Genomic DNA, 144,179 nt, shown 5'->3' with positions numbered 1-144,179 from the left:
ATGCCTGCTGCCCAATGCACCTAGATGGGGTAAGACCGGCCAGCAGACAGTGAGCGGGTGGGGGTTGAGGTGCCGCCGCCCCCCTTCCCAAAAAAAACACCAGCCGCCACTGCTTACTACAAAGACCCACAACAGCCCGCAGTCCAATCCTCTTCTCTCCAGTGCTAGAATGTGAACAGGCATTCCAACATTATCATATACAATGATGCAGAAGCAGTGGTGGCTGCTAATTGTCCGTTGTATGTGGTGACATTGGTGAGAGGGGTGATGAGAAGACTGAGATCACCAAGAAGAGCAGCTTTGGGGGAACGGTCACCACAACTGGACTTCGTGAAGAGGAAAGCTGCTGGATTGTGAGTTAAGGTAAGTATTACTCTGCATCCCTTCATAAAATGAACAATATATTGTTCATATGCTGAGGTGGACAAAATCTATTTTTTAAGCACTGTCTGGAGTTAGGCTTTAATTTGTCGATCGTTAAGTACTTTTACACAATTTTTGTCATCTATACATGGAGTTTGACAAGGAGGTCATGTTTAGAGAGCTGGGCCAGTCCCATTCCACAGCCCATCTCTTTGCTTACATGAGCTGTGGGGCAGGAATGGCCTTGTCTGCAGCTCACTGGACTGAAAAAAGAGTGTGAGTTCAGAGTTTGGCTAGAGGTGAGTTTGGTGGATACCTGAGATCATCACTACTGCCAAATCTACAGTGACTGACACGGACAGAATGAAGACTTCTTCTGAAGTCTCCTATGCATCAAAATAGCTGTCCTTGGATCCTGGTGCTAGAAGTTTCTTCTCTAAAAATTGATATCCCAGTCTTGGATGCTGGAAGGTTGAATCACCCAAGGGCTTCCTATATATCTCTAAAACTTCATCAGTTTGAGTTCCCAGCTTCATCTACCCACCACCTTCCCTTACAAGGAAGTATCACTTTCATGCTCGATTCTTTTTTCTAAGGATTAGTGCAAGAGGAGTGAGATTTGCTAGGTTTGCAATGACCTTGCCTTGGGACTGGCTGGATAAATGATGCTGCTGGATCCACCAAGAGATGTAAAAAGCTAGCGAATATTCAACCCAACAGCATCTATCCTAGGGTTGACTTATGATATAATCCAGTAACTGTTATAATAGCATTGACAAGCAAAATAATGTACTGACAAATGTACAAATATTGTTATCTTATGCTATCTATTATTTCCTTGAATTTTGTGCCATTTGGTGGACATCACGCACATGAACATCTCCATAGTATCCATTTTTAAAATATTAATTCCTTACTTTTTTTTTGTTGTTCTTGAAAACTTGAAGGAAGTTTTTATATCCAGTGTAGGAACAGAGGGTGGGAAACACATTAGCTAATTGATTCAGGTGCTGGCTGGAAAGGTTCTGCGCAAGCCCACATACCGTACCAGTGGGACTTCAATCATTTGCTACACTTAGTCATTACAATAGCGTATAATTACAGGACTGCAACCTGCTATTAATGCCAATAATTTCCAGCTAGTGTACAAATAGTTCTAAAAAACCTCTTTGTAAATTATGGAACCTCAACGTTCTAATACAGGTAATATAAGGAAATACTTTCCCCAAACGTGAATAATAAATAGCATTACAGTGAATGTAATGCTACAGAAATCTGTAAGAGACTGCAGGAATGTAACGGGAGATGGTCAGAGGCTATGGGCATGCTGCAAGAGATGATCAGAGAATATGGGCATGCTACAATCGATGGTCAAGGACTATAGGTGTGCTACAAGAGGTGGTTAGAGACTATCGGCATGCTTCAAGAAATGGTAAGACACTATGGGCAAGCTACGAGAGATATCAGAGACTATGGGCATGCTAAAAGAGATGGTCAGAGACCATGGCCATGCTGCAAGGGATGGTAAGCAGCAGCAGAGATGCTATAGGAGATGATCAGAGAATAGGATGTTTTTCAGGAGGCAGTTAAAGACTGTAAAACATGTCATGAGGCTGCTGGAGATCACTGCTAATACTGCCCCCTTACAAAGCGGTTCTTCCACATTGGTGACCACTGTAGCCCACCTTTCTCCCCAAGCTCTGAGGACAGAGACCCCAAAAGACAATAGACCAACTGTGCCGATGTCACATATCTGAGGAGCTCTTTGGCTCCACTCAGATTATTCAAGCATCGATCAAGCTGTGCAGGGCTGGTCTGTGGCATGTCAGAAATGTCAAAAATGAAACAGCGTAGGTCCCCCCAGTCCATACCAAGCCCTTTGGGTCTGGTATGGATTTTAAGCCAAATTTTTTTTTTTTTAAATGGCGTAGGGTCCCCCCCAAAATCCAAACCAGACCCTTATCCCGGGCCCCCTATGTGAATGGGTATCCTCTACATCGTACCTCTACCCATTCACCACAAAAGTGTCAAAAAGTAAAAACCACAAGAAACTGTTTTTGACCAATCCTTTATAAAAAAAAAAATAATAATAATTAGTGTCCCTCGATGTAGATCCATCGTCAATCACGGCGCCCACCGGACCTGAAAAATAGAGATATTGCAAAAAATGCTCTGCCACCTCGGAGGCTTCCCGCCTTCTGCCCGCGCTTCGCTTTGACAGCTCTTTTATAGGCATGATGCGGGCCCCTTTCAGTTATCCGAATCTCCGAATAAACAAAAATTTGTCCGAATTTGTAACAAATTGCACATGTCTAATGTTAACTACAGAGCAATGCACTCCCCAAAATTTTAAAATGTAGGTTTACATAAATGTTAAGCAGTGGGTTGACCTGATGCACTGTAGTAATTGCTGGATGAAATGCCAAATAATTCAGCAGGACCCCTTTACACATTTATAGACCTCTTTCTCAGCTTGCAGTGTACCTTTTATGCTTGCAGTAGGTAGAGAAAGTTTTAGTATGTGGCATAAGAGAGCCTAGAATAAAACAGGTATAGAACACAAGTATTGGAGAGGCATGTCCTAAAGTGGGCACCATTGAACAGACTCTCAGCTTAGAGGTTGGCCAACTATTTCTGGGGAATGAAAAAAAGCAATTTTCATAATATATATTGGAATGAAATACCTTTCATTAAACTGATGTAGGATAAACATCTTAAAAAAGACAGATCCTGTGTATATCAATATCCCTTTGGGTTGGAAGACGTACAGTATTTTCCAACAAAAATAGGGACTGTTTGATATTAGGCTCCCATGTCAGCACTGTAAAGGTATACAGGTAAGGGTATATGTAATTAGCCAGTTCATAGCCTGCCCATGCCTTGCCTGGATGGGGCTATGCTTAGCACAGTGGAAGTGATTCCCCCATTTGCCTGCATATAGGGTTCATTGAATCCTACCAGCACTGTGTATGCCTTGTTCTATGGCTGCATAGTGTACAAAATATTTGAACTGGATATGTTCCTTCTTGGCAAGCCAGCCAGGCACTCAGGCACACTGCAATTCCAATGCTTGTAGGATTCAGTACACCTTATAAGCCACCATGGGTGTTGATGTGCTCTGTCTGTATAGACTAGCCTAACCCATTTAAAGGGCAGTAAAGGGCAGTAACCCACAGCAACCAATCAGATTTTCCTTTACAGAAGTCAGATAAATGTAAACATTTTAATTGGCCACCATAATTTGCCTTGCAGAAAAAAGCCTGCATGCGTATCATATGTATGCGCCATCCTGTTGATGTGTGTCATGCGTTACATCAGTGATGTGCTCCCAACACACCTTTCCGAAGTGAGTCGCCTCCATCTATTTCCGTGGACACCCAGAGGCATCACACTTAGTACAACTTCAGTGTAGAGCAATCGTGATGGACGCCTAACCTGTGTTTCTGACTTATAGGGTATCTTTGTTACTAGGGTTCAGCCTGATGGGCCAGCGTATGGGGTACTCCGGCCTGGGGACAAGATCCTACAGGTAAGTTTACCTTGACTGGTGTTTTTGCATGTCTTCTGAACTTTTTTCATGGTTTTGCACAATGGTGGAGTATGTTATGTTGAGATTATATAGCAGCCATTCTCAACCAGGGTTCCGTGCAACCCTAAGGTTCCTCCCATTAGAGGCTAGGGGTTCCTTGAGCTGCGACTGGTTGACCTCACATCGGAATTTTGACCACCACTGTAGAGGGAGACATTATTTTCACTGACCACCAATGTAAGGGGCATTCTTTCCACTGACTGCCAATGAATTTATTTTAGCAGGGGTACCCTGTGACCTGATAATTATTTCAAGAGTTCTCCTGGGGTAAAAAGGTTGAGAAAGACTGTTCTATATTGTAATAGAGAACTTAAAGACCAACTCTGGTCAAAACCTTTTAATTCGTTCTTATCCACTCAAAAACACATTTTGAGTAGATAAGAATAAATAAAAAAAGCCGGTGGCACACCATAAAATCCAATGCTTGTAAAGCTTTATTGTTCCAGGTTAATCATGTTTTTCTTCTTCCATACTCTGGATATTGAACAAAAAATATTACTCTCAATAATCTTTGGTATATTGGTCCCTGTACGTTATTCAGATAGATTTTTTCATCTATATTTTTATTATTTAATTATTTTTGGCTTTAAAGTTGTTAGTTTTTTAGGAAGATGTCTATTCCACCCTTCTTTTTTATTTTTCCATTCAGGTGCCGTAGTAGTCATTGTATAGGGAGAGATGTAGCGATGTAATTTCACTAATTGTTTAATGTGATGCATTAATGATGTATACATGTACCTCTTTATTTCCTTTCCCATGTGTGTTTTGTAGATGCATAATTAACTCACCCCCTTTATCTCTATTATTAAAATAAAACTAAAGGTGAAACATTTTTTGTTGTTGTTTTGGATAGAGTAATGAAGGGCTGTAACCCTTGGCTTTTTTTTTTTTTTTTTGCAATCCATGTCCCAATTGGAATAATTCCCTTCCAGTCCCATAGTCCTAAATTGAACTTTCTGTTGCTTGTCCTAAAACAATAAAACTTTACAAACTTGAATTTTGCTTTTTTTTTTTCTTTGGACTTATTGATGATTTGGGAAAGGTAGAACACCTGTGTGGTGTGTGAACCCTTTTAACCAAAGGGCTGGCCCACCACAATAGGGCTTGGGAGCAGAGGAAAACTTTTATTCATTTGCTCATTATAACATCAACATTATAGCAACGTTTGTATTGCTTCTCTCGCTGTGAAATTCAGATCATATGGAGCGAAAGAAGAGGAGAACACCAAGCCATAGGGACTGGTCCAGATATACATTGTATTTTAGGCATGTGCAATTTGTTTCGTTCCGAATTAGTTTTTTAACGAATTTTGACAAATTCGTTAATTTGGGAATATCCCAATTAACGAAAACCCGTTTAACAAATTTTTTCCGAATATTCGTAAATTTGATAAAATTGGACATTCGTAAATTCGGGCATTCGTACATTCGTACATTCGTGCATTCGTACATTAGTAAATTAGTGAATTCGTAAATTTGTAAATTCGAAAATTCGGAAATCTGAAATAATAGTTAACTAATAATAACTTAACTATTAGTAATTACTAGTAACTTTTAAATTATAGGTATTGTAATTTCCTTTCAAATTTGGCTGTTAGTGAACGTAACACATACAAATGTATCCGAAGTTATGAATGATCCGAAAAAACAGAATGGAACGTAATGAATTAATAATAATAAATAACAATAATAATAATAACAAGGTTTTATTAATATTATTTATTATTAATTTGTTCCGTTCCATTTGTTTAGATGCAGAATTCGTTTTGGATAATTCTTAACTTCGGTTAAATTCGTATTTGTTACGTTCACTAACAGCCAAATTTGAAAGGAAATTACAATACCTATAATTTAATAGTTAGTTACTATTTCAGATTTTTGAATTTTCGGGTTTTTGGATTTTCAAACTTCGAATTTACAAATTTCCGAATTTTCTAATTTACAAATGTATGATTTTACGAATGTACGAATTTACGAATGTACAAATGTAAAAATGTACGAATGTACGAATGAATGAATGTTCGAATTTACGAATGTACGAATGAACGCATTTACGAATGAACGAATTTATGAATCGCGATCATAACGAATGACCCGAAAAACGAAAAAAATAATAAACTAATGAAACGAAAACGAAAATGAACGAATTTTTTGGCTGTGCACATGTCTATATTTGTCAGGAAAAATGAGGGTCTTATTAAAAGTTGATAGCCAATATGTTTTGGGGGCTATACAAAGATCCCCCTTCATCAAGGCTTTGGAGTGTGCAACTGCAATCTGTACAAATGGCTACACCAGTTTTAATTTTTTGTGAATTGTGGTTATAAGCACTCGGTGAGCTATCTGGCAGCCAGGCAAACTCAGGAGCAAGAACCCATCCAGATTCTAGTTGAATATAAATACAGTGGGTATAGAAAAGAATCCCCCCCCCCACCACCACCACCACCACCACCACCACTAAAATAATCACATTTTGTTGCTTTGCAGCCTGAAATAAAGACAGACACAGTTTGTGTTTTATCCAGCTGTATTTATAAAACGCATGACATCCAAGTGAACGATAGAACACCAACATGTCAGAAAAGTCACTAAGTCAGAAAAATGAGGGATTTAATCTGGGCTCTGAGTAGGCCATGCAAGGACATTCACCTTTTTCTCCTTCAACTACAGTGTGGTCACTTTTGCTTTGTGCTTCGGGTCACTGACTTTGGAAGGTAAACCTTCTTCCCATTGACAACTTTCTCTGAGTCCTCCAAGTTTTATCCTGTGTTGAGCACCTCAAAAAATGTTGGCTGTTTTTATGACTTATTTTTTACAAACAATTAAGATTACAGTGATCTTGTTTATCCCTTTTTTGTCTAGCATTCCTCTCTGTATTTCTATGGTTTGAGCTACTGTTGGGTGCCTGTCAATGGTAGTTGCCTTACCAGAGCTATTGAGCTTGTTTGAAGTTTCCTTTTATCCGACTAAACTTTCAAGTCTTAAGCCTCGTACACACGATCTGACTTTCCGACGGGAAATGTTCGATGACAGGCTGTTGTCGGTAAATCCGACCGTGTGTACACTCCATCGAACAATTGTTGTCGGACTTTCCGCCAACAAATGTTGGATGGCAGGTTTTCACATTTTTTCTGCGGACAAATGTGTGTTGTCGGATTTTCCCAGCGTGTGTACACAAGTCCGTCTGACAAAAGTCCAAAGTACAAACACGCATGCTCGGAAGCAAGGACGAGCCGGAAGTGGTCGGTCTTGTAAACTAGCGTTCATAATGGAGAATTAACATTTGTGACGTGGCAAATTATGAAATCTCCAAATGCAGCACACAATTCTCTTCTTCTTTAATGGGATAATAATGAAGCTGCTTTGCTGGTGATACTGAAGGAGTTATTGCAAATGAATTTTCAAAGGCGTTTTTTTTTCTAGTGATATCAAGAATAATATTATTATGTTTTTTGTTTTTTTTTTATTTGGGCAAGTTACCACAACACCATTATCCCATAGTTTTTAAGATAAAAGATACAACTATGTTGGTGTCCCTTGTTAATTTTACATTGTATTTTTTTAAAATGTAACTGCCTACTCCCAAATTGTCATTTGAAGTAAAACACATAGCCAAGTATTATTCTACACAATTTTTTTATTGTGCATTAAAAAAAGAAAACAAATAAAATTAGACACGCTATCTGCCAATAGAACTTAACCAAAAAGTGCATTCTATGCATCCAAAAATATAGAAAATATACCAAATCAAATCATTATTATTCAACCAAAAAAATAATGTCAAAGCAATAACTCCAAGGCCAATAATAAATAACACGTTATCTCCTCCGATTCTGCAACATGGCTGGTTGAGGAATGGCCGTTCAGAAACTAACTGAAAAGTGCCAACTGAAAAGCGCAAAATGAAAAGCGCGAATCAACATTCACCAAACTTCTACTAACACAAAATTAGCAGAAGGAGCCCAAAGGGTGGTGCTAAAGAGCTGAAAAACCACGTAGTACGTCTAGTACATCACTACGTTCGCAATTGCTGGCCAACCATTGTGTGACCGTTTGTATGCAAGACAAGTTTGGGCCAACGCCCTTTGGACAAAATTCCACGGTTTTGTTGGCCAACAATCCGATCATGTGTACGGGGCATGAAAGCTCCTAGCGTCTCTTTGAATATTTTGTTCTGGAGCCCTGAAATGTGTTGGCTGTCAACTCTTGATGAGACCTTTTTGTTGTGACAAACAATTCTATCTGAGGAATCCTTACGGCTTGGCGCTCAAATTCTTTTGCTTCATAAAAGTAATAATAAGAGAGGTTCTACTTAAAAAAGAGTGTTTTGTTGCAGTTGGGGTCTCCGCTGGAAAGATTTCCCATTACTTGCTATAACAACAGGAAGTGAGAGTAAATTTCACCAATGAAAAATGTCTGAAGCAAAAAAGTGTTTGGAATGGAGTTGGTCTTCAAGCATCATAGTATCTTAAGAAAGAAAATTGAAAGGTAGCACTGGATTATCCCTTTGGAGTTACTATCTAAAGCCTAGTACACACGAGCCAAATGTCGGGAGGCATCTGCTGGTTTGATAAAAAACGGCCAACATTTGGCCCCTGTGTATGTCAGGTGGTCTGATAGAAGTCGGCCGCTCTCAATATAATATTGTACTGTCATTTTTTGTGTGCCTATTTGCACATTTGCACAAACCACTTAGTGCTGCACTTTATCCCACATTCTCTTACACAATTTGTCTAATTGTAGTGTACGCAGCATATGTAGCTTATTGGGTGGAGCAGGAATTTTCAAATTTTTGCATAATATATGTTGTGTACACTTTTATACGCAGCTATATGGGCCTATTCACACAGTTGTGTCAAGCAGATGAAATGTTCCTCTTGTATATATATATAAAAAACATAGCTGCGTCCAGGGCTGTAATTTGGGCCATATTTTACGCTCTATGCATGTGAACATTTATAACTAACTTTATATGTGTGAGCAATGTACAAGAACCCTGATGGCCACACCACCATTCCTGTCCGACAGGTCAATAACTACATGTGCATGCGCAGGATGAATGCAATTAGTCGTGGCTGACTACCTGAGGTCATTCTGCGCATGTGTTGCCATCACTCAATGACTCATTTAGATTGACGCATTGTTGTTATTGACATGTCGGCCAGAAGTAGCGGTCAATTTGATCCCTAAATGCTTCAGGCTGTATGGATTTAAATGTTACATGCATACAGGAGAATCCTGCATATTTTACATATATCTGTGTGAATGAGCCCAATTTCCATCCAGTCTTTATATATTATTTCCCATCTTCAAGCCCCCATAAGGGTGCGATTTCTGGCCCACAAAACGCGTTGGATCTGTGTTACCTCATTTAATATAGGAATAACTGCATCTGGACATTTAACGTGTGGCGTGGCGCTCCAGTCTCAGATCCCTTTAACCAGTTCCCAACTTGCACACGCCGATGTACATCGGCAGAATGGCACGCTTGGGCAAATGGGCGTACCCGTACGTCCCTTTAAATTTGCCGCCGTGCCATTGCGTGCACGCTGCCGGTGTGGCGTGCACGCCGGCCAGGAACTCCGTGAGTTGGATCATGGGTCCCGCGGACTCGATCGCCGCAGGGATACCAGCGATCGCCTCACGGAGAGGGCGAACGGGGAGATGCTAATGTAAACAAGCATCTCCCCGTTCTGCCTAGTGACAGTGTCACTGATCTCTGCTCCCTGTGATCGGGAGCAGAGATCAGTGACGTGTCACATGAAGCCACGCCCCCCCACAGTTAGTAACACTCCCCAGGACATACTTAACCCCTCCCTAGCCCCCTAGTGGTTAACCCCTTCACTGCCAGTGTCATTTACACAGGAATCAGTGAATTTGTATAGCACTGATTGCTGTATAAATGACAATGGTCCCAAAAATGTGTAAAAAATGTCCGATGTGTCCGCGATAATGTCGCAGTCATGAGAAAAATCACTGATCGCCGCTATTACTAGTAAAAAAAAAAAATTAATAATAAAAATGCCATAAAACTATCCCCTATTTTGTAAACGCTATAACTTTTGCGCAAACCAATCAACAAACGCTTATTGCTATTTTTTTTTTAACCAAATTTATGTAGAAAAATACGTATCGGCCTAAACTGAGGGAAAAAAAATGTTTTTTTTTAATATTTTTTTGGGGATATTTATTTTAGCAAAAAGTAAAAAATAATGCGTTTTTTTCAAAATTGTCGCTATTTCTTTGTTTATAGCGCAAAAAATAAAAACCGCAGAAGCGATCAAATACCACCAAAAGAAAGCTCTATTTGTGGGGGAAAAAGGACATCAATTTTGTTTGGGAGCCACGTCGCACGACCGCGCAATTGTCAGTTAAAGCGACTCAGTGCCGAATCGCAAAAAGTGCTCTGGTCAGGAAGGGGGCAAATTCTTCCGGGGCTGAAGTGGTTAAGAATCTTAGTGACATTCATCCCCGCATTGCAAGATGCCTATGGCTCTACAGCACGTTGGCCACAAGAAGTTAATTATTAGTAAATGCAGAATCAGTTTGGCTTTATGAATCCTTTGAAAACATTTTCATCCCTTGGTTTTAGTTGCCAGGCAACTGATAGCATTCCTTTTGAAACGTGTCAAGGTTACGCGGAAATAACGTTTAAGAGAACATGCGGCGTTACTCCTAAGCTCATTATTTCCCTTTAGAAGCTTCATCCGTGCATATTGTTTGTTACTCAGATGAACCTTCCTGACTGTACAATGTGTTTCCTTTTGAGTATTATGCTTCCGCCTGTAAAATAGATGTAAATCAACCGAACAAAAAACGTAGGAGACTTCTCAGTGCTGGCACAGTACCATGACATTCCACCACCTGCACCTGAGCCCCAGGCTATGTCTCCATATTGGCAGCAATGAGCTGAGCCCTGACCATGGGGGGCAAATATACTAGAAGCATAAGGATACATGATGGAGCCTGAACGGGATGAATGGCAACCTTGCCTGGCATGGGATCCCCTTACTGAGGACCCTAGTGTGGGCATAGCACCAGAAAGATTTCATGAGATGTGCATGCATGCTAATTAATATGTAATTGTAATTCTTCCAGATACTTATTACTGCTCATAGAAATCGCAGTCCTCCCCCTGACAATGCCTTCATTCGCTTTTCTCTTCAGAAGGACAGGACCATTTTTGTTCAGGCATCTACTGGGATGCCGACTTAGAGATGGCACGTTCATGTAAATCCTTGTGCCTGTGCTCACAATTCATAAAAAATGGTACTTTACTCTCGCTCCACTGCCGGACTCAGCTTCTAGTGGTCAAGCCGGTGCTCTGGCATATGTTTCCACACTCGGCCCACAAGGAATATAATTCAATCCAGTCGGCTACTCAGTAACATCCAATGAAATATAAATATTTATTTACTACATAGTAGCACACAAATATAACAGGCTAAAGTGTTTCAACTGTAACAGCTTTCCTCATACATATTCCATATACATACTCCACATGAGGAAGACTGTTACAGCCGAAACACGTTAGCCTGTTATATTTGTTGTCTACCGTGTAGCAAATAAATATGTATATTTCAATGGATGTGTCCTAGTATCCTGCTGTATTTAATTATATTCCTTGTGCTCCCAATTGTCTAACTTAAAGTGTTACTAAACCCAGTAATGTGAAAATATTTCATCTGCCCCCCCACAGTGCCCACAGCTTATAAATCATCTTTTTACAATAAAAAAAAGGCCACTATATAACTTTTTAGATGATCTGTATACCACTGTTACATGATAAACTGCAGAGTTTCTCCAGTGCTGAGAGTTCAGGAAGAAGGAGATTTCCACTGCAGCCTGTATACACGCCCACATGTGTGATGCCAATATCATGTGACCAGGCTAGCTCTGATCAACAAGTAATTGTTCTCTCCAGCATAAAAGACACAACTGGGCATGTGCAGGTCGGCTACACTGCCTGTGTTAGCGGGCCTTCCCCAGATAGACAGTGCAGGTGGGGGAGGATCTAGGCATACAGGATAAAACCACCTTTTTTACACAATGCAGAGAATTAACCCCTTAAGTTCCACAGTGAGTATAACAAGCATGCTATGCTGCATATACACACTGATTTTACTGTTGTGGGTTTAGTAACACTTTAAGGCTGTATTCACACTTTGCTGCAACTTTGCTGCAACTTTGCCTCAACTTTGGATGGGTACAACTTGGATACGACTTTGGCTTTGACCAGTGATAATGGACAAATGTTGCACAACTGTTGCATTGTATAACATTCAGGTAGGACTTTCATGCAACTTTTGAGTATTAACATTGAAGTCTGTGGCCCTCAAGTTGCATGAAAGTTGGATCAAAGTAGTGCATGAACTACTTTGAAGTTGCTGCAACTTTAAGTTGCACATACAGTATATGAATGGTTATCATTGGAAAACATGGGGAAAGACTTGTCATGCAACTTTGATGTCCAAAGTTGCATGACAAGTTGCACAAGTGTGAATGGAGCCTAAATCAGCTCCTGCTGCAAGCTTTCACCTTGGGATTTGAGTCCCAAAAATGTGGCCACCATGTTCTTTATCTCCGATCCTTACACTGTTACTGAAGCAAGTATTGATTATGTTTATTCAGTATTGTGACAGATTCTTAAACCAAAATCACCAGCTATAAGGCATTCGGCTCTGTGATATTTTTCTTAAATTAATTGTTAGTCTGCAAATTTCTAAACTGCTATTTTATATATTTTTTGTGTTTTTTGTTCAAAAACCACATGTCACTTTATTACAGGGGTGCACCCATGCTACACAACATACATGTGGATGCTGGGCTTTCTAATGAGAAAGCCAGGCACTGTCTGCATGTCTGTTGGTTAGGACCTTCTATCTCTGTTGTCTTTCCTTGGACACTTCCAGATCAATTTTAAGCACAATAGTAGTAAACATAAGCCTGTAGAGAATGTAAATAGACCTCACCAGCTGTCAGTAGTCTTTGTACTCAAAATTTCATCTTTCTCCAATTTAGAAAGAAATACTGTTTTTATTATTCTCAAACACAAATAGCAAAGGAAATTTACAAAAGATTGGGTGATACTGGGTTTGAAGAGCAATCTGGGCTTACTAAAGAGAGCAGGCAAGAGCTTCTCCTTTTCTGACTGTCGCTCAATAATTCTTCTTACGGTACTCCCTGAACATAGCAGGCTGGAGGGAGTCATTCAGCCCTACGTGTCATTTTAAAGTCAATCTATTACAGTCTGTAAACATGTTTTTGTTCAGCAAAGCAGGTAAAGATAGCCTGGAAATTGAGTGAAATGTATCCCAGAGCTCCACCTGCTGGATAGAAGAGTATGTGTGCCATTACTAGCAGCCAAAACCGACACTATTCTGTACTCCTACTCCTGGACCTCTCTGCTGCCTTTGATACGTTTGACCACTCCCTCCTCCTCAAAATAAAACTCCACGCCTTTGGTCTCCGTGACTGTACTCTTCGCTGGTTCTCTTCCTACTTATCCAACTGCACCTTTAGCGTTTCCTACAACTCTACTTCCTCTTCTCCTCTTCCTTTCTCAGTTGGGGTCCCCCAAGGTTCTGTTCTTGGACTTCTCATATTTTCAATCTACACCTCCTCCCTGGGTCAGCTGATAGCCTCCCATGGCTTCCAATACCACCTTTACGCTGACGACACCCAAATCTATTTCTCTACCAATCAGCTCACTCCCTCTGTCTCCTCACGTATCGCTAATTTACTATCAGATATATCAGTCTGGATGTCACACAACTTCCTCAAACCCAATCTATCCAAAACCTAACTTATCATTTTTCCTCTCCCATATGCCCCTTCCCCTGATCTCTCTGTCAAAATCATTGGCACAACTATAAGCCCATCCCCACATGCCAAAGTTCTAGGTGTAGTCCTGGACTCTGAACTCTCCTTTAAGCACCACATCCAATCACTGGCCAAATCCTGTCGCCTCAACCTCTGCAACATCTCCAAAATATGCCCCTTTCTAACCAATGACACAACAAAGCTCTTAATTCACTCGCTGGTCATCTCTCTCCTCGACTACTGCAACTCCCTTCTCATTGGCTTACCTCTACATAGTCTATCACCTCTTCAATCCATCATGAATGCTGCTGCCAGACTCATCCACCTTACCAATTGCTCTGTGTCTGCTACCCCTCTCTGTCAATCCCTAAACTGGCTTCCGCTCGGCCAAAGAATTAAATTCAAAATACTAACAACTACGTACAAAGCCATCCACAATTTAGCCCCCAGCTACATCACTAGCCTAGTCTCTAAATACCAACCTACTCGTTCTCTTCGTTCCTCTCCAGACCTTCTGCTCTCTAGCTTCCTCATCATCTCCTCCCATGCTCGCCTCCAGGACTTTTCCAAAGCCTCTCCAATCCTATGGAATCCCTGAAAACCCTTCACTTCAGAGAAGCCTACCCTACCCACACCTAACAACAACTGTTTTTTCATTTTCTCCATCAGCTCACCCCCCAGTTATTACCTTTTTGTTTCCACTTGACCCTCCCTTCTAGATTGTAAGCTCTAACAAACAGGGCCCTCTGATCCCTCCTGTATTGATTTGTATTGTAAGTGTACTGTCTGCCCTCATGTTGTAAAGTGCTGCGCAAACTGTTGGCGCTATATAAATCCTGTATAATAATAATAATGAGAAACACATAGACACTACCATGGCTGACCTCTCCTGATGTCTGCTTTTAAGCTGATTCAACAGCTTCCATTCTTGGAGTCATCGACCCAGAGCATGTACGTAGATAATGACCTCTGACTTGATCTGTATACTTGTTCTGGGTCAGCGACTCAAAAGTATTTAAAGCGGACCTTCCTTTATTTTTTCAACTTTCCATCTATTAAATCTTCTGCCCTTGTTGTTTTAACTTTGGATAGTAAAACATTTTTTTTTCTGCCAGTAAATACCTTATACAGCCCACTTCCTGTTTCTTGTCTGATAAAAAGCCTCAGCTTATGACATCATGCACAACTCACTCTATCTCACTCTCGTGAGAGTTTGCCAGGAAGGGAGGGGGGTTGAGTCATAAGAGGGCCAATCAGAGCTGCAGAGCTGGAGGTGTGTGTCTGTGTAAATCCAGGAAGTGAAAAGGCAGTAGCTTCAGCTGCCCACAGTTAAAATGGTTGCAGCCAGACTCAGTGGAGGGAGATTTCTGCAGCATATTTGGCAAGTACAGAATCACAGTATATATAAAATAATATGCAAAGTGTTTGGAGGGAAGCTTCAGAATGACAAAAGATGTTTTTATTACAAATTATGTGAGCAGACTACAGTTCCTCTTTAAGCCATTGGATCAGCCCAACAGCCAAACAACTAGTATTCCCAATGTCAACGTTGACTTCCCTTGTATTTTTTATCAACAGGCTAAATACATCCAAAGGACAGGTTCACTTGAGCCAACAAAGGAGTCACCCATCTAGATACACCAAAACCTTTACAACCAAAAAAAAAACCAGGGCACCGTCTATGTTATCGCCCTTCTGTTTTAACGGAGTTTTCTGCAGTGATGATCAGAGTGATCTTTTTATTCTTCCCGCATACAAGGAACATCTGACACACCATGTATAGGAATCACTGTACAAAATTTTCCATGTCATTATTGTGACAGTTGCTTGTTACAATTTATTTCTGTGCCTGCGATCTGACAGCGGCCTCTCACAAGCATTGTGTAATGTAAATGTCATATTGGATTTGAATGTCAGGGATGTATATGTAAATGTATACATGGGATTCAGCCAGGGATTATCACACAATTCATCTGTACTGTAGGCATAAAGCCACACCGGTGTCAATCATCTTCATCATGCAATTGCTGCATTTTTTAAATTTTTTTTCACTCTCTCTCTTGATATATGTACAGTATAACACTCACTTTTATACCAAACTTGTGGACACCTGACCATCACAACTATTTGAACTTGTTGAACATCCCGTTTCGTAGAAAAGGGCATTAATATGGAGTTGCCCCACTCATTGCGCCTATAACAGCCTCCACTCTTCTGGAAAGGCATCTCACAAAATTTTTAGAACGTGTCAACTGGAATTTGTACCCAGTCAGCCAAAAGAGCATTTGTAAGAGGAGTACTGATATTCATCCCAAAGTTGTTCGGTAGAGTTGAAGTCAGGGATCTGTGCATACCACTTGAATTCTTCCACGTCAAACCATGTCTTTATGGAGCTGGCTTTGTGTACAGAGGCATAATCAGGCTGGAACAGAAAAAGGTCCCCCCCAAACTGTTGCCACAAGGTTAAAAGTGCACAGTGGTCTAAAATGTGTTTGTATGTTGTAGTATTAACAGTAGCCTTCACTGGAAACCTGATTTGAAAGGGTCTCCAAATACTTTTGGCCATACCATATGTAGATGTGATGGTCAGGCATCCACAAAGTATATATACTGTATGTATATGAGGTGTGTCCAGAATATAATGAGAATGAAGTTCCTACGCTCAAAAAGTGCTCTGTGAAGGGAGAAGCTGACCAGGGTCACTTGGAGTGGGGTGCCAGGTATACGATAGAACACTGATCGGTTGAATTACAGCCATGTCAGAATGAAGACATTCTTTTTTTGTGACACTCTATTCAAGTGCCTTGTATTAAGAAAAATGCAAGCAAGTTTGGAACAGCGGTATGCGATAACATGTTGTGTGAAATTGGGTAAAAGTGCATCAGAAACTTGGGAAATACTGAGGAAAGCTTTTGGAGAACACAAGTGTACCGATGGCACAGGGCCTTCAAGGAAGGATGAGAAGGTGTTGAAGATGAACAACGATCAGGACGCCCCTCTTCGTCACAAACAGAACAGAATGTGGATGTGGTAAAGGTCTGTTCTCAAACGTGACCGACGGCTTACTGTCAGGATTATTGCAGAGGAAAGGGGAATTATCAAGTCAATCGTTCATAAATCCGTGGATTTGAAGGGATTTGAAGGGTTTGAAAGGACACCTTTTTGGTAGTGTGGATAACGTCCACAGAGCCACTATGTAGGCTCTGAACACCATCCCTCTTGAAAACTTCCAGGGATGCTACTGTATAAAGAATGGAAAAATCATTGGGAGCGTTGACGTTATCATTCTCATCTTTCTGGACGCTTTGTGTATACTGTATATATACATATAGAGTAACGGTGTCTCTTTCTTTTCTCACATATAATAATAATAATCTGTTTGTTTTTGATATTATTTTTCCCCCATGGTTTTAAGTTGTCTAGCTACATATGAAAGTGATCATAATGCAAGTTATCGTATTAACATACAAATATATTTTCAAAACCTTGTATGCATTTTCCATTTTAGTTTGTAATTATATATACTCAACGAATTCATAAAAGTCTGTTTACCACCACGTTTTGCATACCCTCCAAAGTTGTAAGACGGGAAAGAGGGACACCGTTTAGTGCCAAGCATCAAGGCAAAAGATACAACCTCTGCTGTGCCCTCAGTTTTGCATATTGCCAAGAATTTATATGCAAAACCTTATATCCATTTTATATTTTAGTTTGTAATTATATATATGTACTAAATTAAGTCATACAAGCCTGTTTACCACCACCTTTGTTATACTCCCCAAAGTTGAAAAATGGGAAAGAGGGACACCCTTCAGTGCCAAGTATCTAGACAAAAGATACACCCCTGCTTTGCTCCCAGTTATGCACATTGTAAAGAATTTAAATGCAAAACAATATTGGTTTAATCCACCACCACTACGTTTCCTTTATACTAACTTTTGAAAAAACAGTGCAATGTAGACTTGGATGAAAATCTTGGTGCAATTTAACACTTTAAAAAAATATATATCTAAAAATACCTTTTGTTTTGTTTTGGATAAAGGTGTGAGAGGATAGTACGCTGGTCAGGTTTCTAATTTCATCTGAAATGGAAAGGAAATCTTCAGATGGGGCAAGTTTAATCTTCTCAAGATGGGATTTCCCCTCACTTTGATGGGCTTAGCTCCTACTTCCTATAGTGTTATGCCACGTACACACGATCGGACTTTCCGCCAACAAAACCGTGGATTTTTGTTCGAAGGATGTTGGATCAAACTTGTCTTGCATGCACACGGTCACACAAATGTTGGCCAACAATTCCGAACATGAGAACGCGGTGACGTACAACACGTACGACGAGCCGAGAAAAAGGAAGTTCAATAGCCAGTGCGGCTCTTCTGCTTGATTCAGAGCATGCATGGAATTTTGTGTGAGGGACTTGTGTACACACGATCGGACTTTCCGACAACAAAGTTTTGTTGGCGGAAAATTTGAGAACCTGCTCTCAAACATTTGTTGGCGGAAAGTCCGACAGCAAATGTTCGATGGAGCATACACACGGTCGGACTTTCCTGACAACAAGCTCACATCCAACATTTCCCGTCGGAAAATCCGACCGTGTGTACGCGGCATAACTGGGACAGGAAGTAAAGGGAATATCCCAAATCGGACACAGACAACAAAAACATATTATTAGTATTATTCAAAATAAGTAAACACCAACTGTAGGGTTGGTTTTTGATACTGAACATGTGATGTAACCTACTGCATATTATAAGGATATTAGGATTCACCAATTAGATTTCAGTGATTTTTTTAATGCTCATAATTACGGTGAATCCTAGTATCTTTATAGGCCAGCCCATTCAAAAGTACTATTTAAGTTCTAGGTGGTATATGCTGGGCTAGTTGACCCACTGCTATCATTGGGGTCTTCAGAAGTAAGATCTCAATGCTAAAGTTCCTTACTCTGTTACTGCCCCACGTTGGGGTGTTTCAGCTTATTCAGCTGTATTTTCCACAATATAACATAGATAAAAATAAAACTGGCAAAATGGACACCCTTGTAATTGCCATGTCAAGTGTGTAAACCTGGGAACTCAAGCAGAGAGATAATACATCTGGAGTCACTGGCACACATATAAGCTAAAATATTTTTTAGGCTTTTCATGAAGTTGGAAAGAGTTAGATCCGCTACCAGGTTTTCATTGTCTGTATCCCCATCAAGAAGATTTTCCTTAGACATAGGCAGATTCAGCAATGATTGGAGAACAGGTATGCAGAGAGATCCATTGTCTTCTATTCTTTTATTTTAACCCCTCACCACCCATTTAATTTTGTAATGTCCCCATCATGTGATAGGGAGCCCATCCTACCGTCTCCTGTTTGTCACTGTGTGTTGTCGGTAAAAGCGCAGTTCATAGTTGCTTGTGGTGCACAATTGAACAAGCACAGCATAGACACATATATGAGGTATCATGAAATAAAACCTACCTCACTGCTACCACATATATGCATACGTACAGTGACAAGAGGGTAAAGTGTATGCAAAGACACACTTCTTTTTTTTTTTAAGTTTTGGATAAAGGGTTTGAACATCAGTTTTCTTTTGCCATCTGTAAAGCCGCGTACACACGAGCGGAATGTCCGACAGAAAAAGTCAGACGGAAGCTTTTCATCATCTATTCAGATCGTGTGTAGGCCTCATTTTTTTTTTTTTTTCGAAAATTCTGACGGACCTAGAAATGGAACAAGTTCTAAATATTTCAGACGGAACCAATTCCTATCGGGAAAACCGATCGTCTGTATGCTGTTCCGACGGACCAAAAACGACGCATGCTCTGAAGCAAGTATGAGACGGCAGCTATTGGATACTGGCTATTGAACTTCCTTTTTCTAGTCCCGTTGTAAGTGTTGTACGTCACCGCATTCTGGACGGTCGGACTTTGGGTTGACCATGTGTAGGCAAGACCGCTTGAATGAAATTCCGTCAGAGTTCCGTCGGAGAAACCTTTGGAGTTTATTCCGACGGCAAAACTGGTCGTGTGTACGCGACATAAGCCGTTTGAAACATTTCCCCTCTCTTTCTGTCCCAGCGTCCCAACAGAAAGTAAGAGGAAATCTCTCCAAATCATAGGAAAATACACTATATTATCAAAAGTATTGGGACGCCAATACCCCACCCTTTGCAGCTATAACAGCTTCAACTTTTCTGGGAAGGCTGTCCACAAGGTTTAGGAGTGTGTCTATGGGAATGTTTGAACATTCTTCTAGAAGCACATTTGTGAGTTCAGGCACTGATGTTGGACAAGAAGGCCTGGCTCACAGTCTCTGCTCTAATTCATCCCAAGGTGTTCTATCAGGTTGAGGTCAGGGCTCTGGGCAGGCCAGTCAAGTTCCTCCGCCCCAAACTCGCTCATCCATGTCTTGATGGACCTTGCTTTGTGCACTGGTCCAAATTATTGCTGGAGGGGAGATTATGGTGTGGGGTTGTTTTTCCAGGGGATGGATAAATTGGATTTGTATCATCACAGAGTGGTACTGTGGATACGAGAAATTAGTAGATATATGCCATGTCCCGATATATTATATTTGGAAAAAAGGTTTTTGGATGATGGACTTTATAGGCACAACACTAACTACAGAGTTTTGTAAAAAAGTATATACATTTATTTATTTACAGAAACATATGAAACAATTTTAAAAACATTGACTATCCACAATTGTGCCTTGAAGCTGCGCTGTGGACCTTGGTCCCTTATTTACTTTTTTGACTACAATAATGTAAGTTATCTCTCATATATATATATATATATATATATATATATATACAAGTTGGCCAATTATATACATACCATCTGTTAGAGATAATACTATTCTAATGTTACGCCTGTTCACATAGTCCCAGAGTCCTTCTGTGGGCCTGGACCTGTGGCAACTGGTACAATGTGGTTTGGGGAAGCTGAGCAGCAATGTATACCATTAAATTATCATTGTATTGACAATACTGTGTATTATAACTATATGTTAGAAACTTAATTGTGATTCTCTATTCATAGACTATGCCCTAAGCTCCCATTTTTGAGTACGCATATCATGTAGAGCTGAGCTGAACCACGACGCACCGCCTCTTCTAAATTACAACTACATCATCCATTTCTTGGAGAGTGACCTTTGGGTTTCTCACTACTAAGTATTCTAGTTTTCTATGATACATAGGTGGTGTGTTGTATGCTTCAAGGCATAATTGTGGATAGTCAGTGTTTTTCAAATTGTTTCATATGTTTCTGTAAATAAATAAAAACTACGTAGCCTATAAAGTCCATCATCCAAAAACCTTTTTCCAGGAGTTGGGCTTGGCCCCTTCGTTCCAGTGAAAGGAACTCTTAAGATGTCAGCATATTTTGGACAATTTCATGCTCCCAACTTTGTGGGAACAGTTTGGGGATGGCCCCTTCCTGTTTCAACATGACTGTGCACCATTGCACAAAGCAAGGTCCATAAAGACATGGATGAACAAGTTTGGGGTGGAGGAACTTGACTGGCCTGCACCTCAACCCAATAGAACACCTTTGGGATGGATTCAAGCGGAGACTGTGAGCCAGACCTTCTCATCCAACAACAGTTAGAAAAGAAAAAGGGTACACACCGCTCCAAGCTGATGAGAGGTCTCAAGCACTGCTGTAAAAAGTCGGGTGCCAGCCTGGGTCCGCGACCAAAGAATCCAAGCAATAGAGAGAAGAATGGCGGCACATCCGAAATGAAAAATTGAAGTTTAATCGTGCTTACACATCCAATATCAGTACCTGACCTCACAAATGCGCTTCTGGAAGAATAGTCAAACATTCCCATATACACACTCCTAAACCTTGTGGACAGCCTTCCCAGAAGAGTTGAAGCTGTTATAGCTGCAAAGGGTGGGCCAACTCAATATTGAACCCTACGGACTAAGACTGGGATGCCATTAAAATTCATGTGCATATAAAGGCAAGCGTCCCCATACTTTTGGTAATATAGTATATATGAGGTAGCATGAAATAAACCCACCTCCATGCTGCCATATATACAGAATGCCAGTGGCAAGAGGGTAAAGTGTATGCAAAGCCACACTTCTTTTTTCTTTAAGTTTTGGATAAAGGGTTTGAACATCTGTGAGCTATTTGAAAGATTTCCCCCTACTTTCTGTCCCAGCAACCCAACAGGAAGTAAGAGGAAATCTCTCCAAATCATAGAGAAATCTCCTTTTAGACAGTTGTTACAACTATAAAAATGTGGATTCCTTGTAACGGTTTGTGGTCTGAAAGTGGTCACCAGGACAAACAGAAAGGGTAAAGCTCTCCAGCGGGGACACAGATAGCAATACAGAACCTGGCAGTGCCTATGCAAAAATATGTCTGTGAAAGTTCTCATTCATCATGGTCATGGATGGTATAGCTAGTAGTAGTCAGTCACATTCAGCTGGACATGTTCTGTAATGTTGAAGACGTTTCATAGTTTATCCAAGCCACTTCATCATTTCTACATTAGAACTAAAAAGGGTGGCTTGGATAAGCTATGAGATGCCTTCAACATTACAAAACTAGTTCAGCTGAATGCGAATAACTAATACTAGATATCCAAAAGTTAAAAAAAGAAAAGTTTGGGCTTTACAAACACTTTACTGAAAGAAAAATTACACTTCGTAAAACGTTTTCTAACCATTCTCTTTTCTCTGTATTCCAGGCCAACGGACACAGTTTTGTAAATATGGAGCACGAAAAGGCCGTTGCGCTCTTGAAGAGTTTTCAGACAACAGTAGACCTTGTAATTCAACGTGAGCTTGCTGTCTAAATATTTTTTATAAACAGTGACGATGTCCGTTAGACAGGTCCTCTCTTTTTTTTTTTTTTTTCTCTTTTCTTCATTTTTGCCAATTGCTGGATCAATGGCAAAGAGCAGTGCCAAATGTAGATGCTATGTTATAATTGATGGACAGACATTCACTATATACGTATGAAAAAAAAAAAAAGAAAAAAAAACTTTTACTTGGATAACAATGTATTAGATTTAATCATTTAGCCTGAGGCTTGGGCTGAACAGTGGTGCAGTTTTATAAAAAAAAAAAAATTTTCTTCCCAAAGCGGATCTCCTAGTTTTGACAGCGTGAAAGCACACAAGACGCTCTACTTGTACCCGAAAATCACCACCAAGCACTGCCTCAACGTTGTATATGCCTTTTATATAGAACATAAACAACTTAGAAGGAATCGCAAGTCATATTTTGACTTCTATACGAAAAAAAAATAATAATTACAAAATCATATTTTCGTAATGAACAAAGAAATTGATAAGAAAGTTATTTATTAAAAATGTACGCTGAATTAATATTCCCTTTTTTATATATGAAATAGATACTTATGCCTTATGGAAAACACTTTAAATGTATAGAATTAATGCCGTTTATTTCATTTGAAAAGAAAAAGCAAGGGTAGACTGGATGTCATCTAAATATATGTTTAGTATTTTTATAGCGGTGCATCAAGAGATGTGGACAAAGGTTGCTTTTGATTGAAAGCCCTCGGTGAAAAGCCAATCCTATGTGCAAAATAACAGATTCCAGATTTAGCTTCAATCTCTGCAACTTGATTGGCTGTGACAAAATCGATCTGTAGCCAATAAGATATCCAGACGCAAACACGACAAGGCTGGAAAGACCTTATTCAGTCTGTTCTACTAGCAATACTGTTGATCCAGAGGACCCAGATAAGGGTTGCCAATTTGTCTATTTTGACCCCATCATCAGCAATTGTGTAAATTCCTTGGACAATCACTCAGCTTTCTACTATTTATAGGTGAGGCTGTCATTTCTAATAACAAAGGCATTCAGTCTATATTTAATTCCATCTCAACAATGGTCACCAACACGTCTTTTCAAAAATCCTTACAGTGAAGGATCTATGAAATAATTTTGCATCTAGCGCTATCAGATGTTTCCTTTTTTAGGTCTAATTGATGTGTCCCAACTGTGGCGATTCCCCTTCACTACTTGTGGCGTTTCAGAAAGTGAGGGCAATCTCTCCAAAAGTGACACAGATAACGGTATAAAAACGCTTTTAAACCCATCCTCACCCTGGTAAGAGAAAAAGTGCTTTTACTACTAAAATTGTTGTCTGGATTTGGACTTTAGACTCCACCCAAGCTTGAACTTTGGGCAGGCTCAATCTGCCATTGACTTTCTTGTATGTCTTGAACCAGCCTTTCTCAATCCTTTTAACATAGAGGAACCCATGAAATAGTTTTCAGGACTCAGGGAACTCCCTACTAAAATTATTAGACATAAAGCTCATGGTACATTAGCGCATGATCAGTAGATTGTAGAGAGTTTTAAATAAATAAATAAAGAATGGGGTCTACTTAAAGTGTTACTAAACCCAGGACCTTGCATTCACTATATCTGGTCTCCCACAGTACACAGAACATGGAGATGCAATAGTTTTAGTAAATATAAACTGCAAAATACCTTTTCTCATCAGCAGTATATAGCAGTCTAGTGACGGTTATCAGTGTCTGGTTAAAGCTTGTAGGAGGAGTTTTCATTCTCCCTTGATTGTCCTATGAGGCTGCTTGACCCCTGACTCTCTGTCTGGACAGTGCTGATTGGCCCTGTGCTGATCACACTCTCCCAAGAAAAAAAACTGTCTAGCAATACACACTAAACCAAGCATGTGCAGCTTGACTGTGGAAGAAGGGGAGGATCAGAGGAGACAACATGATCAAACAGCCTTTTTACACAATGCAGAGAACTAACCTCTTAGGTTCCACGTTGAGTATAACAAGCATGCTTTATTGCATATACAGACTGATTTTACTGTTGTGAGTTTAGTAACACTGTAATAATCATAAATGAAATAAATAACATTAGCCAGAAAAGAAACCCAGACAGTGAAAATTGTAGTGACCTTTACATTGTGGTCAAAGTTGAAGTGACCCCTTACATTGGTGGCCAAAGTTGGAGTGGCCTCATACATTGGTGACCAGTGTTAAATGGAACCCCATATATTGGTGGCCAGTGTTAAAGTGACCTCTTACATTGGTGGCCAGTGAAGAAGTAACTCCTTACATTGGTGGCCAGTGCAGAAATTACCCCGTAACTTGGTGGCCAGTGTAGAAGTGGCCGTTTACATGGGTGTCCAGTATAGAAGTAACCCCTTACATTCGTAGCCAGTGTTGAAATGACCCCTTACATAGGTGGGCCGTGTAGGTAACCCCTTACCTTGATGGGCAGTGTAGAAGTGAATGAATGAATGAATGATTTGTAAAGCGCTGCAAATGCGAACTGAATCGCCTCAAGGCGCTAGATGCGTTCTCTGTTGTCAGCTTCTTAGAAAAGGAAGGTCTTTAGTTTTTTCCTGAAGGCCTTGATGGTTTTCTTCCATGCGGATGTAGGTCGGAAGAGCGTTCCATAGCCGAGGTCCTTGTACTGCGAATCTTCATTCTCCCTTTGCTTTGTAGCGGTATTTGGGAATGATGAGGAGGTTTTGGTTAGCTGATCGAAGACTGCGATTAGGTGTGCGGTGTTTTATTTTCTCTCAGAGATATAGTGGAGCGCTTCCTTGTATGCATTTGTGGGTGAGGCAGAGGGTCTTGAATGTGATCCGATTCTTTACGGTTAGCCAGTGTAGGCTCCTTAGGGATGGGGAAATGGATTCCCAGGTTTTTTTTCCTGTTAACAGTCTTGCCGCCGTGTTTTGGATGAGTTGTAAGCGCGCAAGCTGATATTGGGGTAATCCTACGTAGTGCGAGTTTGCGTAGTCGAGTCGGGAATTGATGATTGTTCCAACAACTGCCGCTTTGTCCTCTTCTGGGATGAAGGGGATGAGTCTACGTAGCAGGCGGAGGAGATGGTTAGATCCGCTAACTACTGATCCTATTTGTGCATCCATTGTCATTCCTGAGTCAAAGATGACTCAGAGACTCTTGGCTTTGGTGCTTGGAGAGATGGTCTGTCCGAAGATGGTGTCCACGGAGTCTTAGTTTTGGAATTTTTGTTAGCGTGTAGGAGAAAAAGTTCTGTTTTTGAACCGTTGAGTTTGAGGGAGCTAATGGTCATCCAGTCATCTATTAAAGTGAGGCATTTCTCTAATTGCTGATGATGGTCTTTTTGTCCGGTGATACGAAGGTAGAGTTGGGTGTCATCAGCGTATGAGTGGAAACAGAGATCCCTTTTTCTGATGATATTGAGGAGTGGGCGGATGTAGATGTTGAATAGCACTGGTGACAAGGGTGAGCCCTGAGGGACTCCACAGGAGATTGCCCGGGTTTCCGAGGTGAATGCTCCTAGTTTCACTATCTGAAAGCGATTCTCTAAGAAGGATGCAAACCATTTAAGAGCAGAATCTGTAGCTCCTGCTACTTCTGCGAGGCGGACAAGTAAAGTATTGTGGTCCACTGTATCAAATGCTGCAGTGAGCTCTAACAGTACCAGGAGACACGATTCTCCGTCATCTGCTGCTTCAAGGGCGTCGTCCCATATTTTGAGAAGTGCTGTTTCTGTGCCATGGCCTGGGCGGAAGCCTGATTGCAGAGGGTCCAGGAGTTGGTGCGTGTCCAGGTGGCGTTGTAGCTGATGTACTACTGCTTTCTCCATAATCTTGGAGATGGTGTTGAGACTTGTTATCGGTCTGCGGCAGTTAGGGTCCTTAGAGTCGAGATTGGGTTTCTTTAGCAGGCATTTGACGATGCCTTGCTTGAGGGTGATTGGCACAATCCCTTCTTTGAATGATTGATTTATGAGGTGTGTTATGGTAGGCGCCAAGATGTCGGAACATTCTTTCAGGAGTTTTGTGGGAATGATGTCGTTTGGTGATGTGCTGGTGATGTGAATATAAGTGACCCCTTACATTCCTGGCTAGTGTAGTAGTAACCCCATACATTGGTAGCCAGTGTAGAAGTGATCCCTTACATTGATAGCCAGAAGATCAATCTGCCACTGCTCTCTTCTCAAGTAACCCCCTAGTAACCTCTGGAGCAACCCCAGGGTCCCACTGGTTGAGAAAAGCTGTCTTGCACACACAAATATTGAGGTTTCTGAGCAGCAGCTTGGTTCTTCAACCCTTCTAAAAGACCATGACGAAGGTGTCACTGTGTTGCTTCTGGATTCCTCAATTATTTTTTTGTTCTGCAGTTTGGGGAATCCATCAAGGCACTGAGACACTGTCATTTGGCTTTTTAATGTCTCCCACATTTATACTTTCGGCAAGCAGCTTTGTGAATTACATCTCCTCTAAGATGCCTACTGCACCTCATAAAGAGTACAATAAAATAAAGGAATGTCAGAGTGGATTTTAAGGTGATCAGGTTCCAGCTGTCATTTTTCTAGTAGAGACCAGAAAAATAAGGCGAGCGTGTTATTGTTTAATATGTCAGCATCCTTCATTTTCCTTTCATCTGGGTCTCCTCAAAGGACGCTGCTGAGTACTTTTCAGAATTCGTGGCCTACAAAATGCTCATCGTTTTCAGGCATTTAACATGCTACAAAGGCCATCGATTATGATTGTCACAGTCCTTTAGTCTGCAAGGAATGGAGTTCTTTCTGAATGTTACATTGGTAAAAAAAAAAAATCGAACAGGCTTGTGTAATGTTGGGTATGTGCACACAGACATTTTTTTTTTCTGTATCATCAGGGTTAAAGACTGGAAGAAAAACATCCCATTGAATGCAGCTTTAATCTTCATATGCTCAGCATTTTATTTGTTAATACTTTCAGTTCTCAATCCTTTTATAGTCCTTCCAGTGAATAAAAAAAAGGACAGATTGAATAAGGAATAACATTTTTTTTAAAGTGTATGGGGGTTAAAGTGCCGCTAATCACCCATGATGGGGGCGCAGTCTTGCCAGTCTTTTATAAACTCATTATAAATTTTGCAATTATTACTTTGTGTTAACGCACTTTCACAGGGGTGAGCAAGGGTACATAGTTTGCTGTGTTCAGAGGTGGCTAACTCTATACCCCAAGAGTGCAGCCGGCCGCCCGGGGGGGGGGGGGGGAGTGGTTGCTTGCCACCGCCCCCCCCCCCCCACCACCAAAAAAAAAAAACAGCCGCCACTGGGCTAAACACAGTCTCTGGACGCAGCAACACTGGCCAGAACTCTGCAGAAACTCTGAACCTGAATGCACGTTGTCTATGTCCAGAGTCAATTAGATGCTCTATGCGCATGTAGCCAGTAAGACTAGTTACATGCAAAAGATTTGTACAAATTTGACAACTGCTGCTGGTTGCTGGACATTCATTTCAACCTCACAAATGCGCTTCTGGAAGAATGGTCAAACATTCCCATAGACACACTCCTAAACCTTGTGGACGGCCTTCCCAGAAAAGTTGAAGCTGTTATAGCTGCAAAGGGTGGGCCAACTCAATATTGAACCCTACGGACTAAGACTGGGATGCCATTAATGTTCATGTGTGTGTAAAGGCAGGCGTCCCAAAATTTTTGGTAGATTTAAACTGGGAGATGTCTGTATGTGCATACCCTGACCAGCCTATTCTAGGGACGCCATTCAATGCCATTTACGACAGATGATCATCTAAAGAAGTGCTGGCTGAACAAAGAGATGGTGAAAAAGGGAGGGGCTAAAGTTTAAGGGCCCATTTACAGCTTTGTAATGCGCGTATTGCCACAACGCACCGCAAGTCGCAGGTTTTGCAGTGTCATTCATTTTAAATGGCACCCCATCACTCTAACACAGAGCAAAGGCAATGCAGTGCACCACAATGCACTATGCTGCAATGTATTACAAATGTTGAGACATTTTGGTGGGTTGGCAGCCCATTTTATGCAAGGGGCTGGCTTACCACAATGCATGACAAAAATGTAAATGGGACCTAAATCTTTTATCTGTCAGATTACAGAGTAAGGGCTCATTCATAGGAGAGGGGGTGCAGTATGGTGCATATAACGTATACGCACTGGTGTGCATTGTGCACACTCACTGCTGTGCACTGTTGCATTGCACCACAGTCCTCGTTCTTTTTTTTAAGTGTTACTAAACCCACAACAGTAAAATCTGTGTGTATATGCAGTAAAGCATGCTTGTTATACTCACTGTGGTACCTAAGGGGTTAATCCTCTGCATTGTAAAAAAAAAAGGCTGTTTGAGCCTGTGAGCCTGTCTTCTTTGATCCCCCCCCCCCCCCTTCTTGCACTGTCCCCAATCCATCTGCTGATAGAACAGAGCCTTGCAGGCACTCTGCACATGCTCAGTTTGGTGTGTATTGCTAGAGAGACCAGATATAGTGAATGCAGGGTCCTGGGTTTAGTAACACTAACTTTATTTGACTAACATTGCATTAAAATGCACATGGTAATGTGTTTTTTTTAAGCATGCCTACATTTTCCCCCAACGCGTTAGTTTGGCGTGAACTGGGCACATAGACAGACGTTTATTCGCTGTGTCCTTGCATTGAGTAGCTCAGCTCAACACATCTGGTGTGAATGAGTCCCAAAACCTTCCCATCTGTTGATTTAGCCTGGAGACCTTCTTTAGTACTATTCCTTATTATAACTATATATTATATACAGTATATATTATATTATATATACTGTATTATATACAGTATCTCACAAAAGTGAGTACACCCCTCACATTTTTGTAAATATTTTATCATATCTTTTCATGTGACAACACTGAAGAAATGACACTTTGCTACAATGTAAAGTAGTGAGTGTACAGCTTGTATAACAGTGTAAAATTGCCGTCCCCTCAAAATAACTCAACACACAGCCATTAATGTCTAAAACCGCTGGCAACAAAAGTGAGTAACCCCTAAGTGAAAATGTCCAAATTGGACCCAATGAACTATTTTCCCTCCCCGGTGTCATGTGACTCATTAGTGTTACAAGGTCTCAGGTATGAATGGGGAGCAGGTGTGTTAAATTTGGTGTTATCGCTCTCACTTTCTTATACTGGTCACTGGAAGTTCAACATGGCACCTCATGGCAAATAACTCTCTGAGGATCTGAAAAAAATAATTGTTGCTACACATAAAGATGACCTAGGCTATAAGAAGATTGCCAAGACCCTGAGCTGCAGCACGGTGGCCAAGACCATACAGGGGTTTAACAGGACAGGTTCCACTCAGAACAGGCCTCGCCATGGTCAACCAAAGAAGTTGAGTGCAAGTGCTCAGCGTCATATCCAGAGGTTGTCTTTGGGAAATAGACGTATGAGTGCTGTCAGCATTGCTGCAGAGGTTTAAGGGGTGGGGGGGGGTGGGGGGTGGGGGGTCAGCCTGTCAGTGCTCAATCCATACGCTGCACACTGCATCAAATTGGTTTGCAAGCGTGTGTGGCAGCAACCAGGTAAGGAGTGCAAGGACAAGTGTGTCTTGCCCATGGTCAAGCATGGAGGTGGAAGTGTCATGGTCTGGGGCTGCATGAGTGCTGCCGGCACTGGGGAGCTACAGTTCATTGAGGGAACCATGAATGCCAACATGTACTGTGACATACTGAAGCAGAGCATGATCCCCTCCCTTCGGAGACTGGGCTGTAGGGCAGTATTCCAACATGATAACGACCCCAAACATACCTCCAAGACGACCACTGCCTTGCTAAAGAAGCTGAGGGTAAAGGTGATGGACTGGCTAAGCATGTCTCCAGACCTAAACCCTATTGAGCATTTGTGGGGCATCCTCAAATGGAAGGTGGAGGAGCGCAAGGTCTCTAACATCCACCAGCTCCGTGATGTCGCCATGGAGGAGTGGAAGAGGACTCCATTGGTAACCTGTGAAGCTCTGGTGACCTCCATGCCCAAGAGGGTTAAGGCAGTGCTGGAAAATAATGGTGACCACACAAAATATTGACACTTTGGGTCCAATTTGGATAGTTTCACTTTTGTTGCCAGCGGTTTAGACATTAATGGCTGTGTGTTGAGTTATTTTGAGGGGACAGCAAATTTACACTGTTATACAAGCTGTACACTCACTACTTTACATTGTAGCAAAGTGTAATTTCTTCAGTGTTGTCACATGAAAAGATAGAATAAAATATTTACAAAAATGTGAGGGGTGTACTCACTTTTGTGAGATACTGTGTATATATACAGTATATATGAAATATAATTCACAGAACCAGCTGTTTATTTATCTTGCTTTCAGAAAATTGAACCCTTGACAACTGTTTCCAGACCTCCTCCTGTGCCTGATGTCTTGTCATTGGCTGAGCCAACTATGGGCCAATGGAGTCAGCAGACACAGCCAACCACAGAACAGGGAGGAGTTCCGGCAGTACAAAAATAACTTTCAAGAAGTAACTTAGCTAAAAGCAAGCCAATCCTGCTGCAGAGCAAACCCTACATTTGCTGCAATGAGAGTGTCCATAAATGGTATGAGTGCCCATCCTTCATCATCTAGCCAGTGGACTCTTACCAACAATGAATTGGATGTTCTAATATGATTGTCACCAATGTGCAGACTTCCTTCCTATGAAATCTGATGAATGTGAAAACTCTGGGGATGAAATTCAGTTTCTTCATGTTGATAAAATAGATTTGTAGTTTTTCTTTTTGATGTTTGTGCAAGATGGAGCTTTGAGGACTGTTAGCTATTTTCAATGGCATGTGACCCGTCCCCTCCTCCGCTCACCTTTTTTTAGCTCTGTTTATTCTTAGGATATTTTTCCATGCTTTGAAACTTTTGTGGAAGATTTTGAATAAAAGTGATTCAGATCATTAACAGCTGATCTTTCTTCCAACAGGGTCCATTCTGCCCAAAAATGGGGATCTTTTTTTTTTTGGGTGGACTGGGCCAAGGTCTGATTCCCTGCCAATGCTTAAAGCTGCCACGGGGAGATTTTCTGCCATCCTTAACACAGCTATTATTAATATTTCTATTAAAAGAAAAGGCAAGCTTGGATTTTTAGCTGAGCTGTTGTTGTCACTGGCCTGGTTTCACCACCTAGTCCTATATATTTAAAGCGCATCTCCTGTGAAGGTAAAACTCTTCCCTGCAGTGGGTCTGCCCCCGCACTGTAAGGGTTAAATGCTTGTTTACATTCAACAAAAGAAGCAACTCCCAATGAGGAGGAGAGGTCTTGGTGCTCGGGCTTGGAGTGTCTTCGTCTCACTCGATTGAAGCGATAGCAAGGATGAACAGGCGGCAACCTGAAACATCCAAATGAGGTCGTATTTATTTGCTACAGGGTGAGTACAGGATAAAAAACGCACACGTTTCGACGGAAGGCCACGCGTTTTGATCGAAGGCCTTCAGCCGAAAAGAGTAAGCTTTTTAATCCTGTAACCACTCTGTAGCAAATAAAGATTATCGCATTTGGATGTTTCGGGTTGCCGGCTGTTCATCCTTGCTAAATTCTTGTTTAGGTCTAGGGCAGTGGTTCTCAGCCATCAGGCTGTGACAAACTGCCAGGCTGCGGCCTCCCTCGTCTAAGGCCTCCAGCTAGCTGCAGATCTCCTAACCTCCAATAGTGCCTCTCAGTTACCATTAGTCCATCCAACCTCCCATAGTGGCCCGCAGCCCCGCTAAGAGTCCTCAGTAACCAAAGTGCCCATTAACCTCCCACAGTGCCCCTCAACCCTGCAGTGACTAAGGCTTTCAGCCAAAACGTGTATGTTTTTTATCCTGTACTCACCCTGTAGCAAATAAAAATGATCCCATTTGGATGTTTCGGGTTCTGCTAAATGCTTGTTTAGGTATAGGGTAGTGGTTCTTAGCCATCAGGCTGTGACAAACTGCCAGGCCGCAGCCTTTCTCCTCTAAGGCCTCCAAGTAGCTGCAGATCCCCTAACCTTCAATAGTTCCTCCTAGCTCCCATAGTTCTATACAACCTCCCATAGTGGCCCTCAGCACCCCTAAGGTCCTTCACAATCCAAATGCCCACTAACCTCCCACAGTGCCCCTTAACCCTGCAGTGACTAAGACCTTCAGCTGAAATGCGTACTTTTTTTTATCCCGTACTCACCCTGTAGCAAAAAAAGATTATTGCACTTGGATGTTTTGGGTTGCCGGCTGTTCATCCTTGCTAAATGCTTGTTTAGGTCTAGGGGAGTGGTTCTCAGACATCAGGCCGTGACAAACTGCTGGGCCTCTAAGGCCTCCAGCTGGCTGCAGATCCCCTAACCTCTAATAGTGCCTTGAAGCTCCCATAGATCCATCCAACCTCCCATAGTGGCCCGCAGCCCCGCTAAAAGCCCTCAGTACCCAAAGTGCCCACTAACCTCCCACAGTGCCCCTCAATCGTGCGGTACCCCCTAGCTTGATGCTAAGCCTGCAGCCCCTATATAGTGCCCCCAAAATTGCCCCCTAGCCCCTGCAGTGTCCTCCAGTCTACCACATTGCCCAGCTCCTTCAGGAAGCCTCAACCTCTACAGCACCACCAAGTTTGCCGCAGTTTGCCAAACCACTCCAGAACTTTTGCCCCCCCCCCTCACACACACAACACAAAGTGACACCCAGTCCATCCAAAGCCTTACAGAATGTTAATACATAATTTGTATTCCCATATGTTTATTGTGTGAGTATACACTTTTTTTTTTAATGTTGGGTTACGGAAGGTTTTGGAAGAATCTACCATACCTTGGTCAGTCCCAATAAGGTTGAGAACCATTGGCCTAGGGAATGGGAACAGCAGTTTTATTTACAAGATCCTCCACTCCACCAGCAGTTGTTGCTCTCCTCTACTCCCCTACACACGGCTTTAGAATGTTCCTGGGCGTCCTCATGTCCATTGCAGTGCTATGGGCTCTTCATTGGTCTTGATGACATCAGACTGCAGAAGAGCAGAGAAGAAGAGGCTGTGGGTGCTTTGCAGCATGGAGGAAGCCTGTGGGCATGGAGGATCGGGTAAGTAAAACTTCTTTATATGTTCCCCTAGACTTAAAAACCCTTGTAGAGCTGGATTATTTGTTAGAAGATATAGAAAATGTACAAGCACTAACACAGGCTTGGAGGCACTGGGATTGCTGTCTATACTGGTTTCTAACGTCCCCAGTTCTCCCCTGACATACATGATGTGGTAGGCCAGCTGCTTTCTATGTTGCTTCCATTGCAGACCTCCAGTGGTCTATGGCCCATGTCTCCCTCATATTTTATAGGCAGTCTGACAGCCAACTGAAGGGGTGCAAATGGCAGTTTGACAACCTTACTGCTAATTGCAAGGCAGCAACTTAGCAATGTCAACCTGAAACAGGAAGTGCTGTTAATGGCAGGATCTCCAGGTCAGGAACTTTGCAACAGATTAAGAAAAAAAATATTTCCATAGGAGAAATATATACAGAGAGACATGCTGCCAAACATATTAAAAAAATAATTTCCCCAAAAATTGCAATTTAATGCAACGCATTTTACATGTATCTTTTCTCCTTTTAATTTCCAATTTACACCCCACAAACAAGTAAAATCATGGACGTGTGACTCAAGATGCACTAATTAAAACAAGTATTTTTTTAAATTAGCATTTTTAGTGCATTTTGTTAAGTGTTGCCTTGGACTATAAAGTTACACGCGAGCCAAGCAAAATGCAGCAAGTGAAGTGCGTTCCTAAAAATGCAACACACTAATGTGGTTTTGGGGAGATGTGAACATACAGGGGTTGATCTATTAAAGGCAAATAGACTGTGAACTTTGCAAGCACAATTGCACTCTGCAAGGGGATCTGCTGCAGAGCTTAGTAAATGAGGCGAAGCATCACTTTGCAAAGAATACCCAATCACATGCAAGGGAAAAGTCAGCAGAGCTTCCCCTCATTTACTAAGCTCTGGAGCAAATGCCCTTGCAGAGTGCAAATGCCCTTGCAGAGTGCAAATGCCCTTGCAGAGTGCAACTGCACTTGCAAAGTGCACAGTCTATTTACCTTTGGTAATAGTGTAGTAGTGACGCAGGGATAAGTATGACAACTCCAGGCCCTGCTCCTTAAAAATGTAAGAATGGCAATTCCCTTTCAAGCTGAACTCCAGCTACAGTAATGTATTACATGTGTTTTTATATGCAGCTACCTTAGGTTCCTGAATCTTGATATAAGTCTCCTGGAATACAGCCTCCGCTATACATCAATGAAAAAGAAAGTTGGCAAAGAATTTGCAGCAAAAGGTGCCAATCAGGGTCTTCTGCAGTGCACATGTGATTACAGGAGGGGAAAGAAGTATTTTCACCATGCTAGTACTTCTTCCCTGTCCAATATAATGCTGGATTCATCGGGTTTTGCTGTTTCTACAATTGAAGTGGAGGGCCTGGAGTGGGGAACGGTTTTCTTGTTTTTTTCTGTCTGTGTCCCCACTGCTTAGATTCACACTTTTTGCCCCGGTGACCACTGTCAGCCTTTAGACATCAAAGAAATTCTGGACAGCCACACGCCAAAGATATTTGCATTTATTCCATAAGGTGTCATCCAAAATACAGGTCACAGCAAAGCGGAACAAAGCTTACGCGTTTCGCACTACAGGGAGTGCTTAGTCATAGCTCAGCTATGACTAAGCACTCCTTGTAGTGCAAAACACGTAAGCTTTTTTCCACTTTGCTGTGACCTGTATTTTGGATGACACCTTATGGAATAAAGGCAAATATCTTTGGAGTGCTGCTGTCCAGAATTTCTTTGATGTCTAAATGCCATAGCATTGCCAGCACCTGGACTTCTAGACTGAAGGAGATGCCTTTTACCTTGATCTGACCCACCTGGAGCAGTGATACTTTCTCTCTACTTGGACCAGTGTCAGCATGACAAAGTGATAGGAAAGCTCAAATTTTACAGTTGTCTCTGTAATAAGGACACCTGTCCTGGTGACCGCTTCCTGCATTTTAGGTGACATTTCAACTCACTTTCTGTTGTGTCACTTGGACAGGAAGTAATGGGAAGTTTCCCCAGTGGGGACACAGCTAAAAAATACCTTTTTAAAGCCCCATTCTGCATGGCATGAACCAGGGCTTTTTTTCAGCGGAAACGCGGGGGAAAGTTCTGATTGGGGTGCTGGGGTATGCTGGAGGGTCTATTGATTTTGGTTGCTGGGGTATCTATTGTCACTGAGGGGGGGGGGGGTTATTTGATGCTTGGGAGGTCTATTGTTGCTGGTGGGGATTTATTTTTTCTACATATTTTATTTTTATGTTGCTAGGGGATCAAGTTTTGCTGGGAGGGACCTCATGTTGAGGGAGGGGTCTATTGTTGCTGGCTGCTGGAGGGTCTATTGATTCTGGTTGCTGGGGGGAATCTATTGTTACTGGGGGAGGGGATCATTTGTTGTTAGGGAGGTCTATTGTTGCTGGTGGGGGATTTATTTTTGCTGGGGGTGGGGGGAGTCTTATGCTGCTATGGGGTAATTTTTTGCTGGGAGGGACCTACTGTTGAGGGACACAGCTAGAAAATACCTTTTAAAGCCCCATTCTGCATGGTATGAACCAGGGCTTTTTTTCAGCGGGAATGTGGGGGAACGTTCTGAATGGGGTGCTGGGGTATGCTGGAGGGTCTATTGATTCTGGTTGCGGGGGTATCTATTGTCACTGGGGGGGAGGTCATTTGATGCTTGGGAGGTCTATTGTTGCTGGTGGGGGATTTATTTTTGCTTCATATTTATTTTTATGTTGCTGGGGGGGACCTCCTGTTGAGGGAGGGGTCTGTTGCTGGCTTCTGGATGGTCTATTGATTCTGGTTGCTGGGGGGAATCTATTGTTACGGGGGGAGGGGATAATTTGTTGCTAGGGAGGTCTATTGTTGCTGGTGGGGGGTTTATTTTTGCTGGGGGGGGGTCTTATGCTGCTATGGGGTAATTTTTTGCTGGGAGGGACCTACTGTTGAGGGACACAGCTAGAAAATACCTTTTAAAGCCCCATTCTGCATGGCATGAACCAGGGCTTTTTTGCTGGAGGGTCTATTGATTCTGGTTGTTGGGGTATCTATTGTCATTGGGAGGTCTATTGTTGCTGGTGGGGGATTTATTTTTGCTTCATATTTATTTTCATGTTGCTAGGGGATCAATTTTTGCTGGGAGGGACCTCCTGTTGAGGGAGGTGTCTATTGTTGCTGGCTGCTGGAGGGTCTATTTATTCTGGTTGCTGGGGGGATCTATGGTTACTGGGGGAGGGGATAATTTGTTGCTAGGGAGGTCTATTTTGGCTGGTGGGGGATTTATTTTTGCGGGGGGGGGGAGTCTTACGTTGCTATAGGGTAAGTGTTTGCTGGGAGGGACCTACTGATGAGGGAGGTGTCTATTGTTGCTGGCTGCTGGAGGGTCTACTGATGCTGGCTCTAGGGAGATCTACTATATTGTTACATTGGGGGTCTATGGTTGTGAGGGTGGTATTTTGTTGTGAGGGGGGGTCTACTGTTGCTTGGGGAAATCTGTTGTTCCTGTGGGGTATCTATTGTTGCTGGCGCGATCTATTATTGCTGGCTGCAGAGGATCGTCCTCAGAGGTGGGTAGGGGACAGAGACAAGGGTTGACTCAGAAGGGGGGAGTACCTGCACCTATTCTCTGAGAAAAAAAAGCCCTGACGTGAACACTTTCTATCGGTTGTCCAGCAGTGGGGGTCCTCTCAGGATCCAGAAGAGGACTGACATCAGCGAGAGAGGAACTTGAAAAGAAAGAATGCACCTCTCCAGGTCAGTCCACCACTTACTGCCCAGCCACAGCACAGGGTGTAGGTTCGGTTAGTGCCGGAGATACTGGAAATGATAAGAATGGATGACCACACACCTCAAATCATGGCTAAAAATGTGTCTTCTTTATTACCTTCAGTTAAAAGCAGGACATCAGCAGAACATCAGCACACAGACAGCAAGGTGTACCTTATCATTTGCAGTATCAGCAGAGAGGAGTGGAAGGGACTGGTGTCCTTGGGCGCTGGATTAGTAGTCCTCTACAATGGAACTGGTGATGGCAAAGGACCTGGATGGGGGACTTAGATGAGTATAGCTGGCTTCACCAGGTATGGAGTAAAAAAAAAAAAAAAAAGACTTTCAGGATGGGTTAGATAAAAGTGGGAGGAAGGGATGAATGGGAAAAATACATTTCTTCGGAGTGGGGCTTTAACTATTCCCAAATCTTTCCAAGACCAGAAGAAAATAAAATCTGGTTATACACTCGTGAAGTTAGGCAGAAAGCTTTTTCACAATCTTCCAGAAGTGGCAGGATATCTCTCTGCCTGGATCATGGATAGCCCTACAACAGCGGAGGAAGGACCCTGCTTCACTCAGATCAGAAAACTCTGTTGCATACATGTATACACTGTGCGCACAGATGACTACATTGACTATAGATGTCCTATCATTGGTGTCAGTGGGAGGAATAGTGCCCCATTTTTGGTGTTAATGGGATTAAAAGTGCACCATTATTGGTGTCAATAGGAGTTATAGTGCTCCATTTTGGTGTCAGTGGGAGGAATAGTACCCCATCATTGGTGTCAATGGGAGGAATAGTATCTCATTGTTAATGTCAGTGGGAGGAATAGTGCCCCACCGTTGGTGTCAGTGGAAGGAATAGTGCCCCATTGTTGGTGTGAATGGAAGGAAAAGTATCCTATCATTGGTGTCAATAGGAGGAATAGTGCCCCATCATTGGTGTCAATGGGAAGAATAGTGCCCCATTGTTGGTGTCAGTGGAAGGAATAGTGCCCCATCCTTGGTGTCAATAGTGCCCCATCCTTGGTGTCAGTAAGAGAAATAGTGCCCAATCGTTGGTGTCAGTGGGAGGAATAGTGCTCCATTGTTGGTGTCAATGGGAGGAATAGTGCCCCATCGTTGGTGTCAATGAAAGGAATAGTATCCCATCGTTGGTGTCAATAGGAGGAATAGTACCCCATCATTGGTGTCAATAGGAGGAATAGTGCCCCATCATTGGTGTCAATGGGAGGAATAGTGCCCCATCATTGGTGTCAATGGGAGGAATAGTGCCCCATAGTTGGTGTCAGTGGAAGAAATAGTGTCACATAGTTGGTGTCAGTGGGAGGAATAGTGCCCCATCATTGGTGTCAGTGGGAGGAATAGTGACCCATCATTGTTTATAGGGGACGAATACCCAATGGAATAGGTGACGGCAAGGAACCTGGACAGGAGACCTAGGTGAGTATTGCTGGCTTCACCAGGTAAAGAGGTAAGTGTCAACAAACAGACAGAGGATACACCTAAGATACAACAAGCCCATTTGCACCATGAAGACCATTTTTTGACTGGGTCAAATTGAACAGAGAGGCCGCCATGATAGAAGAGGCCTTCTCCATAGAGGCCGCCATGATAGAAGAGGCCTTCTCCATAGAGGCCGCCATGATAGAAGAGGCCTTCTCCATAGAGGCCGCCATGATAGAAGAGGCCTTCTCCATAGAGGCCATCATATACCTGAACAACTAGGTATTTGGAAAAGTAATCTTAGCCAAGGCAGGCTATTGTTTCAAAACCATGTAAGATTAACATTGAAATGCATTCATTGCTGGGTCCGCTTCCCTCATTTATCTCTGCAGCGGTTGCCATGGTAACTATTTCACCAAGACAACTCCACAATTAGATATTTCTGCCGTCTCGGTGCAAAGCTTTTCTATCCTACAAATTGCCATTAAGACCAGGACTGCTCCTGAATATAAACCGCGAGCCCGTGGTGCACCAAGGTGAAGGAATTTGCATTGGCCTAAAGGCAATCTTCTAAGAGAACCAGTCACCATTGACCTTATAGAGACCCTGTCACCAAATTTCTGGTTGAAGTACAGAACAATCAAGTCCTTTCCATAAATTATCTTTTTATTTACTCGCAGTGTGACCTTGGTTTTGCAAGAAAATTTGACTACTCCAGAAAGAGTCAATTCATTAGCAAAGCCCCCTCCCTTCTGGCACATCATAGCCCTCTCTTCCTCTGGGAGGGTCTAATCATTGCTGTGCTGGACCAGCTCCCCTGCCCCTCCTCTCACCTCCCTACATAATCTTTGAGATCTCCCGGGGCTGATGACATCACATCCAAGATGGCGGTGCCCAGCAGCAATCTCAAGGCTTTCAGCTGTCTGCACAAGGGAGGCTTCTAGGGCTCTTTCGCACGGGCAACTGGGGGGAAGGGGAGTGGGCAGTAAAAGCCAGTGGTTGAACCTTTTTACCATCCCCTTACCATCCACCTAAACAAAGCAATGCAATCGCTCAGGGCAGTACCCTTGTGGCAATTACGGCAAAAGTTAAACGGCAAGTCACATTCGGGAGGTGGTATGGTCAAAGAACGAAACCCATTCAAGTATTTGGGGCTACAGTGCAATCACATGTAATGCATCCAGATGCAGTGTGGTGGTTCAGCATTTCGAAGGTTAAAGCAGGCGGTGAGGACGTGACATAGCGCCTCTTCACCACCCGTCATAAGTCCACCATTGGCTGCTTTTCAGATCGGTGGCTGCATAGCCACACGTGAAAAAGCCTCTATAAAGGTAAATAACATACCTAATGCCGCGTACACACGATCAGAAATGCCGCCAGCAAAACTCCGATGAGAGCTTTTTGTCGGAAAATGTGACCGTGTGTATGCTCCATCGGACTTTTGCTGTCGGAATTCCAGCCAGCAAAAGATTGAGAGCAGGTTCTCTATTTTTCGGTCGGGGAAAGTTCCTATCCGAAAATGCGATCGTCTGTATGCAATTCGGACACGCAAAAAATCACGCATGCTCGGAAACAATTCGACGCATGCTCGGAAGCATTGAACTTCATTTTCTCGGCTCGTCGCCGTGTTGTACGTCACCGCGTTCTTGCCGGTCGAAAGTTCAGCAAACTTTTGTGTGACCGTGTGTATGCAAGGCAAGCTTGAGCGGAATTTCATCCGGAAAAACCATCCAAGTTTTTTCTGATGGAATTTCTGATCCTGTATACGCGGCATAAGGCTTGGTTCACATTACTGCATGCCGGTAACACACGCAATAACACGCCTTTCCGACGCGGGGAGAAGCGCGCCATCATTGAACAGAAGTGCGGCGGTACCATTATTTGGTAATGGCTAACTTACGTATGTGCAAACGCACACGGCTTCACGTGTGCCACGTGTGCGTGTTTTCAGAAAAGAGTCCTTTTCTGCGTTTCTCTCGTGCATAGTGCAGTCCATCGAAATGGGCAACATGAGCGAAATGCATGGGAATGCACTTGGTTGCACCTGTAGTTGTGAAGCTGAAAATATGTTACAAGCACATATAATCCTATGGGAAGAACTTTGTTGAAATGAATCGTCCAGTGAAGGGTCTCTTTAAAGTGTTACTAAACCCACAACAGTAAAATCAGTCTATATATGCAGTATAGCATGCTTGTTATACTCACTGTGGTTACAGTATGTAAAAAGGCTGTTTGGTCCTGTCTTCTGTGATCCTCCCCTTCACCCACAGTCCCCAAACCATCTTCTGATAGTACAGAGCCTTTGGAGTCACTCTGCATATGCTCAGTTTGGTGTGTATTGCTGGAGAGTTTTCTTTTTTTGGGAGGGTGCATGTGATCAGCACAGAGCCAATCAGCACTGTCCAGACAGAGGGTTAGGGGTCCTGCAGCCTCATAGGACAGTCAGAGCAGAATGAAAACTCCCCCTACAAGCTTTAACCAGACACTGATAGAAGTCACAAGACTGCTGATGAGAAAAAGGTATTTAGCAGTTTATATTTACTAAAATAATTGCATTTCCATGTTCTGTGTACTGCGGGAGACCAGATATAGTGAATGCAGGCTCCTGGGTTTAGTACCACTTTAAGTGCAAATGGAGGGCACAGGTAGGTTCTGGGCATTCATCCCTGGGCACCTACTGACTGCGCCCAGGTCGGTATGTTTGTACGCATGGCCATGTTTATGTAAGTAGCGGTGTATACCTGTGTTCAGCCATTGCATTCCATGGGCTCCTGCACGCAGCATCGAAGGCTCCTGGGTGTGGAAATATTCCCAGGTGGCTGTGTGCATGAGGCCTTATAAATAAGTCTGCTAAATTATCAAAAATGAAATCTTGATTAGCTATTTTTTAGCCCCCAGACTCTTGTCCCCATAGCCCCGAAGTTGTTTTTTTTTTTTTGGGGCTATTTTTAGCAGGTAGGTGGGGAGTTTAATAACCCAATTACTAGTAAAGGTTTGTTTTAAAGCCCACCATTAACATCACTCACCAAACGCACGCTAAAACTTTCATAACTGAAAGAAGAACGAAAGACGGTTTATACCTTTCCTGATCTCCTGCAAAAATAACAGGTGCACTCTAAATGTATAAAAAGCCTCCCGTATTTTGTCTTTTTATTTCCCATAATCATAAGCGCCACCTAGTGGCCATAATGTGGTGTTTTCCAGAAATACTATAATCAGGAAAAAACTGCATTATGTCCACTAGATGGAGCTGATCATAGGAAATAAACATGTTCTACAAAATACATGGATGATTTCTGCCGACTGTAATAATGCTTGTGACATTTGTTCCAGCGCTTTATTTATTTTTTATTTTTTTTATAAATAGGGCTCTTAGTGCTTCAAAATCTCATATTTCACCTTTTATTCCCCAGAAAAAAAGAGGCAATGCACCTCTCTGCTTAAAAAAAAAATTAAAAAAAATAAATAAATGTTCCCTTATAATAGAACGGAGGGCAGAGTAGTTGGTGATGTGTATGCAATGTGTCCGGCTTTTATTTACACATGCCGCTATGGCTAGAAAAGGATGTTATCTGTACATCATAACATTAAATAATCTCTGCTCACATGTGGAAAATAGGTAGCAGGTCCGGTCGTCTCCTGACTGCATCCGTTGTTGGCTAACTGGCTTATTGGCATCGCTGGGTCATGTAAGGTAATGGCAGCGGCGCTAATTAGAACAGCCAGTTAACTAGCAGACCAGAAGAGAGGGTGCGGAGAATGCAGATGAGCAGCAATTCTCAGTGGAGTCCTTACATGCAGCGTTAGGAAAACAGACAAGTTAATCTCCGTTTCAAAATGACTTCACAATTCCATGAAACAGAAGAAAATACAAGCCAGATCTCGAATGACCAGCCACAAATGAGATTTAGCCCGGGTCCACACTGAAATGCGGGTTTGAACTGGTGCGAGTTTAGCTGAACTCGCATGACTTCAAACCGGCATTTCAGTCTGACTTCGGGTCCATGCACAGATGTCTATTGAACTTGCCCCCGAAGTCGCCAAAAGTAGTGCAGGAATTACTTTTGGGAATCGGTGCGGGGCTGCAAAGTCAGATTCGGATGGTGCCGTTGCCAGCAATAGGCGCCAATTTGGCATGCGATTTGACATGTCAAATCGGCCCGATGTGAACGGAGGCTTACAAAGAGTTGCATAGAAAACATCCTTGCAAAATTTGAGGTGAATACCATACATGATGTGTCCATAATATAAAACAGCACCACAGACAAACTTTAAACATGGCAAAAAGTGGTGGTATCGCCCATAAAAACCAGCAATGATGCAATTTAAAGCTAAACTCCAAGCAAATGGCTAACCACACAGATTATATACAGATATATATATATATATATATATACAGTATCTCACAAAGGTGAGTACACCCCTCGTATTTTTGTAAAACTTTTATTATATCTTTTTATGTGACAACTTCTTTTTCTGAAGCCAGTCTGTGGTGGATTTATTTTAATGCGTAGGGTCATTGTCCTGCTGCATCACCCAACTTCTTCTAAGCTTCAGCTAGTGGACAGCCACCCTGAGATATATCCAGTATCTCACAAAAGTTAGTACACCCCTCACATTTTTGTAAATATTTTATTATATCTTTTCATGTGACAACACTGAAGAAATGACACTTTGCTACAATGTAAAGTAGTGAGTGTACAGCTTGTATAACAGTGTAAATTTGTTGTCCCCTCAAAATATCTTAACATACAGCCATTAATGTCTAAACTGCTGGCAACAAAAGCGAGTACACCCCTAAGTGAAAATGGGCCCCAAGTGTCAATATTTTGTGTGGCCACCATTATTTTTCAGCACTGCCTTAACCCCCTTGGGCATGGAGTTCATCAGAGCTTCACAGGTTGCCACTGGATTCCTCTTCCACTCCTCCATGACGACATCACAGAGCTGGTGGATGTTAGAAACCTTGTGCTCATCCACCTTCCATTTGAGGATGTCCAACAGATGCTCAATAGGATTTAGGTCTGGAGACATGCTTGGCCAGTCCATCACCTTTACCCTCAGCTTCTTTAGCAAGGCAGTGGTCGTCCTGGAGGTGTGTTTGGGGCCGTTATCATGTTGGAATACTGTCCTGCGGCCCAGTCTCCGAAAGGAGGGGATCATGCTCTGCTTCAGTATGTCACAGTACATGTTGCCATTCATGGTTCCCTCAATGAACTGTAGCTCCCCAGTGCTGGTAGCATTCATGCAGCCCCAGACCATGACACTCCCAACACCATGCTTGACTGTAGACAAGACACACTTGTCTTTGTACTCCTCACCTGGTTGCCGCCACACACGCTTGACACCATCTGAACCACATAAGTTTATCTTGGTCTCATCAGACCACAGGACATGGTTCCAGTATTCCATGTCCTTAGTCTGCTTGTCTTCAGCAAACTGTTTGCAGGCTTTCTTGTGCATCATCTTTAGAAGAGGCTTCCTTCTGGGACAACAGCCATACAGACCAATTTGATGCAGTGTGCGGCGTATGGTCTGAGCACTGATAGGCTGACCCCCCCCCACCCCTTCAACCTCTGCTGCAATGCTGGCAGCACTCATACGTCTATTTCCCAAAGACAACCTCTGGCTATGATGCTGAGCACGTGCACTCAACTTCTTTGGTTGACCATGGCAAGGCCTGTTCTGAGTGGAACCTGTCCTGTTAAAATGCTGTATGGTTTTGGCCACTGTGCTGCAGCTCAGTTTCAGGGTCTTGGCAATCTTCTTATAGCCTAGGCCATCTTTATGTAGATGCAGCACTAATAAAATGATAATATAAATCCTAAAAAAGTGATGGTGAAAAACTCTCAAAAAATAAAAACTAAAACAACTAGCACACCAAAAGTGACTAAGTGTGATAGTCCAACTACTTCTGACACGACAAACACAAATGTATTAGTTGAAAAATGAAAAATGAATGAAAATGAAAATAAGAGTAACGGTGATAATAATCTCACATAGAAAACTAAAGCAGATATACAAATAATTTTAAGAATTTTTTGTGATAAGTAAACAAATGAAGAACAGTGAAAGATTATCACAAACCAATCACTAGGAGAGAGAATAAACACAAAAATCACAAATACAAATAGTGAAAAAAAAAAAATAGTCCCAATTTCAAATGGTGCAAAAGAAATTCCAACCAACAAAAAAGTCCATATATAATGTGAAAGTGATGCTCCAAAAGGAAATGTGGTGAAAGGCAAGTCCAACATCTAAGGTAGTTCACACCCAAGTGAGAATTGAGGCTCCTTACCAGCTATAGATGACCACCATACAGGTAGTCTTACCAGGCATATGGGAAATTCAGGTCTCCCACTAACCTATACCGACATCCGCAGTTGAAGCTGAGATCGTGGTACTCAAAAAACAAAAACAAAAAAATGCTCCCATAGTTTTTAGTTCAAACAACGTAATTTAATAAGTTGAATAAATTGCACTTACAAGATATTTCATCCTTTAAAAACGTAACAGCAGTGATGTATCAAGGTAAAGATCGCGGCATCTCCACGAGCTTCCTCCCACTTACTGTATGTGTCCCATCAACCGCCTAAGAAAAACGTAATGTCACAGGCTCCACCGTACATGTTTCGACATGATAGGACGTCGTCTGGGGATTGGCCGAGTGACCCTTGAGACAGCACAAGCTCTATTGTGAGCAAACCGCACACATTCCTACAACTCTGCCGGCTTCCTCTTTGTTGTAGTAAAATGGCGCCTCATGACACCCGGGTGTCATAAGGCACCATTTTACTACAACAAGCACCAAAGAAGGTTCGACTAGCCAATAACTCAAAGGGTTCATTTTCTTTTTTCCTCCAGCATTGTGCATGTTTAATGGGTGTGTTCAATAAAGACATGAGAAATTAGAATTGTTTGTGTGTTATCAGCTTAAGCACATGGTGTGTGTCTGTTGTTGTGACTTAGATTAGGATCTGATCACATTTTATGGCAAATTACTGCAGAAAACCAGTTAATTCCTAGGGGCTCTCACACTTTTTTGCCACTTTGTCACACAGCACAGCCCAGTCTGAGCAGGAAGACCTGACAGTGAAAAGAGAAGCAGAAGACTGATAGGCTCATCTCTCTGTCACTCTGCTCTCGACTCATATCAGCATTTTCCTTGTTAGCACATAAGCACTACAGCACACCTGATTGTCTCCTTGAGCTGCTTCACCATCTTCAAATATGAGCTTAAGACTGGTATAGGCACTGCAAGAGGCTGATACTAGGTCATATTCAGGTACTTGCATTGGTTGCTTTTAAAAAAAATGCATTTAATAATGTATTAATTAATTATATCTGCTTGGTGTTCATCTTTAAAGGGCAAGGGTCCTGCCAAATGTCAAATTTCAATTTTGGGAAGATGCAGTCTTATGAATTCACCCCCGGCCTTCTTATGTCCCGTAGGCTTTGTTGGTGGGTGGGGATGAGTGAGCAATTTCAACAAACTTTATTTTGCTGCAAAAACAGTGATGTCATTTGTGCCAAATGTTTATTTTGTAATTACCCTTTGATTGTGCAATGTGGCATTTCAAGGAAACAGTTCACCTTTAAAGCTACAAGTGTATAGTATGTTTGCGCTGCCTGGGGGTTGTGTCACATGGCTTTGTTTATCAACAAAGCCATGTGATGACCATGTCAGCTTTAGGCACAAGAACAGAGTAGGAAAAGGGAACTTACCTATCAGGAGCCATTTAGAACCCATTACATCCTTAAAAAGCACCAAAAAAAAAAACGAAAACGTGTTTTACCTTTCCTATTGGCTCCATTGTGTTGAGCTAAAATGGCCAAATGCCAGTATTGCAAGGAAAGAGATGCTTACGTTCAAAACACTCAGAGCCCATTCACACAGGGGCAACACGACTTCCAGCACGACTTTGGGAGGCAACTTGGACACGACTTGAGTATGAATCACAGCACGACTTGGGGCAGCTTACAACACAACTTGAAGTCGCCTCCAGGACAGGGAACTTTACAAGTGGCCAATCAGAGCTTATCAGCTGTGTGTGAGAAGGAGGGGGCTGGCTGTTTAGTGGAGGAAATTACTTTCTGTTTCTTTTCTGCTTCCTGTAAAGTTGCCTCAGTATGAACAGTGATCAGACTTGGAGGCAACTTCCATTGAAATCAATGGGTACAAGTTGCCTTCAAGTTGGATTAAAGTAGTACAGGAACCTTTTCTGAAGTCGGAGCGACTGCAGTAGTGTGCATTAAGACAGATCCATTCACTTACATTGATTTTTTCGTGTAGCGCGACTTGAGGCGACTAGGAGCGACTTGGGACGACTTGAAGTCGGATCCAAAGTTGCCCCTGTGTGAATGGGCTCTCAACGTTCAACACTCTGAATGTCTTCCATCGGGTCAGCTTGTTACAAAGAGAAGGAAACAGTCATACCAAGAAACAAACTGCCCCTATTTCAGTTTGAATTAAGGAAAATCTCCAGCCTGGTGAATTTAATCAATTTCAAATTAGCTACACTCAGGTCATTGGCATGGGCTCAGACTCAAGTCCCCTTTCAAACGAGAGGTCCAATCAGGTCTGCCTGTCCTCCTTTCTCCTCAATGGGCAGTCAGATGTAAACGAACTTGTGTTTCTTTACACCTGGCTACCTCCGATCCAATAAAAACAAACGGAAGGAGATCTATTCCCCTCTGTCTGGCCTGGATCAGATTGGAGGGCCGTTGGGTATAAATGAACAGTCAGTACATTTACAATCGACTGCCCATAGAGCAGAGAGGGCTATGTCCATGTCCGCTCTGCATAAGCAGAGCGGACATGGACCTGCCCTCAGCCTTGCTCAGCTCAGCAGGGGATCAACAGACAGATCCCATGCTGAGCAAAACCAGAGCCGGCCTGTGAGAGGGGCTCGGACAGATAAACTCACTTTATTTACGATTAAATTTTCTCCCCCGACTCAACTTTATTGGTTGAACTAGATGGACTTGTGTCTTTCTTCAACCTGACTATGTAACTATGTAATTATGTAACTGGAACAGCATGTCTGAGGTCTGGGCAGTGTTTGTGTCCGCTTTGGTGGGCATGCTTTCTTTATGGTCAACAATAAAGAACAACAGCCAACTCCACCTATAGGTTAAAACCATTATGACCATCAAAAAAAGGGGGCTGCACTGTTTTGTGTCCTCTGGTGGTTATGCGTTTCTCAAAGTTAACCATAGAGAAAAATAACCAACACCACCTCTGGGTTAAGGTCATCGTGACCAACTATGTCTGGGGTTGCAGTGTTTGTGTCCTCTTTGGTGGTCATGCATTCCTCATGGTCAAACATAAAGAACAACAATGAACTCTGCCTATAGGTTAAGATCATAATGACCATTTAGGACTGGGGCTTTAGTGTTTGTGTTTTTTTGGTGGTTATGTGTTCTTCAAAGTCAAACATAGAGAACAATGGCCAAAACCATCTGTGGGTTAAGGCCATCATGATCAACTATGTCTAAGTTTGCAGTGTTTGTGTCCTCTTTGGTGGTCATAAGTCAACCATAGAGGTCAATGGCCAACACCACCACCATGGCCATCTATGGCTTGTGCTGCAACTATTTATTAGAACACCAGGAAGGCTGTGAACACTGTCTAGTCCTGGGCAGACCATGGATAGGAGAACTTTTACCACCAGCAATGAGATTCATATTACCATTGAGGAATTTAGTAGGATTGGTAAAATAAAGTGTTCAAATCAAAATTGAATTTATCCTTTAAAGGAATTCTGTGATGAGAGAAACATGGAAGTTGCCATTGCTGATCTCTCCTAAAAATGTTGGTTTCTTGATGGCCATGTTGAGCTTTTGGCTTTAGTACTTTGAGTCATTGACCTGGAACAAAAATTACTTTTTTCTCTGACCTTACTGATCTGCATCGTCATTCTCAGTTAGTTACTCATAAGTAACTGGTCAGTCAGCCAGCATTTTCAGAAGGAAGAAAGCTATGGTTTTCCTCAAGATGGGTTTACTTTACCAAGATCACAGTTTTTGTTTGTATCACTCCACTGATATTTTTTTTTTCAATGAATCCATTTTACAAGAATGTTAATAACTGAATTCTTTGACTCCACGAGTTGCGACTGGTGACATTTTTAAAAACAGCATAAAAAATAAAAAAAAACCCCACAAATGTTTTATACTTGCAGGCCACAGATCATGATGAGCTTTATTAGACATGAGCCAATTTTTTATACATCTCCTGAATGCTATATAGATAGATTAATAAACAAGACTTGTATAAAGAACGTTTAAAAAACGATGCAGGTACAATTAACTTTTTTAAAAAATAAATGAAAAATTTGTGGTTTTGAGTTGAAATTATGAAGATTTGTCATTTTGTAAGTGTTTAAAATGCTATAAATATATATATATAAAGAAAATGTAATTTTTATTTCTAAGTTGGATGTAAATAAAGCTGAATAGCAGTAGCTATGATCTGCTAGATTCCAATAAATTGTGAATGTATTCCAATTTTTTTTTCCTTTAGAAATTTAAAGATTTAATAAACCTGAAAGCTGCTTTTACATGATGTGCGGAGGGTATATATTTTACACTAAAAGGGCAACTCCAGCAAAAATCTGAAAAACACTCATGGGTCACCTCCCAAAAGCATTGAATAAATATGGACCCTTCAAACCCACTCGCTGTGATATGTTGGAAGGGTGGCAAAAACTTTTTAGATCCTGCCATTCTGTGCTACTGCCCCTCCTCCTGCCTTCACCACATTGGTGAAAATTACTATGAGCTCTTGCAAGCCCACCAAAACTTCTGCCCCCCCCCCCCCCTTAGACTGATATTAATGTGTATGTAAATCTTAACAGTAAACTTCACTTATTTGTTCCCTTTTGGTCTTTGAAGATATATAATTGAAAGTGTTTTGTTATCTCCATTAGATATGTGCAAAAATACCCGTTGATCCTGCCAGAAATCCAGTGAGCTCCTAGCTTCATGTATTGAGCTTGCAATGCTGCATTAAGATATCAAGCAATGCGATAAGCGTAAATCCCAGACGAGCCCCCAATTGTTGTGCTTTGTGTCTACTAAGCTTCCTTGCTTATATCGCAAAGAACCTTAATAGACACAAAGCAAAACAAGTCTAACCTGTGATAGGGAGATGATGAAAGGGAAAGGTGTTCTGTAGTCCAAAAACACTTCCTGTCCTAGGGTGACAACGCTGCATCCGCCATTGATACAGTACAATAATTGTGGTCACCCTAGGATAGGAAGGGTGTTACTGGCAGGATCAATAGGGGGGAATTAAAATGAATGCAACTTCCACATCTAAGGATTAGTAAGCTGCAATATATTACATTTTTTTCTCTTTGGATTTATATACACTTTAACTTTCAGCGACTCTCTAAAAATTAAAACGAACTAGAAAAAGATTTCAACAAAATAAAAAATTTACGTGAACTACATAGTGTTTTTAAGACTTGACTGGGGTTGTTCTTTTAACTTTGTGCAATACAATTTCTTGCTATTTTTATCTTCTTCTTTTTTTTTTGCATTCAGCAAAGTGTACACTTCCAGCTAATTTTCAAACAATGAAGCAACTGAGATCGATAATTCAATGCTGTGTTTGGGGTAAATTTTGCAGATGGTTTCTGTAAATACATTATTATACAGGGACTAGATCAATGCTGTGCAATGTACAGCAGACAATTTTTAAAGGCTTTGAAGTATCAACTTTTTTCAGTATTCAAGTGTTTTAAATAACGTATAAATATATATATATAAAAAGAAAAGTCTATTGTACAAAAATAAATTGTCAGCTTATTGTACACGTTGACTCGTTGCTTGTATTTTGTTAAATGCTCTGTTAATCACACAGGTTTTAAAAAGACAACCTGACCAAGAAATGGGTTAAAAGGAACCAAAAAGCATCCACTATATCTGGAATCCCCAAACTTGCTAAACAAATGGTCGTCGCTATCCTTCAGACCTTAGACTGTGCTCACTGGTCAGTGGCCAGCAATGGGAGAAAAAATTCCCTAGTGCCCATCAATGGTATTATTGGGAGGAAAAGTGCCTCGTTATTGGTGTCAGTGGGAGGAATAGTGACAAGCCCCATCATTGGTGTCAGTAGGAGGAATAGTGCCTCATCGCTGGTATCAGTGGGAGGAATAGGGTCTCATCTTTAGTGTCAGTGGAAGAAAAGCACCCCATTGTTGGTGTCAGTGGAAGGAATAGCACCCCATTGTTGGTGTCAGTGGAAGGGATGATGCCTCATCGATGGTGTCAGTGGAATAAATACTGCCTCATTGTTGGTATCTGTGGTAGGAATTATGCCCCATTATTGGTGTCAGTGGGAGGAATAGTGCCTCATCTTTGGTGTCAGTGGAAGAAATACTGCCTCATCTTTGATGTCAGAGGAAGAAATACTGCCTCATTGTTGGTATCTGTGGTAGGAATTATGCCCAATTGTTGGTTTTAGTGGGAGGAATAGTGGCCCATAATTTTTATCAGTGAAAGGAATAGTGCCTCGGTATTGGTATTTGTGTTAGGAATTATGCCCCATCATTGGTGTCTGTGGGAGGAATGGTGCTCCATCATTGGTGTCAGTGGAAGTAATAGTGTCCCATTATTAGTATCAGTGGGAGGAATGCTGCCCCATCCTTGGTATTAAAATGAGGAACAGCACCTTGTTGTTGATATCAGTGGGAGGAATAGTGCCCCATCATTGGTGTCAATGAGAAGAATAGTGTCCCGCAGTTGATGTCAAGGGGAGAAATAGTGCTCCATTGTTGGTACCAGTGGAAGGAATAGTACCCCATTGTTGGTTTCATTAAAATGGAAGGAATAGTGTCACAATGGTTGGTAACAGTGGTATCAATTACAACCCATCATTGGTGTCAGTGGGAAGAATGGTGATCCATCATTGATAACACTGTAAGGAATAGTGCCCCATCGTTGGTGTCAGGAAGATAAAAAGTGCACAAAGGGCTGGCTAAAGGCAAATAAGGGGCCGCAGTGTAAATTCTACAGGCAAGTAGATTTGTTTATTTCAGAGGAGACATTGTATATTTTAGTTATATCGTTAAAGCCAAACTCCCGGATAGGCAAGTACTGTATAAATACATTAATCATGTGAATCCTTCTTGAATCCTGGTGTCATAGTCAGGTTGAAAAAAGACACAAGACCATCTAGTTCAACCAAAAAAAAACCAAATACACTCCCAAATACACAATCCTTCATCCACAGTTGATGCAGAGGAAGGCGAAAACTCCAGCAAAGCATGATCCAATTTGTTACAGCAGGGGGAACAACAATTCCTTCATGATCCCCCGAGAGGCCATCAGATTTTCCTTGGATCAACTTTACCTATGTTACTACCCAGTTATATTATGAACATTTAGGAAAGAGTCCAGGCCTTTTTTTAAAGCAATCTACTGAGCTTGCCAGAACCACCTCTGGAGGGATTCTTCGCTCCCAAGTGCATAACTTTACATTTATCAACATTAAACCTCATTTGCCACTTAGTTGCCCAATTAGACAGTGCAATGAGGTTGGCTTGTAAATTGGAGACATCCTGTGAGGACGTTATTCCACTGCATAGCTTGGTGTCATCTGCAAAGACTGAAATGGTACTTTTAATCCCAAAACCTATATTATTTATAAAGTTAATAAAAAGTAAGGGTCCCAACTTTTATAGTCGGGCAGATACCAGAGAGTTTAATAAAAGACCACATAGACGAGAGTTCTTGTTGGAATAAAATATTTTAAGCAACAGACAGCATGGATTCATGAAAGACAGAAGTTGTCAAACAACCTTGGGGTACACCACTGATAACCTTAGACCATTCAGAGTAAGAATCATTAATCACTACTCTCTGAATTCTCTCTTGTAGCCAGTTTTCTATCCAATTACAAATTGATCTTGTATCTCTTGTCAAACGCTTTTGCAAATTCCAGGTATACCACATCCACCGGCACCCCTCTGTCCAAGGTTTTATTTACCTCCTCATAAAAAGAAATCAGGTTTGTTTGACAACTTCTGTCTTTCATGAATCCATGCTGTCTGTTGCTTAAAATATTTTTTTCCAGCAAGAACTCTCGTCTATGTGGTCTTTTATTAAACTCTCCGGTATCTTCCCGACTATAAAAGTTAAACTAACAGGTCTATATTTACTTGGTAAAGTCTTTGATCCCTTTTTAAATATGGGCACCACATTGGCCCTACGCCAATCCAGTGGTACCATTCCTGTCATTAACGAGTCCCTAAATATTAGAAACAATGGCCTTGAAATGACAGAGTTCAATTCTTTTAGGATCCGTGGGTGGAGACCATCTGGTCCAGGTGCTTTATTTACCTTTTTTCAGTCTAAATATTTCCGGACCATATCACCTTTGAGCCATTGTGGATCATTTGGGGCTGTGTCACTACCACCCCGATTATGGACATGAGCTCCCCCATGCTCCTTTGTATACACAGAGCTGAAGAAAGTATTTAATTTTGCCTTCTTTGTCCCGTCACCCACTCTAGATTATTTTGTAAAGGGCCTACATGCTCAGACCTGACCTTTTTACTATTAATATATTTGAAGAACTTTTTGGGGATTGTCCTACTATCTTTTGCAATCTGTCGCTCGTTTGGAATTTTTGCGTCCTTGATTTCCTTTTTACATATTCTGTTATATTCTTTGTAACATTTAAACAATGATAGTGTTCCTTTATTCTTATATTTTTTAAAAGCTCTTTTTTTATTATTTATAGCCATTTTAACTTTGACCATGAGCCACATAGGTTTTATTTTTAGCCTTTTAAACGTATTTCCCATGGGAATATACTTTGCAGTGAGTTTATTTACAGTCACTTTGAAGAATTCCCATTTCTGTCCTGTGTTCATTGATGCCAATATTCACTCCCAGTCTAAGTCCTGGAGAGCAGCCCTCATCCTTGGAAAATTTGCTCTCTTAGGCCCCGTACACACAGTCGGACATTGATCGGACATTCCGACAAAATCCTAGGATTTTTTCCGACGGATGTTGGCTCAAACTTGTCTTGCATACACACGGTCACACAAAGTTGTCGGAAAATCCGATCGCTCTGAACGCAGTGACGTAAAACACCTACGTTGGGACTATTAACGGGGCAGTAGCCAATAGCTTTCATCTCTTTATTTATTCTGAGCATGCGTGGCACTTTGTGTGTCGGATTTGCATACATACGATCGGAAATTCCAACAACGGATTTTGTTGTCGGAAAATTTTATAGCAAGCTCTCAAACTTTGTGTGTCGGAAAATCCGATGGAAAATGTGTGATGGAGCCTACACACGGTCGGAATTTCCGACAACAAGGTCCTATCACACATTTTCCGTCGGAAAATCCGACCGTGTGTACCGGGCATTACAGTTAAGTGTTTTTATCTTACCCATATGTGTTTGTTAGCAATAGGAAAAGAAAATGCCGCTCCAGGTGAGTGATGGAACCAGATAGGCTGGGGAATGGACTCTTCCCAGGGGAGCTAGCCTCAGCTCACCGGCCGTGCAATTTGGATAAAAAGGAATGGATGGCTGCACACCGAGGTAGTGATGAATCTCTTTATTGTAAAATCCATAACATGAATAACACCACAGGACAGGCAAACAGGTAGACGCATTTCACACAGGACGCTACGCTTATTCATTACCCCCTAACTAAGGCCCTTCTGTCCCGATCGGTAATGAAAAAGCGCAGCGTCGCTGTGTGAAATGCGTCTACCTGTTTGCCTGTCCTGTGGTGTTATTCATGTTATGGATTTTACAGTAAAGAGATTCATCACTACCTCGGTGTGCAGCCATCCCTTCCTTTTATCCATATGTATTTGTTGCTTACAGCTAACATTAAGCCCGGGTTCACACCTATGCGAATTAGATGCGGCTTACACCGCATCTAATTCGCAGGACATTTTAAAATACATTCATATGAATGTATCTGGTTCACATATGTGCGTTGCATTCGCACTGCGCATTGCACAAAAAACTACAAGCCTATTATCTCCTATGGGAACGCATCTGATTCGCAGATGCATTGCGTTCTGAACAAGGATTTTCTCTTTCCCCTGTCTGCCCCATTATAATCTAATTCACCCTCCCCCCACAATCCTAGTTTAAATACTCCTCCAGCCTTCCCATAAACCTTTCGCCCAGCACAGTAGACCCCCTTCCATTTAGGTGCAAACCCTCTTTAGCATATAGGTTGTACCCCAATGAAAAAAAAACCCAAATCCCTCCTCCTTACACCAGGTCTTTAGTCTTGCAGTCAGCTCTTTAATCACCCTCTGCCTTTCCTGTGTTGTGCATGGTACAGGCAATATTTCAGAAAATATCACCTTTTAGGTCATTCCCTTTGACTTGCAGCCTAGTTCTTTTAATTAGTTCTTAAGGAGCCTCCACCTTTCATAGATTCTGTCATTGGTTCTAAGGTGGACCAAGACAGCTGGGTCATGCCCAGCCCCTCCCAGTAATTTATCAACCCAACAGGGAGATAGCAAACCATCCGGTTGAGGCGATCCTGGCGACAAATTATTCTATCAGTCCTTCTGATTATAGAATCCCTTATTACCACCAACTGTTTAGGCCTACCTGCACTCCTCTCACCACCCCTACTAGCTGGGCTGTTCTCCCGGCTGTTAGGGGGAGCTGTGACATCTAGGGCTGCCACCTCTGACCTTGACCTCTGACCTTGATACCCCCACATCTCCACCCAACTTGGCAAATCTGTTAGGGTACTTAAACCCAGGGCTGACATTCCTTTTCTGTGAGCCCCTACCACTCCCTCTAACTGTATTAACCCATCTTCCTACCTGACTTACCCCTCCACCCTCTCCATTAAGCCCACTAGCCACCTGCTCAGTGAGCAGAGGACCCCTTTCAAGGTTGTCAGTTCTGCCCAGTGTTGCAATTTGCTCCTCCAGATCTCTAATGCGATCTTCCAGAAGGGCAACCCGCTCACATCTGTCGCAGCAGTATACATCCTGGAGCTTTCTCCATTGTTGTACACATGTGGCACACTGTGCAATGAAAAAAACTTCACTCTTGCTAACCCTCATTTTCCCAGTTATAATAATATTACTAACAGGAAATTTCAGATGTTACTGACAGGTTTGATTAATCCAACAAGAAAAAAGTTAGCAAGCTCAAGGATGAGCAGGCTCAGAAATTAGTTCTACAGAAAGTTATATAGGACCTCAAGCACCTGTGACCAATTAACCACTCCCCTCAATAAGTAGTCTGAAGGAAGGAAAAAAAAAAGGCTGTTTAAAAAGTGACAGAAAAGGTGTTAAAAAGCTGCAAGGAAAGACCCCGAAAAGAACCTAAAAATGCAAAGATAGCAATCACCAGCAGTCAAAAGCAAAACTGTTTTTCACTCTCCACTCAAAGTTCCCACTCTTCAGCTTCCAACCATCAAATCTTTTTTTTTCTTCCAGATCTGTGCAGTAATCCAATGTGAGGCCTTCCCTCTGTGCAGGAGCTTCCTGTAATAAAGACCGCTCACTGCTGCTCTCTTTTCTTGGGCAGGGTGACTGGTCTTGTCTCCGCCCCACCTGTAGTTTTCTGCAGGCAGCCTGTAGTGGGTGGAGCCGGGTTGGCCCCTCCCACAGCTCTGCTATCTGCACAGGCTATGTACAGCACAGTGATGATGTCACTGCTTCTTTTACAAGGTAATTTCTGGGTTAGCAAAGGCATTTGGTGCACACAAAGTGTGTTTACTATGTACAGTGCCTTGAAAAAGTATTCACACCACTTGAAATTTTCCACATTTCGTCATGTTACCACCGAAAATGTAAATGTATTTTATTGGGATTTTATGTGATACAAAGTGACACAAAATTGTGAAGTGGAAGGAAAATGACAAATGGTTTTTAAAATTTTTTACAAATAAATATCTGAAAAATGTGGCGTGCATTTGTATTCAGCCCCCTCTACTCTGATACCCCTAACTAAAATCTAGTGGAACTGATTGCCTTCAGAAGTCACCTAATTAGTAAATAGGGTCCACCTATGTGTGTAATTTAATCTCAGTATAAATACAGCTGTTCTGTGAAGCCCTCAGAGGTTTGTTAGAGAACCTTAGTGAACAAACAGCCAAAGAAAACACCAGACAGTTTAGGGATAAAGTTGTGGAGAAGTTTAAAGCAGGTTAGGTTATAAAGAAAAATCCCAAGCTTTGAACATCTCATGGAGCACTGTTCAATCCATCATCCGAAAATGGAAAGAGTATGGCACAACTGCAAACCTACCAAGACATGGCCGTCCACCTAAACTGACAGGCCGCCCAAGGAGAGCATTAATCTGAGAAGCAGCTAACAGGCCCATGGTGATTCTGGAGGAGTTGCAGAGCTTCACAGCTCAGGTGGGAGAATCTGTCCACAGGACAACTATTAGTCGTGATCTCCACAAATCTGGCCTTTATGGAAGAGTGGCAAGAAGAAACCCCTGAGTCCCTGCTGGGTCCCTAGCTTGGCATTTACAGATACTCAAGTGTCACCCCGCTGGCCTGCTTGGTCCCTGGCTTGGCACATAATAATGCTCTGCAAGCGTCACCTCCACTGGTTGGGTCCCTGGCTTGGCACTTGCTGAAATTTTCCCACTTCTTCACCGTCCCCAGTTGGTGAGAATACTGCTCTGGTACTTGCTTCAGCTACTCACAGTGGTCCCTGTAACAAGGTGGATGGTCCCTCAGTGACGACAGCTTCCCCTCTACCTCCGACCACGACAGGTACTCCGGCCGGTAGAACCGTTACTTCTGGTTGGACTACAAGCCCGCAGTCCCAACCCAACGCTGCTACTCCTGCTTCTGAATAGTCCCTCAGACAGCCTAGCAGGCAGATGTCCCCGGGGATAGGCTTTAGGTTTCTGGCCTAGCAGCCCGGGGAAATACAACGCACGTCCACCCAGACAGCCGTCCAGGTGGCACAGAACCCCGATCACCTGACTCCACCTAAATAAATAGGTTCTCCCAGCAGGCCAAGGGACCCAAGAAAATCCCTGCCTATTGGCTGAGATACCCCATCCATTCCTAATCTGTCCTTGTAATGCCCTTGTCTTATCTAATGTCACCAGATACCCGGCCATCTAGCGACAGAAGAGAGAAGTGCAGCAATTCCACAATTAGGGCAAAAATCAATTGATCTCCTAACAATTGACCAAGGCAACTATCGCTTTGCAAATAAATTTAGGCCTCATGCACACTGGACGTTTTTACAGAAGCTGTATTTGACAGCAGAAGTTTTTTTTTCTACAGTCATTAAACTCTCCATCATGTTATCCTATGTGTCCATGCAGACATAGGCTGTTATCAGCAGTTTTGGGCAGTAATGTTTTTGAGCAGTAAAAAAAACCCCAAAACTAGTGGGTTCTGAGAGACGTTTTTCAGCTGTAAGAACGCTCTAAAGCTGATAAATGCTGATAAACTTCGATAAACGCTCAAAAACGTCGCTCACCAGTGGTTTTTAACCTTTTTGATCCATTGAAAAAAAAAATTTTTCAAAAAAAAAACGCTAACGCGGAAAAACGCTAAAAAATGCTATTGCAAAAACGTTGAAAAACTCACTGCAAAGCTACTGACGTTTTTTGTAACGTTATTTTAACATCCAGTGTGCATGAGGCCTAAAAGGTAACCTTGCTTAAACATCAGGGTGCTACAGATAGTTTTCTTGCAAAGGCTATATGATTGCTGGGCAGAGAAGAATTCTGGACATCAGAGTATAAAATGAAGGTAAGTATTTTAGTGTCCAATCTACATCAGGAGGGGTATTTAAATATATTACTTCCCTAAAAGTAAAGTTGTCCTGTAAGCCCGCTACCCTAGTTCCAGCAAGCCACATAAGAGAAATTTGTCATACATATGATCTTCAAAATAAAAGAAGATAAAAGAAAAAAAATGTAAATGTTAAAAAAAATAAAAAAGGAAAAAAAAAAAAAAAAAACATCTCTGCAATCCATAGTACAAGCCAATACTAATAATAAATCACAAATATTCTTCTTTCTGTATTGCATATAGAAAACAACCATTTCCAAACATCTACATAGTTGAAAGAATGCAACAGTGCCATCTACTGGTTATAAAACTCCAGCAAGAAGCTACGGGGCGAATTAGTACCTGTTGCAAAGGGGTCAGGGTGCTCTTTTTATTCCATTTTGCACAGACTTAGTTTTTAAAGTTGCAATGCTTAAAGCAACCCCATCGCTACTATAAAAGAGTAAAAACATGTAAGCCCCCTGTTTTAGATTTACCGTTTCAGCAGATGATGTCTTATGTCCAGTGCATTCCTCAAAGGCAATACTACTTCTCAAGGGTTATATTTGGTCCTTCATACCAATTATTCCTGTATATACCACAGACAAAACTGGAATAAGTTGGTCTCTCACCAGGGCTGCTACATGCACACGTCTGGTTTGATCATCTGCCAAGCCGCTGGAAAACGGGCGGGACTCCTTGGCGAACGGCATCTATAGCCAAGTTTCTTGTTGGATTTTTTTCACCATTATTACATTTGTTCTCTCTACCTGTCATCACTTAACGTGTAAGTTCACCTTTACAGAAAATCTGTAAGGTGAACTTACACTGGATCCTGTCCCCATCCCCCCCAGTCCCGCTAACCTGGAGTTCAGCAATAGTTCGTTCTAACAGCTCGTATCTCCGATTTATCAGTCAAGGGATTTGAAATCCCCGCGGCTTTCTCTCCTCTCGCGGTGACAGGACAGGCTACGTGGGCTCTGATTGGTAAGCGCCGCCCAATTAGAATGCTCCTAAACGTATCTCCTGACGAGGTGGAGATAAAGCCGAGGGGATTGCGAAGCCCCAGACCGGTGAGGCAGCGACCCGGTGTGTGAATGTGGGTAATCGCTGCGCTCCGGGTCAGCGGGACCGGGGTGTGTCCTGTGAAAGTTCACCTTACATATTTTTATGCAAAGGTGAACTTACCCTTTGATTAAATGTTCAACAGCGTTTGATATTACCTGCAAGTATTTCTCTCTTTGCACATCTCAAAAACAAACCCCAAAAACATAAACCATCACATAACCGTGATAAAACATGTATACAAAGAGTACGGTTGCCTTGGTTGCAAAGAATCTGAATTTTTTTGCACTTAGAAAATCACAGAAGCTGCAGATGGGAATGAAAAAGTAACATTTAATAACAAGAAATAACAAAATGGCTTGTGTAGAACTTATATAAGATATAGATTTTTTTTATCACCGTAAAGAGTTCCATGACATTTCCCGGCAATTTTATTCTGAGTGGAGCAGTTTAAGGTCACAGCATGCAATAAAAGCCCATCCGGGTCCATCAGACCCAAATACAGAAGATACACTGGGGGGGAGATTTACCAAAACTGGTGCACACAGTGTCTGGTGCAGCTCTGCATAGTAACCAATCAGCTTACCAGGTTTTATTGCCAAAGCTTAATTGAACAAGCTGAAGTTAGAAGCTGATTACTATGCACAGCTTCACCCGATTCTGTGTGCTCAAGTTTTAGTAAATCCCCCTCACTGGAATACAACTAATGAATTCATTTTTAGTCATCACAATCTGATATTTTTTAAACAGAGGAAAATTGCAGGTCCCAGGGCACAGTTTCCTCTCCTTAATAAGACCATAAAGTGATATTCCACTTACATCCTAGAGACTATGGCAGCGAGACTTTCCTGCCCATCAGCTCACACCTCCTACAAAAAGTCTAACTCCTTCTGCTAAATAACAGAAAATACATTAGGAATTCAGAAGGAAGAGTTAGACCACCTTGTACTGGGAACAGTAGGTGAGCAGGTCTGGGAACATATTTTTAGCTTTGAATAGGGTAAGGAGGGTTAAAACCCATTTTTGTCTGTCTGCATACCACTGGGGAGATTTTTCTTCACTTCCTGTTCCAGAGACACAATATGTCAAAGGAAATCTCCCAAAATGAAGGGAGTAACCATCTTGGATAGTTGTCCCTGGAACATTGGAAGATTTCCTTTTACCTTTTCTTTTAGGGACGACTTCAAAAGTTTGGATTTCCCCCTCACTTTTTCTTTTCAAGGGAGCGAAAGACGCCTTGTGAGACGAAACACATTAGGAGCGGAGACTTCAGATGAGCGGCAGTGTTGTTGTGAGCTGTCCAATATTTTTCTACATTGTGCATACAATTGTGCCTTTAATAAAACACTGGATTAGAAAATACTACTGTGGTTTACTTTGTTTCTCTTTGTATCCAAAACCTTATGTTGTGGTTTTTCATGAATATTTTTGTGTATTGAGGTGAAAGCCATCCATCCTGCCTGATGCCAGCAAAAGGTTTGGTATGGTGTGTGGCCATTACCATTACATGGGAGAGGGCTGGTCATCCTGCCTGGGATCAGATAAAGCTTGATAGGACCTCTTTTGTAATGAGGTCTTATTTTCTGGTAAGGAGACACTCTGGGTGGTTGTATGGGTGAAAAATTTTACTGCATCACAGTGGACTGTTTGGCATAAATACTTTAAGACTTTTTCCATTATTGCTATATTGATAGTAAAGCTTGGCTTATTTAATAGAAGTGAATGCAAGCCGCTCTGAAGTCGCCCCCAATTAGTGCAGGAACTGATTAGAACGGTTCCATTTCACTGAATGGAGCGCGACTTCTCAAACATCTAAGTCGCCTGACAAGTCGCCCCAGTGAAAACCGATCCTGTTTTTCCGTAAAATACAAAATTTTACAAAAGGGTCTGACCCTTCCCCCACTCGATCCAAACCTTAAAAAAAAAAGTTTTGCCTAGAGATACACTTTAACTTTTTGTAGTGAGCTGACAACTCTGCCTCTGCTGCAGTGACATCCCAGGTAGTGTTGGCAGCCCTAACCAGTTGTCCCCTGCTGGACTACAGAACACCTCCCACTCTCCTTATCTCTATAAAATTGGGGGAGGTGTTCTGTACTGGACTTCCACAACTTTCCTCTACTGAGGCTCAACTCTTAACCAACTAAAGGCTGAAGGAGTCTTGCGCCACCTACTGCCTGGTGCACTAAGATCCAAGAATTACGTGACAAACAAATGGCAACATTTACCTAAAACTTCTCAAAGTGGGATGTTCAGCTTTCCATTGCATATATCACATTCCACCGGAGCGTACATTGTGATTTGCTGTTTATTTAGTGCACTGGTATAAATGCCGCAACCCGCACTGTTTAATAGCGCAACAGATTATCTGGTCCTGAGTGTCAAGAGGGTGGAGCAAAAGGTAACCAAATTCACCACCTGAGAAAGGTCACACAGCACTCCGGCTATCTGAGAGCAACAATAGACAGTTTTGTTGGCCTAGAAAAACTGGGGCTGATGAAATAGTACCCAGTCTAGTGGAACAAGCACCCAGGCAGGGTTTGGATTGGAGTCCTTCCCCTTGGAGAACCCTACCCCTCAACACCTTGTACCCTGCTGTATCACAATTAGAGAGCCGAAAACTCAGTGAACTCCATTTCAAAATCTTTATTGGCTACATTCCAGCATCTACAGTGTAAAAATCTGACGTGTTTCGGTCAATATGGCCTTCCTCAGAAGGCCATATTGGCCATAACACATTTGCATTTTTACACTGTACATGCTTGAATGTAGCCAATAAAGATTTTGGAACCAAGAGTTCACAGAGTTGCCGGCTTTCTAATTGTGATTGAGCTACACATGAGACGGAACTTACCAGCCAGAGCACCGGCTTTCAGCCATTGAAGTTTGGAGGCAGCAGTTGAGCTAGGGTATGCTTTCTACACTTGTACCCCGCTGTACCCCACACCATAATGCAAAATGGGTTTAAAGTGTTTATTCACCTTTAGCAACATTTTCCCCAAATCCCCTGATGCAATTCAATATGCTCTGAACAGTACATATCAGCACTCCTGTTTTAAATCCTCCCATTACACATGCAGCTGTGGAAGAGGGGAGCTTTCCACAAAGACCACTGGCCCCTCAATTCCTCTAGATCTAGTCGTTTGCAGGATGAGCTGGACAATACAGTTGAGCGCCCCCTAGTGTCCACTCCAGGCTGTATAGACTATGCCAGTGTACTCTTTCCTTCTCTAACTGAGCTCAGAGAGCATACTGCACAGTTTGAATGGCCTGGAGCACAGCACAGTGATGATGTCACTGCTATTTTCTACATTGTACCCGAGCGCAATCTGCATTACGCCAAGTAGGGACAGGTCCTCTTTAGAAATAATTTCATGGTTGTCATGAAATGTAAAATCTAAACATTGTTACCTAAAGTATACTCCCCAAGAGGTTTAGCGTTGGCAGTGTGAGAAACATTTGAGGTTCAATAAGGCTGCCCGGCATTGGGTTGTGTCTCCCCATAGTAGTGTGATAGAAGTATGTGCCATGTCAGGAATTACAATGGGATGATGGCAGTGGAACCTTTCAGAAAAAACCAATATATCCCCCAGCATTGGCTGAGAACCGGAGCCCTGTGAAGAAACCCTGGCTGCTTCTCTTCACCGGACATCATTAGGTGGGAATACGGCTCCGGAGATACTCCATAACAGCCGTCGTCCCCTTGGCCAGAATGGCCGCCCGCGGGTTCCTGAACGGGTTTCCTTCCAGATGGAGAGCTCTGTGGACAAGCAATACACACCCAGCATTAGACACATCACTGTGGCCAGGTAAAGATATACTTCAGGCAAAAGTAAAAATTAAAAAAGGGACTTTGTCACATAAAATACATTTTCCTAAAAACACTCGCCTGCAAAAGAAAACCCTTAAAGTAGAACTCCACCCTTCTCTTCAGTCTTGCACAGTTGTACCGGCTCCTCTCCTAGACTGAAATAGTTTACGCTGATTTCAACGCACACTGTGAGCTGCTCACAATGTGCATTAGAAGTCTTTTTTTCAGGGAACGAGGTTTGGCTCTTATCCTGCTCTGCACTGATGTGGAGGACGGGATTTGACCCCTTTAGAATCCAAAACGAGGCTTTGATAACATTTAGTTTCACCTACATGTAGAGTTTTAGTCCCTTCTTGAATGTAATATTTAAATAGCGTGGTGATGAGAGTGGCCTCTGTGCCCCGATGACGTCAGATATAGCAAAACGCATAGGATGGAGCTTATGCTCGTGACGTCACCACGCACTTTCGAACCAGGAAGTTGTTGGATTGGATCCTGGGATTGGCATTGTCAAGCGCTTGTTGTTTTTAACCTTTGTGAGTGGTTAATTACAAACTTTTAATAAAAGTACATATACAGTTTTACACTATGTGGGTTTCCCTGATTTTCTGTTTTTTATCACGGTTGATCCTCTTATGTCATTGGATGGGAGGTCTTGACGACTACAGGTGGAGATGTGGAGGTGATACAAGTTCCCCTACAGAAGACACATGGATTTACAAAGCTCTTGTGACTCTTAACAAAAAGGGGTCCATATGTCCCGGTAAGAGTCCTCTGTCCTCCATCTGTACAGCATGTAAATGAGAGAATAACATGAGGTACAAAGTGCAAGTGCTTCTAAAACCTCACATGGAGTAATTGACGCATTTCGGGGACGTAATCCCTTTTTCAGAGCTGTGCGACCCCGAAACGCATCAACATGCTCCATGTGAGGTTTTAGAAGCACTTGCACTTTGTGGTTTGGCCTCCCCCTCCGTTGAGGACCACTGAGTGCTGGAAGTGTTTGGCTGTTTTTTTCTTGTTCACCTCATTTCCTGGCTGGATGACGTCCAGCATCATCCCAGCCCTTTCTACTCCAATCTGACTATCCCTGACCTGCCCATTTCATTAATTAGATTTTCAGCTCTTTCAATCATAGAAGCTCAGAATCACATGTGGAGGTTATCTAGGGCAGTCTGCCTAAATACAGCCTGCCTAGGAACGCCTTAAGACTGACATCCGCCCATCAAGACATTTTGATATTTGCGTAACTCCTCCCAAGAGCCAGCCCACTGCTTATTACATCAGGGCTGAGGGCTCTTGAGAGGAGTACGGAGGCCGGGTGCTGTGATGTTGTCAGGGTGTTATGTACACCTCCCACCAGCCATGATCTGCCTGCATAGCATACAAAGCACAGAGACCCAGTGATGGATTTAAAATAAGGAATGGAATGAAAATAGAAAAAATTTATTTAAAATTGTCGTTAGCATGTTGATGAGGGGGGGGGTAAAGGAAAACCCAGGCAAGGCAAAAATTAAGCAGATTAACCACTTGCCCCCGGGAAGATTTACTCCCCCCCTCCATGACCAGGCCATTTTTTGCTATACAGCACTACGTTCCTTTGACAATTGCACGGTCATGCAACGCTGTACACAATTGAAATTTATGTAATTTTTTCCCCACAAATAGAGCTTTCGTTTAGTGGTATTTGATCGCCTCTGCAGTTTTTTTTTTTTTTGCACTATAAACAATAAAAGACAAAAAACAAAACAAAAAAAACAATATTTTTTACTTCCTGCTATAAAATATATTCAATAAACAAATGTAAAAAATAAACTGTCTTCATAAATTTATGTCAATATGTATTCTGCTATATATTTTTGGTAAAAAAAAATCCCAATAAGTGTATATTGATTGGTTTGCGCAAAAGTCTACAAACTATCATATATATATACTGGAATTTTTATTTATCTTAATTTTTTTAGCAATGGCAGCAATCAGCGACTTATAGCGGGACTGCAATATTGTGGCGGACATTCTGACACTTTGTGGGAACAAGTGACACAAATATAGTGATTTGTGCTAAAAACACGTACTGTCACTGAACTAATGACACTGGCTGGGAAGGGGTTAGACATCTAGGGTGATCAAAGGGTTAAACGTGTGCCTAACCAGTGTTTACTATGTGCTGCTTTTACTAAGGGATGTGCTGTTTTTTATTCCATGCTTCACAGGGAAACAAAACCCAGCACATTCCTGCAGACAGGACAGAGCTCTGCCTTGAATACATAAGCAGTGCTCCGTCCTGTGTCCCTACACGCTGATCAGACGGACATCCATTGGCCGGCACCCGCTGATCAGCTTGTGCGGTGTCAGTCCATATAACTCTCCCCCCAGACTGACAATGCTGCTGTCCAAAAGGTGCCCCCTGTGCTCCTTCATCCAGAGTGGGGGCACTCTAATACAGGAGGTGTGTTACTGACCTGATCACCAGGTGAAAACAGAGGTAAAAAGCGTTAAGAAATAAAAGTGATGCAGCCACCACATCAAATGATTGGCAAGCTGCAATATATAAAATCTTTGGTTTTGGGTTTAATAACGCTTTCAGCTTTAATAATCTCTGGAATTCATGTCACTGTGAAGGATAACAGGAGGCCCCAGGCGTAGCTTTACCAGACTACCAGGAAACATTACTCAATGATCCCTCACCTTATGCTCTCACAGTTCCCCAGGGCTGGCGGGATCTGCAGGAGGTCATTATTCTGGAGGTCCAAGGTGGACAGCTTTGTCAGTTTAATCAGCTGCAAGGGGTCTATGGATCCGATCTGATTGCTGCTAATGAGGATTGTATCCATAGTAGGGATCCGGTACAGAACCTCGGGGAAAGTTTTAAACCTGGAAAAAGAGGAATAAAAGATGACGTTACAATGTTGCTCACACAGGAATACAACATTAAACCAAGGCTTGGGCTCCACGGAGCGCGCACACACGCACGTCGCACGTACGGGCAATCAATTGGGTTGCCCACATGCAAGAAACACTCAAAAGAAGTCTCTGACCCCTGTAACAAGATACATGGGGGTGCCATTAACATTTAACGGCACTGCCATGTGTCTGCCATAATATGACTGCACATAGAGACCCAGTGATGAAATAAGGTGTGTAAAGAAAAAAAACAAAAAGATTTTATTCAAACATTTTATTAGCATGTTGACAGGAGGGGTGCCAGGGAATGCAAAATATTAGCAGAATAAACCTCAGATTTAAAGTGTCACTAAACCCACATCATAAATAAATGGTGTATTACATGCTGTTCGAACCCACTCAGTCACTATGAGATCCGTTTTCTGTATTCTGCAAAAATCCTGGTTGATCCTGCTGCTCTTTATCTCCATCTTCTGTCCATGTCCCCAACTCAGCTAGGGATTTTTCAGAGTAGTGTTGGCAGCTCTGCACATGCTCAGTTTTCAGTGAATTTCTATGCTGAACATTTCCTTCCTATCTCATCTGAGCAGCGCACGTGACTACAGAGTCACACATGTGCGGGTATACACAGTGGTAAATGACAACCCACTCTCCCTCCCTCCTCCTCCATGCCCACTAACCAGCTAAACACAATGGTGGTGGAATATTACATGTAGATTGATGGAGGCGTCACCTCCCTCTTATTCTAAGACACAGGTTGGAGGGCTGTGACAAAGTCTCTGATTGGCAGAAATCCTCCCACACCATGTTATTGGCAAAAAATAATAAATATTTGATAAAAAAAAAAATATATATATATGTTTTATCAAATATTTATTTTGTATGACAATTTAAAACAGTTTATTGAAATTATTTACTTTTACTCTGTTTTCCATGCTGTTTTTTTTATGTTTTGAACATGTAACCAGCAGCAGAGGACCACAAGCTCCTCCTCCTTATGTTTCCCTGCAGACAGGCTGGGAAAGATCTGGGTTATGTGACGGCTGTATATCCATTAGGAAAAAGGTAATGTTTTTTTTTTTTTTTTTTTATTTAAAATAATTACAATGCCATTATCCACATGCAGAAATAGAAGGGACAATGTAAATTAATCACTTCAGCTCCGGAAGCTTTTACCCCCTTCCTAACCAGGCCATTTTTTGCTATACGGCACTGCTTTACTTTAACTGACAATTGTGTGATTGTGCAACACTGTACACAAATAAAATTGATGTCCTTTTTTTTCCCCCACAAAAAGAGCTTTCTTTTGGTGGCATTTGATCACCTCTGCGGTTTTTATTTTTTGCACTTTAAACAAAAAAAGACAGATAATTTAAAAAAACTTTACTTTCTGCTATAAAACATCCAGTAAAATGTAAAAAAAGGGAGTGCTCCTAATCTCAGCTTGTTACCTGTATAGAAGACACCTAGGAGCCAGAAATCTTGCTGATTGATGAGATCAAATACTTATTTTACTCATTAAAATGCAAATTTATAAAACTTATTTTGTCTATCACTGTTAAAATAAACCTACCATTAAAATTGTAGACTGATCATTACTTTGTCAGTGGGCAAACATACAAAATCAGCAGGGGATCAAATACTTTTTTCCCCTCACTGTAAACTGTGAAGTTTACAGTTATAGGCAAACATTGTTTTTCTGAATGAAAACTATTTATTCAGTGTTTACTGTTGTGATTAGCTGTGATTGGCCACAGCTAATCACATGTTACAAAAGGGTTGTGATTGGCCCTGTGTGTACCATGTGATCACTGTGACCAGTCACAGAGCTCATCACAATAGTACACAACGAACGGCATGACTCAAAGTCTTTTATTGTGCACAATTGTCATGTGATCTGCTGTGATTGGCCACAGCAATCACATGGTACCAGCAGCAGGCTGGTACAGTGATCTGTCATTGGCCGAGTCCGATGGACACAGCAGGTGAAAGATGGGGCACACGAGAGGCGCAATCCAGGGAGAACGTCATATGACATCCTCCCAGGATAATAGGGCTCCCGCCCGGAACTTCACCCTAAAAGGGAAATTGTGCTTTTTTTTTTTAATCCTCCTCCCTCCTGTACCATTTTGAAAGCTTTTCTGGGAGGAGTGGGTCCCATGAGCCTGTGGGTCCATTCACAAAGCACAGCGCAACTCGCACATGCGCAGTGGGAAGCCAGCTGCGAACACCGGCCAGAATTCCCCCTGGTGTGGACAGTGCTGAATCCCTGAACAGGTAAGAATCCTTTTATATAAAGTCAGCAGCTACAGCATTTGTAGCTGCTGACTGTTTTTTTTTTTTTTTTTAACTGACAGAAGAACTGCCAGGCCTTTTAAAGTGGAACTTCAGCCTCGCCTTTCTATTCCATCTTTTTCTGCCCCTTTAGGCTTGATGCAATCGGGCATATTAAAATACTCCTTTCTAACAGGAGATGGCAAAAAAAAATTAAGCGTAAAAAATGCTTGTTTTGGTGCGGAATTTCGCACGTTTACAGGCGTATGGTGTTTAGAAGGGTATTAGCATAAGTTCATTCTACTGGCCAGAATATTTATTTATTCTAGCAGCTGGAATAAGTGCACGTGCATATGCGTGCACGTACATGCAAAAAATTATGCTCATAAGCTTCTCTCCAAACAGCCCATTTTTTTTATGCCGCCAAACACTGCTCAAAATACACAATAACGTCAATCCAGTGCATGCACATGGGAGTCACTTCATCAGGGGAACAAGGCGGGTGCCGTAAATGTGGTCTGATCTGCACACGCGTAGTTCAGAATACATTAGTGCTGACAGGCTGGGAGAGGCATTTATGGCAGAGGAGACCACTAGAGTCTCTTCTGTTATTTAAAAAACCCTGCCTGTCAGCGATTTTTTAAATTTAGACTTTAGGCTGATCACACGTACATACAGTGGGGACGGAAAGTATTCAGACCCCCTTAAATTTTTCACTCTTTGTTATATTGCAGCCGTTTGCTAAAATCATTTAAGTTCATTTTTGTCCCTCATTAATGTACACACAGCACCCCATATTAACAGAAAAACAGAATTGTTGACATTTCAGCAGATTTATTAAAAAAGAAAAACTGAGACAGAATTGTGGCAAGGCACAGATCTGGCCAAGGTTACTAAAAAATTCTGCTGCACTTAAGGTTCCTAAGAGCACAGTGGCCTCCATAATCCTTAAATGGAAGACGTTTGGGACGACCAGAACCCTTCCTAGAGCTGGCCGTCCGGCCAAACTGAGCTATCGGGGGAGAAGAGCCTTGGTGAGAGAGGTAAAGAAGAACCCAAAGATCACTGTGGCTGAGCTCCATAGATGCAGTCGGGAGATGGGAGAAAGTTGTAGAAAGTCAACCATCACTGCAGCCCTCCACTAGTCGGGGCTTTATGGTAGAGTGGCCCGACGGAAGCCTCTCCTCAGTGCAAGACACATGAAAGCCTGCATGGAGTTTGCTAAAAAAAACACCTGAAGGACTCCAATATGGTGAGAAATAAGATTCTCTGGTCTGATGAGACCAAGATAGAACTTTTTGGCCTTAATTCTAACCAGTATGTGTGGAGAAAACCAGGCACTGCTCATCACCTGTCCAATACAGTCCCAACAGTGAAGCATGGTGGTGGCAGAATCATGCTGGGGGGGGGGTTCAGCTGCAGGGACAGGATGACTGGTTGCAATCAAGGGAAAGATGAATGCGGCCAAGTACAGGGATATCCTGGACGAAAACCTTCTCCAGAGTGCTCAGGACCTCAGACTGGGCCGAAGGTTTACCTACCAACAAGACAATGACCCTAAGCACACAGCTAAAATAACAAAGAAGTGGCTTCACAACAACTCCGTGACTGTTCTTGAATGGCCCAGCCAGAGCCCTGACTTAAACCCAATTGAGCATCTCTGGAGAGACCTAAAAATGGCTGTCCACCAACGTTTACCATCCAACCTGATAGAACTGGAGAGGATCTGCAAGGAGGAATGGCAGAGGACCCCAAATCCAGGTGTGAAAAACTTGTTGCATCTTTCCCAAAACGACTCATGACTGTATTAGATCAAAAGGAGCTTCTACTAAATACTGAGCAAAGGGTCTGAATACTTAGGACCATGTGATTTTTCAGTTTTTCTTTAATAAATCTGCAAAAATGTCAACAATTCTGTGTTTTTCTGTCAATATGAGGTGCTGTGTGTACATTAATGAGGAAAAAAATGAACTTAAATGATTTTAGCAAATGGCTGCAATATAACAAAGAGTGAAAAATTTAAGGGGGTCTGAATACTTTCCGTCCCCACTGTGTATATATATATGTATATACGTATACATATAATACTTTTTTTAAAATCTATAAACCTGAATGTGTTTAAAAAAAAGGTATGGGGGAATTCCAATTTTTTTATTTCATGAAAATAGTGCCAAGTACTTTCCGTCCCCACTGTACATACATGGAATGATAAAAATAATAAATGATTATAAAGACAAACAATTTTATACCAACAACTAAATCAACAGCGGTCATACTTAAATGTATCCCACTGGTAATACGTATGACGGACCTGTTAAAGGAAAGGGTGATGGATTGTAGGCGGGTCAAAGCTTCCAGCTCATCAGGAAGTGATGACAGAAAGTTATTCCTACAAAAAAGAAAAATTAATTTAATAAATATTTCACAAATCACAGGAAAGACATTTAATCACTTGACCTCCGGAAGATTTACCCCCCTTCATGACCAGGCTATTTATTGCGATACAGCACTGCGTTAATTTAACTGACAATTGCGTGGTCATGCTACGCTGTACATAAATGACATTTATGTAATTTTTTCCCCTACAAATAGAGATTTCTTTTGGTGATATTTGATCACCACAGAGGTCTATTTTTTTGTATTATAAACAAAAAAAGACTGCCAACGTTAGGAAAAAAAAATTATATATATATATATATATATATATATATATTTTTTTTTTTTTTTTTACCAAAACCTATACAATAGAAAAAATGTAAAAAATCTAATTTCTTCATAAATTTAGGACAAAATGTATTCTGCTACAAATTTTTGCTTTTGCTGTACCACAAAAAATCCCAATAAGCTTATATTTAAGGAAAGAAACCACCGCAGAGAAATTGCATCTCCAATGTAAGTTGCCAACATCTTGTAATTACTGTATAGAGAGAACAAAAAGTATCCCCGGGTAACCGGGGGTACTTTTTGTTCTCTCAATAAGCGGATATTGATCGGTTTGCACAAAAGTTATAGGGACTACAAAATATGGGATATATACTGGAATTTTTATTTATTGATTTTTTTTTATACTAGTAATGGCTGCAATATTGCGGTGGACAATCTGACACTTGACTCTTTGTAGGACCAGTGACACTAATACAGTGATCAGTGCTAAAAATATGCACCGTCACTGTACTAATGAGACTGGCTGGGAAGGGGTTAAACATCTAGGGCGATCATAGGGTTAAATGTGTGCACTATGTGGTGCTTTCACTAAGGGATGTGCTGGATTGTATTCCCTGGCTGCTTTTGTTTTAATTTTCTGGGCTAAGAACATTTTTTCCAACATTTTTTGCAAGTATAGAAAAATACCTGCTGATCAGCCAGAATTCCTAGAGCCCTTGTCACTTCCTGTGTAACAATATTTCAAAACACCTCCCCCTTATGTAATGGTGATGAAACAGTGGAGAAGGTGTTTGTAGTCCAAATAAGAAGAGTAGCCTAGAGTTACAACGTTCCTCCTCCATAGATATAGAAGTGGGTGAAGAAGTTGACAGGAAATGTGTCACTGGCAGGATCACCAGATGAAAATAAAGGAAAGAAAAAAAAAAACAGGCACCGTATCTAGAGACTGGTAAGCTGCAATACTGTATATTACATGTGTAATACTCATGTTTGGGGGGTTTAGATACACTTTAAAGCAGATTTTCTCAAGCTTTTACCCCAGAGGAACCCCTAAAAAATGTCAGCTCTTGGGGAACACTTATACACAATATATATATATTATCACACACATATACATATACTATATTACCAAAACTATTGGGCCACCTGCCTTTACACGCACATGAACTTTCATGGCATCCCAGTCTTAGTATGCTGGCGCCTTAAAAGCCTTCCTTCACTGGAACTAAGAGGCCAAGCCCAACCCCTGAAAAACAACCCCACATCATAATCCCCCCTCCACCAAATGATTTGGACCAGTGCACAAAGCAAGGTCCATAGAGACACGGATGAGAGAGTTTGGGGTGGAGGAACTTGACTGGCCTGCACAGAGTCCTGACCTCAACCTGATAGAACACTTTTGGGATAAATTAGAGTGGAGACTGTGTGCCAGGCCTTTGCGTCCATCATCAGTGCCTGACCTCACAAATGCACTTCTAGAAGAATGGTAAAACTTTCCCATAGATACACTCCTAAACCTTGTGGACAGCCTTCCCAGAAGAGTTGAAGCTGTTGTAGCTGCAAAGGGTGGGCCAACTCAATACTGAACCCTACGGACTAAGACTGGGATGCCATTAAAGTTCATGTATGTGTAAAGGTAGGTGTCCCAATACTTTTGGTAATATAATGTGTGTGTATATATATATATCTCTATCTATCTATCTATCTATCTCTCTATCTCTCTATATATAAAGCACTTTAAAATACTACACTATGTAAGCTCTTTAATTCTAAATGTGAGCTGGATTAGCCTGAGATCAAGAAAGGATGGTTGGTTTTGGATGCTTCTATCCCTGGTCTGAATTGGTGATAATGGTGTGGATTTGGGGACTGGAGGAGGAGCGTGTTTGACTCACTTGGAAACCGGGGATCAATACCTGACCGGGGATCAATACCTGACCAGGGGTCAATACCTGACCGGGGATCAATACCTGACCAGGGGTCAATACCTGACCGGGGATCAATACCTGACCAGGGGTCAATACCTGACCGGGGATCAATACCTAACCGGGGTCAATACCCTCTGGTAAGCCTCCCTTCTGTTTATGATGTGCAGTTAATAAACCAAGAGATGGTACACCTATAAAGTTATATTGACTCACAGATACACTGAGTGGGTCAATATCAGCAACCTCCTACACACAAGTGTGATGTTGGGACCCCAATACTTCTCACTTGTCCACTTCCCCAAGCATTAAGAAAGACGCCACGCTTTGCTGCCCTCTTAGGACTGGGGACCTTTGTAAACTATTTATTGATGAAAACAAAATAGATGTATATTCACAAACAACTGTGTAACAACATGGTCATCAAAATCATCTAAAGACAATGTTGCCCGATCCACTGCACCTGCTCCTTAGCTTGGGAAAACACCGCCTGGATCTATTCAGCTTACGCGTTTCGGGGGGGGGATGGCTCTGAAGAAGAGATCCCACTTGGAACGTGTAAGCTAAATAGATCCAGGTGGTGACTTCATGGGCAACATTGTCTTTAGATGGTTTTGATGAGCGTGTTGTACACAGTTGTTTGTGAGTATAGAGCTATTTTGTCATCATCAGTAAATCGTTTACAAAAGGTAATGCGCTAGTCTGGTGCGCCCTTTTTTTGTTTTTGTAGTACACCGAGTCATTTGTATCCGGTGAGCCTTCCCTCTATTATATATGGCAGATTTAAAAAGACAGTACATTCATGTGGATTGGCCTGATTGACTCACGGATGTATTGAGTGGGTCATTTATATCTGATGAGCGGTAGTAATATTATGACATCTGTAGTTATACACCACATGGTACGGAATCATTTGTGAGTAGAATTTTGATATCTGTAATTTAAATGTTGAAATAATGCACCAAGAGGGTCTCTTTATTTTGATACCAGTCTGAAGTACATTTTGGAGATGATGGTAATGGAGAGGATCCATATATATATATATATATATATATATATATATATATACACACACACATATACACACACATATACATATATATACATACACACACACACACAGTAAAACCTTGGATTGAGAGTAACTTGGTCTGAGAATGTTTTGCAAAACAAGCAGATTTTTTAAAATAAATTTTGACTTGAAAAACAAGCAATGTCATGATATACAATTAGCGTCATGTCACAACTGAGTATAAAAGAGAAGAGCGCCTCTAAGTGTAGCAATATGGTTACATTTAATGAAGGCATTAAACGAACATTTAGGAACTCACATGGTTGATGATTAAAAGAGGCACATCTAAGTATGCAGGCATCTGGGGTAAAGCTGTCCACATAGACCGTCCTCCCCATCGCCATCAATGTCTTCCATTCCACGCTGCGCTTCGCTTTCAGATCACTCTACTGCAGGGAAGTCTTCCTGGACACGATTGCAGACTGACAGCGGTGAGAGCCGGCGGTGAGGAGGACGGTCTATGTAGACAGCTTTACCCCGGATGCCTGCATACTTAGATGTGCCTCTTTTAATCATCAACCATGTGAGTTGCTACATGTTGTACCTTCATGAAATGTAACCATATTGCTACACTTAGAGGCGCCTCTCTTCTCTTTAACACTGTATAGCTTTTGCTGGATTTTAATTCTAATCCCCTTGTGGAGGCTTCCATTTGTAAATGGACATTTTATGGTTACACAACCTATCACATTGCTATAATCTTTTTCTATGGACTATAAACTTAAGGATCTAAGAATAAATGGTTGTTGAACGAATCATCTGAGATTCCATTATTTGTTATGGGGAAACTTGCTTTGATATACAAGTGAAGCATAGAAAGAAGAAGCTGCGCTAGTACTAGTACGGCTTCTTCTTTCCTATGTTTTTCTTTGTGTATATCTCACATTAAGCTGCTGCTCATTGGATTTTGATCTTCATGATTAATTTTTAAATTGATACATTAGCGCAGTTTTTTCCCCCTTTATTTGATATATAAGTGCTTTGGATTACAACGTGTTTACGGAACAAATTATGCTCACAATCCAAGGTTTTACTGTATATAGAAAAGCTCTGGGGGGATAATGCGGAGTATGCCTTCATGACTCATGCAATTTAACGGGTCTTTTGTATCTGGTGAGCATCTTATCATAGTAATATAGAAGATTGTTTCATGTATGGTGCTTCTCTGTATGATAAAGTGTGAGTATGATACTATAAGATTATGATTTTAATCATCTAAACATACTGCACTATGGAGATGTCTCTCTTTGTTTAAATGCTGTCCCTGAGTCAAGGACGGTGGAGAAAAGTAAAGTGAGGATTTAAAGTGTCACAAAACCCACATCATTAACCACTTCAGTCCCGGAAGGATTTACCCCCTTCCTGACCAGGCCCTTTTTTGCAATATGGCACACTGCGTTGCTTTAACTGACAATTGCGCGGTTGTGCGACGTTGTACCCAAACAAAACTGACGTCCTTTTTTTTCCACACAAATAGAGCTTTCTTTGGTGGTATTTGATCACCTCTGGAGTTTTAATTTTTATGCGCTATAAACAAAAAAAAAAAAAATTTCCTCAGTTTAGGCCAAGATGTATTCTTCTACATATTTTTGGTAAAAAAAACAAAAAAAAATTGCAATAAGCGTTTATGGGTTGGTTTGCGCAAAGGTTATCGTGTCTACAAAATAGGGGATAGATTTATGCCATTTTTATTATTAATTTACTATTCTTTTTTTTTTTTTTACTAGTAATGGCGGCGATCTGCGATTTTTATCGTGAATGCGACATTGCGGTGGACAGATCAGACACTTTTGACACTATTTTGGGATCATTGGCATTTATACAGCGATCACGTAAATGGCACTGGCAGGGAAGGGGTTAAACACTAGGGGGCGATCAAGGGGTTAAGTGTGTTCCCTCAGTGTGTTCTAACTGTAGGGGGGGATGGGCTCACTAGAACATGACAGAGATTACTGCTGGGAGCAGTAGATCCCTGCCATGTTGCTAGGCAGAACAGCGAAATGCCTTGTTTATGTACGCATCTCACCATTCTGGAATCGCGGGCCACTGGCGGACATCGAGTTCGTGGGACCCATGGGCACGCGCCCGCTAGCCGCTGATGACGCAGTGACGTACGGGTACGTAGTTTTGTACACCCGTGCCACTTTGCCGACGTATATCGGCGTGAGCCGGTCGTGCAAGTGGTTAAATGATCAATAAATGGTGTATTACATGCTGTTTATACTCAGTCACTATGAGATTTGTTCTTTGTATTCTGAAAAAAAAAATGGTTGATCCTGCTGCTCACTATCTCCCCCTTCTTTCCATGTCCCCAATTCATCTAGTGATTTTGCAGCTGTGGTGGCAACTCTGCACATGCTCAGTTTTCAGTGAGTTTCTATGCTGAGCATTTCCTCCCCATCACATCTGAGCAGCCCATGTGACTACAGAGTCACACAACGGGGTAACGTATTTACAAAAAAAAAAAAAAAATTTGCACATTTGTTCATTAATAATGGAGATACTGACCTCATATCCAGATGTGTTATTCTCAGTAACATGCACAAATTCAAGGTGATTGTTGGGATTTTATTGAAGCCCAGGTTGACGTCAAACACAGATTCTTTCAATTCTACAATCCTGCAAGAAAAAGTTTTAAATATAAAGTCTTTCCAGTAGGAATGTGAAAAAAAAAAATTGTAGAATCAAACTTCAGGAGTCCGTCTACTGCATTCACCGGCGGAATCCTGCAAACCAAATCCTGCAAACCAAATCAGCCAAGAATAACTTTTTATCTCGGTAACTATGAATGACCCCTGATCTCCCCACCTGCAGCATCAATTAGAGGGTGTCTTGTTCCCTTACATAACCTAAGGGGAACAGCTTCACCCACCTCTCTGATAAAGGCACCAATTACCTCTGTTGACTTATACTTCCCAATTGTAGAGGTAACCTGGCAAACCTGGGCAGTACTCTGGTTCCATGGTCAGTACTCTGGCCTAACCGCCAGAGAGAGAACCAACTTCAATTTCCAGCAGGGCTGTGATCTACATGAATTTGTTTATTTCTCTCTGTCTTAAAGCGGACTTCCCACTGTTAAAATTTTTTTTTTAGGATGCATATCTTTTGTTTCTAAGGCTTATTTATAGCACTCACGTTTGTGTGCTTAATCGGCGCTCGATTGCCGATTTCATAGAGGAATATATCTTATATTCCTCTTTCCTGGCAGTTTCCAAAGTGCTTGTGGGCATGTGAAGCCCACAAGCACTATCTTCCAGGCTCTGGTGCAGCTGAGCGACCAGCATGCACCGCCCATTCTCGCGCATGCGCCGTATGTACGGCGCAGCGCCGTAACACGTCTGACGTTGCCATCACAACAGGCGGCGGCGTCGGAATTGCCCACCCCCGTTGTGATGGCAGCGAAGCCCTCGGCGCTGCCCACTGACTCCTGGGAAATAATGACAAGCATCTCCCAGGAGCACTAGCGAGCACGGGCGCCGAGGGAAATGACGTCAGGCGCCAGGGAGAGGAAGAGGCAGATTTCAAGGCACCCCTTAGCAACAGACATGAAAACGTGAGAAAAAAGAAAAAAAAATGTTCTAAATGTTGTTTATTAGGTTTAATGCTGCTGAATAATGACAAGTTAATTTTATGGAGTGGAACTCCGCTTTAATATGGATTTCCTCCTCCAAGCCAAACATGTACAGGTATGTAAACCGGACGCACCCGCCTGAGCTGTACAAGGCCAATGTAATATTTAGCAGTGCTCCTGAAAAGAGCCACAAGGAGTAGTCAGTGTACCTTCAGACCTTGTTCACACAGGGCTTACTATAGCGTACGCCCGTGCAGGGCCGTATTTACCCACACAGGGGGATGCACAGGTGTTTTCCGTGCATCACGTTGCAGGTAGTTCCTTTATTGTCAATTGGGACACAGTGGATGCACTGACACAGCCCATAGGACATGCATGTGGGTGCATGTCCCCCAAACTCACTGTCTGTGTTCAGAGACATGTACCCGGCACCCACACCACATGAATGTCATATTGGGAGCCGCCACTGTGTCCGTGCAGCCGCTGCATCCCAATTGACATCAATGGGCCTGCCTGCATGAGAATGCAAGGAACATTTGTGCATCCCCATGCGGGTCAACATGGCCCTGCACAGATGTGTGCTATAGTACGCCCATGTGAAAAGGCCTCCGAGGGTGGTATGTCTTTCTTTTGACCCAATTCATTCTGCATGCAGCACCAGAAAAGTACAAATCAAAGACAGACAGCCCTGTGTAAGCCCTACTATTTGGGGTACAGTATGTATTCTCAACATCAGCTACTATATGACCGAGTGGTGCTCACCTTACCCGTGTACATGCCGGTATTTATTTGGATATAGGTTGGAATTACCAATGTAGCAAATACCCTTACCATATTTTGTTTGATGTGTTATTTTCTGGATAGTTGTACCTATTCTACTACAACGCTTCTATATGTCTTGAAGACGACGTTAATGCAAAAACATTAGTTGGAATTGGTGTGCTTACTTCATATGTTTGCAGGTTTTGTAATAGCAGGTTGATACACTATGGGGAAGATTTACTAAATTGGTCCAAACAGAATCTGGTGAAGCTGTGCATACTAACCAATCAGCTTCCAGGTTTTGTTTTTAAAGCTTAATGGAACGAACTGAAGGTGATCGTAAAGTCTTGTTTTTTTGTTTTTTTTTTAAGTTAAAAATAACAAACAAGTCTATACTTACCTCCTCTGTGCAGGGGTTTTGCACAGAGCAGCTCCAATCCCCCTCTTCTTGGGTCCCTCGTCAGCTCTCCTGGCCCCTCCCTCCTGTTGGGTGCCCCCCACAGCAAGCAGCTTGCTATGGGGGGAACCCGAGCCAAGCTACGGCTCTCTGTGTCCATTCAGACATGGAGCCGTGGCCCAGCCCCTCCCCCTTTCTCCCCCCAATGATGTCCTTATGTGACAGCACTGGACCAATTACCACTTTAGCATCAGCACTGGAATGAGTTACATGATCCTCCACACCTGAAATTATTATTTATTTTTCTGCTGTCTTTTGCTGAACAGAATAACGGGGGACGCAAAGGAAAGGTAATTATTTGCTGTTGTTGGGGGTATGAAAGAAACCTGTTGCTTTGCGTTGATGGTGGCACAGAAGGCTCTCTATCGGACGGAACCAGAACAGTTGACTTTGCAGTAGAATGGCCACAATAGATATCTCAATATACGTCCTAACTTTGAAGAGGAATATCGTTTTTATGGCAGCAGCTAGCTGCCATAACCCAGGTATCCTCTTCTTCAGCCGGCAGTCTGGTTTCTGATAATGATGGTCTCTGCGGCAGATTCTGAAAATATATAAAATCAAGAGAGAGTGCACGCCAACCCTAGTGTGTTATCGTTTAATAGATGAAGATAAGTGTATGAAAAACGAGGGTTGCACTCATAAACATCCAGCGTTAAATGGCATAAACAGCTCCATAATAGCCTCCTCTCCTGGTCTGTAGGGATCAGTTAGTTCACAGCAACTAGCAGCGTGGTAAAGTATTCCAGTAAGCACAGACCGCCTGTTTGCTTGTAACACACAAAGCACTCGCACGGACCAGCCGGCGCTGCCTGACGTCACTCGTGGCCAGGGAGGGGATGCACAGTGATGCAGCTGACTCCTCTCGTAAGCTTCATGCAATTGCTAGGACAACATGTTTCGGAGGCGTGGCCTCCTTCTTCAGGTAACGCGGCGCATTTGCCGCAAGATCACTTTTAAACGGCCATGGGCTCTCCCCCTCCCGCCGCGCTCTGGTGCCCTCCGCTGCTTACCGGTAGTGGCGGAGGCGATCGGGTCCTTCTCCTGGCTAGACATGGAGACGAGTGAGGGGAAGATGGCCCCCACCCATCTCCATACCAATGCACGGCGGAAGCGATGTCAAAACGTCCCTTCCGCCAACAGCTCTTAAAGGGCCTTTTTTTTTTTTTTTTTTAATTTCTTTACATGGACAACATTTTTTTTTTTAATTGCATTTTAGTGTAAATGAGATCTGACATCTTTTTTTTTTTTTTTTTTTTAAGAGGTCCTGTCATGCTTTTTTTCTATTAGAAGGGATGTTTACATTCCTTGTAATAGGAATAAAAGTGACACTTTTTTTTTAAAGAACAGTGTAAAAATAAAAGGTAAAATAAATGAGAAAAAAAAAAAAAATTTTTTAAACGCGCCCCGTCCCGACAAGCTCGCATGCAGAAGCTAATGCATACGCGAGTAGCGTCCACATATGTAAACGGTGTTTAAACCACACATGTGAGGTATCGCCGCGATCGGTAGAGCGAGGGCAATAATTCTAGCCCTAGACCTCCTCTGTAACTCAAAACATGCAACCTGTAGAATTTTTTTAAACGTCACCTATTGAGATTTTTAAAGGGTAAAAGTTTGTCGCCATTCCACGAGCGGGCGCAATTTTGAAGCGTGACATGTTGGGGATCAATTTACTCAGCGTAACATTATCTTTCACAATATAAAAAAAATTGGGCTAACTTTACTGTTTTCTTATTTTTTAATTTAAAAAAAGTGTATTATTTCCAAAAAAAGTGCGCTTGTAAGACAACCGCCATTTTATTCTCTAGGGTGTTATAAAAAAAAATGTATAATGTTTGGGGGTTTCTAAGAAAATTTCTAGCAAAAAAAAAAACTGTTTTTAACTTGTAAACAACAAATCTCAAAAAGAAGCTCGGTCCTTAAGTGGTTAACTAAGACCAGTACTCCTAGCATTATCGGGCTTTTGTTCATGACAAACCGGTTTTGCATTCTCTTACATATCTATAAAAATGCAAAACCTTCTTGAATCACGTTGAATGCAAGTCAGAAGGAGGTCAACCGCAGGTCAGACCAGAAGACTTTGCGCCTCTTCTAAGCTCCCAAACGGCACCAATGTTTGTAAAGACAAGTGCGGGTTGGATAGAGCTTGTCCATACTCCAGGTATCTCAGCTGAAAAAGACACACTGGGGGACATCAAGATCTTGTTGAAACATTATTGTTCCGCACATATACACAGAAGCCCTGCCTGGGACCATTTCACGATGCACCTCACCGGGAAAGGGCCAAATCATAGAGATGTCACCTTCGAGACCAAGTTGTACTGTATCTGTCGCACTCCTTACAGGCTTGTCCATAGTTTGTGTAGGGTGTAGGGAACTGGTGGATGGTGACACCACATAGTAATCATAAAATAAGGATTGTCACCAGCACACCTTGGTATATAGACAATCTTGTCCTTTACCACTTGAAGACCGGGCTTTTACTGGCACTTTTTGTTTACAAGTTTAACAACTTCCCGCCCAAGGACGTCATATGACATATTTGACTTTCAGTGGGAACATCTGAATGATGCCTGCAGCTACAGGCATCATTCAGATATCTTTGTTTTCAGCCGGCGATTCTGTGCACTAAAAGAATGATAACAGCGGCAGTTCCGCCACTTGATTGTTCTTACAGGCGACGGGAGGGAACATTCCCTCCCCCCCAACCCCCCCCGCGCACGGCCATCCAGTGCTTCTCCGGGCTCTCCCGTGCCCTTGGGGACCCGGAGAAAGAATCGGCCGCCGCCGGATGACGACCATAGAGATTTCCGGTCATCTCTATGACCGTCGAAGGCCCGGGCATGGCGTTATGACGTCATGTCCATGACGCGGATGTAAACAAAGCCACGTTCGCGGCTGGTAAGCACGAGATAGTGGATTTTTTTTCCCGATCTCATGCTTTCCAGCCTGGAGGAGAGATGTGGGGTATTATTGACCCCGCATTTCTCCATAAAGATCACGAACAATTCCTATTACAAGGGATGTTTACATTCCTTGTAATAGGAATAAAAATGTTTAAAAAAAATATAAAAGAAAGTGTAAAAATAAAAAAAAATAATGTAAAATAAAAAAAACAAACAAAAAAAAAAAAACAATTTAAAACGCCCTCGTCCCCGGTAGCACGCAATCAGAAGCAAACGCACACGTTAAGTCCCACCCACATATGTAAACGCAGTTCAAACCACACGTGAGGTATCGCCACATGAGTTAGAGCACGAGCAACAATTCTAGCACTAGACCTCCTCTGTACTCTAAATATGTAACCTGTAAAGAAAAAAAATTAAAGCGTCGCCTATGGAGATTTTTAAGTACCGAAGTTTGGTGTCATTCCATGAGTGTGCGCAAATTTAAAGCGTGACATGTTGGGTATCTATTTACTCGGCGTAACATCATCTTTCACATTATACAAAAAAATTGGGCTAACTTTACTGTTTTGTTGTTTTTTAAATCATGAAACATTCTTTTTTCCCAAAACAAGACGCGTTTGAAAAGTTGTTGTGCAAATACCGTGCGAGATAAAAAGTTGCAACGACCGCCATTTTATTCCCTAGGGTGTCTGCTAAAAAAAAATATATATATAACGTTTGGGGGTTCTGAGTAATTTTCTAGCAAAAAAAAAAAAGAGGAGTGCCAGAATAGGCCTGGTACCGTCGGATCATTTCTCGGGTGAAGAGGCGGAAACGGTAAGCCCGAAAGACACCCGCGAGCAGCGGGAGAGCATACCCTCCCGCTGCTTCGGAGCATTCCAGTGGCTCATGAGTCGCTCGGAATCGTGAAAAAGCAAGCCTTTGGCTGAAATAAAACGGCACCGTGTTTATGGCTGATATCTTCAGACATAATCCTGATAAACTACTTGCAAACCGCAAAGTATATTAGTCGTCATCACTGGCAAACATTTTGGGACCTCGCAGGATCCCTTTTTTCAAGGCAGAGTCATTCTCGGGTTTAGAGTGAGGAGATCCCAGATGAGGCTTCTGTGTCTATACCTCCAACAATAAAGTTTTGCAACTGCAGATCACATAGACCTGCCCAATGAATTTTTAATGGTCTCAAACTGATGTCACAGTAAAGCCACAGGGCCCTATGCAGATTCCCTACCTGCCTTCAGTTTGAGTACCAGGTGGTGACAGGGTCTCTTTAAAAAAATATTCCAATCATTTGTTTGCCGATGAATCCCAGTATGGGCAGAACCTCCCCCAGTGTCTTCATCTCACTGGTGATGGGACGTCATTATTGCAAATGCTGAAATGAGCGAACACACGCACACACGGAAGATGACTGGTGGAAAGCACTTACAGTGAATTACAGTAAGTAGGAAGGATTTAAAATTCCCCTCGAGGGCTCTTGAACAGGCAGATGCTCGGCGTGGAAGTGCTGGGAAATTACACCGGCTTCCCTCGGTGCTCGTAAAAATCTCAGATTATCGTCTGCATTTACCAGTCAACTGACTCAACCATTCCGATGAAAGGAGGGGGGGGGGGGGGGGCACAACCATAAAGGTAAAGGCCCCATAAAAGACCCCCTAAGACAATCATTGTTAACTTATGAGCTACATAGGGCCATGAATGCGGCTCCAGACATTACCAAAGGCATAGCTCCCAACTGTCCCTGATTTCGAGGGACTGTCCCTGATTTGGAGCAATGTCCCTCTGTCCCTCTATCTTCCTCATTTGACCCTCATTTTGGTCTGATCTATATAGTTGTATATAAAATGCAATTTTTATCTATCAAAAAGTGTTTTCCAGTGCTAAACCTTTCATCTGATTTCTAAATTGCTGCATTTGTAAATTCCAAAAGCCAATATAAAGGAATAGTAGTGGTAAAAAAAAGCTTGTGAACTTGTAGTTTTAACCAATCTTGTTTTTTTGTACAATTACCCTTTAAGAGGGCGTGGCAAGGGGTGTGTCCTATGCCTGCATGCTTTTGCCGATAGGCGTCCCTCATTCCCATCTCAAAAAGTTGTGAGGTGTGCCAAAGGGCCACACATAATGTAATATGTAAAGATTGAGAAGACTGTCAGAAACTCAACCCAAATCATTTGGTGGAGGGGGGATTATGATGTGGGGTTGTGTTTCAGGGGTTGGGCTTGGCCCCTTAGTTCCAGTGAAGGGAGCTCTTAAGGCGTCAGCATACCAAGACATTTTGGACAATATCATGCTCCCAACTTTGTGGGAACAGTTTAGGGATGGCCCCTTCCTGCTCCAACATGACTGAGCACCAGTGTACAAACCAAGGTCCATAATGACATGGATGAGCGAGTTTGGGGTGGAGGAACTTGACTGGCCTGCAGAGAGTCCTGACCTCAACCCGACAGAACACCTTTGAGATGAATTAGAGCGGAGACTGCGAGCCAGGCCTTTTCATCCAACATCAATCCCTGACCTCACAAATATGCTTCTGGAAGAATGATCAAACATTCCCATAGACACGCTCCTAAACCTTGTGGACAGCCTTCCCAGAAGAGTTGATGCTGTTATAGCTGCAAAGGGTGGGCTCCTGGGTCTAGTAGAAGGATGCTTTCACCATAGCAGAACAAGTGTGGAGTTGCCACATCCCTGTTATATGGAAAGAATAAATTTCCCCCTCAAGTGGGACTTTAAATGGCAACAACACAAAAATAGTATATAAAATGGTATTTGTTGAAAGAAAATGATAAAAAAAAACATCAAGGAGAATTATGACGATTATTAAAACACACAAGGACAATAAACAGTTTTCTTGCAGTAAAATATTAGTACAGTAGTACCTTGGATGACGAGCATAATCCATTCCAGGAGAAAGCTTGTAATCCAAAGCACTCGCATATCAAAGCGAGATAATTCGTTCCACATTGACTTCTATTGCATGCAATACCGCATGTGGCCAGAGGTGGGGGGGGGGGGTCCGGAGAGACTCAGAAATACTCGGATGCACTCGGAAACAGAGTATTTCATGCTATTTCCGAGCGGCTCCGAGTGTCACCGGCGCCCCCCGCACCTCTGGCCAAATGCGGTACTGCACACCACAGAGGCTTGAATCCTGCTCATTTTGCGAGACAACACTCGCAAGCCGAGTCAGGATTTAAAAAAAATAATAGCTCGTATTGCAAAACGCTCGTTAATCGCGTTACTCGCAATCCGAGGTTCCACTGTATATGTATAAAGTAGTTACTCTCCAGTATCCGAGGAAAACTTTTCGGTACCTGGCTCCTGGGTTTAGTAATGCTTTTATATCTCCACCCGAAACCACCTTTCTTGACGCATTTCACCACTGCTGGCTTGCTCATCAGGATAGGGGAAGTCCTAAGTTTTGGAGTGCGGCTTATGTTTAATTTTGACCAAGAGCGAAGTTTTACATTAAATACCTTATTTTTAGACCCAGTGATATCATCGATGGGTATGTGCATCTCTATGCAATGCAGGCAAATCATGGCTAGTAGGAGGGGCCAGCAGGGGGCTGTACGTAGCTTCCTGAAAACATCACAGCCCCCTTGCCTCAGTACTCCTCAAGGATCCTCAGTCCTGATGCAAGCAGTGGGCTGGCTTTTGGGAGGAGTTATGCAAATATCAAAATACCTGGTTGGGTGGATGTCAGTCTGGAAGGGTGGGTGTTCCAGGCAGGCTGTATTTGCATTCAGACCACCTGTGATACTGAATCCTTCATGATTGAAAGTACTGAAATCCAATGAATGAAAGGGGTGGGCCAGGGACAGTCATACTGCAGAGGAAAGGGCTAGAATAGATGAGGATTCTCTCTGGAGAAATCAGGAGGGATATGATCACCATGTATAAATACATAAGGGGTCCATATCGTGAACTTTTTGTTGAGTTCTTCCTTTTAAGGTCATCACAGAGGACAAGGGGGCACTCTTTACGTCTAGAGCAGGGGTTTCCAAACTGCGGCCCATGGGCCGGATGTGGCCATTTACTTGCCTTTATCCAGCCCTTAGGGCACCATTACTCCCATTGACACCAACAAGGGGGCACTATTCCTCCCACTGACACCAGAGATACGGAAATATTCTACACCAATGATGTCATTTTTTTTTTTTTTACTCCCACTGACCGCCAAGCCTATAGCATCGTTTACTCCCACCAATGCCAAGGTCACAGTCCGGCCCCCCTAAACTCTGAAAGTCCGTAAACTGGCCCTTTGTTTAGAAAAGTTTGGAGACTCCTGGTCTAGAAGAAAAGAGATTTAATCTCCAAAATACGGAAAGGTTTCTTCACAGTAAGAGCTGTGAAAATGTGGAATAGACTCCCTCCAGAGGTGGTTCTGGCCAGCTCAGTAGATTGCTTTAAGAAAGGCCTGGATTCTTTCCTAAATGTACAGAATATATTGTATTTATTGGCACACAACACACGCTTTTTAACCCTGAAAATCGGGTGAATTTTTTCTCCTGAAACTTCCCTCTTAAAATGAAGGTGCGTGTTATACGCCTGTGCGTGTTATATGCCGATATATACGGTAACTGGGTACTAGGGGTGCAACGGATCAAAAAACTCACAGATCGGATCATTCCTCGGATCGGATCATTTTTCGGATCACCAAAAAAAAGACAAGACAAATCTTGTTACACTCACCAGAGTTTTAGATTTCAGTTATTTTCAACACAAAACGGAGCTTATATGCTTAAATACAGTATTTGTAAATCCGACGGACTGTTTAGATGGTAAATTTTAAAAGCAGCAGCAAACCTGCTGACCTTACATGGTTGCTAATGTGACAGAACACCTCGGATTTTCACATTTAACTAATGTTAAATGTGAAAATCCGAGGTGTTCTGTCACATTAGCACATTTCTCACTCTATGATTACTGTGCAGGAGTGTGGGGTGTAGCAAGATGGCGGTGACGAAACGTCACTTCCTGACGAGACAGCGGCCGCCGCCGAGTGTACCAAGATGGCCGCAGCTCCGAAGCTAGGCTGAAGTCGCGGCCTTTCCTATGGGCGAGGCAGCGGAGCGCTCTGTGGATCGGGTGGTGTGCCGATCCGTACAGGTTGACCCGTTCGGATCATGGATCGGTGACGATCCGTTGCACCCCTTACTGGGTACTGACGTTTATAGGTGAAGTTGATCCAGGAAAAATCTGATTGCCTCTCGGGGGATCAGGAAGGAATTTTTTTCCCCTGCTGAAGCAAAATTGGATCGTGCTTTTCTGGGGTTTTTTCGTCCTTCTGGATCAACTGTGGGTATAGGATTGGGTGATTTTTTTTTTGTTTCATTTTTATTGGTTGAACTGGATGGACTTGTGTCTTTTTTTCAACCTATGTACCTAACTATATGATGGACATCATCCAGCTAAGAGTCTGACTTCTGCAGTGTCTAATGCACACTATAAGAATCTCAGTGTTCCCACCCCCCCTTTTTTTTTTCTCTCTCTCCCCGATTTCTATTCTCACCCTTCTTCTTTCTCTTCTATGCTATCCTTTCATTTTGTGCGACCCCTGGGTCATTCTTTTTCTTCTTCTTTATAATACCGGTGTCTACTGTGTAAAATCCCACGCGGGGTACAGAGACGCCCTAATACCGGGGAACTTGTTCACGGCACTTATCTGCTTCTTATGTATGGCAATGGCTTTAGATGTGTTGAATTCTCAATGTCAAGGTTTCACTCCAGAATTACTGGATCTGTGGTTTCTATACTTTACCGTGTGATGCCTTCAAATAAAGTATTGAGAAAAAAAAAAATTAAAAAAAAATTTAAAAAAAAGAGCTTACAGTGTGCATTGAAATCAAAGTAAGAGATTTTGGTAGGAGAGGAACCTGTACAACCGAGCAAGACTGAAAAGGAAGGCCGGAGGTCAGTTTTGACAAAATAAAAATGTTCAAAAATTTTACAAATCTTGTTTTAAAAACGGAGCTCCAGCCCCCCCACCAAAAAATTAAAAGGCAGCAGCTACAAATACTGCAGCTGCTGACTTTTAATATTAGGACAACCAAAGAAGACAAATTTCCCTTCTGGCATCACACACTGTGCACACACCCATCTAGATCATGGCTTTTTGTTTAACTACTTTCCAACAAGCTGCCGTCGTCACGTTGGCTCCCCTGCGCGAATCACCGTAGCTGTACGGCGGGCACTTTAAGGGGTAAAGCCAGAACGGGGATCTGTCAATGTAAACAGACAGATCCCCGTTCTGACAGGGAAGTAGCGAAAGATCAGTAGTGATCAGGAACAGCGATCTCTCTCTACTCCCAGTCAGTCCCCTCCCTCCACAATTAAAAAACACCTGTTGTTTTGCATTGTTTAGAATTATAGTGCTATATTTAAGTTGATTAATTCGCGTAGTGGGTCACAATATTGATTTGCACTTTACGGATCGACAGCAGTTTTGTATATTTTATTTGTAGTATTATGTAGAGCGCGGCACAATATTTAAATATAATTGTTTGGTTTAAACACAACATATGGGAGTGTGACTGGTGTCAGCAGCTGAAGGGCATTATTATAATTCCTTGCATCAACAGGATCTAATATATTATTGGTAGCTCACAAGATTTCTTATTTATATAATTTATTGTTGTTGCCAGTATTTTTTTTTACATACAATGTTTGCTACATGTCATTTTGGACACAAACCTATGAATGGACTTTCTAATATGTTATGTAATTATATTGTTTCTACTGAATCAGGGATGGAGACGTATTCACATACAGCCCCATTAAGTCCTCCCCCCCCCCCCCCCTTTTTTTTTTTCAAAGAAGACAATTTGCCCAAGGGAAAATCGTTGGCCCACAAAATGCATAGAGATTACAGTGTCTGCAATATGAATGATTCATGAACTATGTTGGCATCCTGAATGTACATTTTGTTGAAACGGTGACTTTTACACAATGAATGTGAACATGTATCTGTTTTTTTTTTGTTATGTACAGTATTTTAAAATAAATTTAGTATTTTTATACATTTGCTGTACTATTTTACTGAGCACCACTCTTTAAAGTCCCTTGGGCAAATTGACTTCTTTGGTTGTTCTGACGTTTTGGGGACTGAGTGCTGCCCTGGTCTGAGCACAGGGGGCCCTCGCCCCCAAATGTGGCAGCGGAGGGGAGGAACAAACAAGCGGAGCTTCCCCCTTTTGGGCGGAGATCCGCTTTAACACACAAAGTGGATTTTGCATCTTCAGAAGAAATTACATTTTGCTCTCCTTAATAAAGCAGGGTTTACCTTGGGGGCACTTCGGTCAGCTGATTTTTGCTGAAATTTACTGTGGTGACGGGACAGGAGCCAACAGCATTGAAAACCGCATCTGGGATGGCAGCGGCCTGCTTGTCACTAGAAGAAACAGGAGCAAAAAAATGAAAATGTGACAAGTGAACAACAAAAACATGAACAGCTGCAATGAAGGAGAAGGTCTGTGTTGGCCACGGCACACTGTGGGAGGTGATACAATAGTCAAGGTGGGATATGGTGAGGACACACAAAAGCATCTCACGCGTGATGGGACAGAGGAGGGGACAACAGGAGAATAAGTGAACATCAAATTCAAATTATAATCCTATTCTAATAATAACTATTCAAATATTAATTCAAATACCCTTTTGCACTTTTCCTTTTTTTAAAGCTGAACTCTATGGAGTTATATAGAAATGACAAAAATACCTGAATTTGATCTGGTTTCAGCCTCTTGCAATTCCCTGTACAGCAGCACTCAGACTGGGAGAAGGAGGGGCGTATTTGGAGTAAGTCAGATGTGCTGCATGCAAATGTTCTAACAAGGAGCAAACTGACAGGTGGAGAGAACACAGCCGACAACAAGTTCCGAGATGCCTGCAGTTACTACATTTGTCTGCGACAGATCAGTGTAGTAGCTGCCGATGCATGCGGTTGTAGACTTGTGGGGTTTTTTTTGTTTGTTTTTTATTAATAATCAGCACTGCTGCCCAGCCGCTGTCATTCACACAACACAAGCTACCAGCTACTACTGTAGTAATTTTCTCTGAATTAGCTGGTGGCTGCGTGAAACTGTGGGCACAGTCCTTTAACAGCAGCAGAGGAAGTGCGACTGCAGAATGAGGAGGGGTTATAGGAGGCGGCCAACTCAGCCTTTATCTACACAAATGGAGCAGAGGAATCACAGGGAATCATGGCAGTGAGGGCTGCAGAATTGAAAAGGTTATGTGGCTTCAGTGCTGCCTGTACCTTTCCATAGGAATATCTGTAATTTGGGCTTCTGCCTGGGGAGCAGCTACAGACAGCAATAAAAAATGCATTTTATTTCCAAACCAAAGCACAGATTTTAATGGTGACAAGTGCTATCCCTGAAGGATTTAACACACCTGCTTCAACTTTACCTACTTCAAACTCAAGGTAAGAGTCCTTCTGTACTTTGTGCCTTTTTTATACAGTCAGGTCCATAAATATTGGAACATCGACACAATTCTAATCTTTTTGGCTCTATACACCACCACAATGGATTTGAAATGTAACAAACAAGATGTGCTTTAACTGCAGACTTTCAGCTTTATTTGAGGGTATTTACATCCAAATCAGGTGAACGGTGTAGGAATTACAACAGTTTGTATATGTGCCTCCCACTTTTTAAGGGACCAAAAGTAATGGGACAATTGGCTGCTCAGCTGTTCCATGGCCAGGTGTGTGTTATTCCCTCATTATCCCATTTACAAGGAGCAGATAAAAGGTCCAGAGTTCATTTCAAGTGTGCTATTTGCATTTGGAATCTGTTGCTGTCAACTCTCAATATGAGATCCAAAGAGCTGTCACTATCAGTGAAGCAAGCCATCATTAGGCTGAAAAAACAAAACAAACCCATCAGAGAGATAGCAAAAACATTAGGTGTGGCCAAATCAACTGTTTGGAACATCCTTAAAAAGAAAGAACGCACCGGTGAGCTCAGCAACACCAAAAGACCCGGAAGACCACGGAAAACAACTGTGGTGGATGACCGAAGAATTCTTTCCCTGGTGAAGAAAACACCCTTCATAACAGTTGGGCAGATCAAGAACACTCTCCAGGAGGTCGGTGTATGTGTGTCAAAGTCAACAATCAAGAGAAGACTTCACCAGAGTGAACACAGAGGGTTCACCACAAGATGTAAACCATTGGTGAGCCTCAAAAGCAGGAAGGCCAGATTAGAGTTTGCCAAACAACATCTAAAAAAGCCTTCACAGTTCTGGAACAACATCCTATGGACAGATGAGACCAAGATCAACTTGTACCAGAGTGATGAGAAGAGAAGAGTATGGAGAAGGAAAGGAACTGCTCATGATCCAAAGCCTACCACCTCATCAGTGAAGCATGGTGGTGGTAGTGTCATGGCGTGGGCATGTATGGCTGCCAATGGAACTGGTTCTCTTGTATTTATTGATGATGTGACTGCTGACAAAAGCAGCAGGATGAATTCTGAAGTGTTTCGGGCAATATTATCTGCTCATATTCAGCAAAATGCTTCAGAACTCAGCAACCAAAGAGTTTTTTAAGGGAAATAAGTGGAATGTTATGCAATGGCCAAGTCAATCACCTGACCTGAATCCGATTGAGCATGCATTTCACTCGCTGAAGACAAAACTGAAGGGAAAAGAACAAGAACAAGCAGGAACTGAAGACAGTTGCAGTAGAGGCCTGGCAGAGCATCACCAGGGATGAAACCCAGCGTCTGGTGATGTCTATACGTTCCAGACTTCAGACTGTAATTGACTGCAAAGGATTTGCAACCAGGTATTAAAAAGTGAAAGTTTGATGGATGATTGTTAATCTGTCCCATTACTTTTGGTCCCTTAAAAAGTGGGAGGCACATATACAAACTGTTGTAATTCCTACACCATTCATCTGATTTGGATGTAAATACCCTCAAATTAAGGCTGGAAGTCTGCAATTAAAGCACATCTTTGTTTCACTTCAAATCCATTGTGGTGGTGTATACAGCCAAAAAGATTAGAATTGTGTCGATGTCCCAATATTTATGGTCCTGACTGTATGCTTGGAGTTCTGCTTTAAAGAATAACTCCGAGCAAAACTTATTTTCCCATGGCCTGTACTCGCACTGCATGGGTTACATGCTCGTTTTGTCCAGGGGCGCAAGGAAAAGTTATACTTAGCCGACCTTTTGGGAAAACAGCGTTCTACCATGTCCAAAAGTGGACTGTTCATGCCATCCCCACATCCAGAGCCATTCTATGGGCATGATAACGTCAGGAAAAGTCCACCGCACAAGACTACTAGCGTGTGTGTAGGGGGGAGCGGGGGGCAGGAGTGGCAGGGACTTGTCTTTTGAACGGAGGATCGGCAAATTATGTAAGTATATCTCCGCTCCCCCCCCCCAGACAAAAACAAGCAGTTAACCCATGCAGTGTGGGCACAGCCCCACTGCATGGGAAAAAAAGTGCCCAGAGATCTTCTTTAAGAAAATGCGAATACACAAAAGGTTAAGATGGGCAGAAGATTGGATACAGTGCCTTGAAAAAGTATTCATACCCCTTGAAATTTTCCACATTTTGTCATGTTACAACCAAAACCGTAAATGTATTTTATTGGGATTTTATGTGATAGACCAACACAAAGTGGCATATAATTGTGAAGTGGAACAAAGAATGATAAATGGTTTTCAACATTTTTTACAAATAAATATGTGAAAAGTGTGGGGTACATTTGTATTCAGCCCCCTTTACTCTGATACCCCTAACTAAAATCTAGTGGAACCAATTGCCTTCAGAAGTCACCTAATTAGTAAATAGAGTCCACCTGTGTGTAATTTAATCTCAGTATAAATACAGCTGTTCTGTGAAGCCCTCAGAGGTTTCTTAGAGAACCTTGGTGAACAGACAGCATCATGAAGGCCAAGGGACATACCAGACAGGTCAGAGATAAAGTTGTGGAGAAGTTTAAAGCAGGGTTAAGTTATTGGAAAATAACCCAAGCTTTGAACATCTCACGGAGCACTGTTCAATGCATGAAAATGGAAAGAGTACGGCACAACTGCAAACCTACCAAGACATGGCCGTCCACCTAAACTGACAGGCCGGGCAAGGAGAGCATTCATCAGAGAAGCAGCCAAGAGGTCCATGGTAACTCTGGAGGAGCTGCAGAGATCCAAAGCTCAGGTGGGAGAATCTGTCCACAGGACAAATATTAGTCCTGCGCTCCACAAATCTGCCCTTATTGGAAGAGTGGCAAGAAGAAAGACATAAAGTACCGTTTGCAGTTTGCCAGAAGCCATGTGGGGGGGAGGGGGCAAAGCAAATATGTGGAAGAAGGTGCTCTGAGACCAAAATTGAACTTTTTGGCCTAAAAGCAAAACGCTATGTGTGGTGCAAAACCCTGAACACCCCATCCCCACTGTGAAACATGGTGGTGGCAGCATCATGTGGTGGGGATGCTTTTCTTCAGCAGGGACAGGGAAGCTGGTCAGAGTTGATGGGAAGATGGATGGAGCCAAATACAGGGAAATCTTAGAAGAAAACCTGTTATGCCGCGTACACACGAGCGGACTTTACGGGCGACTTTGCCCGGCGGACCTTTCGACGTACTTTACGACGGACTTTCTGAATGAACGGACTTGCCTACACACAATCCACCAAAGTCCGTCGAATTCGTACGTGATGACGTACGACCGGACTAAAACAAGGAAGTTTATAGCCAGTAGCCAATAGCTGCCCTAGCGTGGCTTTATGTCCATCGAACTAGCATACAGACGAGCGGACTTTTCGACCGGACTCGATTTCGACGGATTAATTTAAAACATGTTTCAAATCTAAGTCCGTCCAACTTTTGAGAAAACAAAGTCCGCTGGAGCCCACACACAATAGAATTGTCCGACCAAATCCCGTCCGCCGGGCAAAGTCTGCCGTAAAGTCCGCTCGTGTGTACGCGGCATTAGAGTCTGCAAAAGACTCAAGACTGGGGAGGAGGTTCACCTTCCAGCAGGACAATGACCCTAAACATACAGCCAGAGCTACAATGGAATGTTTTAGATCAAAGCATATTCATGTGTTAGTATGGACCAGTCAAAGTCCAGACCTAAATCCAATTGAGAATATATGGCAATACTTGAAAATTGCTGTTCACAGACGCTCTCAATCCAATCTGACAGAGCTTGAGATCTTTTGCAAAGAAGAATGGGCAAAAATGTCCCTCTCTAGATGTGCAAAGCTGGTAGAGACATCCCCAAAAAGACTTGCAGCTGTAATTGCAGTGAAAGTACTGACTCTTTCCACATATTTAATTGTAAAAAATGTTGAAAACCATTTATCATTTTTCTTCCACTTCACAATTATGTGCCACTTTGTGTTGGTCTATCACATAAAATCCCAATAAAATAAATTTACGTTTTTGGTTGTAACATGGGGTATGAGAGAGAGATAAATAGTGAGTGTATATATATTTATATATTTTTTTAATAGTACATTGCAATATATATTAAAGTTTTATATATACACACACATATATATAAAAAAAAAAAAAATATATATATATATATATATATATATATATATATATATATATATATATATATATATATATATATATATATATATATATATATAAAAAACACAATATTTCATTCATGTAAAATCATGTGCATAATTCAGCAATACTGAACAGGGCTATGACTAAAATAAATTATGACAAAAAGAGCCCTACCTATACTCTAAGGTCTTCAGTGTAGTAATTGCATGTGTATTAACCAGGGAGTCACTTGGAAGTGTCATAGCCGTAACCACAGGACTTGTATTTTCTTCACTCTTTGAAACTTATAGAAAAAAAAAAAAAAAAGATTTTTCTTTTAATTTACTTTATTTACCCCTAGTAAAAAAAACACTAAAATCACCACTGGAATCCACAAGCACATTGGAATCTACAAAACTCCTACTAAAATGTAAAAAGATGTGATTAATAAACTTACACAGATGTAAAATTGCATGTAAATTGTGAAACAACAAAAAATTCAGACATGCAAACCTGTAGGGGGACACAAAATGTATTTATCATTTGACTAATCGCTGGTTTCACACATAACTTTCTTGCCACCAGGTTCCTTATCTGATCTCGATCGGTATTTATTCATCAGCTTGATTAACCTCTATCTTTGTCAATCGAGTTGCCTTTGCCAGTGTACACCGAACGAAGATTGATTGCAAAATAAACTATAAAGGGGGCTCATCAGCGACCCAATAGTTAATTTAAGAATGAGTCCTCTGCGGTGGCAGATGGGACTTGTAGTTCATTCAGGTTCATCCAGAATTTCTATGGTTATGGAACAGGTAATGGACCTCTTGAAGCCAGCACCTTTTGGCTGATGGAGCAGGGGGGTAGATTGCCTTGAGGCAGAGTAACCTAGTCTGTCTGCATGCTGTATATGAAGGCTTGCTCGGGCTCTCCCATCCCACTGGCTGGTCAGAAAGCCAAGCAAAGCCCAGATTGGCTTTAATCGGCTCTCACCTATGGTAACCCGGAAGCGATGACCTGACATCATAACAACACCATATTTAAAAACTCAAAAACATTTGAAAACTCAGATCTTGGCGTTTTGAATGCTTTTAAGTGCAGAGGAGGGATTTGGGGTCTTATAGATCCCTCCATAAAGAGTACCTGTCACATGCCTATTGCTGTCACAAAAATGTTTACATATCTTTTGACAGCAATGCAATAAATAAAAGTGTCCCCTGTTCTCCCGTGCAAAGGCGAAGTCCCGCAGATGTGAGGTTTTGCCGCAAATGTCAGATCATAGTTACATAGTAGGTGAAGTTGAAAAAAAGACACAAGTCCATCAAGTCCAACCTATGTGTGTGATTATATGTCAGTATTACATTGTATATCCCTGTATGTTGTGGTCGTTCAGGTGCTTATCTAATAGTTTTTTGAAATTATCAATGCTCCCCGCTGAGACCACCGCCTGTGGAAGGGAATTCCACATCCTTGCTGCTCTTACAGTAAAGAACCCTCTACGTAGTTTAAACCTCTTTTCTTCTAATCTTAATGAGTGTCCACGTGTCTTAAACTCCCCTCCACGGAAACATTTTATCCCTACTGTGGGGTCACCAGTATGGTATTTGTAAATTGAAATCACAGAAGTGTCTCTTCTCCAGAGAGAATAAGTTCAGAGCTCGCAACCTTTCCTCATAACTAATATCCTCCAGACCCTTTATTAGCTGTTGCCCTTCTTTGTACTCGCTCCATTTCCAGTACATCCCTCCTGAGGACTGGAGCCTAGAACTGGACAGCATACTCCAGGTGCAGCCGGACCAGAGTCTTGTAGAGCGGGAGAATTATCATTTTATCTCTGGAGTTGATCCCCTTTTAATGCCAATATTCTGTTTGCTTTGTTAGCAGCAGCTTGGCATTGCTGAGCCTATCATCTACTAGGACCCCCAGGTCCTTTTCCATCCTAGATTCCCCCAGAGGTTCTCCCCTCAGTGTATAGATTACATTCATATTTTTGCCACCCAAATGCATTATTTTACATTTTTCTACATTGAACCTCATTTGCCATGTAGTCGCCCACCCCATTAATTTGTTCAGATCTTTTTGCAAGGTTTCCACATCCTGCGGAGAAGTTATTGCCCTGCTTAGCTTAGTATCGTCTGCAAATACAGAGATTGAACTGTTTATCCCATCCTCCAGGTCGTTTATGAACAAATTAAATAGGATTGGTCCCAGCACAGAACCCTGGGGGACCCCACTACCCATCCCTGACCATTCTGAGTACTCCCCATTTATCACCACCCTCTGAACATGCCCTTGTAGCCAGTTTTCAATCCACGTACTCACCCTATGGTCCATGCCAACGCACCTTATTTTGTACAGTAAACGTTTATGGGGAACTGTGTCAAATGCTTTTGCAAAATCCAGATACACCACGTCTACGGGCCTTCCTTTATCTAGAGCTCACCTCCTCATAGAAGGTTAGTAGATGGGCAGTAATTCTAGCACTAAACCTCATCTGTAAACCTAAAGTGGTAACCTGTAAAGGCTTCTAAAGCGTCGCCTATGGATTGTAACATTTACGCGGCGTGTCACCGTAGCACAGGTTTTAAAGCGTGACATGTTTGGTGTCTATTTACTCGGCATAACATCATCTTTTAAGTGGGGTACACACTATAAGAAAATTGGGCGAACGGGCATTCAATTTTCATCGTTGTGTCACAGCAAGTCGGAACCGAGGAAGGAAATAATGTAAGAAAATTCTCGTACGAAATAGGCTTTTTTTTGTTGTTTATTGTTTCTGATCAGGCGCAGTCTTTTGTTTCTGATTTTTCTTGTATCAAAATGGTACACAATAAACAAAAATCATTCGTTCTGTTCCCGTACGAGAAAAATTGGCGTTTGTCCCATCGGAAATTTTCGTTTGGAAGGTTGGAATCGCCTGTTGAAAGCTGTGTACACACTGTAGGAAAATCGTACGATCGTTCCCCAAACGAAAATGTTCCCGGATTTTCTTATAGTATGTACGAGCTTTTACACACTGAGCAAAATTATAAATGCAACACTTTTGTGTTTGCCCCTATTTATCATGAGCTGAACTCAAAGATCTACGAGTTTTTCTATGTACACAAAAGGCCTACTTCTCTCATATATTGTTCACAAATCTGTCTAAGCCCAGGTACACATTGGAGCGATTTGTCATGTGATTTGAGAGATCAAAAAGCATTACAAGTCCCAGCCTATTGGAGCCAATGACACTGTTCCAATCAGTGCGACACTGATTTTACGGCGCCGCACCGTTTTGCAAAAGTAGTTCCTGCACTACTTTTGCCGATTTCAAGTGCGACTTCAATAGAAATCTGAGCATAAAGCCACACAGATGTCTATCAAGTAGCGCCTGAAATCGCGCTGACCTTGCTACTTTGAAATCGCGCTGCTTCAAGTGAAGTGAGCGCGATTTCAAAGTAGCATCAATGTGAACCAGGGCTAAGCCCAGGTTCACACTGAGCTGCGGGAATGAAGCCATGCGAGTTCAGCTGATTTCACTCCCGCACGTCTGTCCCAATTTCGGCTGTAATTTCAGAGACATCTGTGCGGGTTTCTGCACAGATGTCAATGTAAACCGCAGCCCGAAATCGCAAAAAGTAGTACAGAAACATTTTGTAATCGGTGCGGTACCACACCAATTGGGACAGTGCCATTTCCAGCAATTGCCGCCGACTTGGCATGCAATTTGACATGTCAAATCGTACCAATGTGAACCTGGGCTAAATCTGTGTTAGTGGCCTTTTATTGTGGCCAGCCTAAGGCACACCTGTGCAATAATCATGCTGTCTAATCAGCATCTTGATATGCCACACCTGTGAGGTGGATGGATTATCTCGGCAAAGAAGAAGCGCTCACCAACACAGATTTAGCCCTGGTTCACATTGATGCAATTTGGCATGTCAAATTGCATGCCAAATCGGCGGCAATGGCACTGTCCGAATCGGAGCGATGCTGCATTTGTGGCACCGGACCGATTGCCAAAAGTAGCCTCTGTGCTGCTTTTGGCGATTTCGGAGTGTGATTTCCATTGACATTTATGCAGAACCCCGCACAGATGTCTCTGAAATCACCCCCGAAGTTGGGACTGACATGCGGGAATGAAATTGTATGAGTTCAGCTGAACCTGCAGGATTTCATTCCCACACTCAGTGTGTACCTGGGCTTAGACAAGATTTGTGAACAATATTTGAGAGAAATAGGCCTCGTGTGAAAAAGTCGTAGACCTTTGCGTTCAGCTCATGATAAATAGGGGCGAACACAAAAAAGTGTTGCGTTTAGAATTTTGCTCAGTGTATTTTACAAAAAAAAACTGGTTACGGGTGTTTTTTTTTTTGTTTTTGCATTAAAATTCCAAAAAAAGTGTATTTTTTCCCAAAAAATTTGCATGTGAAAAACCGCTGCGCAAATATCACATGACATCAAAAAGTGCAAAACCCTCCAATTTATTCTCTAGGGCCTCTGCTTTAAAAAAAAATAAATACATAATATATATATATATATATATATATCTATATATACACATACACACTTTTATATATATATATGTATGTATTTTTTTTTTAAAGCAGAGGCCCCAGAGAATAAATTATATATATATATATATACACATACACACTTTTATATATATATATGTATGTATTTTTTTTTTAAAGCAGAGGCCCCAGAGAATAAATTGGAGGGTTTTGCACCTTTTTGATGTCACGTGATATTTGCGCAGCGGTTTTTCACATGCAAATTTTTGGGAAAGAATACACTTTTTTTGGAGTTTTAATATATATATATATATATATATATATATATATATATATATAGATGTTTGGGGGTTCTTAGTCGTGTTCTAGCAAAGAAAAAAAAAAAAAAAGTGCTAGAATACGCCAAAATACGCCTGGTCTATAAAAAGTGCATCACTGTTTTTTCCAACTAACTTTATTTGCCAAACAAAGCCATGCACGGCTCCCTGTGTCTTGCCGAGAAAGTTCCCCCGGTGGATAAGGACCCCCCCGTACTGTGCAGGCGCAGCGCTTGGGCAGTACGAACTACTAGGAGCCGCCGAAGATAGCCGAAGCTTAAAAACTTCAATCAGCTGTACACGGCGCCTGCGCCCTGGGTCCAGGTTCAAGCCCCACCATCCAAGTGGACCTAGAGGGAGAATAAAAAAAGTGCCAAGCGAAGCGAGGCCGTGAGGGTCCCTCTTACAGGCGCCGTGTATAGCTGATTTCCAACTATTCGGCTTCGGCTATTTCCGCAGCGCCTGCGCAGTAGAGGGGGGTCCTTATCCGCCGAGGGGAACTTTCTCAGCAGAACACCGGCACAGTGCTGCACCTTCCAATAAACCATTGGTACAGAATCTGGAACCTGAGAACACAGCCAGCCAAGTTCCAGCGCCCCCTAGGGAGACCACGCTGCTCTTGCAGAGGCACAGACTATGGCAGCGTTATGGCACTAGGACACGGAGTCCCCACTGGCAGGAGCCGCAGGTCCAAATAGAAGAAAAGCCTGCAGATACAAAGGTGAACCTGGTAATCTACTACCATTTGTTTGGAAAGGGGAAGCAAGAGGAATGTTTTTGTTTTGTTTTTGAATGATAACCTCAGAGCCCAGATGTGAAATGTCATCTGAAGAGTGAAAATAACTTACCGGGAACTTGTATTCTGTCTCTTAAATACTTTAGTAGCTCCTGAGTGCCTTTCTAAAAGGGACAAAAAAATATATATATACAGTTATACTTCTAATTTTCAATTTGTTTTCCAGCAATAAAACTCAGTTTAAAGTGAACCTGTCATAAAAAAAAAAAAAAAAAAAAAAAAAAAGACAAATTGTTTAGATTAGTTATTTATTTCCTCAGAGATTTTGCTCCATAGTGACATGATAACATCACGCAGTTTGTGCAGATTTGTCGTCTGTACATCCATGATGTGAATCTCCCGCTCCACCACATCCCAAAGGTTATCTATTGGATGAGATGTGGTGAGTGTGGAGGCCATTGGAGTACAGGGACCTCATTGTCCAGTGGTGAGATGATTGGAGCTTTGTGACATGGTGCATTATCCTGCTGGAAGGAGCCATCAGAAGATGAGGACACTGTAGTCATAAAGGGATGGACATGGTCAGCAACAATACTCAGGTAGGCCGTGGTGTCTAAATGATGCTCAATTGGTACTAAGGGGTCCAAAGTGTGCCAAGAAAATATCCCCCACACCATTACACCACCACCAGCCTGAGCCGGTGACAAGACAGGATGGATCCATGCTTTCATGTTTATGCCAAATTCTGACCTGACCATCTGAATGTCGCAGCTGAAATCAAGACTCATCAGATCAGGCAATGTTTTTTCAATCTTCTATTGTCCAATTTTGGTGATCCTGTGTGAATTGTAGCCTCACTTTCCTGTTCTTAGCTGACAGGAGTGGTACCCGGCATGGCCTTCTGCTGCTGTAGCCCATCTGCTTCATCTGCATTCAGAGATGGTATTTTGCATACCTTGATTGTAGCGAGTGGTTATTAGAGTTACTGTTGCCTTTCTATCATCTGGAATCAGTCTGCCCATTCTCCTCTGACATCAACAAGATATGTTCCACCACACAACTGCCGCTCACTGGATATTTTCTCTTTTTCGGACAATTCTCTGTAAACCCTGTGCGTGAAAATGCCAGTAGATCAGCAGTTTTTGAAATACTCAGACCAGCCCGTTTGGCACCAACAACCATACCACGTTAAAAAAGTCACTTAAATCCCCTTTCTTCCTCATTCTGATGCTCGGTTTAAACTTCAGCAAGTCATCTTCACCACGTCTAGATGCCTAAATGCACTGAGTTGTTGCCATGCGATTGGCTGATTAGCAACTTGTGTTACCAAGCAATTGAACATGTATACCTAATAAAGTGGTCGGTGAGTGTATATTGTATATTCACATCAGTCCCTGCTCTCAAGGAGCTTACAATCTAAGGTCCCCAACTCACATTCATATACGAGGGCCAATGTAGACAGGAGCCAATTATCCCACCAGCATGTCTTTGGAGTGTGGGAGGAAACCGGAGTACCCGGAGGAAACCCACACAGGCACAGGGAGAACATGCAAACTTCTGGCAGGTAGTGCCGTGGTTGGGATTCGAACTGACGACCTCAGTGCTGCTAGGTGGAAGTGCTAACCACTACACCACTGTGCTTCCTTCTATAATGAGCAGGGCCCTTTGTTTCCTCCTGCATTGAATTGTATTGTAAGTGTACTGTCTGCTCTCATGTTGTAAAGCTCTGCGCAAACTGCTGGCACTATATAAACCCTGTATAATAATGATAATTATAGTATGTAATATATCCAAAAAAGTTAGATTTTTTCGTATGTTAAGGAGGCATGCATCAAGCGAACTTCAGCAGATTCCAGTCTATTTCAGTGGTGAACGGGCAAAGCACAGGTTCACTTTACAAGCGTAATTTCACCTTTTTTCATTAAAAAGGTGAACTAACTCCAAAATATCCTGGTCACCCCTCCGGACCGCAGCAGTGATGCCCCATGCTGCTGGTGTAGTGGTCTGTGCACCATACACTGCAATATACGGCCCTGGAGTGAGTATGCTTCATAATGTTTGCAGTGACAAGAACTCATTGGTGAGAGTAGCTACGTGACCGATAAAAAATGTGAACAGAAAGGCTATGGGGGTACCTCATCCTAGATAGAATTTACAAAACAAAGAAGCAACATGACAGCTACGTGACCATGTGCTTCCCAATTCCCCTGAAGATGTCATTTTTTTCTAACGAAACGCGTTATGCGGGGCTCATAGTCTGACGTCATCACGTTATGCGTGGGTTCTGAATCTCGATACGTGCGAGTGACTTCTGTCTTATGTGAGTACAATTACTAGCAATAAACCACAGTTTTTAAAAAGCCCTCTCTGTGACCCCAGAAACTGTTAGTGGACAGGAAAGCAGCTGATCAGACCAATCTTTGTCTGATTGGCTGTATTGGAGGCCAGAGGAGAGATTTGGGGTCTAATAGACACCAGATCTCTCCATAAAGAGGACCTTTCATAGGCCATACTATCAAAAGGGATGTAGCTCACCCCTTGTGATAGCAATAAAGTTAATAAAAAATAAACAAAGCTCCCCCGTTCCCCCATGCTTATGCACAAATGCGAACGCATACGTAAGTCCCACATACTTATTTAAACGATCGCACCACACTTGTGAGGTATTGTCACGAACGCCAGAGCAGAAGCAATAATTCTAGCACCAGACCTCTTGTGTAACTCTAAACTGGTAACCTGTAAAGACATCGCCTATAAAGAATTTTAAGTACCGTGGTTTGGTGCCATTCCCCTGGCGTGCGCAATTTTAAACCGTGACATGTTAGGTATCTATATATTGGGCGTAACATTATGTTTTATATTTTCCTCAAAAATTGGAAATTGGATATTATTTTGTGCTTGTGTGCAATAAAATTAATTTAGGTGTACTTTTCACAAAAAGATTGTGTTTGAAAAACCGCAACGCAAATGCCACCCATTTTGCAACGCCCATCATTTTATTCTATAGGGCCACTGCTAAAAAAAATTCAAATAAATGATATTATATATATATATATATATATATATATATATATATATATACAGTGGCTTGCGAAAGTATTCGGCCCCCTTGAACTTTTCAACCTTTTGCCACATTTCAGGCTTCAAACATAAAGATATAAAATTTTAATTTTTTGTGAAGAATCACCAACAAGTGGGACACAATTGTGAAGTGGAACGAAATCTATTGGATATTTTAAACTTTTTTAGCAATTAAAAAACTGAAAAGTGGTGCGTGCAAAATTATTCGGCCCCTTTACTTTCAGTGCAGCAAACTCACTCCAGAAGTTCAGCGAGGATCTCTGAATGATCCAATGTTGTCCTAAATGACTGATGGTGATAAATAGAATCCACCTGTGTGTAATCAAGTCTCTGTATAAATGCACCTGCTCTGTGATAGTCTCAGGGTTCTGTTGAAAGCGCAGAGAGCATCATGAAGACGAAGGAACACACCAGGGAGGTCCGTAATACTGTTGTGAAGAAGTTTAAAGCCGGATTTGGATACAAAAAGATTTCCCAAGCTTTAAACATCCCAAGGAGCACTGTGCAAGCGATCATTTTGAAATGGAAGGAGTATCAGACCACTGCAAATCTACCAAGACCTGGCTGTCCCTCTAAACTTTCAGCTCAGACAAGGAGAAGACTGATCAGAGATGCAGCCAAGAGGCCCATGATCACTCTGGATGAACTGCAGAGAACTACAGCTGAGGTGGGAGAGTCTGTCCATAGGACAACAATCAATCGTACACTGCACAAATCTGGCCTTTATGGAAGAGTGGCAAGAAGAAAGCCATTTCTCAAAGATATCCATAAAAAGTCTCGTCTAAAGTTTGCCACAAGCCACCTGGGAGACACACCAAACATGTGGAAGAAGGTGCTCTGGTCCGATGAAACCAAAATCCAACTTTTTGGCCACAATGCAAAACGATATGTTTGGCGTAAAAGCAACGCAGCTCATCACACTCAACACACCATCCCCACTGTCAAACATGGTGGTGGCAGCATCATGGTTTGGGCCTGCTTTTCTTCAGCAGGGACAGGGAAGATGGTTAAATTGAAGGGAAGATGGATGGAGCCAAATACAGGACCATTCTGGATGAAAACCTGTTGGAGTCTGCAAAAGACCTGAAACTGGGACGGAGATTTATCTTCCAACAAGACAATGATCCCAAACATACAGCAAAATCTACAAAGGAATGGTTCACAAATAAACGTATCCAGGTGTTAGAATGGCCAAGTCAAAGTCCAGACCTGAATCCAATCGAGAATCTGTGGAAAGAGCTGAAAACTGCTGTTCACAAACGCTCTCCATCCAACCTCACTGAGCTCGAGCTGTTTTGCAAGGAAGAATGGGCAATAATTTCAGTCTCTCAATGTGCAAAACTGATAGATTCATACCCCAAGCGACTTGCAGCTGTAATTGCAGCAAAAGGTGGCTCTACAAAGTATTAACGCAAGGGGGCCGAATAATTTTGCACGCCCCACTTTTCATTTTTTTATTAGTTAAAAAAGTTTCAAAAATCCAAAAGATTTCGTTCCACTTCACAATTGTGTCCCACTTGTTGGTGATTCTTCACAAAAAATAAACATTTTATATCTTTATGTTTGAAGCCTGAAATGTGGCAAAAGGTTGAAAAGTTCAAGGGGGCCGAATACTTTCGCAAGCCACTGTATATATATGTCTATTTCTAGCAAAATAATCCTTACTGACAGCCCATCTCATTTCTTGAGACACTAACAAGCCAGGACAGTATAAATACCCTCCCCCCCCCCCCCAAATGACCCCTTTTTGGAAAATAGACATTCCAAGGTATTTAGTAAGAGGCATGGTAATTTTTTTCCCACAAAAGTTTGCAAAATGAAGATTTTTGTTTTTCACAGAATTGTCATATTAACAAGTTATTTCTCACACATGGCATATGCATACTTGAAACTACACCCAAAAACACATTCTATTACTCCTCCTGAGTACGGCGATACCACATGTGGGAGACTTTTTTACAGCCCGGCCACATACAGAGGCCCAACATGCAGGGAGCACCATCAGGTGTTCTAGAAACATAAATTACTACCTATTACACTTTTGTAGGGCACTGATGTGGCACAGATGAGGTATGGATGGGTACGGATGAGGCATGGATGAGGCATGGATGGGCACAAATGAGGCATTGATGAGCACAGATGAGGCATGGATGGGCATGGATAAGTACAGATGGGGCATGGATGAGCACGGATGAGGCATGGATGAGCACGGATGGGGCATGGATGAGTACGGATGGGGCATGGATGAGTACGGATGGGGCATGGATGGCTACGGATGAGGCATGGATGAGCACAGATGAGGCATGGATGGGCATGGATAAGTACGGATGGGGCACGGATGAGGCATGGATGGGGCATGGATGAGCATGGATGGGTACAGATGGGGCATGGATGAGCACGGATGGGGCATTGATGAGTACGGATGGGGCATGGATGAGCACGGATGGGGCATTGATGAGTACGGATGGGGCATGGATGAGTACGGATGGGGCATGGATGAGTACGGATGGGGCATGGATGAGTACGGATGGGGCATGGATGGGTATGGATGAGGCATGGATGGGTATGGATGGGGCATGGATGAGCACGGATGAGGCATGGATGAGTACGGATGGGGCATGGATGAGCACAGATGGGGCTTGGATGAGTACGCATGGGGCATGGATGAGTACGCATGGGGCATGGATGAGTACGCATGGGGCATGGATGGGTACGCATGGGGCATGGATGAGTACGCATGGGGCATGGATGAGTACGCATGGGGCATGGATGAGTACGCATGGGGCATGGATGGGCATGGATGAGGCATGGATGAGGCATGGATGGGTACAGATGGGGCATGGATGGGTACAGATGGGGCATGGATGAGCACGGATGGGGCATGGATGAGTACGGATGGGGCATGGATGAGTACGGATGGGGCATGGATGAGTACGGATGGGGCATGGATGAGTACGGATGGGGCATGGATGAGTACGGATGGGGCATGGATGAGTACGGATGGGGCATGGATGAGCACAGATGGGGCATGGATGAGCACAGATGGGGCATGGATGAGTACGCATGGGGCATGGATGAGTACGGATGGGGCATGGATGAGTACGGATGGGGCATGGATGAGTACGGATGGGGCATGGATGAGTACGGATGGGGCATGGATGAGTACGGATGGGGCATGGATGAGTACGGATAGGGCATGGATGAGTACGGATGGGGCATGGATGAGTACGGATGGGGCATGGATGAGTACGGATGGGGCATGGATGAGTACGGATGGGGCATGGATGAGTACGGATGGGGCATGGATGAGTACGGATAGGGCATGGATGAGTACGGATAGGGCATGGATGAGTACGGATGGGGCATGGATGAGCACAGATGGGGCATGGATGAGCACAGATGGGGCATGGATGAGTACGGATGAGGCATGGATGGGTATGGATGGGGCATGGATGAGCACAGATGGGGCATGGATGAGCACAGATGGGGCATGGATGAGTACGGATGAGGCATGGATGGGTATGGATGGGGCATGGATGAGCACGGATGGGGCATGGATGAGTACAGATGAGGCATGGATGGGTATGGATGGGGCATGGATGAGCACGGATGGGGCATGGATGAGTATGGATGAGGCATGGATGAGTACGGATGGGGCATAGATGAGTACGCATGGGGCATGGATGGGGCATGGATGACCACGGATGAGCACAGATGAGGCATGGATGGGCACGGATGGGGCATGTATGGGTACGGATGGGGCATAGATGGGCACAGATCAGCGCTGTGGGCACTTCAGATCCAGCCCACTTGCGCTGCTGCACTGGCGGGAAGCGCGAGTTTGGGAGCACGTCATAGTACGCCCTCCCAGAACTATCTGATAGCCATCATTCGGCTATGGACCGGTCAGCAAGTGGTTTAGCAGTAACACCATAGCTGGAGAATTATGCCAAATACTCACACTCAGTATGTCCCTACGAATTCCTCTCAGTGGATTACCCTCCAGCTGTAAGGATTTCAAATTCGGAAGATGTCCCAGGGCGCCGGGCAAACTGAAAACATAAAATAAAATCCTTTATACAGATAAAGTAAACATACAGGACGTCCGACAACTCCAGTACTTCTATATATTATGTATGGGAGTATCAGTCCCCATAAAGAACTAATTCTATAGGGCACAGAGGAATGATGACAGCTGTTGAGCAATTGCATACCCCCTGTCATTTGCTGACCCCAAATAGTTACTCATGGGCCTACCTAGCGCACTAGGCGGCTGCAAAAGAAAAACAAAGAATCTTAAGTGCTGCATTTGTTAGCCATTTATTAAAGTGAAGCATTAAAGGCCCAATTGTGCCTCGACCACGTCCTTACCTGCCAAGGTCATTATTGCTGAGATCGAGCCTCTCCAGACCCTTCAGCACGGTTATCTCATCGGGGAGGCTCTTCAGCTTGTTATCCCGCAGCTCGAGGATACAGAGGGAAGTGAGGTGGGTCAGGTGCTGAGGGCCCACTGTGCTTATCTGGTTGTTCCCAACATGCAGCTCCTGAGAAGTCAAAGGCTCAGGGTCATTTATGAAAGCCAAACTCCAAGCAAACATTTATATATAAAACCAAACATACTGTACATAGAAAATGACAAGTCGGTAGTAAGGATGTCAAAATACTCAACACATGAATAATATAGCACTTCAATTTCTAGTTTTCCCATTAAAAAAAAAGGCTGACAGTTACAAAGTCTCTTTATTAACCCCTTCATGCCTAAGCCTATTTCTAAAATTTGTTGCTTACAAGTTAAAATTTGTATTTTTTGCTAGAAAATTACTCAAAACCCCCAAACATTATATATATTTTTTTAGCAGAGACCCTAGAGAACAAAATGGCAATCGCTGTAATATTTTATGTATTTTATGGTATTTGTGCAGCAGTCTTTGAAAAGCAATTTGAGAAAAAAAAGACACTTTCCATTTTTTTTGTATAATGTGAAAGATGATTTTATGCTGAGTAAATAGATACCTAAGATGTCATGCTTTGAAATTGCGCACACTCGTGAAATGGCGAAAAACGACGGTACCTAAAAATCTTCATAGTTGACGCTTTAAGAAAATTTTACGGTTACCAGGTTAGAGTTACAGAGGAGGTCTTTTGCTTATTGCTCTCACGCTGACGCTGGCGGCGATACCTCACATGTGTCATTTGAACACCGTTTACATTTGCGGGCGCGACTTACATATGCATTTTCTTTGCTGCGTGGGGATAGAGGCGCTTTAAAGAAAAAAAACATTTTTTTTTTCTTATTTATTTTGATTTCATTATTATACATTGTCCCTTTAATAAATAAAATAAAAATTCTGATCACTTTTATTGCTGTCACAAGGAATGTAAACATCCCTTGTGACAGTAATAGGTGGTAACAGGTATTCTTTATGGAGGGACTGGGGGTCTAAAAGACCCCCAATTCCTCCTTTGCACTTAAAGGTATTCAGAACACAAAAAAATCAGGGATTATGAATACTGTCTTTTTTTTTTTTTTAAAACGCCGCTATTGGCAGCCAAGTAAACCGGAGGTGACATCGCTTCTGGGATTTTACATTGGAGACCCGAACATCCCCTCCCACTCCTTAGAATAACAGCCGAGCGGACCTTAGAATAGCAGCCGAGCGGACCTTAGAATAGCAGCCGAGCGGACCTTAGAATAACAGCCGAGCGGACCTTAGAATAGCAGTCGAGCGGACCTTAGAATAGCAGCCGAGCGGACCTTAGAATAGCAGCCGAGCGGACCTTAGAATAGCAGCCGAGCGGACCTTAGAATAGCAGCCGAGCGGACCTTAGAATAGCAGCCGAGCGGACCTTAGGATAGCAGCCGAGCGGACCTTAGGATAGCAGCCGAGCGGACCTTAGAATAACAGCCGAGCGGACCTTAGGATAGCAGCCGAGCGGACCTTAGGATAGCAGCCGAGCGGACCTTAGATTAGCAGCCGATCAGACCTTAGGAAAACAGCCGAGCGGACCTTAGGATAAGATATTAGAAATGCTAATTTTTTGGCAAATACTAGAGCTGCACGATTAATCGTTAAATAATCAAGATCGCGATTCTACCCCCCTCCCGATCTTAAAAAAGCATTTCCTCCATTCAGTGCAGAGAGTTCTCTGATCAAGCCGACAGCTGTCAAAAAAATTAAATTAAATTAAACTAAATTAAATGAAATTATAAAAATAAGCCAGCCTGCCAAGGTTCTTACAACAGGCTGAGATAAAGAGAAACATTGTAACATATAGTTCTATAAGGTCAACTGAATGAACTTCAGTCTCTAAATGAGGTCAGTTTAACCACTTAAAGACTAAATAAACCTTTTTCTGACACTTGTTGCTTACAAGTTAAAATCAGTATTTTTTTGCTAGAAAATGACTTAGAACCCCCAAACATTATATATATATTTTAGCGGAGATCCTAGAGAGTAATATGGTGGTTGTTGCAATATTTTATGTCACACTGTATTTGCGCAGCGGTCTTTCAAAACGCAATTTCTTTTGAATACACATTAACTAACAGTAAAGTTAGCCCAAATTTTTGGTATAATGTGAATGATGATGTTACGCCGCGAGAATCGTGATCTTTATTCTAAGCAAAAAAATTGTGATTCTCATTTTAGCCCGAATCGTGCAGCTCTAGCAAATACCTGTGCATTTAATTATTTTATTATTTCAAAAGGCATACTTAGCATTTAAAGCACTGCAACAACACTGACATATGGTATATAATCTTGCATATTACGGCTTTCTCAAAGTCAAGTAGTAAGAATAAAAAAGCAGACATACATTGATCAGCCATAACAATATGACCACTGACAGATAAAATGATTATCTCGTTACAATGGCACCTAACGTTGGTGGGATAGATAAGTCAGCAAGTGAACATGTTATAGCTGAAGGCAATATGCTAAAAGCAAAAAAATGGGCAAGTGTAAAGATTTGAACGACTTTGACGAGGAACAAACTGTAATGGCAAGATGACGGGGTCAGAGCAACTCCAAAACTGCAGCTCTTGTGGGATTTTCTGAATGTGCCGTGGTCAGGTTAAACAAAAAGAGATCCAAGGAAGAAAAACCGGCCAACTAGCAACAAGGTCATGGGCGACCAAGGCTGATTTATGTAGGGGGGGGGGCAAAGGCTGGCCCGTGTAGTCCAATCCAATTGAAGAGCTACTGAAGCTCAAATAGCTACAAAAGTTAATGCTGGTTCTGATAGAAAGGGGTCAGAACACACAGATCGTTGCAGTTTGGGGCTGCACCCTGTGTGAGAGGAGTAGGGTGGAAGGTATGACTGTAACGGGACTGAACACTTTTCGGTGCCCAGTCTTCAAGCTATACAGGCAAAAGTGCCCATGTGCAGATGTAGAAAGAGTCACTCGTCACCACGTGGTAATGTAGTCTGCTTACCAGAAGGTGCCTCTGAAGACATCTGTTACGATGAAACATGTCAGGCAGGCTGACATCCATACGCTGATTGCTGCAGCCGTTTGTTCCTATCATTGATGCATGCTGTTTTAAGCTTCAACTGTAAGTTACTACAATAAAAGTTTTTTTATCTATCATTACGGGCTTCACTATGGGTCCTTCATTTTCTTTTCTCGGATATATGATGACTACATGCCTGAATGCCTAATTCTGAAGTGACCATTGGGAGATGTTTATATGTGAAGGAAATCCCACGGATGTTGTGGTCTGATGAGGGGTTCCAGTGGGCTGGATTTGCTGGATGCTATTGAGAATTTATCATCTATGCCTAATACTTAACACCTTCTGGTAAGCAGACTACATTACCACGTGGTGACGAGTGACTCTTTCTACATCTGCACAATATATTTGGTGATTGGATTCCTCCCACTCTTCAATTTCATTTTTGAACTTTTCAGCGCCGCAATAATTTTTGTGCATGTGACTTTTTGTTTGTTATCTACGAACTTTGCTGGCCGCTTGCTTTTTTCAGTTCAGCGAAAATTTTTACTTGTTTTATGCTAAAAGTGCCCATGTGCTTGAGCCCTAAAGGCAGAAGCTCCATAGTTAGGAAGGAAAACTCAGACATTTGATTGGTCAGACAGTTAATACGGGCTTTGCACACGTTATTCATGAAGCCCAAGAAATGTAAGCTCCTCTGAGGTGGGGACTGACGTGAATAGTTACATGTAAGCTCTATACAAATACAGGAAATAATTACATTATAAGGCCTTACTTTCAGTAGCTTGCAGTTGGGCAGCTCTGGCAGGAAGGTCAGTTTATTCTGCCTCAGATAAAGCTGCTCCAGACAGTCCATACCGGCCAGGGAAGGAGGGATGTCTTCAAGCAGGTTGGAGGTGCAGTCCAGCTGACGGAGACCTGTGGGAGTCAGCAAAAGACAGTTATACTATAAAGCCAAAACCTAGTAGTCAGCTGACCATCAGACCTACCAATATTGCCAAAAGTACATGTGAGGCCTGTTTTATCCTCCGTTATCCTTCTGTGTGTCCTGAGGAAGCAAATCTGTGAAACGCGTTGATGCACAGGGGCTCACTTTTCCATTGCTACGTAAAATTTGCATTAACTGGCCATGATAGGCCGAAGTCTGTTCAGACTCGAATATATGTTTTTAATCGTGTCTATTCATGTGTAAAAATCTTTTTATGTTTTCTACATATAATAAAATATATATTTTTTTAGAATTTGTTGTGGTCCGATCTTAGGGGTTTGCTTTGTTTTCTAATTAGAGTGTACGGATGTGGCAATGGAAGGATTTCAGGAACTTTATATACAGGTAGACCTCTTTAAATGATTGATACACACTTGTTACTTGCAGTGCCACTCAAAGCAAAAGCAAAAGGAATGAATATTGTCCTGCTGGTCTCTGGAATGGGGTGCTGAGGTGTAATAACACCATCCAGTAGTGTGTATCTTGCAAGCAGAATAACGGCATTCCCCTGGTCCTGTCTGTGTCCATGTCTATATGTGGCGGCCTCTGCCTACTCCACAAGCCACGCCGGCTGACACGTTTCGCCCCACCCAGTCCTCTATGAATAACTGAATGAATATGATGCACTCTGTACATAGCGCACTCCTCAACCCTGCACTCTGTACATAGCGCACGCCTCAACCCTGCACTCTGTACATAGCACACTCCTCAACCCTGCACTCTGTACATAGCGCACTCCTCAACCCTGCACTCTGTACATAGCGCACTCCTCAGCCCTGCACTCTGTACATAGCGCACTCCTCAACCCTGCACTCTGTACATAGCGCACTCCTCAACCCTGCACTCTGTACATAGCGCACTCCTCAACCCTGCACTCTGTACATAGCGCACTCCTCAACCCTGCACTCTGTACATAGCGCACTCCTCAACCCTGCACTCTGTACATAGCGCACTCCTCAACCCTGCACGCTGTACATAGCGCACTCCTCAACCCTGCACGCTGTACATAGCGCGCACACACACTGTTCGATGCAGTTCGGGGGGGGGGGGGTGATGGGATCCATGGTTAAGTTCCTGCACCTATTCTCTGAAAGAAAAAGCCCTAGATAAATGTATATAGTCTTAGAGGTACAACCCGCCCTTTGAGGACAACCATAATGCTGATGCGGCCCACAATGAAATTTAGTTTGGCACCCCTGTTCCAGTGGTAGCCAATGTTGGAATCCAGAACTGGTCTACCGTCCCCTAAGAGCTCCCTCCGATGGCAGCCAGAGGAGGCATCAAAAGCCATTCTCCTGTCCCTCTCTCGAATCTACTTCGAGGCAGTGGATGATAAATTAATTTAAGGAATAAAATATAATGTTGTTGATGTTGATATATTTGCTTAAAGGGAAGGAAGGACGACAGAAAAGGGAATCGTCTATTAAATATTGTAGATTTTGTGGGGTTTTTTTGTTGTTATACTTGTTTAATATTTGTTCTGTCTGTCATTTGTTCTATTAAAATTTTCAAAAATAAAATCTGATATAAAAAAAAAATAAGCACACAATGGTGGGTGTGGAGGAGAAGGCAGGGAACTGAAAACACAGCACTAGCTTCACCTGATCTGTCAACCCTGGCTTATTTACTTCTTTCTGAAACCTTTAACTCTAATGAGCAATATCACCCCCTTGGTTTTCCACTTCTTCCCCCTTCCTCTTCTGTACTTATCCCCCATTTCCCTTTTCCTTAGGCAGCCTCTGTGTCCCCCACAATCCCCTTTTCTCCCCTCCCCCTCTACTATCTTAGGTATAGGAAAAAAACAGCACTATCTGCAAAGGTAACTGGCCTTCCAGCCATTTTTTTTTAAACAGACATCATAATTAAATAGTTTACAGCGTACATCTTCTTTAAATCCCAGTGGAAGGGATAGTCTCTAACTGGCCTGCAATGCAAGTACTGCATTAATCCAGAAGTCCTTTCTCCTTGGTAATTTGTTAACCAAGAAGAAAAACAACCTTTGCCATCATTTTGTGTCTGATCTTCATACTCTGTGCCCAAAAAGCCTTAAGCAACGAAGAAATAACATCTATATCGGTTTATAAAAAGAGACCGTCTTACTCTTCATGCGGCTGATTTCTGGAGGAAGGGTCTTCAGCTTGTTGTTGGACAAGTTTAGCCGAGTGAGGTAGGTGAGGGCACCAAGACTGCTGGAAACGCTCCTCAGGCTGTTATTGGAGAGGTCCTGCAATATTATTGCCATGTTAAAGGGAACTATAGAGCATGTCCAGGAAGTGCTTACCTTTGCATGAAAGAAACATTGAATGCAACGTTCGGTTTTTTTTTTTCGTTCTAAATTTCAGAACTGGTCTACAAGTACACATATGTAGATTATCCCTCTAGTGGGTGGTTGAATATCAGGCAGTGTAATCAATGTACCACATAACTGCCGAGATTACAAATGCAGGCGGAGCCATACAAAGCTGCACTAAATAAAATAAAATAAAAAAAAAAAAAAAAACAGGATTTCCCAGTATGATGCACCTCACAATTCAGGTGGTGAGGAAGGGCGGGCAGATTGGGGTTACTGTATGCATTAGTGCTTCATATTACACCCTAAATATGGTTGTAACATAAAACATAGACTTAAATGTGGATTGCGCCTTTAAAGGAGAAGTTTTAAAGCTCTTTTGGTCATACTTCTGTGGTTCACAGGAGTGCACTTAATTCTGCACTCCTTTGACCCACATTCAGCCGACAACGGGTCACATCCCGCTGTTGGCTGACATCACAGAGCCTGTCCAGGCTTTGCAGAGATCCTGACAATAACATTGGGATCTGCCCAGATGCCTTACCAGCAGTTGGTTCATCCTCTCAGCACACCACTGAGAGCCTGAGGCAGCTGCTCCCGCCCCCTCCACAGCCCGGGACCCCTGTGAGCGCTGAAGGGGCAGAGCACAGAGTGGTGACTGACAGTCACAGCTCTGTGCTAGCAGTGGACCTGAGAACTGAGCGATCATCGGCCTTTGAACACTCAGTTCTCAGTGTAAAGCTGGCGGGGGACAGAAGCAGCATCAGATTTATTCTGCAGCCATCTGCCGTCTGCACTGCATAGGTTAACTGCTAATTTTTTCCAGGGGAGAGGAGAGCGGATCCTCCCCACACAAAACCAGTCAGGCACCCCCACTATCCAGCGGTCTTGAATAGTGGACCATTCCTGGTCTATGGAGCCTACTCTGGGCGCGATGACATCAGGAACAGTCCACTATTCAAGACCACTGGAGAGTCCACTGCTGGACCTAGGGGAGCGCCATTTTCCAGAGGATCAAAGGATCAGCTGACCCGTGCAATAAATGCACAGCCCCACTGCATGGAAAAAAATCAAATAAAAATGTTGTCCAGAGCTGGGCTTTAGCTGACCACCTTTATAAAAACAGCTTACCAATTCCTCCAGAGCAGTCAGCCGTCCCATGGAGTTGGGAACCTCCTCCAACTGGTTGTGGTGAAGAAGAAGATTCTTGAGGTTCTGCAGCTCGGCCAGTTCTTCTGGAAGACTTTTCAACTTATTGTGACTTTGTTAGAAAGAAATACAGACAAGACAGATTTAAAATAAAGAAAAAAAAAAAAAAAACGCAAATCTTTTTAAAAAGCTTTAACACGATCCTGGAGCTCTGTGTTATCCCTCCACCCTCAACATTTAGGCTAAATTTTACAGTTGTGTTTATTTTTATAGCTACCTTTTCTAAAGTCGTAAGGTAGGTCACATGACACTGCAAGGTCTTATTTATGTTTGCCTCTTCTCAGGCCTGGGTGATCCTCACTGATCTAGACAGCGGTGCCGACGTGGTGACGTCAGTGGCACTCTCTCTGCACCAGCACACTGTAAATGAAGGTAGCCGCGGTGCCTTTCACTCACAGTAATGAGTCTGTGCCCCCGTTAGAGAGATTCCCCCTCTGTATTTGTCCTGTTTACCATTAACATTGAAAGTGAAAGTAAAAAAAAATCCCAAATTTTGGGTTGTCCCCAGAACAGTAATAGAGGGAAAATCGTCCAGTGGGGACACTAGTTCTGGTGATCCTCAAGGAATCCCCTGGAAATCTGCAGGGATTTCCTCTGACTTTCTATTTTGGTTACAGAACAGGAAGTGAAGGTAAATCTCCCCAGTGGGTCACAGATGGCAAAACATGACAGGGGTTATGACCCTCCCTTACTCTCTCCAAAAATGGAAAAAAAAATGTTTTTGCTTATAGTTAAAGATGAGCTCCGGCGTGTTTGCACAGCCCACGTGCAGAGCCCGCCAGGAAGTCGGCACTGCGCTAATCACAGGCAGTGAGACATTGTCCTGATGTGCGGCTGCAGAGATCGGGAAATGTCTCACTGCCTGTGATTAGCGCAGCGCCGACTTCCTGGCGGGCTCTGCACGTGGGCTGTGTGAACACGCCGGAGCTCATCCTTACTTATAGTTCTACTTCAAGGTTTAGCAGACCTGGAAGCCCGAGGATATCTTGTGGCCAAGGAGAGGTACTGCAGGGGATAGCTCTGCATTAATTGTATGTATTGCACTTGTACTTTTTTTCTTCTACTTACAGGTCATAAGTGTAAATTTAGGTTAAAAAAGTCCAACCAATAAAAAGAATTAATAAATAAATTGAAAACCTACATACAGAACCCTATACCCACAGCTGATCCAGAGGAAGGCAAAAACCATTTATAATGCATGGTCCAATTTGCTCTAATGGGGTGAACTGTTTAACAAGAAATAAGGCCAGGTTCACACATGTGCGGCCGCGGGTTCCTGCCTGGGGTCCGGTGCATTCCTGTACACCGGTTCAGGTGTGATTCAGGTCTGAATTTTTGCCTGAATTCGCACCTGAACCTGACCCAAAGACGCACCAGACCCTTTTTCATTGCAGACCGCGGTTGCCTTTCGGACACGTGTAAACTGGCTCCATCGGGAGCGGGTCACACTCACATGTCATGCAAATTGGATGTGGGGAAACTCGCATCCAATTTGCATATGTGCGAACCCGGCCTAAACGTTTAGCCGGAGAGCCTTTAGAGCCATGTTACACTGTGGTAAGATCACCATGGAGGGACACATGCAGGCAGTAAAACACTTACCTGCTGGCACGTCACTCTCTCTCTGAATGAAGAGGCAAGGTGGTGCTCTCTTGGTTTGCAACATGTTCAAAAGCAAGGGAGCAAAGCCTCACTGCCGAATCCAGAGAGGGAGCAACAAAAACAAAGTAGATATGTATATCACCCCCCCCACCACCACCACCACCCTCCTTCCCTGCATTTCTAGCAATCCCGCAGCTGGCAAATTCTCACCAGCAACATGATTGCCAGTAGGACGTGTCCCTTGAACCCTGGGACCTCATCATGTTTGCCCGCCCCTCCCTGGCAATACATAAGTCTGTCTGTCTTCCTAAATAGGCGCAGATTGCTTTACAGAGGGGTAGCAAGCCCTGGTGCATGTGCAGTCCTAGCCTTAGATGGCAGCCAATGTTGCAAATACATACAAGGAGTTGTACCCCAAATAGAGTAGTGAGAGAAGACGCAGAGCCAGACCTGGAGAGAGAGAGAGGAGAAGGAAGAAATCAACATTTTGAGGGCGAAAAAAACCTCCTTTCTCATGAACCTCCTCCAGACCTTTAGTGGAAAATATAGGCAAAATATACCAAGTCACTGGTCAGCCTCTGCACCTTGTGTGGCCTCCTTAACCACCCATATTCTCAACGCACACGGTCCTGGAATAGGCTCTAAAATAATGGGTGCTGCAGCAACCACCAGCTGGAGACTGGAACATGCATAATACAGGATGTATATATATATTTGCCAACACACCATGGATCTTCAGGTTGAGTCCAAACAATTTTTTAAGGAAGTATGATCACATCACAAACAGAGTGCAACGTTTCAGGGTCATCCAGGACCCCTTCGTCAGGCATGATGACCACGTCTGACAAAGGGGTCCTGCGCGGCTCCGAAACGCTGCACTCTGTTGTTTGTGAGGTGATCATGTTTCAATAAAAAAAATAGTTTGGACTCAACCTGAAGATCCGTGATGTGCTAGCAAATATCTACAGCCGTGGCAAAAAGTTTTGAGAATGACACAAACATTAATTTTCACAAAGTCTGCTGCCTCAGTTTTTATGATGGCAATTTGCATATACTCCAGAATGTTATGAAGAGTGATCCGATGAATTGCAATTAATTGCAACGTCCCTCTTTGCCATGAAAATGAACTTCATCCCATAAAAAACATTCCCACTGCATTTGTGAAGAAGGCTTCAGGGCGTACACTTGCCTGTGTACCAAGCCCCCCTGGGCTAATTCGGCCAACAATAATATCAGTGTTACCACCTTACGGATTCTTCTCAAAAGATGTGTCAGAATCTGAAATGGGGAAAGAAAAACTCTAATAAGGGAGAACCAAACCTTAAGGTGTTACCAGTACATGTACCCTTATTAGCAGTGGGACTCTTGTCCCAGACACACCTGTCCCAAACTGTTGTAGAACTTGGAATCTAGTAGATTCCCCTGCAGAGTTCCCCTTGCCACTATCCTATACCAGGAATATGTATTGACGATAGAGACAGCACTTGTACTGTCCCAAATAAAGTGGTACACCTCCCCGAGTCGCATGACCTCTGGTGCCGCCCTGGTGGTTGATATAGATATATATCTAGATATCTATATGTAGATATCTAGATATATATCTATATCTATATATATATATATATATAGATATCTATATCTATCTATATATATATATATATATATATATATATATATATATATATATATATATATATATATATATATATATATATATATATATATATATATAGATATAGATATATCTATATATATATACCGTATTTATCGGCGTATAACACGCACTTTTTTCCCCTTAAAATCAAGGGAAAATCGTGGGTGCGTGTTATACGCCGATTCCCACTGTCTGAGCCAAAAAAGAGCGAGCGCCGCCGAAAAAGACCGAGCCGAGTGCTCGGCTCTGCTCGCAGTCACGCCGCCCCGCCTCCCTGCTGTTTCAGAGAGGATGAGAAGAGCGAGTGCTGCCGAAAAAGACAGAGCCGAGTGTACTGTGTACTCGGCTCGGCTCCTATGATGGACATAACATAGGTCCAATGGCGGGACTGTGAGCCGAGCCAAGCCGAGTACACAGTACACTCGGCTCTGTCTTTTTCGTCAGCGCTCACTCCTCTCATCCTCTCTGAAACAGCAGGGAGGAGGGGCGGCGTGACAACCCGAGTACACAGGCTCAGCGGCAAATTTAAACAAATGTTGCAAACAGCACACGACACTGGGCAAGGCTGCACTTGGCAAGGCTGCACTGGGCAAGGCTGCAAATAGACACTGTTCATTCTGCAATGATGGACAAGGCTGCAGATGAACACTGATGAGGCTGCATTGATGGGCATTTTAATGTAAGTTTTTTTTTCCTTAAACTTCCCTCCTAAAAGTTTTTTTCCTTAAAATGCCCTACCACAGGTTTGTCCTATAATCCAGAGCAAAGCATATTGGCCAAAAATTCCAAGCTATTGGACAGTATTCTCTCCTGTGGAGACCAAGCCCACTGAACTGTGGCCAGCCTCACGTCAACTTAGAGAGACTGACATCTCTCTAAGATGGTTACTGGTTATCATTTTCCAAATTCCTGAAAAGGAAGAATATCAAGCACCAATTTTTGCTCTGCAACACCCCAGAAACAGAGCCTTCCGGCAATGCATGCCTGGATCTTTAGGTTCCAGACAGAGAATGAACCTCTACCAAGACCTGGAGTAGGGCTGTGTGTAGAGAACGTGCTTTGACCTAAACATAGCTTCCTCCTGTAGAAATATATCGAAGGAACCCCCCTGGAATAGACTGCTTCCTGAGCAAAGATTGAGGTAAAGAGTATTGAGGTGTCTTCAGCAAGCCCAGCACTGGGGCTGGACGCTCTGAGGACCCTCTGGAGCTGTGGCCAACCCAAAGGGAAGATTCACAAAAAAAAAAAAAAAACGGCTTTCCACTGCAATTACAGAAATCTTTGATGAGCCTGGAAACAAACCGCCACACGAAGATGTCCGTTTACAGATGATTATGGACGCTGAACTCTACCTCTTGAGGAGAGTTTATCACTGAACAGTCTAGCCTATCTGAAACAGAAAGATGGTCAGTGGCTTGAGATCTTAAGATAGACCTCATGTCCCTATTTGGCTTTTGGAACTGCTACCATTTGTCTCACAAATAATAATGAGCCCATACCTTCTGTTCCAAGAGCAAATGCAAGACAAAAGACTGACGACTCTGTGACAGACCCAGACAGTCCCAAGAGGTGCCCTTAACCTACCAGGTTTCTGCCGGCTAAAGATGGAGCAAACCACCTCAGAGACTGCCCTAAGATTTTCTGGCCTGAGATACTCTCAAAACCCAGCAGCCTCAGATGCCTCCCACACCCAGGTGGGAAAAGCTTACAGCATCTGGTATCCCTGGGCAGTCTCCAATCTCTATACTAACCAGGCTTGATCCTGCTTAGGCTTCGATCAACCGAGATCAGGCATGATCAAGGTGATACAGCCGCAGTCTGACGAAAAATGAATGCGCCAGGAAACACTGCAATGCCAAACACCACAGTGGCTCACATGCACCCAAAATCACTGTCGGGAGATGTAGACACCGGCAGATCCCTGAACCTGAGAGCGGTGCCCCTGCTTCCCCAGCTGCCTCTCTTTTCTGGAATCATTTAACTGGTATAACATGTAAATAATGCAACAACTATATTATCCAACCTAATATACAGTCCTCCAAGGATGCAGGCCTAAAACAATGTTGGTTTACCTCTATGCAACCCCTTAGGGTATGCAAGTACCTAGGTATGCAAACATGCAGGTATACAAGTGTTCTTGCCATTCATACATTAATGTATGCAGTACAAGATCAATAAGCACACATGCATGTACCTCCAGGCAAACAAGCACCCAGTAACAAATAAGCCCATATGCATGTAGTCCTATGCAAATAAGCCCAGGAAAACAAGTACATATGTATACAGCTTAATGTAAATAAACAGGTATGCAGTACAAATGAAAACATGCCAGCATGTGTTTAAGCAATATGGAAGCATGCGTTTATGGAAGCATGTGCTTATGCAACTATTTGCCCATGGAAACAAGCATTTTTTCGCAAAAAAGAAAGCATGCATTTATGAAACATGTTTATGTAACATTACGCAACACGTATCTATGCAGACATGTATAAACATGCATCTTTATGCGATCAAGTATCTTTATGCGATCAGGTATCTTTATGCGATCATGTATAACCATGCATATTTAAGCAAACATGTATAAACATGCATCTTTATGCAATCAAGTATCTTTATGAGAACATGTATCCTTATGCGATCATGTATATTTAAGCAAACATGTATAAAAATGCATCTTTATGCAACCATCTATCCTTATGCGATCAAGTATCTTTATGCGACCATGTATATCTATACAAACATGTCTAAACATGCATCTTTATACAACCATGTATCTTTATGCGACCATGTATCTTTATGCGATCATGTATAACCACGAAAACATTTAAAAACATGCATCTTTATGCGATCACCTATCTTTATGCGATCATGAATAACCATGTCTATTTATACAAACATGTCCAAACATGCATCTTTATGCAACCATGTATCTTTATGCAATTATGTATAACCATGTATATTTATGCAAACATGAATAACCATGCATCTTTGTGCAACCATGCATTCTTGTGAAACCATGGATTCTTGTGCAACCATGATCATGTATCTTTATGCAAACATGTATAACCATGCATATTTATGTGAATATGTAAAAACATGTATCTTCAGAAACCGTGCATTCCAGCAACCATGCCTTTCAGCAGCCGTGCGTTTCAGCTAGTTTGCAAACAAGCACCTGCTTGACTGCAGTTGACCCCATACTAGACCTCCAGGATTTAGCCAAGTACATATGCACTATACTGGAGATACAACTTCTTAAAATGCACCTATGCTCATGTTTTTCCAAACGTGTATATTTAAACATGCATTTAAGCAACAAGTTTGCAAGCATGTATACTATGCTGCACCTGCCTACAAAGCAGTCAACAACACTTTAAAGTGAACTGCTAACCATCCAGGGGTGTATCAACTTAAGTTGTACGGCGGTAAGCAGTAAATATGCAACTTACAGTCCCCAACGGATAATGAAGGCTCAAGAGCGATATTGACTTTAGATGTGACTAAAGCATTCGACAGTGTGGAATGGGGTTACATCTGGCGAGTGTTGGAGAAATTTGGTTTTGGCCCCGTTTTTATTGCATGGATTAAAATGCTTTATGATAGACCCAAGGCAAGACTAAAAGTTAATAACGACCTATCAGACTGGTTTGAACTAGAGAGGGGAACCAGACAGGGGTGCCCATTATCCCCCCTGCTCTTTGCCTTGGTGTTGGAACCCCTGGCTATTTCTATAAGAGCGAGTTCTGAGATAGTCGGCTTCCAGAGAGGGATGGGTGAGGATAAAATCGCGCTGTACGCGGACGATATCTTGCTTTTTCTGGGGGATACGAGCAAATCACTGTTAAAGGCAATGAGAATGATGGAGTTGTTCGGCAGCTTTTCAGGACTCGAGATAAATTGGGAAAAGTCCGAGTTATTACCCATAGACCCCATTGATTTGATAACAGTGCAAGAAATGTAGCAGTGGACGCATTGAAATATCTGGGAATTGTCATGACTAGGGATCCTAACCAATACATTAGTAAAAACCTTCTCCCACTCTTGTCGAAATTCAAACAAAAGATAGGGATATGGAAACGGTTTCCTTTATCAGTGGCAGGAAGATGCAGCTTGATAAAAATGATTTGGCTGCCACAATTGCTGTATGTCTTGCATAATTCTCCAGTGTGGATTTGCAAGAAGTGGTTCAACAAAATCGAGAGCCTGTTCAGGGAACTGATATGGAGAGGGGAAACAAGCTAGAATACGTCTACGGGTACTTCAGCTCCCGCTACGGGAGGGTGGATTTGCTCTCCCTCATCCTCAGCGATACTTTTTATCTTCCCAACTGCAGCAGTTAATGGGGTGCGGAGCCCCGGAAGGGGGTACCCCAAATGGTAGAATCGTATTAATGGGAGCCTCACATAATACATTAATAGAAGCTCTAAAAGCAAACTCGTTCCACGACACCTATCCAACAATTATAATGTTAACTAAAGTATGGAAAACAGTCAAGAACCAGATGAGATATAATGGGTGTAATGAATATACTCCCATTTGGAACAACCGAAATTTGCAGGAAATCCATAAGATAGGAAAAGTAAGAGAGTGGGAAGGCCGAGGTATTAAAAAGTTGAGACAACTGTATAATGGTAATACTCTGAAGAAATTCTCAGAGTTGGAAAGTGAATTCAACCTATCCCCGGGCTCCTTCTATACGTACCTTCGGCTAGAACACGCTCTTAAAACTCAATTTAGGAACTATAGTTTAGTATGGAATGAAACGCCCCTACTCCATAGTATATTGCAGGTAGCCCCGACTAAGGGGTTAATATCCAAGATATACAATCAACTGAGTGAAGAAGCCAACAGTGAAGACTTATTCAACGGTGTAAAAGCCAGGTGGGAAGAGGATGTGGGGGTTATAACACAGGCTCAGTGGAAGAGAATCTTAGAGATGGGATCGTTGATATCAGTCTCCCCCCCACAGAAGATATCACACTTGATGTTGTTAAACAGAGCTTATTACACAACTAAACGTCTCTTTAAGTTTGGAAGAAGATCTGATGATAGATGTCCTAGATGTCGGGGGACGGGGGACCTCATTCACATGATGTGGAGATGTCCCAAGTTGTTTCGCTATTGGGAGGGGGTGATTGATAGTTTGAGAGATATATTTGGGATCGTACTGGAGAAAGAGGCATCTTGGGGTATAGACAGATACAGGGGGAGAGGAAGAGTACCACACTGGCAATTCTGAGAGGTCTATTCCAAGCAAGGAAAACTATCGCATTAAGATGGCAATCAAAGGAACCCCCCACAGTGAGAGATTGGATGGTTATATTAAAGGAAACCCTTTGTAGGGAAAGAACAGAGTATATTAAGGAGAGGCAATCTTAAGGAATTTAATAAAATGTGGAGACCATGGCTGGAGAAGGTAGGAGGCTCTTAATAGGAAGTGAAGAATATAACAGTGTGGGATTTAACAATGAAAGCCCTAGGCAGCCAGGGATTGGGTCTATGAGCATATAACCTGTTGGGTGCTCGTCTATATCTGACAAATAATAGTTAATAGAAGCTGTGATTGTTAACTAAAGGTGTTGTAAGTCTAACCCTGAGTACTCTGTAGAGGGGAGTGGGATGTGGGAGGGGGGGGTGAGAGGGTAAGGGGAAAGAGTGATGGAACTAATTATATATACATATATCAATCTGGATAATATTGAAAATGGCTAGAGGAGCAGACGCGGGAAGCGCCTTAGTCCCTGTTATTATTGGCTTTGGACTGGCTACATGGTATCCGCATCGAGACTCTATAGGTCCATACCAATTGGCAGTGAATTAATTTCTAATTTATGTTCCTGTGTAATTTCAGCTCAAGGTTTAGGAAATATGTTGAGGGGAGGGGGGGGGGGGGGTAATAAAATTTTGCCACTATGATGTGAATTTAAGAGGTCTGTAAATGAACACCAAGCTGAATAATTTTCCAGACACTATTCTCTGACGTGGTAGAAAAAAAAAAAAATATGCAGCTTATAATCACGATTTGTCTGTCACACAGTTCTCCCATAGTAAATCCTCACACACTTAGTTAGTATCCATGGGCTGCTGCTATGTCTCCAGAGGCCTACTGAACCTGTTGCCACATGGCATCATGGCCGCCCTTCCTGCCTACATAAAAATAGGCCATACTGAGCGAGCCTGCGCCCTCTAGTGGCTGGAGGAGAAACAGCAGCCCACATGAGTAAGAGTACATAGCATGATTAAACAGCCCACTTCTCCCAGTGGCAACCGGGAGAACAGACACTCAGAACTCTCTTTTTGTTAAAAGAGAAACTGCAAACAAATGCAGACTTAACATTCCTACTGCAGGACTCATAACATAACAGGAGTCCAATCCTCACCCATCATGGCAAACTGTTATAAAAGACCTTCAGAGACTGGGTCCCCCCTTAATCTGGGGTCCACTCCCCTGGACCTGTATAGCACCCTGCAGGAAAACACCTTGGTCAGAACAAACACTGCACAGGGTTCCATTACGCAGGGTCCAGCGCCGTAAGGCTGCAGTACAGGCAAACCTCGAGGAATATTCTCTCCTTCCAATGAGGTTCGGGAACCATTCATTTTGGCTGACAGCTTTTTCAAGTGGATCCGATTGAAGTCCATGATTCTTAATAGAACCGTCCAGACCCCCAAGTATGCTCCAAGAGCACATGTATCACATCAGTGACCACCACCTTACAAACACTGGCGAAAAAATTGGAGGTACTTCCTGTATAGGAGGAGTTATATAGAGGGGGGACTTCCTGTCTTTTGGGTGTGCCAGTGTCCATTCACCTATAGGTGGTGTATAACCCAGATAGTAATTACTATAGCGTGTCCCGTGATGTACGATAAAGAAAACTAAGTGGCTTGGGGAACAAAACAGAATCGAAATTTTGGGTCCATGGCCAGGAAACTCCCCACACCTAATCCCATTGAGAACCTGTGGTCAATCCTCAAGAGATGGGTGAAAAACAAAAACTCACAACTTCTGACAAGCTCCAAGCATTGATTATGCAAGAATGGGTGGCCATCAGTCAGGATGTGGCCCAGAAGTTGATTGACAGCATGTCAGGGCGAATTGCAGAGGTCCTGAAAAAGAAGGGCCAACACTGCAAATATTGACTCATTGCATAAACTTCGTGTAATTGTCAATAAAAGCCTTTGACACTTATGAAATGCTTGTAATTATACTTCAGTATACCATAGTAACATCTGACAAAAAGATCCAAAAACACTGAAGCAGCAGACTTTGTAAAAAACAATATTTGTGTCATTCTCAAAACATTCGGCCGCGGCTATATACTAATGCCGCGTACATACGATCGGACATTCCAACAACAAAATTTTGGATTTATTTCCGACGGATGCTGACTCAAACTTGTCTTGCATACACATGGTCGCACAAATGTTGTTGGAAATTCCGAACATCAAGAACGCGGTGACGTACAACACGTACGTCGAGCTGAGAAAAATGAAGTTCAATAGCCAGTGCGGCTCTTCTGCTTGATTCCGAGCATACGTGGAATTTTGTGCGTCAGAATTGTGCCCATGCTATCGGAATTTACGACAACGGATTTTGTTGTCGAAAAATTTGAGAACCAGCTCTCAAATTTTTGTTGTCGGAAATTAGAACAACAAATGTCCGATGGAGCCTACACACGATCGGAATTTCCGACAAGCTCCCATCGAACATTTGTTGTCGGAAATTCCGACCGTGTGTACGCGGCATTACACTGTATTGTAGGGTCTCCTATCACACATCTATGTCCCTTCATATTACAGCTTGAAGCTGACAGAAACCTATAATAAGAGCAGAATTACCGGGTGGGCCATACCTGATATTCAGCCTTTGAAGGTTCACCAGCTCCCCGATCTCTCTGGGAAGTTCCGACAGCTGATTGTCATGAACCTACAAACACAAACATCTTCAGAAAATGACTTTTCTCGGGTACCTGTCTATAAATCCAATCACAACTGGATGCAGTTTGACTTCTTAGTGCAGAAGTCACAGACGCCCAAATTGGGTGACAGGAAGGAGAGAGAGGGGAAGCCTATGGTTAAAGTCTTGTCCCTTTAAACAGTTTGTTCAGGCCAAGCTGGCCCAAACTAACAATTTACTGCACTGACAGGTGTGCTTGCTGGGTACTCTGCATGAACTGTATATAGCCTAAGCTGCACGTAGTATACAGAGCTGTGTTCCAGCAGTGAGACAGGAATTTCCCATCTCACACCTGGAACAAAATAGAGACAGGTTGAGCGCTGCAGTACAATTCACGTGAAGCTGAGGCTACATATACAGTGGATAGAAAAAGTCTACACACCCCTGTTAAAATGTCAGGTTTCTGTAATGTAAAAAAATGAGACCAAGACAAATAATTTCAGAACTTTTTCCACCTTTAATGTGACCTATAAACTGTACAACTCAATTGAAAAACAAACTGAAATCTTTTAGCTGGAGGGAAGTAAAAATAAAAAACTAAAATAATATACCGTATTTATCGGCGTATAACACGCACTTTTTTCCCCTGAAAATCAGGGGAAAATCGTGGGTGCGTTTTATACGCCGATCCCCCGCCGACTGTGAGCTTTTCGGCCGCTCTCAGCGGCTTTTGGCTTTTCTCGGCGGCTTTGAAAATGGCGCCGCCGTTCTCGGCCACTTTCGGCGGCTCTCGCCCGCCTTCGGCCATTCTCGGCGGCTCTCGGCCGCTTTCGGCAATTATCGGCGGCTCTCGGCCACTCTCGACGGCTTTCGGCCATCCTCAGCGCCTCTCGCAGTCCCGCGGGAGCCGCCAGAGCCAAGTGCGTCCGAGAGCCGCCGAAAACGGCTGAGAATGGCGGCGCCATTTTCAAAGATGCAAACAACACAGGCTACAGAGGGACACTGACAAGGCTGCAATCGGGTACAAGACTACAGATGGACACTAACAAGGCTGCAATGGGGGACAACACTACAGATGGACACTGACAAGGCTGCAATGGGGGACAACACTACAGATGGACACTGACAAGGCTGCAATGGGGGACAACACTACAGATGGACACTGACAAGGCTGCAATGGGGGACAACACTACAGATGGACACTGACAAGGCTGCAATGGGGGACAACACTACAGATGGACACTGACAAGGCTGCAGATGGACACTGATGAGGCTGCATTGATGGGCATTTAAATGTAAGTTTTTTTCCTTAAACTTTCCTCCTAAAAGTTTTTTTCCTTAAAATTCCCTCCTAAACTTGGGGTGCGTGTTATACGCCGATAAATACGGTAGTTGCATAAGTGTGCACACCCTTACACTAATACTTTGTTGCAGCACCTTTTGACTTTATTACACCCAGTCTTTTTGGGTCTGAGTGTATCAGCATGGCACATCTTGACTTGGCAATATTTGCCCACTCTTCTTTGCAAAAACACTCCAAATCTGTCAGATTGCGAGGACATCTCCTGTGCACAGCCCTCTTCAGATCACCCCACAGATTTCCAATGGGATTCAGGTCTGGGCTCTGGCTGGGCCATTCCAAAACTTTAATCTTCTTCTGGTGAAGCCATTCCTTTGGTGATTTGGATGTATGCTTTGGGTCGTTGTCTTGCTGAAAGATGAAGTTCCTCTTCATGTTCAGCTTTCTAGCAGAAGCCGGAAGGTTTTGTGCCAATATTGACTGGTATTTGGAACTGTTCATAATTCCCTCTATCTTGACTAAGGCTCCTGTTCCAGCTGAAGAAAAACAGCCCCAAAAGCAAGACGCAGCTTGCGGCACAGCGGTGACATCACGTCCGATGCCTGTCCAATTGCAGTTAGGTTGTGAGAGAACCTATCGATTAATGGACTGGTAATTGATGTTCATCTGTTTTCCCTCCACCTTGGAACCTTGTAAAGATTGATTTTAATGAAACTTTACTATGCGGGCTCTTTCTTCATATGTTTGTGCCTGAAAACACCCCAGGAAGGATCGCACCCACCAGGAGTTGGCGTTTTCATCACCCCGCTCACCATACTAAGCCTACCTTACCCGCAACGCAGTACTGCTTGGGGGTCCATTGGATCTGGTGAGTTCATCCATGGGGGGGGGGGGTGGATCCCATATGCACCTGTTTACAGCATAAAAGATTTCAGTTTGTTGTTCAACAGTGAGTTGTACAGTTTATAGGTCACATTAAAGGTGGAGAAAGTTCTAAAATTATTTATCTTTGTCTCATTTTTTTACATCACAGAAACCTGACATTTTAACAGGGGTGTGTAGACTTTTTATATCCACTGTAGTTGATACAGCACACCCAGCGGGCGCACCCATTAGGGCTTGTTCACATAAGCTTAGTTCTGAAGAACGATCCATGTTTGGATCACTTATCACAGAGCATTTGACGGGCAGCGTGGAGGCGTTATATTGCCTTCTCATTGCCTGCTTTAACCCCTTGAACCCCACACAGCAACTGTCAGCCTCTCATAGACTTTTACAGGCTGCTGCCAGCAGAGCTGGATTGGTGCACCTGCGCCCTCTACCCACCCCTAAATGCCGGAGTCTCATGCACTGGGTGCACAGAGCCCGAAAATCCCAATTGCCGCCACCGGGTGCTGCTAGAGAGCACAGACATTACACTACCCGGGCCCTGCCATTAGATGCTGCTAGAGAGCACAGATCTGTCGCTGCCTGACTGCTGAAACTGGGTGCAGCTAGACATTGCTGACCCCCACCATTTGATGTCAGTAGTGAGCACGGAGCTGTCACTACCTGACCCCCACCATTAGATGTCAGTAGAGCACACAGGCCTGTCACTACCTGACCCCCACCATTAGATGCCACTAGAGCACACAGACCTGTCACTAGCTGACCCCCACCATTAGAGGCCAGTAGAGAGCATAGACCTGTCACTACCTGACCCCCACCGTTAGATGTCAGTAGAGAACACAGATCTGTCACTACCTGACCCCCACCATTAGATGTCAGTAGTGAGCACAGACCTATCACTACCTGACCCACACCATTAGATGCCAGTAGTGAGCACAGACCTGTCACTACCTGACCCCCACCATTAGATGTCAGTAGAGAGCACAGACCTGTCACTACCTGACCCCCACCATTAGAGGCCAGTAGAGAGCATAGACCTGTCACTACCTGACCCACACCATTAGATGTCAGTAGTGAGCACAGACCTGTCACTACCTGACCCCCACCATTAGATGCCAATAGAGCACACAGACCTGTCACTACCTGACCCCCACCATTAGAGGCCAGTAGAGAGCACAGACCTGTCACTACCTGACGCCCACCAGTAGATGCCAGTAGAGCACACAGACCTGTCACTACCTGACCCCCACCATTAGATGCCAGTAGAGAGCACAGACCTGTCACTACCTGACCCCCACCAGTAGATACCAGTAGAGCACACAGACTTGTCACTACCTGACCCCCACCATTGGATGTCAGTAGTGAGCACAGACCTATCACTACCTGACCCGCACCATTAGAGGCCAGTAGAGAGCACAGACCTGTCACTACCTGACCCGCACCATTAGAGGCCAGTAGAGAGCATAGACCTGTCACTACCTGACCCCCACCATTAGAGGCCAGTAGAGAGCATAGACCTGTCACTACCTGACCCCCACCATTAGATGTCAGTAGAGAGCACAGACCTGTCACTACCTGACCCCCACCATTAGAGGCCAGTAGTGAGCACAGACCTGTTACTACCTGACCCCCACCATTAGAGGCCAGTAGAGAGCATAGACCTGTCACCGCCAAGGACATTGTCACTGTCCCCATGAGGATTCTCAATAGGAATGTATGAGGACAGCATGCCCAAAAAAAAGGGGTCATGAGGACAGGAAGTGAGCAGAAATCTCCCCAACACAGAGATAAGAACCTGACAGAGGGCCCAACCCTTCCACATTCTGGCCAAAAATTAAAGGTTTTATCTGGAATTCTAAATGAAAGGATCTCTCCTTCTTCAGACTCTGTATGCTGGGACTGGTCTGTGATGACAGATTACTCCTCTGTGTGTTCTATCATTGGACGCTGTGATGTCATAGTGCAAGACAGGGGTGGTTATCGGTGAACACCGGGCTTACATCCAACACCACCAGAGCCGGCAGCAGGCGGAGCTCCTCCGACAGAGACTGCAGTTTGTTGGAGGCCAGGATCAGCTTGGTCAGCTCCGTCTGTTCCCACCATCGGTCCGTCCCATCGAACTGCACATTGGTGTGCGCCTCCTCCGGGGTGTCCACGTTTATCCGCCACACGCTCACCGGGACTGCGGGGGAGGAGACATGAGGACAGGCTGAGAACTAAACACCTTCCACATCTGTCACTTCCCCACCGGGGTCACCAATCACCCACAGACACCCTGATAATGCTGCATCACCCACAGTCACCCCAATTACTACACCCACCGCCCGCACTCACCCAATTATTAGATCTAATGTCCGCAGACACCCCATTATTACATCACCCACAGACACCCCAATTACTACACCCACCGCCCGCACTCAACCAGTTATTAGATCTAATGTCCGCAGACACCCCATTATTACATCACCCACAGACACCCCAATTACTACACCCACCGCTCGCACTCACCCAATTATTAGATCTAATGTCCGCAGACACCCCATTATTACATCACCCACAGACACCCCAATTACTACACCCACCGCTCGCACTCACCCAATTATTAGATCTAATGTCCGCAGACACCCCATTATTACATCTATCACCCACAGACACCCCAATTACTACACCCACCGCTCGCACTCAACCAGTTATTAGATCTAATTTTCGCAGACACCCCATTATTACATCTATCACCAATAGACACCCCAGTCTTGTACTGTTCACCCACAGACACCCCATTATTACACCAATGACCTACAGACACCCCATTATTATACCCACCGCCTGCACATAGCCCATTATTAGATCTAATGTCCACAGACACACCATTATTATACCCAATTCCTGCAGACTACCCTTTATTGCATTCAACGACACCCTATCATTACACCAATCACCCGCAGACACCCCATTATTACATCTATTGCCCGCAGATGCCTGTTTTTACATCTGTCATCCACAGACACCCCATTACTATTCCTATCAGATGCCCCATTATTACACCTATTACCAACAGACACCCCATTATTACACCTACCACCCGCACACACCTCATTATTACACCTATCATCACATCTAACGTCCACAGACACCCCATTATTTACACCTATCACACGTGGACACCCCACTATTACACCTATCACCCATTTTTACATCTATCACCTGCAGACGCCCCATTATTTACAGCTATTATCCACAGACACCTTTTTACATGTACCAATATCTGCAGACACCCCATTATTACACCTATCACCCGCACACACCCCATTATTACATCTAACATCCACAGACACCCCATTATTACACCTATCACCTGCAAGACACCCCATTATTACACCTATCATTTGCAGGCACCCCATTATTACACCTATCACCTGCAATACACCCCATTATTGTACCTATCACCTGCAAGACACCCCATTATTGTACCTATCACCTGCAAGACACCCCATTATTGTACCTATCACCTGCAAGACACCCCATTATTACACCTATTACCTGCAAGACACCCCATTATTACACCTATTACCTGCAAGACACCCCATTATTGTACCTATCACCTGCAAGACACCCCATTATTGTACCTATCACCTGCAAGACACCCCATTATTGTACCTATCACCTGCAAGACACCCCATTATTGTACCTATCACCTGCAAGACACCCCATTATTACACCTATTACCTGCAAGACACCCCATTATTACACCTATTACCTGCAAGACACCCCATTATTGTACCTATCTCCTGCGGACACCCCATTATTACACCTATCACCTGCAAGACACCCCATTATTGTACCTATCACCTGCAAGACACCCCATTATTGTACCTATCTCCTGCGGACACCCCATTATTACACCTATCACCTGCAAGACACCCCATTATTGTACCTATCACCTGCAAGACACCCCATTATTACACCTATTACCTGCAAGACACCCCATTATTACACCTATCACCCGCACACCCCCGGTTCTAGCAGTGCCCCCCGGTCTCTCACCCTCGGTCAGGCCTCTCCCGGAAAGGTTCAGCTGTCCGCTCTTCCGGGCCGCCTTGATCAGTCCCTGGGGAACGGCCGGCTCCTTCTCCCTCTGATCCTGGAAACCAGCCCGGGGATCCGGAGCTCTCCCTCCCCGCCTGAACCGAGACATCTCCCCCCCGGACAGCGTGCTACCGGCGCCCGGTTCAAACTCAGAACCCGCCCAGACCTGACACTACCCCACTCCCGCCACTAGATGCCGCTACAGAGCACAGACCTGACACTACCCCATTTCCGCCACGAGATGCCGCTAGAGAGCAACAGACCTGACACTGCCCCACTCCCGCCACTAGATGCCGCTACAGAGCACAGACCTGACACTACCCCATTCCCGCCACGAGATGCCGCTAGAGAGCAACAGACCTGACACTGCTCCACTCCCGCCACTAGATGCCGCTACAGAGCACAGACCTGACACTACCCCATTCCCGCCACGAGATGCCGCTACAGAGCAACAGACCTGACACTACCCCATTCCCGCCACGAGATGCCGCTAGAGAGCACAATTTAATGTCAGTTTTTATATCACACAGAACAGAAATAGAAAACATGAAATTACTTTTTTTGATTCCCAGAAAGAATTTCTGTTATTTTTTAAAAAATCACTACGAGTTTATTAAAACGTACATCATTTAAAACATCATCATTTTAACTATTTTTAATCCTTATGCTGCTAGCATTATCATTATTATTATTATACAGGATTTATGTAGCGCAGCGCTTTACAACAGTAGGGCAGATAGTACAATTACATTACAATTTAATACAGTAGGAATCAGAGGGCCTTGCTCATAAGAGCTTGCAATCTAAGAGTGAAGGTCAAGAGATACAAGCGGTAATAACTGTGGGGGGTGGCCTGATGGAGACAATAAATGTACAATTGTTTGGTGGGGGCCAGATAGGCTTCTCTGAAGAGATGAGTTTTCAGGGATCATCTGAAAGTGGATAGAGTAGGAGAAAATCGGACAGATTGGGGTAGAGAGTTCCAGAGGATGGAAGAGGCTCTGGATAAGTCCTGGAGGTGATCATGGGAGGAGGAGACAAGGGAGTTAGAGAGCAGGAGGTCTTGGGAGGAACGAAGAGAACGATTAGGTTAGTATTTTGAGACTAGGTTAGTGGTGTAGTTGGGGGCCGAGTTGTGAATGGCTTTGTAAGTTATTGTTAGTATCTTGAATTTAATTTGTTGGTTGAGTGGCTGAAATTGAAAGCATTGGCAGAGAAGGGTATAGCAGACACTGAGCAGTTGGTAAGGTGGATGAGTCTGGCAGCAGCGTTCATGATGGACTGAAGTGGGGATAGACTATGTAGAGGTAATCCAATGAGGAGGGAGTTGCAGTAGTCAAGGCGAGAGATGACCAGGGAGTGGATTAGAAGCTTTGTGGTGACATTACATAGTCTTACATAGTAGGTGAGGTTGAAAAAAGACACAAGTCCATCAAGTCCAACCTATGTGTGTGATTATGTGTCAGTATTACATTGTATATCCCTGTATGTCAGGTGCTTATCTAATAGTTTTTTGAAACTATCAATTCCCCCCGCTGAGACCACCACCTGTGGAAGGGAATTCCACATCCTTGCCGCTCTTATGCCCTGTACACTCCCTTCCGCAAAAAAGTTTTATCCCTATTGTGGGGTCACCAGTACGGTATTTGTATACTGAAATCATATCCCCTCTCAAGCGTCTCTTCTCCAGAGAGAATAAGTTCAGTGCTCGCAACCTTTCCTTATAACTAATATAGTCCAGACCCTTTATTAGCTTAGTTGCCCTTCTTTGTACTCGCTCCATTTCCAGCACACCCTTCCTGAGGACTGGAGCCCAGAACTGGACAGCATACTCCAGGTGCGGCCGGACCAGAGTCTTGTAGAGCGGGAGAATTATCGTTTTATCTCTGGAGTTGATCCCCTTTTTAATGCCAATATTCTGTTTGCTTTGTTAGCAGCATCTTGGCATTGCATGCCATTGCTGAGCCTATCATCCACTAGGACCCCCAGGTCCTTTTCCATCCTAGATTCCCCCAGAGGTTCTCCCCCCAGTGTATAGATTGCATTCATATTTTTGCCACCCAAATGCATTATTTTACATTTTTCTACATCGAACCTCAATTGCCATGTAGTTGCCCATCCCATTAATTTGTTGAGATCTTTTTGCAAGGTTTCCACATCCTGCGGAGAAGTTATTGCCCTTAGTTATTGCTTAGTATTGTCCGCAAATACAGAGATTGAACTGTTTATCCCATCCTCCAGGTCGTTTATGAACAAATTAAACAAGATTGGTCCCAGCACAGAACCCTGGGGGACCCCACTACCCACCCCTGACCATTCTGAGTACTCCCCATTTATCACCACCCTCTGAACACGCCCTTGTAGCCAGTTTTCAATCCATGTACTCACCCTATGGTCCATGCCAACGCACCTTATTTTGTACAGTAAACGTTTATGGGGAACTGTGTGAAATGCTTTTGCAAAATCCAGATACACCACGTCTACGGGCCTTCCTTTATCTAGATGGCAACTCACCTCATCATAAAAGGTTAATAGATTGGTTTGGCAAGAACGATTCTTCATGAATCCATGCTGATTACTGCTAATGATATCGTTCTTATTACTAAAATCTTGTATATAGTCCCTTATCATCCCCTCCAAGACATTGGTTGGAAAGGGGCGTATCTTGGAGATGTTGCGGAGGTTGAGGCGGCAAATTTTGGATAGTGATTGGATGTGGGGCCGAAAGGTTATTTCGGAGTCCAGGATTACACCTAGGACCTTGGCATGGGGGGGGGGACGGGTTACATAGTTGCCAACATTCTGAAAAAATTAATATAGACACTTTTTTTGTATGTAGGGGGAGTATTATTTTAATTAGGGGTGGGGCATTCGTTTGTATGTGTGGCTTAGATGAGAGAAAACTGACGCGGTGAAAATGGGCATGGTTTAAACTCAATTTTGGGTGTGGCTTAATGGGGGTGTGGTTAGAGTCTGAGATGAAAGAGGGATGAAGGGAGAAGGAAGAGAGAGAGAGAGAAAGAAAGGGAGAAAGCGGGAGAGAGAAAAAAAGAGAAAGAGGGAGAGAGAGAAAAGGGGAGAAAGAGGGAGAGAGAAAAATAGAGAAAGGGAGATGGTCAGAGAGTGTGCGGACATGATACAAGAGATGGTCAGAGACTGCAGACATGATACAAGAGGCAGTCAGAGAGCGTGAGAACATGATACAGGACACAGTCAGAGAGGGTATGGACATGGTACAGGAGAGGGTGAGAGGGTGTGGACATGGTACAGGAGAGGTTGAGAGGGTGTGGACATGGTACAGGAGAGGTTGAGAGGGTGTGGACATGGTACAGGAGAGGGTGAAAGGGTGTGGGCATGGTACAGGAGAGGGGAAGAGGGTGCAGGAATGGTACAGGAGAGGGTGAGATGGTGCGGACATGGTACAGGAGAGGGTGAGAGGGTGTGGACATGGTACAGGAGAGGGTGCGGACATGGTACAGGAGAGGATGAGAAGGTGCAGACATGGTATAGGAGAGGGTGCAGGCATGGTACAGGGGAGGATGAGAGGGTGTGGACATAGTACAGGAGAGGGTGCGTACATGATACAGGGGAGGGTGAGAGGGAGCGGACATGGTACAGGAGAGGGTGCAGGCATGGTACAGGGAAGGATGAGAGGGTGCCGACATAGTACAGTAAAGGGTGCGTACATGATACAGGCGAGGGTGAGAGGATGCAGACATGGTACAGGAGAGGATGAGAGGGTGCGGACATGGTACAGGAGAGGGTGAGAGGGTGCGGACATGTTAAAGGAGAGGGTGAAGGCATGGTACAGGAGAGGGTGCGGGCACGGTACAGGAGAGGGTGCGGACATGATACAGTAGGGGTTGAGAGGGTGCGGACATGGTACAGGTGAGGATGAGAGGGTGCGTACATGATACAGGAGAGGGTGAGAGGGTGCGGACATGGTACAGGAGAGGGTGAAGGCATGCTACAGGAGAGGGTGCGGGCATGGTACAGGAGAGGGTGAGAGGGTGCGGACATGGTACAGGAGAGGGCGAAGGCATGGTACAGGAGAGGGTGCGGGCATGGTACAGGAGAGGGTGCGGTCATGATACAGTAGAGGTTGAGAGGGTGCAGACATGGTACAGGAGAGGGTGCGTATAAAAAAAGGGGAGGGTGAGAGGGTGCAGACATGGTACAGGAGAGGATGAGAGGGTGCGTACATGATACAGGAGAGGGTAAGAGGGTGCGGACATGGTACAAATGAGGGTGAAGGCATGGTACAGGAGAGGGTGAGAGGGTGCGGGCATGGTACAGGAGAGGGTGCGGACTGATACAGGTGAGGTTGAGAGGGTGCAGACATGGTTCAGGAGAGGGTGAGAGGGTGCGGACATGGTACAGGAGAGGGTGCGTACATAAAAAGGGGAGGGTGAGAGGGTGCAGACACGGTAAAGGAGAGGATGAGAGGGTGCTGACATAGTACAAAAGAGGGTGAAGGTATGATACAGGGGTGGGTGAGAGGGTGTGGGCATGGTACAGGAGAGGATGTGGACATGATACAGGAGACAGTCAGAGAGGGTATGGATATGGTACAGGAGAGGGTGAGAGGGTGTGGACATGGTACAGGAGAGGTTGAGAGGGTGTGGACATGGTACAGGAGAGGGTGAAAGGGTGTGGGCATGGTACAGGAGAGGGTGAGAGGGTGCAGGAATGGTGCAGGAGAGGGTGAGATGGTGCGGACATGGTACAGGAGAGGGTGAGAGGGTGTGGACATGGTACAGGAGAGGGTGCGGACATTTTAAAGGAGAGGATGAGAGGGTGCAGGCATGGTATAGGAGAGGGTGCAGGCATGGTACAGGGGAGTATGAGACGGTGCGGACATAGTACAGGAGAGGGTGCGTACATGATACAGGGGAGGGTGAGAGGGTGCGGACATGGTACAGGGAAGGATGAGAGGGTGCGGACATAGTACAGTAGAGGGTGCGTACATGATACAGGTGAGGGTGAGAGGATGCAGACATGGTACAGGAGAGGATGAGAGGGTGCGGACATAGTACAGTAGAGGGTGCGTACATGATACAGGTGAGGGTGAGAGGATGCAGACATGGTACAGGAGAGCGTGAGAGGGTGCGGGCACGGTACAGGAGAGGGTGCGGACATGATACAGTAGGGGTTGAGAGGGTGCGGACATGGTACAGGAGAGGGTGCGTATATAAAAAAGGGGAGGGTGAGAGGGTGCAGACATGGTGCAGGAGAGGATGAGAGGGTGCGTACATGATACAGGAGAGGGTGAGAGAGTGCGGACATGGTACAGGAGAGGGTGAAGGCATAGTACAGGAGAGGGTGCGGGCATGGTACAGGAGAGGGTGAGAGGGTGCGGACATGGTACAGGAGAGGGTGAAGGCATGGTACAGGAGAGGGTGCGGGCATGGTACAGGAGAGGGTGCGGTCATGATACAGTAGAGGTTGAGAGGGTGCGGACATGGTACAGGAGAGGGTGCGGGCATGGTACAGGAGAGGGTGCGGTCATGATACAGTAGAGGTTGAGAGGGTGCGGACATGGTACAGGAGAGGGTGCGTATATAAAAAAGGGGAGGGTGAGAAGGTGCAGACATGGTACAGGAGAGGATGAGAGGGTGCGTACATGATACAGGAGAGGGTGAGAGGGTGCGGAAATGGTACAGGAGAGGGTGAAGGCATGGTACAGGAGAGGGTGAGAGGGTGCGGGCATGGTACAGGAGAGGGTGCGGACTGATACAGGAGAGGTTGAGAGGGTGTAGACATGGTTCAGGAGAGGGTGAGAGTGTGCGGACATGGTACAGGAGAGGGTGCGGTCATGATACAGTAGAGGTTGAGAGGGTGCGTACATGATACAGGAGAGGGTGAGAGGGTGCGGACATGGTACAGGAGAGGGTGAAGGCATGGTACAGGAGAGGGTGAGAGGGTGCGGGCATGGTACAGGAGAGGGTGCGGACTGATACAGGAGAGGTTGAGAGGGTGTAGACATGGTTCAGGAGAGGGTGAGAGTGTGCGGACATGGTACAGGAGAGGGTGCGTACATAAAAAAGGGGAGGGTGAGAGGGTGCAGACATGGTAAAGGAGAGGATGAGAGGGTGCTGACATGGTACAAAAGAGGGTGAAGGTATGATACAGGGGTGGGTGAGAGGGTGTGGGCATGGTACAGGAGAGGATGCGGACATGATACAGGGGAGGTTGAGAGGGTGTGGATATGGTACAGGAGGGGGTGAGAGGGTGCGGACCTGGTACAAAAGAGGGTGAAGGTATGGTACAGGGGAGGGTGAGAGGGTGTGGGCATGGTACAGGAGAGGGTGCGGACATGATACAGAGGAGGTTGAGAGGGTGTGGATATGGTACAGAAGAGGGTGAGAGGGATGGAGGAAGAGAGGGAGAGAGAAAGAAAGGGAGAAAGAAGGAGAGAGAAAAAAAGAGAAAGGGAGAAAAGGAGAGATGGTCAGAGAGTGTGCAGACATGATATAAGAGACGGTCAGAGAGTGTGAGAACATGATACAGGAGACAGTCAGAGAGGGTGCAGGAATGGCAAAGGAGAGGATGAGAAGGTGCAGGTATAGTACAGGTGAGGATGAGAGGGTGTGGACATGGTACAGGAGAGGGTGAAGGCATGGTACAGGAGAGGGTGCAGACATGATACAGTAGAGGTTGAGAGGGTGCAGACATGGTACAGGAGAGGGTGCGTACATAAAAAAGGAGAGGGTGAGAGGGTGCAGACATGGTACAGGAGAGGATGAGAGGGTGCGTACATGATACAGGAGAGGGTGAGAGGGTGCGGACATGGTACAGGAGAGGGTGAAGGCATGGTACAGGAGAGGGTGAGAGGGTGCGGGCATAGTACAGGAGAGGGTGCAGACTGATACAGGAGAGGTTGAGAGGGTGCGGACATGGTTCAGTAGAGGGTGAGAGGGTGCGGACATGGTACAGGAGAGGGTGCATACATAAAAAAAGGGGAGGGTGAGAGGGTGCAGACATGGTAAAGGAGAGGATGAGAGGGTGCTGACATGGTACAAATGAGGGTGAAGGTATGGTACAGGGGAGGGTGAGAGGGTGCGAGCATGGTACAGGAGAGGATGCGGACATGATACAGCGGAGGTTGAGAGGGTGTGGATATGGTACAAGAGAGGGTGAGAGGGTGCGGACATGGTACAAAAGAGGGTGAAGGTATGGTATAGGGGAGGGTGAGAGGGTGCGGGCATGGTACAGGAGAGGGTGCGGACATGATACAGGGGAAGGTTAAGAGGGTGTGGATATGGTACAGAAGATGCCCTAGTCTGATGCTGATCCTAGATCTTATGGGTTACATTGGTTTTGTTACTACTGAACCTCAATGACATGTTGGTATACTTTTACCATTATCATGCTTATTTTATTATGTATTTGCAGACCTAGCTCCCCCACTGCGCCCCTGTTTGGGTTGGGCGGTCTGTCTTATCCTCTGGGAGCTGCGATGCACAAATGGGGATTCGTTGTCCCCAGCTGTCCCCGTCTCTCTGGTCTCCCCGGAGGGGCGGGGCCACCAGTGTATCGGCGTCATGCTTCTCCACGCCCACCTGGGGATGCCTGCATTACAGCGGTATCCCCCTCTCTGATGGGCGGGACGTGTCATCCAGGCGGTGGCTGGGAGTCGCGAGTGCCTGCCTCTTTGCGGCGGGTGCGTTGCGATCCCCTTTGCTCCGGCTGACGCATGACGCTAGGGGCGAAGAACTCGGCGGATGTCCGGGTATAAAGGCGGGGGCTGTCAGTATGGCAAACTTTTCCTTCATTTCTCTCCAACACTTAGTCGGGACGCTCCACTACACTGGTAGACACCTTGTTTTATTTTTATTTTAACATGAATACTTTGTACCCCATAGTGTACCTATCCTCACTTTTTGTTTCTGACTGACTCCTCAAATTTACACTCTTTTCACTCCCTTCTTCCTTTCACATGGAAGTACCTGTTTTTTTAGTTCATCACACCATTAATATTTTTGTCCTTCTATTTTCACCGTGCCTCATCTTCCTCCACCCCCTCACTTTCTCTTTCCTCCCCTTCCCCTTGGTCCTGTTCCCCCCTTTTTTTCTTTTTCTTTCTTTTTGTCTTTTTTCTGTCTCCCTTCACTTCACCTCCCCTTGTCCTTCCCTTCCGTTCTCCTTTCCTTTCTCATTCATTTCCTCACTCTGTACCCTCCTTTTTCTCCTTGCTCTGCGGGACACCTCAGGCATACTATGCATGCAGCACATACTTCTTATTTTTATGACAGTACCAATGCTATGAATTCAGACCTTGTTCACCAGCATACCTTGCACTTGATGCCATGATGTACATTTCTTCATACTTCCAAGACCCTTGAATCTTATACTACCATATATTTGTACTTCCAAACAGTGAGCTGCCCTGCAGGACATATGGGAACAATTTGGGTCCACGCTCTTCTTTCTTTTTTCTCATTTGCCATGCTGCCCCCCACGCCTGGCCTCGGTCCTCTGGTTGGGTCCTCGGTCTCTTCAGCTCCTGGGGGAGATGCCCTCTGCCGACCCCTACCTGGGTTCAGTGTCTGTAGCCTTGGTCCTACAAGTAAGTATGGGATGATCGGTTCTGGCTTCTTGCTTGCATCCAATCATAACCGATACTCTAATTACTTTAATCTGTTTTTACAGATAGCAGATATGCACATCAGCCCCTGATGAAGCGAGGAAAGCTCGCGAAACGCATCGGGTTAGAGATGTACCATGCATACCTGTATCATATGTATTACTATTATATTATGGCTATGTTTTAGGATTACAATGCAATGTTGCTGTTTTATGAACCTGTTCACCCATGCTTATGTCCTACTATGGATTATGTTATTGTTCTCAATAAAATATTTATACTTTTATACCTGTTTACCCTTTGATCACCATTTACACCTCATTTAAAGTCCCGTGGGCAACGTTTGTTTCTTTTTTTGATATTTAGGGATGGAGGTGGTTTATGTTAGGGGTCAGTTTTCGGATTTCCTTTGCATCTGGTACAGAAGAGGGTGAGAGGGATGGAGGAAGAGAGGGAGAGAGAAAGAAGGAGAAAAAAAGAGAAAGGGAGAAAAGGAGAGATGGTCAGAGAGTGTGCAGACATGATACAAGAGATGGTCAGAGACTGCAGACATGATATAAGAGACGGTCAGAGAGCGTGAGAACATGATACAGGAGACAGTCAGAGAGGGTGCAGGAATGGCAAAGGAGAGGATGAGAAGGTGCAGGCATAGTACAGGTGAGGGTGAGAGGGTGCGGACATGGTACAGGAGAGGGTGAGAGGGTGAAGGCGAGGTAGAGGAGAGGGTGTGGACATGATACAGCAGAGGGTGAGAGGGTGCGGACATGGTACAGGAGAGGGTGCAGGCATGGTACAGGAGAGGGTGTGGACATGGTACAGGAGAGGGTGAGAGGGTGAAGGCGAGGTAGAGGAGAGGGTGCGGACATGATACAGCAGAGGGTGAGAGGGTGCGGACATGGTACAGGAGAGGGTGCAGGCATGGTACAGGAGAGGGTGAGAGGGTGCGGGCATGGTACAGAAGGGGGGTGAGAGGGTGCAGGCATTCTACAGGAGAGGGTGAGAGGGTGCAGGCATGGTACAGGACTTCACTTGATATGCACCTCCAGCACAGCACTCTGTACCACGCCCCCTGCACCTCTGCTGGCTGTCAGCTCACTAAGACGGCAGCTCTGCGGTGCCCGCGGGATCTCCCTCAGGCCCAGCAGGTCACTTCCGTGTGCGTACAGTGCAGAGGGGAGGGGCCACCGACCCGGACAGCTAACCGGCATCAGTGTACAAGATAATTGCTCAGTGTCCAAGCATGATATTCAGAGGAGGGGCACAACATCCCCTAAATTTCACTCCCACCAGGTGTTGTACATTGATGGTACTGCAGATTAAAAAGAAATGGCACCTAAATTACAACCAAAGGCAACATTACTATTTTTTTCATTTTGGATACAGTAAAGGAGAGTTATAACCTCTGTCAGTTTTTTGCCATCTGTGTCCCATTGGGGAGATTTCCCTGTACTTCCTGTCCCATAGCCAAAACAGGTGTGAGGAAATCCCTCCACAGCGAGGGAATCCCCGGTTGTCACCATAACTAGTGTCCCCATTGCATATCTCACAACTTTTTGAGATGGGAATGAGGGACACCTATTAGCAAAAGTATGTAGGCATAGGGCACACCCCCTGGCATGGAGAATTATACAAAAAAAAATATTACTTAAACCCACAAATGCTTTTTTTTACCACTACTCTCCCTTTATATTGGTTTTTGAAATTTACAAATGCAGCAATTTAGAAGTTGGATGCATTTTCTAAATATAACTATATAGAGCAGACCAAAATGAGAGACAAATGAGGAAGAAAGAGGGACAGAGGGACTTTGTTCAAAATCAGGGACAGTTGGGAGCTATGCTATTGGAAGATTTCCCCTCTATTCTTGTTCTGGCGACAACCCCAAATTTTCTTTTACTCTCAGTGATGCCACTGACAGTGATCACCAAGACAAATAGAGAGGGTGAATGGTCCTAATGGGAAGGGCTGGCTTAACACTGGGGCTATAGGAGCTGTAGAGGCATTTGTGTGTAAATTGTTAGAACATTCATAGGTATGTCAAATTCCCTGAGCCCTGGTCCACCATCACCTTTGCTGAATGCTGCCGACTTTGGGGATGTACAACAAATCCTGCCTGCCACAGTCACTGAGCTTGCCATCACATAGCTCCCAACCAGGGCCGGCCCTACCATGGGTCCCAGTGGGTCCATTGGACCCAGGCAGCACTTTGAGAGGGGAAGCAAATTAAACCAGGACCGCCTTTACTTCTCTTCTATTTACCTGACAAATTGATGACCAGGATTTTTTTCCCAGCAGTTTTGTCATGATGACAACTGCCCCCGCCCCCCCCCCCCCCCTCCCCTGGGCCACTCCGCCTGTCCTTATACTACTCTAGTCCGCCGCTATACTGCCCTAGCCTCTCTATATACTACTATACTATACTAAAGTGAGGAGTTGACTCCTCACTTTCTATTTTTGTCTTTAGTGCCAACGTGAATTCCTCCAGGTGCAGCTTTTGGCCATTTGCGGTCCCTTCCCTCCCCTGCACATGTGGAGGGCATATAGGCGTGATCCCTCGTAAGGCACATCTGGTTTACCACCCGTCCTCTGGGGAGTTGACCCGACACGGGGGAGACAGAGGACATAGGAGGAACTACATTACCTTAAATATCCTGTATTGCCAGGAACCTTGTGATAGGTAATTATAGAATTTACGCAGATATGTTATATTGTATACAGAGGGGTTTGCTATTGTTGAGTCTTATGCCATTGTTCGATATATGTTTGCATTTCCACAGCAGACAACCCATCCTCTGAAGAAGACCCAGCGAGGGTCGAAACGCGTCAGAATTCATATTTATAATTCTTGTTGTCCCATATATTGTATTGTACATTGTTTTTATTCCTAGGAACTGTCTGTTGCAATACTTTGGGGATTATACCCTTAAGGAAACTTTGGTTGTCTCATAACACATTGCAATTTGTACTGTTCCTAGCCACGGGTATTGTCCGTTGCAATTTTTATGATGCATACAGTTCATGTCCTGACTTGAACAGTCAGAATCAATTTACCTATTTTTATTATATATATATTTTTTGTACCAATAAAATTAATCCTTTT

The 144,179-nt window shown here is 43.4% G+C and overlaps 2 protein-coding genes across 6 annotated transcripts in view; one reads left to right on the top strand and one right to left on the bottom strand.

Annotated features, from left to right (window-relative positions):
* The window catches only part of LRRC7 (leucine rich repeat containing 7), a 508,948-nt gene extending 482,283 nt beyond the window's left edge, over positions 1-26,665 (top strand). For 4 of the 5 annotated variants that reach the window (XM_073593758.1, XM_073593756.1, XM_073593759.1 and 1 more), the window contains 2 exons: positions 3,818-3,892; positions 22,474-26,665. In XM_073593758.1, coding sequence (XP_073449859.1) covers positions 3,818-3,892; positions 22,474-22,581 — 183 coding nt within the window. In that variant the 3' untranslated portion in view covers positions 22,582-26,665. The remainder of the gene's footprint in view (positions 1-3,817; positions 3,893-22,473) is intronic. The other variant, XM_073593761.1, reaches the window with a different exon arrangement.
* Positions 26,666-62,368: 35,703 nt separating this feature from the next.
* On the bottom strand, positions 62,369-132,694 carry LRRC40 (leucine rich repeat containing 40). The gene is made up of 15 exons (XM_073593755.1): positions 132,451-132,694; positions 130,407-130,588; positions 126,175-126,248; positions 114,985-115,114; positions 113,664-113,787; positions 111,351-111,493; positions 107,493-107,665; positions 107,083-107,173; positions 100,153-100,204; positions 94,687-94,795; positions 89,254-89,361; positions 76,775-76,885; positions 70,917-70,994; positions 66,116-66,301; positions 62,369-63,376 (listed from the first exon to the last, which is right to left on the bottom strand). Exons 1-15 carry the CDS (start codon positions 132,599-132,601, stop codon positions 63,271-63,273), a joined length of 1,818 nt encoding a protein of 605 aa, XP_073449856.1. The 5' UTR covers positions 132,602-132,694; the 3' UTR covers positions 62,369-63,270.
* Positions 132,695-144,179: the final 11,485 nt, after the last annotated feature.

The sequence above is a fragment of the Aquarana catesbeiana genome, linkage group LG07 (genome assembly GCF_042186555.1).
Source record: "Aquarana catesbeiana isolate 2022-GZ linkage group LG07, ASM4218655v1, whole genome shotgun sequence".
NCBI classification, from domain to species: domain Eukaryota; kingdom Metazoa; phylum Chordata; class Amphibia; order Anura; family Ranidae; genus Aquarana; species Aquarana catesbeiana.
The sequence above is the reverse complement of the archived record's forward strand: the minus strand, read 5'-3'. Positions and strand labels throughout refer to the sequence as shown.

Coding starts and splice junctions, on each gene's coding strand:
- LRRC40 (XM_073593755.1), bottom strand. CDS start 132,601: ATGTCTCGGTTCAGGCGGGGAGGGAGAGCTCCGGATCCCCGGGCTGGT. Junction 107,174..107,492: donor AGCAATAATGACCTTGGCAG/GTAAGGACGTGG, acceptor TTATGTTTTCAG/TTTGCCCGGCGCCCTGGGAC. Junction 66,302..70,916: donor ATCACCCTTTCCTTTAACAG/GTCCGTCATACG, acceptor CTCTTTTTCCAG/GTTTAAAACTTTCCCCGAGG.